Source organism: Sardina pilchardus, chromosome 10, assembly GCF_963854185.1.
Source record: "Sardina pilchardus chromosome 10, fSarPil1.1, whole genome shotgun sequence".
Taxonomy (NCBI): Eukaryota; Metazoa; Chordata; class Actinopteri; order Clupeiformes; family Clupeidae; genus Sardina; species Sardina pilchardus.
The window spans coordinates 1,877,997-2,022,175 of NC_085003.1; the positions used below are offsets into that span (position 1 = coordinate 1,877,997).

Sequence of the window (144,179 nt, forward strand, 5' to 3'; positions counted from 1 at the left end):
TAGGACCCAACTTATCTGACAAACACAAGACTCGTGTGATGCAGGAGTTGCATAACAAAATGGGTCATCAAGGAGTTGATTGCACGTTGTCACTGATCAGAGACTGTTTCTTTTGGCCCCAAATGCGCAGCGAGATGTTACAAGGACGTGTGCCTGATGCTTGAAGCAAATGAAGCTAACAGAGAGACAAGAGCTCCTCTTACTAATATCGTCACAACCCACCCATTTGAGCTTGTCTCCATTGACTTTTTACACTTGGATAAATGTAAAGCGGGATGTGAATATATTAGTTATAATTGACCATTTCACAAGGTTTGTTCCAAGTCTATGCTACTAAGTCAAAATCAGCCAAAACAGTAGCAGATTGTTTGTTCAATGACTATGCCCTTAAATTCGGATTCCCCAAGTGAATACACCACGACCAAGGCGGTGAGTTCGATAACAAGTTAATAGCTCAGCTGCAGAAAACCTGTGGTGTCATGAGCTCACGAACAAGTCCCTACCATCCACAAGGGAATGGTCAAGTTGAATGTTTTAATAGGACACTACTGCAGATGCTGAAGACACTGACTAATGAAGAAAAAAGAAACTGCAGGAATCATTGAATAAACTGACATTTGCATATAACTGCACCAAGTGTGAGGTCACAGGCTTTTCTCCCGTCTACCTTCTTTAGGTGAAACCCAAGGTTGCCTGTTGACATCCTTTTTGAACTCACTGATAACACAGGCAAAATGAGTCACCAGGAATACATGAAAAGATGGAAAGAGCAGATGAAAGAAGCATATGAGATTGCTAGGGAGGGTGTAAAGAAAGCAGCAGGACAGAGTAAGAAGAATTATGACAAGAAAGTGAAAACCACAGTTTTGAATCCTGGTGACCGTGTTCTTGTTAGGAATTTGACACCAAGAGGAGGGACAGGCAAATTACGGAACCACTGGGAAGAGGCCATCCACATTGTTGTGAGACAAGTTAATGAAGACCTCCTCATTTATGAAGTGGGACCAGAGCAGGGAAGAGGAATATCTAGGGTCCTGCATCGTAATTTGTTGCTACCATGTGACCATTTGCCTATGGACGTCCCAATGAATGATAAAACAAAATCAAATGAAATAGGGAAGACAAAAGGAAATGATGCTATGATAACAAATAATACTGATGATTCAGGTGCTGATGATGAAGTTGAAGTAGAGGCAGTTGAGCCTGAAACTGAAGATATGGCTGGGCTAGTGGAGGAAGTGTTGATAGATGAAAAATGCTCAGATGATGAATTGATGAGGAGTCTTCTGTACCGGATCGTAGTGATGAAGATATTGAGGTGGAAGAGGTGTATCAAAGGCCACAGAGAGAAAGACAAGCCCCTAAGGTCTTTACCTATGATCACATCGGGCCAGTTGTTCAAAAAATGTAATCCAGATCAAAATTATCCCGATTTGGAAATCCCATTTTTTGCTATCCAGGATCAGATAATCAGTCTTACTTTTCAGTCAGTTTTTCAAAGCAACATTGGATTAGATCACCCTTATCCACATACACAGTTTTCAGGATTACCAAATCCGGATTGCCAGCTAAAGAACAGGTAGAAGAGCCAACATTGGGTCACCTTAAGTGTTTATTTTGGCACAAAACACAAAACATAAATATCCACCTCCATTAATAATTTATTTTAAGGCCCCTCACCCGAGCCATAACAAAGAAAAAAGAAATATACATTAACAAACGCATTGCGGATATATTGAAAACATGTTAAAAAAAAATGTCCAATAGTTAACAAAATAATGTTCATGGTTCTTCATCTGAAAAGAAGAGACCCACATTTTCAAGCCCTGTTTTTAGTAGAGAGAGATGCAATAGCTCGAAATTGCATCACGGTTCTATCTGATGATTGTTTCTTTGACATTAATAGGCCTACAGTGATGAAGGAGAGTGACAGATATTAAAAATGGATTATTTTAGTTTGTTATTCAAATCTGTTTGGGGGTTTATTTCATGTGGATAAGATCTTTTTTTTTTTTAGTTTATTATACTGAAAGGCTAAATTGGTATGTCTACTTTATCACTGTAACGGTTAAACTTGACAAATTCAAGTGCAAAATTTAAATATACAGTAAATGATTCAAATGTATTATTTGATCAATTTTAAAGTTTTAGTACATTTTCTTCCTGAAATCCACCTTGAAATCCTACCCCTTGTTGGGATCAGGGTAATCCTGTTTTTTTGGATCAAAGTTATCCAAATCGTGCTGAAAAGTTTTGAACAACACAAACTGAAGGTTTGATCCATTTTCAAACTAGGATTGGATTACGTGATCTGATCCGAATTCAGAATCCTTCTTTCCCTTTTGAACAACCCATTTTCCAGATTTGATCCAATCCGATAACCAAAATCCGATCAGATTACCTTTGAACAACTGGCCCTAAAAGATGATGTCAGGACGACATCTATTTTAGAGGGGGAGTGTGATTATTAGTTTAGTGTCTACTTTGTGATCTGTTTAAAAGGGAAATTAAAGGGATATTCCGCCATTTTTGGAAATACGCTCATTTTCCACCTCCCTTCGAGCAAAACAATCGATATTTACCTTGTTCCCGTTCATCCAGCCATTCTGTGAGTCTGGCGATACAACTTTTAGCTTCAGCCTAGCATAGATCATTGAATCGGATTAGACCATTAGCTTCTCGCCTGCTAGCTTCATGTTTAAAAGTGACTAAGATTTCTGGTAATTTTCCCATTTAAAACGTGTCTCCTCTCAAGTTAGAAAGTGCAATAAGACCAACTGAAAATGAAACCTGGCGTTTTTCTAGGCTGATTTGACATGGAACTACACTCTCATCTGGCGTAATAATCAAGGCAACTTGCAAACGCACCATAGGCGCAGTGATATCGTACGCAGCATCTGAAAATAGTCCCCATAGACAACAAGCAGTAGTAGTGCCAGTAGTTTGCACATCTCTTGCAATACATTTTGGTCTCAATCTATTGGTAGGTGCCTTATGTATATTGTGGTGCTCTAGTATGCATCTTCTGACTGCATACTACTGTATGTCTAATTGTTCCAACAGCTAATGCCAGTCAAATTCCTTGTAGATATACTTGGCCAATACAAGCTCATTCTGATACTAAAACACACAAACTTGCTAGGTTTTCAAAAATATTTTTCAATAAAATATATTTCCATCTATTATAATCAAATTAAATAATCAAAGACAACAATTTCTGACTTGTGTAACAAACATTTACAAGACCATCAGAATCTAGGCCTATATGAAATGCAATATAAGCATGAGGGATGAGGATGAGAGATCTCCATGTGCTCTTTTCAGGTGTCACATTGTTGTCCTCCACCAAGTCCATCCCTTCATGGTCCTTTACATGGCCTAATTAGATGACATGGAGTTGATCAGCTGTCTGCGGTGTCCTCCCCTCAGACCAATTGTACCTTTGTTCTCGTCCTGCATGTAAAATAATGAAACTCTTGTCATTAAATGGGTAGATGTACATAAAAATACCACTATTTCTACCACTGTAGTAAGGACTGCTCATCTAAAAATCTGAAATGTGCACAGGTTGTCATTAAATGGGTATGCTTCTACACCACACTCATTATCTGTCGCGCACTCTCTCACACACACACAAAACATGGGACACAAAGGGAGCAGACCGTGAATCTCCTCTCTCGGCCTCAGACTTGGGTCCATGTTGGGTCCATGTTGACTGGGCTGATTTGGTGATGAGGGGTGTCAGGCATCAGGAGAAAGGTGCTGAATCAAAGAGCAGCAGCAGTAGCCTACAGGATCTTGAGGATGTTGAGGCGACGGGGCAGGGACCTTGAATCAGCAGACAACTGTATCCCTCTTACTTCACCAGCCACTGACTCTTCTCTACCTTCATCTAAAATCACGAAAAAGACAAAGAGGGAGCATATTATTTACTATAATATAATACAGACATAATTCATCAAACTTTTCTGATAACGTTAACATTAGAACGTTTACGTCATAAGCATTTTTAGTGATAAGACTTGTTAAGACATTTGCAGCACGGATTTTGTTTCTAACTACCCGGAGAGATGCCACTTCTAGAGGAGCAGCGAATACATCATACATAGCGTGACTGAGGGAAGAGGACCTACGGTGAGCACAAGAGGACACAACAGTTACTCTGCCGGTTACTACTTGTCACCCCACAAACACAAAATCCCTGTCTGTGGTGGGAATAACATCAGTGCACCCACACGGTTGTTTTGTAATGAGTCCCGTAGCCTTAACTCACTTGGGACAGTCGAAATATTCAGCCGACTTTCTGAGAATATTGACCGCACCTCAGGTGTCACACTATTTTCGGCCACTAGAGGGGAGTATGTGCACACAAACAAATTCGAGCCCACCCAATTTGATTCAGCCTATACTGGCAAAATTTATCCCGGTTTGGCGACGGCACGTGAGTTGTCCCTGGGTTCTCGCTACGATAGAACAGGGCTACAGAATACAGTTTGCTCGAAGGCCCCCACGTTTCCGGGGGCTGCTGCAGTCAGTGCCCAATACAAAGTCAAAACAGATACTGAGAGAGGAGATAGAATCCCTCCTCGAGCAGAATGCAGTGCGAATAGTTCCTCAAAACGAGGCGCATTCAGGGTTTACGTCCCATTTTGGACCTAAGAGCTCTGAACAGCCACATACGCACTTACAATTTCAAAATGCTCACACACAGACAGTTCCTGGCGTCAATGAGACAGGGAAACTGGTTCACGAAGCTAGATCTGAAACGGGCGTATTTTCACGTAGGGATCTACGAACCCCACAGGCAGTTCCAGCGCTTTTATTTCGAGGGCAGGGCCGTAGAATTCCAAACTATCCCATTTGGAATAGCCACCGCCCCCAGGGTGTTCTCGAGGGTGATGCAATTCGTGACCGCCCCCTCAGAGAACAGGGCCTCAGAATTTATGGGTACATAGACGACTACATTCTATGTGCTCAGTCGGCCGGACGAGTTTTTCCTCAGACATCTAGAGTCTCTGGGTTTTCTCATAAACTACCAGAAAAGCATACTTATCCCAACCCAGACAATAAACGTTCTGGGCCTCACTCTAAACTCTGTCTCGTTCAGGGCGACGGTCACCTCTCAGCGAGCGTCGTCGTTCCGCAACTGCCTCTCTGCCTTTCAGCTGGGGTGGACAGTGAAATTTCGCACCTGCCTTCGCCTCTTAGGCTTGATGGCATCAATGATAGCAGTAGTGCCACTGGGCCAACTGTTTATGAGGGATATGCAGAGATGGGTGTTCTCCCTGGGCTTGTTTGTGCGGAGCGGGGCGCACACATGAACAAAATGATATCCGTCTCGACATCGTGCATGCAAGTACTGCGAATGTGGCGGGACCCTTCGCTGCTGTCGCAGGGTGCTCCGATGGGCCTGATAGCAGTGCGCACCACGCACCAAGTGTTAACCACGGATGCGTCGTTGACCGGCTGGGGAGCCACTCTAGAGAACTGGGCTGTGGGCGGCTCATGGTCAGCTCTGCAGAGCCAGCTTTATATAAATGTTTTGGAACTGTTGGCAGTGTTTCTGTCTCTAAAACATTTTCTCCCAATTTTATCACAACAACATGTATTGATTCGCACAGACAATACAGCTGTGGTGTCATACATAAACCGTCAAGGGGGGCTACAGTCACTTCGCCTTCACCGTCTTGCCTATGCCATTCTGACGTGGTCAAACGCTCATTTGAAATCGCTCAGGGCCACTCATGTCCAGGGACGATTGAACATAAGAGCAGACAGACTGTCGAGAGCCTCCCTCTCCAACCAGGAATGGAGGGTTCATACATCAGTAATAGAACACATATGGGTTCGGTTCAGACGAGCGGAGATCGACTTGTTTGCATCGAAGGAGAACAAGCACTGCGAACTGTTCTTCTCCATCCTGGACAAGGACGCACCGTTGGGTACGGATGCGCTAGCGCATACCTCCCCAACCGCACGGACCTCCTGTCTCAGATGGGAGGAGAGCTCCTCCATCCGAACCTGAGCATTTGGAACCTGTACGCCTTCCTCGTGAGCGGGAAGCGCTGAGCTCCGCAGGGCTGCCGCAGAATGTTATTGCATTCAGAGTGCCAGAGCCTCCTCTACGAGGTCTCTATATGACTTAAAATGGTCAGCATTCGAAAAGTGGTGTGACCATAGAGGCATTGTCGCTTTCCAGTGCTCAATCGTGACAGTACTTACGTTCCTTCAAGAACTGTTTGAACAGGGCAAAGCTCACTCAACGCTTAAAGTCTACTTGTCAGCCATTTCAGCCTGTCATGTAGGCTATGACGGCGTCTCCCCTGGAGCGCACCCTCTTGCGAGCAGGTTCCTTAAGGGCGTCAGCCGCCTCCGTCCGGCAGCCAGACATATTTTTCCGACTTGGGACCTAGCCCTGGTGCTGGACGCTCTTTGTGATACGCCATTCGAGCCCTTGCAACAAGCGGACATAAAGGTTGTTTTCTATAAGACAGCGCTCTTGCTCACACTCGTTTCCACTAAAGAGTGAGCGAGATTCATGCCCTCTCCACACATCCATCATGTTTGGAGTTCGGTGCAGGTGGCAACAGTGTTACATTACGGCCTAACGTTGCGTTCATGCCAAAAGTGCCTATGTCTTATGGCTTCTCTGATCTGCGGCTCTCTTCCTTTTGCCCCCCTCCGTTTTCTTCGGAGGAGCAGGAGAGACTTCATGCGCTATGCCCTGTCCGTGCATTAAGCATGTATTTGGAAAGGACCGAATCTTTCCGACGCAGTGAGCAACTGTTTGTGTGCTTTGCAACTGGGGCCAAGGGACTCTCTACGCAGAGACTGTCTCATTGGATTGTGGAGGCTATATCTATGGCCTATCAAGCTGCGGGGAAGGATCCCCCTGGTGCGGTCAGAGCGCACTCCACTAGGGGTGTGGCTGCGTCCTGGGCTGCCTTTTGAGGTGTTCCTATTCAGACTGTGTGTGCGGCCGCTGGCTGGGCCTCCTCACATACTTTTGTTAAGCATTACCGCCTTGATGTTACGGCGCCGGTTGTTGCGCACGCTGTACTCGGGTGAGTGGTCTGGGGTCTACGGACACTGCTTAGTGCAGGACTCAGTTGGCTCCGGTTGTGGTCATGTTTTTAAAGCTCCCATAGTGTCACGGTCTGTGTTGAACGAGTCGACTGAAAGAGAACGATAGGCTATTTCATAGCTCATCCAGAAGAAGCTGGTCAATGTGATGAGGAGTGAGTGTCACTGTAATTTATTGTAGGTAGGCGGGGCTACCTGTGAGTGACAGCTCACTCCGCCAATAGGAGTGTTTAAAAGGCTTCAAGAGCGGTCGCGCGAGGGCGCTTTCCCATAAAGTCACGGTCTGTGTCTCACTCATCTCCCTCAGAGAACCGTGGCTATGAAATAGCCTAACGTTATTAAACATAGCTTCTAGCCCAGACATAACTGCCAGCTATGTAGCTACCAGCCCGGGTAAGGTCCGTGAAACGTAGGCTAGTCAACAGCCATGAGCTCTCCTTCTGTACCTTACATCAATCAGTAACCTGGCACTTAACTCATTGGCTGCCAGCCATTTTCAGTGCAGAGCGCTCCATACTGCCAGACGTTTTACAGCATTTTGACTGTTTTACGACTATGTAAACTATGTACCAAATGAAAGACTAGACTCTCTTCTTTCACCAAGAAGAAACGGTTTGTTTCTATGGTTTCCCGTCTTTAGTAATCGTCAGTAGAACATGGGTTAGTTTTGCAAAAAAAAAAAACACCTGTTTTTGACCAAAAAATGGAGAAAACGATCTTTTTTGTGAAAATCAACTTTTTAACGTTAGCGTCTCGTAAAGTCTCGTCAAGGTTGCTAGGGACTCTGATGGTCGCTATACACTAATCCAGCGAAACACGGAAGTAACACAGCGCCGCCATTACTGCGTGGCTGGCTGCTAAGAAATAAGCCCATTGGTTCCAGGCGCCTGTTGCAGAGGTTAGCTGTCATTAATACACCTCTTAATACCTGATGTTGTTAATAAATTACCTTCATCGGTAAGTTTTGGACACAGTCTGACATCATTGATCCAATGTTTCCTTTCACCTGACATTTTCTTTCATGAGCGGGATCTCTTTTTAGACATTCTCTGACAGGATGCTTTCATTGAAAAGCACAGGCAAGTGTCACTCGTCACACTTGCAGGCACGCAGTAATGGCGATATTCAAGATGGCAGCGCCCATGAAGTTCGCGCTGGATTAGTGTATAGGCTCTGAACAGGACGGTAGACTTAGCAAGCTAGCACTAGCAAAGTTGTTGTTAGTCTATATAGCAATATCCAATGTAAATGGATCATACCATTCACGTGTTTTCCATCCTTGATGTAAGAAGTAGGCTAAGCATATTTATTCCCTGCACCGCGTGCAAACTAGATCCACTGTGGTCGATCTTCAGTGTGTTAGCTTGTTGTATGTGTCTGCATGTGCACTCTGCAGGCAGATACTAATCATCCAAATGGCACTGCTGTCATCTAGCGTTTCGGATCGCTAGTACAGTCTGTTTACAAGCCTGAAACTCTGCCAGATCGTTCCCAAGCCCACCCATGAGCCCTCCCCATTGAAAAATGCAATTGACGTCTATAGACGTCAATGGCAGTATGTGTCTAAATTGACGTTTAAAGAATGACAGTGAATGAGTTAATTGGCTAAGTGAAACGGCACCGGAAACAAGCCCCTTGAAACGCCATGTTGAAGCCTGAAAAAAATTTCACTAGCCTAGCATTCCCATTGAAATGAATGGGGGCGGGACTTGTTCTCTTTCTCCAGTTCTTATAATACCTCCATGGGCTCAACGCACCGGGCGAGTTGACCAATCACAGTCAGTGTGTATGACGTAAGTTATTTCTGGTCTTTCAATTATTGCAAAAACATAGCCTATTTTTCCAAATAGTTTCTTTGTGAATGTTAATTAACTAGTGACATTGCCTACTATTGCCTGCTCCACATTTTCATAAGCTAATTCTGTATAGAGTTAATGTAATGATGCCTACTTGAAATAATTGCTGAATGTTGATCAAATGGTGGCAAAGGCCTGTGACCTCACATGTTCATGGCTGAAAAATACTGGGTTTAACACTGGGCATAGTTTAAATATTGTCTTTTTTACTAGGCTATGCCTCCCTCACATTTTCATCTGTACAGTGGCAACCAAAACTGTACAATGTACATGTATTATTTGCAGCCTACTATAGCATACAGTAGCTTACATTGTTAGCTTAATTTGTCTGATGTAAGTTTACACCATTCTATGACCCCCCTCTAGATGCAGTATCGTTACTTCTCCAAAAGCAACAGGAAAACGTATTGTGGCCACTTCACTTGAACAGATAGTTAAGACAGAGAATGCATCACAAGGGAGAGCACCATACACTACCCATCCACTACTACGGTCCAAAGGCACACTGGCCAGCCAGCCGGACAGCTACAACAACTTATGAGATGACATAATGCATGACAGGACACTGAATGGGATTCAAATTGTATACATGAAGCTCTTGAAGACCCAACTCTTCCAAAGAGCAAGTGGATGGTTTCCACTGAAGGACAAATCATATGTGAAGGGTCCTCATTCTTCCCTGGGCTGATGTTCTGTTGGATATGTTATGTTTCTAATTATGTGTTCAACCTGGAATACCAGGATGAACTTGCATCAACCCTTGTGTTTATTCAAAGGTGAATGAATATTGTTGATTGACTTGTTCATTGGTATTTTTGTAGATGCTTCATCGGGACCAACTCAGAGGCACACGCACACAAACACACACACACACACACACGCGCGCACACACACACACACACACACACACACACACACACACACACACACACACACACACACACACACACACACACACACACACACACACACACACCATGTCACTGAACACATACACTGTATTGCCAAAAGTATTGGGTCACCTGCCTTGACTCACATATTAATTTAAGTGACATCCCATTCTTAATCCTTGGTTTGTGAATTTGTATAGGAGGAGTGTGTTTATGGGAATTTTTTGACCATTCTTCCAGAAGCGCATTTGTGAGGTTACACACTAATGTTGGAAGAGGAGACTGGCTCTCAGTCTCTCCTCTAATTCATCCCAAAGACGTTCTATTGGGTTGAGGTCAGGACTCTGTGCAGGCCAGTCAAGTTCATCCACACCAAACTCTGTCATCCATGTCTTTATGGACCTTGCTTTGCGCCCTGATACACAGTCATGTTGGAACAGGAAGGGGCCATCCCTGAGCTGGGCTTGGCCCCTTAGTTCCAGTGAAAGGAACTCTGAATGTTTCAGCATTTACCAAGAGACTTTGGATTCCATGCTCCAAACTTTGTGGGAACAGTTTGGGGATGGCCCCTTCCTGATACACAAACAATGAGCATTGCATAGGTGTTCCGCAAAGAACTTTCTTCTGTATGCTTATGTGCAAACATGTAATGTTTTATAATTGTGCTAATAAATTTGCATTGTTTTGCAATTTGCATTGCAGTATATCATTAATTTCACAACATCTTGTTCTTATATCCAGAAACAGCATTTTACTGTAATTTAGGTTGCTGTAACAGTACTGTACATATACAGTATCTTGCCAAAAATGTACAGGAAAGGCAAGTAGAGCTGCAAGACAATGCTGTATTTTTACAGTTAAATACTGTAATGTTGCATACAGTGACTTCCTGTAATTACTTTTTACAGTAAGGTGACATAGAATAGAAATATTTTTTCTTGGTTTTCATTAATTATGAGAGGTTGTGCATAAACAAAGAGCTATCATGAACATGAGGCATGGTTGTGCCCTCCTTCGTATGAAAATCTTGAACTTAGAAATAGACACACAAAAAATGGGCGAGTAAGAAAAGAGCCTGCTTGTGACGTCAGACATCGCAAAGCCATTGAAGTTCAATTGGGGTTGCCAAAGAGGGCGCCATTTAGTCAAACAGACCATTTCAATAGCCAGTCTAAATACAGTATATGATTTTAATTAGTCTGGTGAAATTGCAATTGAGTTTTTTTTTTTTTTTTAAATCAAAGTTGAATATACTATTTTAACATCAGAGAACACGGTGCAATACTCAATTCATCCATTCTATGTCCTCTTAAAGTCTATGGGGAAATTTGTCATAGTTTTTAGTTAATCGTTCAAAAAGTAGGCTATACAAGTTACAAAGTTGAAAAATACATATCAAATACATATTTGAATGATGTTTCTACGTCAAACGGTTCAAGCTGAATAGCGCAAATAAAAAGTGGCAAGCGGAATAATAAGAAGAAAGAAGAAGTTGCCTGTAGAACAGTACAGTGCATTTTCATTTTTTTTCAAATTTTTTTTTTCTTCATATTTTTCAATCACAAATGACACCGGATCTGTGAAATGACCCAACGGACGCTCGTGTGTGTGTGTGTGTGTGTGTGTGTGTGTGTGTGTGTGTGTGTGTGTGTGTGTGTGTGTGTGTGTGTGTGTGTGTGCTTCACCCACCGCACTTAACCAACACAATTAAGCCTTTGTCAAATTAAGAGTTTTAGAATATAGAATAGAATAGACTTATAATGACACAGGCTGATCCACCAGCATGAAATCAAGGTTTGATGTATAATGACTTGCAGAATCCGCAGGATAAAGGAGATTTAATCTGAATTTGGGCTAGTCTATTCATCAGATAGACTACCCTCTCCGATGTGCCTTTACGCAAAGGGAGTGGTAAAGCTATTCTCAGATTTAACCTAGGCCTGCGCTACGCTTATTCTAAACATTCTGTTGGGCTGATAGACACGAGTACTTAGCAGCTGGGTGCCAGTTTTCGTGCGGAAGCGCAAAACACATCTAAATTAAAACGGTGGGCCTACAACGTCACCGAGAACAACGGAACTCGTCAGACTCAGGAATTACACTCCAAGCGGAACACAGTTTCATCTCCGGTCTCGGCTTTAAATCTCGGTCGTTATCTAAGAGAGGTGCTGTGATGTCCACCAGTTCTGCATTCAGTGATGACAAAGGTGGCTCTTCTAATGTCGGAGAGCCGGAGTATGGACATGATCCTGCAAGCGGTGGGATTTTCTCATCTGATTACAAGAGGTAAATGCAAACATATCGTGGCTAGTAGGCTATTTTATGAGGAGTAAGCCACAAGGATGCTGCACGCCATAACATAACAAAACTATTGCTTAATCGTAGCCTCTGGTTTCATGGGAAATAAAACTATAAACATAGGCTACGATTAGGCCATATGGAATGTGAATGGTTTTGCATTACGCGATTTTGTTGACGGAGTCGATTTAGCTTACACGGCGCTGAAAGCCATAGGCCTGCTGCTTTGGCTTGGAAATAGCCAATATAGCTTTCAGACAGACGTAAGATAGCCTATCAAAACAGTAAGGTTCGATTAGGCTACCAATAAGACACATAATGGTCCCTCCGAATAATATAACCTAGAATGGCGTTGCTGCTAATAGTTACTCAGACTCAGAGAAGAAATCTTTCAGTACCTCCGTGTGGACAGCGCCTTTAAGAGCAGCTGATAGCCTTGAAACTACAGAACGCAGGTTTAGCTCAGGACTGCCCAGCCCAAAGACGGTTGTTTTAAGACCGTTATTAAGTGCAGTTAAAAAAATGGCTTATCTTTCACAATCTATTTCAGTGTAGTATTTCATCATGTCGCCAGACTCACAGAAAAAAAGAAGAAGAAAAAAAAATCAAAACACCAGTGATAGAGGATAGCTACAGTGATGCAGCACCCAGTTTGCAGGTCCCTCCAACAGAGGGAGCTCAGCTATCCCTTCTGCAAAACCAAAGACGTAATTTTCAGACGACCTCTTGTTTTTTGATAGTTGGATTATCACTTGTCGTCATGTAGCTTAGCCTACATGGCTGGTTTAATATCTGGTCTTTGTGGTGCAACTATCAAGGCTATTTCCATTGAAATGGTGAGAAGATGTACACTGTGGCCTTAGAGCAGTAGCCTATAGCTGGGTCAAACAGAAAATAGATTTTTCAAAAATGTTGTAGTCACCAGTAGGCCCCTTGTGTGTGTGTGTGTGTGTGTGAAGGCTACATGACCTTGAAGATGCTTTGTGTGAGCTTCTCAGTGACAGAACACTACTAGTATGCAGCCTTCTTTTGCAACATGAGTGCCAGTTATGAGTAGTAGTTAGATAGATAGATAGATAGATAGATAGATAGATAGATACTTTATTGATCACCAAGGAGAAATTCAAGAGTTAATTCAATAATTGTCTATTGGAGAATGATAAATCAGACTTTCAAAGGCTGCCATTCATTTTAATGGCTTTGATGTTAACGTAGGTAAGGTAGGTTAACGTACGTAACGTAAACGATCTTGCATCGTTTTCCAGAGTGAAATTATTTTTTTGTCAAAATTTTCAAGAAAAAAGGGATAACTATATTGTGTGGCAGAATAATATTGGGAGCACTTAGACTCTGCGCAGTAATATCCTCACTCCAAAGTGAAACTGAAAGTGCAAGAGTGAGGATATTACTGCTCCACACAATATAGTTATCCCTTTTACCTGCTTAGAAATGCACCACGTTTTATTTTGTCTCACCATACTTGGTCGTGTGACTACTCGTGTAACTGTATTTTAATAGGGAAAACATGGAGGTATTTGGTCGCTTCTAACTTCATCTCTGTTTGGATCCTAATGAATGCATTGGGCTAGCTAAGTGCTATCAAAGTTGCGCCGCGTGCCAGAGCCAGTGAGTGCACGCATTGAAAGTGAGAGGTATGTATCAACTCGTCTTAATTAGGGGAATAACGTAGTTTAATATGAAAAAACGGTGAAGTGTTCCTTTAACTGTAGCCCATGACAACTGTCTTTATTTGAACTACATAATTTAATTTTTCTCGATATCTCTCGCGATGTCTCACGCGAGTCACGTCAGGCAAACTCAGGCAAACTGCAGCAGGTCACTGCCTATTAACTCCATTGTACCGGCATTGTACCTGCAATCTGTTGCAGTTCCGCTTGGGGCGATCGCGAATAAGTGCAAAAACAATGGGGGTCTTTGAGGCTAGATGGCTAAATTGCTCTGTTTCACCTGATTGTCATTCAAAAATAGAAGATTGGATTTTAGTTTCTGCAAGCTCAATATGGATTATAGGTCGAAAGTTGAATGAACAAGTACTTATGGCCCTTTGGTTTCTTACAGGCTGGGTCGCTGTTACCCATAACGCACTGGCATTCTGCTCATGAATGACGTCATTGACACGTTTGGCAGGCTATTTAGAACAATTAAGTAAATTGAATACACTACATGTGTGTTTTCTTTGACCCCCCTTTCGATTGCAATATTCTAATTTCTAGACAAAAAAAAATATATCCAGAGAAATGTGGATTTTAGGAGTACAACTCCATTGAAGTTGGCAGTAATGAGTGGGCAGTAATGAGTGAATAAAGAAAAAATATTTCAATATGGTCCATTTTTCCAATATTCTAGACACAGGAGGGATATTAAATTACTTGTGATATAGGTAGGGATTTCCACAACGGTGAATGACAAAATCACCATCACCAACAAAAGCAACCTTTGTGGGGAAAAACATAATCAGCAAACCAACTTTCATAAATATTTCACTAGAGTTATCAAGACAGCACTTTCCACCTCCAGACGCGGCTCACCCGGGGTGTTTGGCGTCCCAGACCCACCCCTCTCTACAATAATAATAGAGTCTACCAACAATGGCAAACAACTACTGTTTACAATCCAATCAGCAACATACCAGACAAACTGAAAGCCCTTGATATAGGCACCCACAAATACTAACAAATGCCAACAAATTCTTCTGTCATTCCTTTTCGTTGCTGTGGCTGTTCATGATCCGATCAGCAACTTAACCAAACAAAATACAAGCCATATAAGCCCTTGATATAGGCACCAACAAATACCAGCAAATACCAACACATTTTTGTCATTCCTCTTCATTGCTGTGGCCGCTTAAATGCTCAGCAATATACCCACCCAGCCAACACACAATACAGATACAGACACCACCAACTATTACTCCAGAAACACAGTAACAAAATTCCACACATATTTGTTAATTCAGGTTATAGCATGACAAGTAGTCTGCAAACACATCAGCCATAGCCACTGGTTTGCCTTTTCTGCAGCCTTGTTCTAACTCCTTTCAGTGACCATCCTCATTAATCAGGATCTAACAGAAGTTGTGGCTGATTTTGCTACAGTATAAAGTCTCTAACTTCTAGAGTCAATGGCAGTATTTCTACCATTTAATTTGAAATTATGTATGAAAAATTATATATGATTTTACAATTGAATAAGCTTGTTAAGGGTACAGTATGTTCAAACCTGGCTTCTTTTTCTGACAAGAGAAGTTGTGCAGACCTTTTTTCAGCTTTTAAAAAATGCAAAGTGTCCGCTTGTGATTGGTCAGCTGTCAAAAAGGAGTGTGATGTAGCGTAGGGCATTTTTAGGCTAGAAGTTGAACATTTCTAAACTTTGAGAACTGCTCTGAGCTGCAGAAAAAGACGCCTGCATCACATCTTGAAAGAAGCAGAGGACTTCTTTGAAAACACTGTCTGCACGATAGGATTCTAATGTAAAACGGACACTGGCAGCTGGCAGCACGTACCCTTGAGGGAAATGCTGAAATAAATCTTATTAAACAAACGTTTCTTACATACTGTTATCTGTCGATGTATAATGTACAGTGTATTTATCAAGAATCATATGATATGTTTTAAGATAAATCCAATATTTCACTTTGGAACCTCAAAATGTACCTGTAGTAGTTGCAGAAACCCCCATAATATGGTACTGTAGATGGTATATAGATGGTAGGCCTCTGTGAGATTATAAAGATACTATTTATCTGCTCTTCGTTTGCTTTTCCTTGCCCGATGAGAATATTGAGTTGCAGAAACAGTTATCCATACAAAAATGAAAAACAAGAGAACAGACATCTTTGTCCATATTGTGTGAAATAGGACTGGCTACCTACAGTATGAATGTATGTTGCGCCAGTGTGTGATTTCACCACTTTAGGCATGATGGTGAGAAGATTTGGGGGAGGGGCACTCCAGTGCTCTGCAGAAGGATTCTAAGCTCATCAAAACTGTGGGTACAGCATGACCCTTTTCACATGATCCTCTTCTTTTATTTTAATAACTAAAGAATTAATGTTGTTTTGTACAGTGATGCTGTTTGCAGTGTAGCACATTATACTAGAATCAGATGAAAGTGAGATTGAAAAAAATAAAAAAATGAAAAAAATAACCTTCCCTATTAGATACAGACACTTCTTATTTACTTATTTTATCTGCCACATATACAGCATGCAGCCGTTGTGTTTGGTTTCATTCATAGTGAATAGAATGAGTGTGAGCACCAGAAATCACAAATGGAAAGGCACTGAAAGGACTAGAGGCGATAGACATTGGAGCTGAACCCAGGAAGGTGGCCTGTAGAGAGGAAGGGAAGGGGAGGGGTAGTGCAAACGTGGCGAAGGGAGGGAGCTCAGCCATCTCATGTCATTCAAGACAGCAAGCAGACAAAGCAGCAGTCACAAACACCAGAGAAGCCTGCAGCAGACTTCCCCAAGCGTCATTCTCAGCAGGTTCCACCACCACAGAATCTCACTCAGCTCAACAGTTCTGGATTCACTGTATTACGGTTCTGGATATCACAGCGTTACTCAGTGTTGACCTGGAGTGCAAGAAATAATTTCTTTCATAGTCTAGAATGAATTCCATGCAGAGGTTGTTACAGCTGCCTGTGAGCGCAGTTAACATAGTGAAAACTGTACAAAGCCAGGCACAAGGCCATGCACCAGAAGAAGCAAAGAGCCCAGTGCTTACACCAGATGGTGGGCAGACATGGTACAACGCCGTCCAACCAGACGAACTCAGGCACCTGCGTGCCGGAGGGGACACAGAGGAGAAAGCCCCTTTGGAGGAGGGTGTTGTTGGGGTCCAAGCGCAGCCTCTGCGGTATGACTAAATCAGGCAATTATTTTAGGACTTAAACAAGCATCCAAACAAGAAATCACTTTACATGCATGTTGTATGTAATGTAGGCGTTGGTGTTTGTCTTTGGATTCATGATTGTGAATGAACAACATAAATCCTAGAAAGAAATATGTGGGAATGCTTCTGAGAAACTTGTTTTGTATGAACTTGATGCCTAAATTGTCTTAAATGTATTAGTAGTTGAATTAACTGAATAAGGTGATTAGGTAATGACATTTAAAGTGTCTAAGTGCAAATTTGAACATGTTCTTACTATTTATTCAGATCTTTATTTTAGAGTACAAAAGTGAAGTTGCTTCTGTTACATGTTTTAAAAATGTATGACAGTAACCTGACTACAAACACACAGACACTCAGCCAGTTCTGTGTGATGTGATGCTGAATTATTCATTTCTTTAATTATCTGATACACAAGATCTCAACTCACTAAAAGACCTCGGAAAAAGAGGATACCTATACATATAACCTTATACCTTGTGTTGGCGTGAATGGACTTAAACCACAAAAATAAATGAATAAATCGAAGAATGAATTAGAAATAAAAACTTCTTGAACTGCAAGACAATGACGCATAATATGACATTTTGATCTGTTTTGACTATTTGCTCAATTTCTTCCAGAGTGAAGATTTTTTGAAACTGAGCTTGGTCTTGTAACACAGTGTGTGCTATTAACGTCTTTTTATAAAAAGAAATATCAGGGTGCTGATTGTACACAGTGCAGTGCTTTTATTTGACAAAGCAGCTCATGTCTTGGTGCCATATTAAGTCTTGTTCATCCTGGGAGACCACTCAGAGGTGTAAAACATTGTTGTGTGGATACATGTTGATCTCACTATAACAGCAAAAGAAACATCTAGACTAGAGCATTGACTGAATGGCATACATTTTAACAGAAATGTTAAGAGAGTATTTGGTTCTGTGCGTCACAGTCCAAACCGAAACAGATTGTGGAGCTGGAGTGTTGTACAGCACCATGCAAAGATGGACTATTTTTTGTTCATAATTGTTGTAGTTATAAACTCTGTGTGGGAGGCAGTGGGACAGTTTGCTATGATTTATGTTTTTTTTCCTACCTTCAAGCAGCAGGACATGTATGAAAACATAACTTGTCAGGTTTGTAACTACTTTACCTCTATTTTCCTACAGACATGATGACCTAAAAGAAATGTTGGACAGCAACAAAGACTCCTTAAAGCTGGAAGCTATGAAGAGGATTGTTGCTGTGAGTAGTTTTTTCTAGGCAATTTTGACTAGAATGTTTTAATATTTGTGACTTGAGTTTTTGATTGCTGAACACCCAGAACAGTTTGACCATGGTGAGAAATTTGCTGAATGTGACAAAAAGTTTATTGCACATTGGGTTGAGTATCTCACTTAGACATCTGTAAACAGAAGAGTGAGTGTCTAACAACCTTGACCCTTAGTAGCACTGATGACATGACATTACACAACTGACTGAACAACCACTGACTATTGGGACTGAGCTCAGTGTGTGATATGACAGTGCAGTTTCCTTGGTAAGAGAGGCGTTTGTTGTAATTTACTATTAGGATTTGTATAAACCTTCGCAGCCTAGCTACCTAAATGGTGAAAAGTAATATTAGTTTGAGATGTCAAATTGTTCTTGCCATCATGAACGAAAATAGGCTGGGTATACCCTGCAAGGTCAAATGGGAAAAGGAGAATTCATCACTAATATGAGCATGGTGGTGGTGGTAGCAACAGGTCCTGGAAGACTTGGTAAAAGTAAAATAGATTCAGCAAAATATATGGAAATCCTGGAATGCAATTTGATTCAGTCTACAAAAGAACTATGACTTGGGTGAGGATTGATTTCCAGCAAGAGAATAAGCCAAAGACAGCAATGTGAATGTTCTGGAGAGGCTGAGTCAAAGCCCAGATCTCAATCCTGTAGAAAATCTGCGGCTGGACTTGAAAGCAATTGTTCACACCCGATCTCCTTCCAACCAGACAGAGCTTGAGTAGTTTTGTAAAAACAAATTGAGTAAAATTGCAGTATCAAGATGTGCAAGCCTAACCTAGACTTATCCATGCATTTCCATGCTTTAATTGCGAGCAAAGGCCACTAAATGTGGACTTTAAAGGTGTGAATAGTTATGCAATCGCTTATTTTGCACGTGCATTCAATCTTGCAGCGCTGCACAGATCTTGTTGTATCTTTCAATACAAACATGCGTTACATTTAGCCAGATCTGCACAGCATGCTGATTTGATGATACCGGACCAGGAAACCATGGCACTAGGTGCACTCGACATGTCAAGTCGGATGCAGTTGGATGCAGTCAACTGCAAAAAGAAACGTAATTTGCCTAATATTCAGTGCATGCTGGTTGCACGTGGTGTTCGACTTGAATAAACGTGAAACTCGTGGGATCAAGATCGATCAAGACGCTTGCATCCAAATTTTGCAGTTGGTCTCAAACACCTGCAACCGGCTGGATCCCGCCCGATGACATCAGTTCAAGGACGTGATAGGGCCGTTTGGAAGGAATCTCCCCATGATGAGTATGATAAGTTGTCCAAATGTGGGGTCCCTGATTTTTTAATTAGAATCTTGGTATACTGGTACTCACATCAGACAATGAGGGTGAAATGGGGGAATGTAACATATGTTCCATTCCAAGTGAGCAATGGTGTTCGGCAATGGTGTTTCTTTTTAATATATACATGAATGAGTTGTCTTTGACCTTAAATGCATGTGCTACAGTGTATAACGCTACACGTTGTAGGGTTGGTGACTCACTAATTAATCACCTCATGTATGCGATTTGGTCCTTTTTAGTGCATACACTGCTGGTCTCCAACAGCTACTGAGAATATGCACACAGTATGGTATTGATTTATAAATTACAATGCTAAAAAGAGTAAGATCATGATCATCAGAATTAGAGAAGACAAACAGGCAACCTTCCCTGACTTCTATCTGTCTGGTACTGCACTCAGTGAGTGCAACGAGATTATATACAGTACTTGGGCCATATTATCGCAAATGATCTGTCTGATGACAAAAATATCTTTAGGCAGTGACGGAAGCTGTATGCTCAAGCGAACATGTTGGGTCATAAGTTTAGAATGTGCTCTGTATCTGTGAAGATCTCACTCTTTAGAACATACTGTACACCTTTGTATACGGCTCACCTATGCTGTTGTTATAAACAAGGCAGTATGAGAAAACTCATAGTGGTATATAATGACAGCATGAGCTGTTGTTGGGAGCTCCAAGAAGCTCCAGTGCAAGCCATTTGTTTGTCAGTGTTGGTGTGCCTACATGCTCTGCAGTTCTACGAAATCTGATGTATAGATTTATGTGTAGGGTATCTGTGTCACAAAATGATATAATTACTGTGTTGGCATTGATTGAATGCATGTCACCTTAGGCAGCCATGATTGATTCATTTCTGATTAGAAAAAAAATAATTCCATAATGGGTTGGGCTCCAAGGTGGGGATATCCTTGGATAGACTGGATTTTTTTATTAGGCCTTCAGTAGTACTGATAGGGCAAATCTATGGTTGTGGTTGATATGTTCATAGAGTTCTTGAGAGCATTGCAGTTAAAGCGGAGGGTGGATCAGAAACTGAACTACTTAAGGTGCCTACTTGACAGTCCCTGTGAAGTCCTCACGAAAGTGACTAGTCCCTAGCACAATGAATCTAACATATTGTCCTGTGTTGTCATTGAAAATGAACAATCTATTGTAGTATTAGATGAGGCTAAGTGTCCAGGAAACAATTTAAAAATGTGTGTTGGGGGATCACATACAGGTCTAAGTGCCCATGCTTCATTAAGTGACCATGGTTGGACTACGATCGGCTATCATCTCATGTGTCCAAGCCTCTCTTTTCCATTTGTCTCTTGTCAATTTTACCTGCCTCCCAAAATATACTTACAAATGTCTGAAATACAGGCTACTGCCAGAGGGATACTGACCCAGCAGGACTAGTTGGAGAATGAAAATGGTTGGCTGTATAAGTCTAATGAATGTGGAATGTTGCAGAAGTGGGGAAATTTGGCAAGAAGCTGAATGGCCGTCATTATTCTGCGTTGGATATAAGGGTGAAGAATGTAACATTCAGCCATAATCTTGGTAACTGACTTCTCTCCAGTCCCCATGACTGCTGTGTAATATATGACACAATGGCGTAGCTTAAAACACTGAAGCAGGAAGGCATGGTATGTGAATGGTTGTACTGAATGGTGCCTCCTTACAATCCTTGTAATATTTTTCAGAGATAAATGTTGTAATGTGGCTTATTGTAGCAATAAATGAAATACAGTGCTATTTCAGTAGCACACAGGCATTTCATGTAGTCTAGTTAATGGTGCCTTCATGTGCTATGGTAATTATGGTAATTATGGTAAATACCAAAAGCCGAGGTCAAAAATGCACATGAACACCATCTCATGTGGTATTTTCCACTGGGCAACTCGTACAATATTTTGATGGACGAGTTGCCGCGATGAGATAACCTTTGGCATTTTCAACATGGCGGAGAGCAACGGAAGAGTTGTGAATAATAGCATTGTTGGTAACACTTTAGTTTAGGGTGTCGCTTTTACAGTGCACCTAATTAGGTACAGTGGTACAACCTGTGCAACAACATGTACTATCAGGTACTATTATTGTACTTGCATTATGTATTTGTGGGTACCTACATATAGTTGTTACATTGTAATACTGAGTGCTTTTACGAAACTTTGCCAATTTGCCTACATTTTTCACCAGAGGCAAAGGGCTGACCTGAGACCTGCTGGATGGGGTAAATCTGGTCATGGAAGATTTGATATACAAACCATTCTTACTGTAGCTTCAGTCAAGGGGTCATTGTCTTCAGTGTACATGTAACAGCTGTGCTGCTACAACCTTGTTACGGGTTTATGCCACTGTTTCAAAGAGTAATAAGACTATGACAATGAGCCCTTGACTGGAGCTAAGAATGGTTTATATTATCAAATCTTTCATGACCAGATTTAACCCATCCAGCAGGTCTCAGGTCAGCCCCTTGCCTCTGATGAAAAATATAGGCAAATTGGCAAAGTTTTGTAAAAGCACTCAGTATTACAATGCAACAACTATATGTAGGTACCCACAAATACATAATGCAAGTGCAATGATAGTACCTGATAGTAGCTACATATTGTTACACAGGTTGTACCACTGTACCTAATTACACCCTAAACTAAAGTGTTACCGACAATTGTAATATAATGCTTTAACACTCTGTACATTTTTAAAAAGCTGTTATGGTTTGGTGTTACCTACCCAGAGCGATATGCTAGCTAGTGATGAGTGACAGGCAATTTACTCATTTCCTAACAGTACGGCAACAAAGTACTTGAACACAACACACTGGTAACTACCAGTTCACAAATGGAAAATATCATCTTTTCCATAGCATGTGAATACAGCATAACACGGTATGAAATATTCTAGAAGCAGTGTCACTCCAATTGTCAGGATCTGGACTGGACTGAGTTGACTTTTGTAACCCTGGTGCCCATTTGGTAGGGGTGTGCAAAAAAATCGATACGCATTCGAATCGCGATTCAAACTCTACCGATTCAGATCTAAAATTAGTTTAGGCCCTAGTTCGCCATTCCCATAAATGGCGCCGCGTCTATTTGAAACTCCTGATGCCTGAGCAGTCTTTACTTGACATAGCCTACTACAGATTAATGAAAAGAGTTCAGCTGAAGCGCTGAGGTAGCCTAGTCGGCGCAAACGCCAATTTTATTTTTCGGAGGTCCTTCATTAACGGAGCGCGTTAACAGACCGCTGTCAATGGCAACAGGTTTTGAAAGTGAAAGCAGACGGGTAGGAGCCTTCTAAAGAACATTTGAGTCAAGTTCAGTGTTGTGCGTGGCAAACTATTGCAGCAAATCGATCTAAAAAGACATAGGCTAGGCCTACTTTATGCACTTGTGTTTTCATGTGTTGTTTGTCCTGTCGGTATTTTCCGATAGGCTAATGATAGCAATCTCATGATGCTGCTGATCAATTGAATTACATTTCTGCCGTGTAGCCTATTACCGTGCTTGAAGTTAGCTGTGGCAGACTAGACTAGAGGGCTGCATTGGGACTGGGACCCGCCGGGTCCCGCGGGACCCAACGCAAATCTTGCGGGAACGGGCGGTATGAACTTGACTGCGGGCGGGAGCGGGCGGCAGAAAAAAAACTCTGCGGGATCGAGATTTAGCATAGCAATAAAATGGAGAGCATAATTGGAGTGGAAAGCCTAGCCTAGCCTTGCCTCCCATTGAGATACAGTGAGGGTTTAATTGTTTGTCGTGCGCGCTCTGTTGCGACTGTCATGAGGCAGAGGAGCTGTGATGCGCCTGGCTCGCTGCATGCCTGAATATTTTTATTTCTTTCCCGATATCTCAGACAGGCGTCCGTCATTTAGTACACAACACACTGGGGGTGTGCAACACAGCCTAAGTGGCTGCATAAGTTGCAAAGATGTTTTAACTGAACGCAGTTTTTGTAGCCTAATGATTAAACGAAGTTCTAGCCGTGAACGGTCATTCAAACACAGTTGTTTTCTATTCAAGCAGCTGTTTTTTTCTCTTGCGGGACGGGAGAAGATACAAAATCAATGCATGTCTATTACAGTGCGGGCAAAAATTATCAGAATATCGCGGGAGCGGGCGGGACTAAACATAAACATTGCGGGCAGTGGCGGTTCTAGGATTTTTCTGTAACAGGGGCCATTAAGGGGCCAGATGTTACATTCAGGGGCCGAGTACAGGGTACATCCAAGCACAGAAAATAATTTATTCAGTTCAAGTTTTCTCATTTATTTATACTGTGCGTAAAGGACACAATGCATAGAACTCATTGAATGCAACACACCACACGCACATACTCTTACCCTTATACTCTTATTTATACTATGCATAAAGGGTACACTGCATACAACAATGCATAGACCACACACACACACGCACACACACACACACACATTACTACAGCAATACTGCCAAGCAGTGGCGTGCGGTGAGGTCTGTGGCAGGGTAGGCAGTGGCCATTCACATGTGTAAATTCCATCCATACACTCGCAAATATTACTATATTTTCATGGTAATACTCCTCCTACTTAGTCATTTTACAGATTCAGAGGCGTCACTAGGTGTGCATTTTTAAAAAACATTTTTTTTTTTTTTTTTTTACCCTACGGTGGTCTGGGGGAAATTTTGAAAATTGGGCTGTTAAAGATGCAGTTTCAACGTAGTTTGAGAAGGAAATAAGGAAGAAAATTCGTTGGGGTCCTCCTCATCATATTTTTAATAACAAATAGCCTAAGCTAATTTCCCTCACTAGACCTACTGGTATTTATGGGGGATTAAGAGGGGGGAAATCGTTTTAACTGAGACCCAAACTTTTTTTTCTGCCCGTGACATGCTGGATAGGCTAGTGAATACCTGGTGCGTTGTTGGCTTCTTTAGTAGACCTGCTGCAAACGTGAGACATCTTGTAGGCTACTGTTGATGAAATATAACTTCGTTTTCTAGCCTCTCGGTGTACTTGGTTGACCATGGTTATCCGTCTGGGTTTTTAATTAGCTAAACTACATACATCCACCATTCATTTGTAATTGTATGCCTCCTCCCTGCTGTTTCCTATCTGGAGTTGTTCGAGCTGCTGATGTCCCGAGTCCCGTTGAGGCCGGACTGCCATTGGCTTATCTGCGTTCTAAAGGCAGCGCTTGGCGGGAATAAGCATGCTTATTCTCCCCATAAACTTTCGCATGAATCATGTAATACGCATGCGCAACCTCCGAAATTCGCAGCATTGAAATGAATGGTGAGGATAGGCAGAGACCTTACAAGCCTACCCTGGCCTTTGGAATCAAAGCAAGCTTTGGGACTGCTTGCTTGGGCGTTCCCACGGTAACCAGGCATGTTTGCTTTGCTGCGTAGTTCAGTGTTGTGAATCGCTGTTTGCGTAAGCCTTCACGTTTGAGTTTTTGACCTTAAATAAGACGTAAATTTACTTTTTAGAATTGAAATTGCATTCTAATTGTATTGTTTGTGACTTCAGTGTGAGCTTTTAATAATATTTTTTAAAAATACGTGTCGTCCTTCTTTTTAAAATGAAATTTACTCAGGGTAGGCACTGCCTACCCTGCCTACCCTGACCGCACGTCACTGCTGCCAAGCCTGAAAAGCTCATGGAACATCTCTTTGAAAGACTCCAGAAAAGCAACAAACTCAAGGAGCGTGGTCACTTTTTTCTATCCTATCCAGCACTCTCTTGATCTGATACACATACTCTTACCCTTATACTCTTATCTATAGGCTACTATGCATAAAGGGTACACTGCATACAACAATAGACACCCCCCCCCCCCCACACACACACACACACACATTACAGCAAGCCTGAAAAGCTCATGGAACATCTCTTTGAAAGACTCCAGAAAAGCAACAAACTCAAGGAGTGTGGTCACTTTTTTCTATCCTATCCAGCACTCTCTTGATCTGATACACATAGGCTACTCTTACCCTTATAGGCTTATTTATTTGCTGCAACTGAGCAGAGCAGCCACTCGTTTAATATGAGCCCTAAGCTGTTTTAAGGGCATTTTCACTACCTCTAGTTAGAAGCATTTATTCTGGTCATTGTAAGTGCCATTCACACATGCTACATATTGCTTTTTTCAGCACAGTCCAGATCTGTCACAATATCATGTATAAATACTTGCATTGATTTGATTTAGATTTTTAAATAATACAAATTTGAAAAGCGTACTATACAAATTCTTACATTTTGACGTGTAGGCCTGGTATCTCACCACAGCAAGCTGACAGCTCAACATGACTTGCATGGTTGTGTAGGCCTGACTGTCCTGAAAATGGCAATATAAGAACCATGATGGAGGTATACTTTGGGGCTGAGCAATTTACAGAAATATGTGGTGTGTGCCTTCCAGAAATAAATGGCAATTTTTATTTAGTGATGAAAAAAATGACTTTCTCTCCATATTTGTGACACTAGCTGATCTCTCCATATTTGTGACACTAGCTGATCTGACATGACTTGTTTGCGATAGCACACATGACGTGCACAGATGATGATTCTCTATAATATTTGTTTTACTGCATTGCAATGAACACAGTAAAGGCAAAAAGTGTTTATTTGACAAACAAATTTGGATGCAATATGAGTCTTGAATTGGATACCATACAGGAGTTTGCTAGGATCTCAAAACCGTGTTATGAACGTGACTTGTCAAAGAGAAACACATGATAACATTGGATTATGAACATAGGCTATTATGCCACACAAAAACACGAGGTAAGTGGAGCTAAATGAAGTTATTATTTTGCTGTCACTTCGTCTGTTTTATGGCCTAGAAGGTTGTATTTGGTATCTGTGGATAGCTCTAGCTCTCCTCTTTCATCTGACATGCGTGCATATCTTTTTGATAGCGGTTTCACGAGGAAATCAAACGAGAGTAAAGGTAGCCATTTAGCTATATGACATTATTATTTGTTTGTAACTTCGTCTGATTTTATAATACGAAATTATCGATGTATTTGGTATCAATGCAAAGCTCTGCTTCTCCTCTTTCATTTGATATGCGTGTCATGTCTGTGCGATGCGTGGTCCGCGAGTAATTCAAGCGAGAGTTCTGGATGCGCCGGTGAACGCAGAGCAGACTGTAAATATGATATACTTTGATTTAACTTCATGATTTTATTTTATTTTCATACTTGATCGTACAGACAAGTGTCTAGTATCGTTGGAAAGCCCCGGTTCTGCTCTTTCCTGCAATATAAGTCTCATCTCGCTGTGACTAATAATAGCGGAGCAATGTAACAAAGAAAATGTGTGCGTTTTTAATGTGTGCGTTAAAAAGACTCCGGTTGCTCTTTCATCGGCGATTAATGGAACAGGGGCACTTCGGGGGCCAATCAGATTTCAGTAGGGGCCAGGGCCCCTGTGGCCCCGCCCCTAGAACCGCCCCTGATTGCGGGTGCGGGCGGGACTGTAACACACACTCCGCGGGTGCGGGCGGTAATGGTCAGAATTTCTGATTCTGCGGGCGGGATTGGGATGAAGAAAACAGTCCCGCGCAGGGCTCTAGACTAGACTCACTGATTTTCATAGTTTTAACCACAAAGTCTGTTCAGGGGTATAGTTTAACATCTTACCATTTCACGTTAGTCCAGCCCTTCACCTCAGTGAACCAGGCACCCCATGTCATCTAAAAAATATCTCGGGAGGGCTTCCATAGTAGCCTACGTGAGAAAACTTGTGGTGACAGTGCTTAGAGAAAAAAATAACGTTACCATGCTCGGAAAACGTCAGTCTTGTATGTAACATTGAGCTGATATTTTGTGAAAACAGCCCACCGTAGCATTGTGCAAACTAGTCTTCAAGTCGCTTATTTAAAGGTACAGTCTGCATTTTATTCCTAATTCTCCATTTAGCGCGCGCGCTTGTAAAACTATGGTAGCCTACACAATCCTGGCGCAGTATAGAAACAGTTAGGGCCTACCATTTTACTTTGGGAGAGTTGTAGGCTAGGATCCACAGTGTTACTTTGACAGGAGAGGGAAATGTGTCATTTGATTCCATTTTCAACTGAAATATCAACAACCTTCAAGCTGCATCTATCAGCATCAATATCAGAAGGTTATATCATATGATTTCTTATTTTATAAATTGGCCCAGGTGACAGGGGGCAGGCTATATAGTATCCTTTAGTAGGTTATAGTAAATAATGTAGTCAAAATTATAATGTTGCCCATCCTTGTGAGTGGACAGAATGAAAGCAATACATCTTACCCAAATAAGCTGACATTGAGTAGAATTAAACTTATTTAATTTGTTGTGCTTCTTTTCTTTTAAATTGTATGTCTACTGCAAAGTAACTATACTGCGAATTGTTTTTTTGAATCGAGAATCGTTTTTGAATCGAAAATCGATTTTGAATCGAATCGTGAGCCTGAAAATCGAAATCGAATTGAATCGTGAAATTCTCTGAATCGTGCACCCCTACCATTTGGTGTATTGCCCTGTGTTTGTTTCCTCTTGCTGTTTCCCCATGTGCTCTGTTCACCTGTCTTTCATCTGTCCGTCTCCATCCTTTAACTGAAAGGTGACATAGAATGGAAATCATTTTTTTCTTGGTTTTCATGAATTATGAGAGGTTGTGCATAAACAAAGAGCTATCATGAACATGAGGCATGGTTGTGCCCTCCTTCATATGAAAATCTTGTACAGACACAAAAAAATGGGCGATTCAGCAAAACTGCTTGCTTGTGATGTCAGACATCGCAAAGCCATTGAAGTTTAATTGGGGTTGCCAAAGAGGGCGCCATTTAGTCAAACAGACTAAATACCCAAACAGATTTCAATACCCAGCCTAAACATATGGTTTTAATTAGTCTTGTAAAATTGCAAATGAGTTTATTTTTTTAAATCAAAGTTGAATATACAATTTTAACATCAGAGAACACAGTGCAATACTCAATTCATCCATTCTTTGTCCTCTTTAAATGGTCTGCACTCTGCACTTCCTGTCTTGTTAGTTTCCCTGTTTTTCCCTGTTCCTTGTTGTCTTGTTGGATTTGTCCAGTCCTTTGTCATTCTGCTAAGTCTGTGTATTTGAACCCCCGCTCCTCTGTCCTTTGTCGGTTTGTCTCTTTGTTTGCTCTTTGTCTCTTTGTTTGCTCTATTCTTCATGTCAGTACATAAGTGTAAGTGTAAGTCAATAAATGTGTTTGTTTGCTGAGAAGAGTCTTGCGCATGGGAAGCACAATTAGAACACAATTGTAAAGATACTTTTCATAGCATATTTTTCCACTCAATATTTTTTACTGTCAATATTCACACCCACTCACTCACTTCACATTGTTTTTCTGCTAAATAGGCACTAAGGCTGCGCAGTTATGGCAAATATTGTGTTTGGTCACTGTGGTTAACACAAGAACTCATTGACTTTGGATAGACCATAGCCTACTTAACACTAAAGATTGCCTTGAACTTAAAATATGATTCAAGTGAATAATAAAACAGTACAAATTGATCAAATAAATATGTAATATACAAATAATATGTCTATTGATCTACCAATGTATTGATCAAAAAGGCAATCATGGTCCTGAAGTAACAGGAAAAGAACTGAAGGCTAAATGAAAGTTATTCAGGCCAATATGGAAATTCTGGTAGTATAGGGCTTCTCAATTTTGGTAATGTAATCTCGTAAATGCCAAGAAAATAGGAATGACATGTTTGCTTTGACTAAATTATCATTATTATTATCATCATCATTATTATCATTATTATTGAGTAGTAGTAATAGTAATAGTAGTAACTGTGTTCACTAAGTGTTTCAGGTTGTCAAATGATGTAGGATGTAGCCTCCTGTCTCTGTCTTCACCACTGTGTGGGCTGGAGCTGTTGTCTTTGTCTGTTGTAAACACTCTGGTCTGGAGCTCTTCTATAGTAGCCTAACCGCTCTGTGTTCTGGAGCTGTTGTCTGTTTGTACAGTATGTAGTCACCACTCTGTGGTTTTGAGCTATTGTCTGTCTGTATGTAGAAACCACTCTGTGTTCTCGAGCGGTTGTCTGTATGTAATAACCACTCTGTGTTCTCGAGCGGTTGTCTGCCTGTATGTTTTGAGCTGTTGTTTGTCTGTATGTAGTAACCACTCTGTGGTTTTGAGCTGTTGTCTGCCTGTATGTAGTAACCACTGTGTGGTTTTGAGCAGTTGTTTGTCTGTATAACCACTCTGTGGCTTTGAGCAGTGTGTCACCAACAGCACTCCCTAATTGATTACTAGACATAATGACTGTCAACACTGAAAGCTAACTGTAGAACAAGTTGGAGTTTGCTAAAAGCAGTGCTGTTGTTGGATAATGGCACATGCCTCTTATATATTGTCTATATCTCATAGCCTTTACACTATCTTTGTGAAATTGGGACTATAATCTCAGGTCTAGGGCAGAGGCTATGTCAACCAGCTCTGGCAATATCATGGTGTTTATGTATTTGCCATTGTGATTTGGTGAGGCCTGTGCTCTCTCTGTACTGTCAATATTGAGTTGTTGAGGGCTGGTTTGAAAATACACACAGATTATTCTCCAGACAGATCCAGATCAAGATGAGATTCATACCTGATGCCTGTGCTTAATTTGTGAATCAGGACGTCCTGGAGCACATTGATCATCATCATAGATTTCATCCATATCCAATAAATCAATTTATGTGTACATTCAGGACTGTATACCCATCGGCTTGTAGATGGTGGTATTACAGTTTTTCTTAATTGTTTCCACACAATTTCTGGTACTTGAGACACAATTCCAATAATATGTAGCTCATGCACCAACCTCCTGAACTGATTCTGCTGAACTATAAGCACAAGTTCTGCTTTACACTCAAATTGCAGTTCTAAAACACACTGTTTAAAAACACTACACACAATTATCTGCATTAGACATACTTTTCATGAAGAAAATCTCTTGTTTTCACAACGAAGACACTGCCATTCAAATTCTAAAGCTAACTGCCCTACCATGCACACTGACTCATCAGATGGGCAAACACCTGTCACACGGTTTTACAATTAGCAATCTAAGACAGCGCTAATACCGAGTTTTCGTATGCGCAGAATGCGAACGCTGTGCTTTACTATATTGCGTGGAATTTACTAAGCTGTCACTCCATTACGTTAATTGCGTCCAACACCGCCCGTTCCCGCCCCCTGTAACACGCCAATTGCGTGTGCAGAGCTAAACCACAAGCGCAGTTGAATATTGCAACATTAAAAAGAATCAAAGTTTAGCGATCATACATGATACAAAGAGATGTCAACGAGCAGTGACAGACAAAGGCCTAGTAGTTCTACTAATCCACTTAAAAAATACTTGAACTATTTACTACACGTAGACCAGGGCTATGATGACTTACAGTTTTTTCCAATCGTATACACACAAAAATTAAGGTTATCAGACAGTTAACAATACTTAGCACTTAAGAAGCAAAACACCTGCGCAGAGTAGTACAACAGTAAGCACAAATTCAGCTTCACACTTTTTGCGAAACATTACACACAGTGAATGTCAAAACGTAAAACACATTTTCACACCTTAGACACAGATAAAGATTGTTAGGTACCTCCCTCTCATTACAAAGCCCTGGCTTGCCAATGACCACACTACTGAACAAATTGAATAATCACATCCACCAGGTGTGTAAGCACACATGTGCAAAATTGAAAACGCAGCACTCAGGTGTGTTATGCTCGATCCTCGAGGGGCGTTCCCACTGATCTATAACTAACACTGGATAGACTATCCCATTGTTTTCGCCCCATCATTCTTTATGTCGATCAGTGAGGATTGAGGCCAGAGGAGCGAGGGAGGATGTATAAAAGCCCAAATGAGAGGCACCCATAGCCTGTGATGTGGTGAACTCTTATGGCCTGATCCAGCTAGACAGAGAGATGATTAGAGTATTATGTATTGTTGGTACTTGTTTGTATTGTTGCTTTAGTTTTTCTTCAGTGACTGTAAGTGTACAGTACTTTTTGTTTGTGTACAGATTTTTATTTTTCTACACTTTACAGTAGTAAGAACTATAATTTTGCCATTTTCTGTTGATTGACTTGTCACTGTAACTGAACATATGGTACAGTGAAATAAATGAATATTGTCTGCAGCATCAGTTTTATGCATTGCTTGATGTTTATGTTTATATTTTTGTAATCTAAATTATCCTAATGCTCTCAAACAATATGTCTGAATAAGATTGGAAGATGTTTTTTACAGATGTGTTTTGAATTTATTGTGTTGGTGTGTATAAGATAGCGACAGTGTGGAATCATTCAAATAATGTGTTAGTGATATGAGAACAGTATAAGGTTTTATCAATGTGTTTATTGTTTTGACAGAAATATTTAATTTTGCTAACAATCTGTTATGTTCTGCTGATTAGGTGTTGTGTTTGGTTAATTGTGTGATGTGTTCAGACAAAAAGAGCCCCGTTTTCAAAATTGTGTGTAAACGATTGGAAAAAACTGTAATACTTAGTCTAACAGATTTAGAAGGGCTATGTTGTGAAAGAGACAATACGATTACAGAGGCAAATGAAAGTTAAGGTTGCTTTTGACATAGTACAATGACGAAAACTGATGCTCTGAATACTGATTCCGCTGTCTCTTAACGTTTTTTCTAAGAGAAGCAGTCAACCGCAATTTGGATTACACCTGCTTTTAGCAGGCGGAAGTTTTTCAACGCAAAATATACGTGCGCTGTTTACATACATATTTCGGAATACTTAATCAATCGCTATTAGCACCTCTCCTCCCCTGTACTTGCGCGTTACACCCATTTTCAGCTGATCCGCCCAGGAATTAATATGCATGACACGGAAAAGCGCAAATAGCCATTCTCAGCTCCCACGGCAGGCAGTCTGCGCGTTTGTCTCATTGCGGCCTGTTAATACATATCCTCCCCATGTTTTTACGCGCACGCTACGCCTGAAATGGGCGCAAAACGTTAGTACATCTGGCCCTGTGTGTGTTTGTGTTCTGTGTTATCTGTGTGTATTCTGTGTGTGTTCTCTCTTTCTCTCTCTCTCTGTGGGTGTATCTGGGTGTGTGCCTGTGTGTGTGTGTGTGTGTGTGAGTGTGTGGCTGTGTGTGTGTGTGTGTGTCTGTGTGTGTGTGTGTGTGCGTGTGTGTGTGTGTGTGTAATCTGATATTGGAGTGACAGTGACGGCAGTGAACATAGTGAACATATACAAGCAGACACACATACACACACACACACACACACACACACACACACACACACACTCATAGACAGAGAAGCACTCATACACAAAAGCAAGCGCACACATGCACACACTCATTTACATACATAAAAGTTGCAGTAGGGGATGGAGTAGGCGATGGAAACAAACGCGTGATTGATATTTGCAGAGAGAATGTGCAGGACTGAGCGGCGGTTATATTGTGTGTATCACTTTGCAGTACATCTAATTTGATGTATTTTCATGCAGAAAAAACAGCCTGGGGTAAATTTCGCCAGAGTTACACTGTAAAATGAACTGTTAATCCCTGTACACATCAGACTGTGGTTGGGACTTCAGAGAGCATCCACTTAGCCTTCCTTCTGCAACACTGGCTGCACAGGTCCTGGATGGTTGGTTTATCAGTCCTTGTGATGTGCTGCTGTGCTGCCCTTTGCAAAGCCTTGCAGTCATGGGTAGTGCTGTTGTCAGGGCTGTCCCAAAAAATAAATCTAGTGATTATTTTTTTGATTAGTTGACTAATCTAGTTGACTAATCTAATATGTTCTGTTGTTTGCCAACAAAACAGATGATTGCCAGAGGAAAGAATGCCTCGGAATTGTTTCCAGCCGTGGTGAAGAATGTGGCCTGTAAAAACATTGAAGTAAGTTCTGACTTAAGGGTGCTAAATACTTAAATAATCAATAATCAGCCTTGATGTTGAAATGCAATGCTTTCTTCTGTCTTGACAGGTGAAGAAGCTTGTGTATGTTTACCTTGTGCGTTATGCTGAGGAACAGCAAGATCTGGCTCTGCTCTCCATCTCCACGTTCCAGCGCGGGTTAAAGGTTACCTATGGACACAAATGAAAAAACAAAAAGAATATGAAGCAGAATTTTGCTGAATTATGATGCACTCTTAGTTTTTCATTGTTAGTGTTGAAGTCTCTGACTGAATGATACTACTACATTGATCATTGGTCAAGTCATATTTGAATCACTGATTCCATTCTTTGAAACAGCCATCCACCTACAGATTTGTTTTAACATAATAGTACTTGCCTTGTTATCAAGTAATTGATCATTTTTGAGAATCATTTTGTGGAATGTACAAAATCTTAAAACACCTGATCATTCATACAGCCAGCTCTTCATCACACACTTGCAGGCTTAGCACCAAGTAGTTTAAAGCTTTGGCCTGTGGACACGGCACAGTATGTATTGAAGAAAGAGTTACGAATATTAAGCAAAAGTACTGTAATGTAAAAAATGAGTGAACATAATTTTGTTTGAAGTACCGGTATTTCCTTATGTTTTTAAGCACACACTGCACATATTCCATTTTATATTCGGGGGCACATTTATACACTATATTACCAAAAGTATTGGGTCACCTGCCTTGGCACGCATATGAACTTCAGTGCCATCCCATTCTTACTTCATAGGGTTTGATACGATGTCGGTCCATCCTTTACAGCTGTAACAGCTTCAACTCTGCTGGGAAGGCTTTCAGGATTGTGTTTGTGACCATTTTTGACCATTCTTATGGAAGCACATTTGTCAGGTCACACACTGATGTTGGACGAGGAGACTGGCTCTCAGTCTCTGCTCTAATTCATCCCAAAGGTGTGGATGGACTTGACTGGCCTACACAGAGTCCTGACCTCAACGCAACAGAACAGCTTTGGGATGAATTAGAGCTGAGAGCCAGTCTCCTCGTCCAACATCAGTCTGTGACCTCACAAATTTGCTTCTGGAAGAATGATCAAAAATTCCCACACTCCCACACCCACACCTTGTGGAAAGCCTTCCCAGCAGAGTTGAAGCTGTTACAGTTGCAAAGAGTGGACCGACATCATATGGATTAAAAATGGGATGGCACTGAAGTTCATATAAATCAAGGCCCAGTGACCCAATACTTTTGGAAATACAGTGTCTATAGACCCTTTTAACTGCATAAACAGACATGTGTGTTCCTGAAGCATTTCTGGTTTCATAGAAAACAACACTGAGCTAATGCTAACTTCGAAAAAAACGTTTTACAGTCAACATTTAAAAAAGTTGTAAAGTTTATATTTTGTAGAGCATTACCCTAAAGTCTGATCCATTTTCATTTCAAAGTGTCTGCGTTGGTTTTGAGTGTGTCAACCGGACACCCTTTAAGAACAGATTGAAAGTTTTATAGACAGTAATGTTACTAATCCATCAATTGATTTGTCATCCTCCTGTTATATTTGAGCTGCTTGCTCCAACAGGTCACAAATAAGAGAGTTTTAAAAGTGTGTCTGAAGGTTATTGTAATAATTTGAGTTTGAATCTTTGTTTTTCTCAGGACCCTAACCAGCTGATTCGAGCAAGTGCGCTACGGGTACTCTCCAGTATCAGAGTCACTATTATAGTGCCAATCATGATGCTTGCCATCAAAGAAGCTGCATCGGACATGTCTCCCTATGTCCGTAAAACTGCTGCTCATGCCATCCCAAAATTGTACAGGTACTAATAGCATTTCCTTAGGGTGTCATGGATGGAAAATGTTTTTGTTTTGTTTTATGTGATGTGTTTAATGCTTTCTGGGTATTTTATTAGTTTGGACCCTGAACAGAAGGACCAATTGATAGAGGTTATAGAGAAGCTTCTTGCTGATAAAACTACGGTAAGCCCGATTTCAAAAAGTTAGGGCATAATGAAATAGATGGTAGATGTACAGTACAGTATGGAAAGAATGTGGTGCTAAGTAACTGAGCTTGCTTTTATGGAAACATTTCAGACAACATTTAATCAACGCTGCATTATGGTTATCGAAAAACAAATAACAAATTTAGCTTTTTAAATTTAAGACTTAAAATGTGCTTTACATCTGTCTTTACAGCTTGTTGCTGGAAGTGTTGTCATGGCCTTTGAGGAGGTTTGTCCGGAGCGCATTGACTTAATCCATAAAAACTACCGTAAATTGTGTAACCTACTGATTGATGTGGAGGAATGGGGTCAGGTGGTCATCATCAACATGCTTACCCGATATGCTAGGACTCAATTCCTCAACCCCAACATTAATGTAAGTATGCTGATACTGGTGGAGACCAGCTTGTTTTTGTTATTATGACCGACCCTGACATGCTGTCTTCACCAGAAAAAGCTAAATATCCAAAATCAAATTAGATGCATTATTACTAGTGCTAAAGTGGGACCGATATGGGGCAATGATATGATTCTGTGTCCTAGTCCATTACTGAATAATCACTGTCAATGAAGTATTTATGTATAATAAATAAATGTCCCGTTTACTTCAAGAACAGCATTGGCTACCCACATAATGCCTCTTGGTTATGAGTAGGCTATAGCAGTTAATTGGATAAGGCCTACACTTCATGAACACTGCTTATGTCAACAGAATTACGCTAGAGCAGAGGTAACAAAGGAGTTTACAGATCTAAACAGGATCAGGGTTCTATCCCCGAGAGTTACATATTGAGAGTTTTTTTAATGCAACAAAAAAATATTTGACATTTGACTTCGAAACTGTTTTAGCATGTGATTATTGAGTAACTAAGACACAGGTTTTGTAAGATTAGAGCAGTAGGTTAATACAGAATAGAATTTCAATTCTAAACCACACATGTGTTTTCTGATCTGCGTGTGTTTCTGTTTCTGTTTGTGTTTTCAGTTTCAGAGCTTGCATGTGCTGTAAATTGGCAGCTCGTTTCTGAAATGTAAACGTTTTCTGAATTTGCAGCACGTTTTCTAAATGATGTTCACGTTTTCTTAAGTCGTTTATTTTGGCTATTTGCATGTGTTTTGTTGATTTGCATGTGTTGTCATAAGTTGCACGTCGTTTGCACCTGTCGGCCACCATAAAGATAGGACTGAAGAACTAGAGGACAAAAGAAAGTGTTCTGGTGAAATGTTCAGTTGAAATTGTTGCACGCTGATCCCACTGAAAGCCTACTTACTATAAACCCATGTTCTTGGCATTTATAGTGCACTGAATTTCTAAATCATTTAGCTTCATTTCTTTATTCTTTATTCTTTATATTTCTTTATATTCTCTACAGTTCCGATATTCTTTAGAAACAATGCTCCAGTTGCCCCCATGTTTGCCCCTGCAATTGATTTTATACTAACAAAAGCAAATGTGACACTGGGCCTATATGATTGCAAATAGATAATAAATAGGGAATTAAAACAACTCCTAGAAATGAACTAATACTGAAACTGAAGAATTAGAATCTTTCACCTGAAAAAAAGAAATTGTCCCGACGCAGCCAGCATGATTCCCCACGGTTAAGTAATTGACTAACTGACAGACCAAACTTTCCAAACTATGACCAAACTATGAATTGAAATTAGATTCAGATTTTATTTCAACAGCATCAACCTCAACCAATAAGACACAGTCAAAAATAGCAACAGGCTACAGATGAGAAACACAAATAGATGTTGGCAACTGTGATTGAAATTGAAGGTGCTGTCAATCATTTGAATTTATCTGACAGTATCCAAATACTATTAGGTGATGTTGGCAGTGATTAACACATGGAGTTTTCACAACTGTAGGTAAAATGTGTAATTGTCTCATTACAGTAAACTGTTAAATTGATATTTGGAGTCCAAAGAGGTTTCACTTCATTTCAAACTATGCTATATCTAATTTCATTTTCATACATGATGATCGATTATTAAAGGTGACATAGAATGGAAATATTTTTTTTCTTGGTTTTCATGAATTATGAGAGGTTGTGCATAAACAAAGAGCTATCATGAACATGAATCATGGTTGTGCCCTCCTTCATATGAAAATCTTGAACTTAGAAATAGACACAAAAAAATGGGTGAATTAAAAAAGAGCCTGCTTATGATGTCAGACATCGCAATGCCATTGAAGTTCAATTGGGGTTGCCAAAGAGGGCGCCATTTAGTCAAACAGACCATTTCAATACCCAGCCTAATTATATGGTTTTATTAGTCTTGTAAAATTGCAATTTAGCTTTTTTTTTTTTTAAATCAAAGTTGAATATATGTGACTCTCCACGGCAAAACCAGTCGCTTGTCACAACAGACGTTTCTGAGAAATATGACCATTTATGTCACTTGTGCTAAAATCGTGGATTTTTTTTTGTGTGTGTGTTTTGAAACAGTGGGAGGTCTACACTGTACGGCCATGAATACATTTCGCCGAAAAACTGACCTTTTCTAGTCTAAAAACGTGAGTTTCTTGAGGTGAGAAAGTTAGAGGAAGCAGGAAGTTAGAGGCGTCTCGTTTTTGCCACTCTATTCCAATGTTTACGGTAAATGCACTCATTGACAACCACCAAGCCATCAGCGTGCTGTGTCGTTGATACACGTACCGTAAATATTGTAATAGCGTTGTATAGCCTTACAAAGCGTTGGTGACTGTTGAGCCGACAGTTAACTTCAGAGGCAAATTTCTCCGTTTTTCTCTTGGCATGACAGGATGAACTCAACTCCTTTGAATGTTTATATTTCAGTAATATGACGTTCAATTCATTAGATATAGGTATTGTTTTGGAGGTTGAGTATGCCCCTTCCTGAAAACGTAATAACTATGATTTTGACCGCTCTCGACCGATGTTCTGTCACCTTCACCATTTTTTACCTGTTGTCATGGGAAACCACAGGTCTCGTTAATCCACTTGTGATTGGTCAGTTGTAAAAAAAGACAGCATGACGTAAGGTGTTTTTCCGCCAGAAGTTGAACATTTCTCAACTTCGAGCTGCAGAAAAAAGAAGCAGGCAACTTTTTTGAAAACACGGTCTCCTCCATAGGGTTATAATGTAAAACAGACGCCGGCAGCTGAATGTACCCTAAGAAGAGCATGGAAAAATTCCTCACACAAATAAACAAACAAACAAAGGGCAAATCAAGCATCAGTGAATGCATATACAATATATGCCCACATAGACCACAGACAAGACACAACAAACAGTATATTTAAAAAAAAAAAAAAAAATCTGTAGGCAGGAGGCTGCGCTAGAAATGAACCAGAGAGCTCTTGTATTGTGTAGGAAAAGGGGGCCGAACCTGTAGTTCATCAGTGAAGGTCATTGATATACTGAAGAAAGTTTTGCCATTTAAAGTAGTACCAATCTAACCTATCCAGCAGGGTGAGGGACACTCGTTCATATGCAGCAACTGTAGTCAGGGCATTGTACCGATCTGTTATTGATGGGGCATGGGCTGACTTCCACTGTTGGACTAGCAGTTTCCTACCAATCATGATAGCTGTTTGGACCCATTCTGCATAGACTGAGGCAATACTATCCTTTAGTGTAGATGGGTCTCCTAGTAAGTATAAACGACTGCAAAAGAGAAGAATATATACTATTTTAACATCAGAGAACACAGTGCAATACTCAATTCATCCATTCTATGTCACCTTTAAATACAGCGCCTATAAAAAGTATTGCCCTTTTTTTACAACAGTTTACAAAAAATATATATTACAAGTGAAAGCAGGTTTCAACAAAGTAATGTTAATTCATTAAAAATGTAAGTGAATGTGTGTAGTATATGATAATATAAAGACAACTGTGTGAGGAAGGTCCAGTCACTGCCGTATTCTTGGCTACAATTCCACCATGAAGACCATTTCTGTCGCGGCCACCAGGAAAGGCTTAACAAGTAGATTAATGAATGCCGAGCTGACTGCACCGTCAACTACTCAAATGCAGCGTCGACTACTCTCCTCTCGCGCTCATTGTGGTTTGCGCTGTATTTATTAATCGACTTGTTAGGCCTTTCCTTCAAGACACAATAAAAAGCACACATTTTATAACCTTTTCAAACACTTACTGTATCATGTTTACAATACTTCGATTTTTCTGTAGACAACATCACCACACTACCACAGAAGTGTCATTTTATTTTGAACATTGTCAGTGGTGAAACATAGAGTTTGTTTTTATTGTGTTAAGTGTGTCTGTATTTGTGTGTGTGTGTGTGTGTGTGTGTGTGTGTGTGTGTGTGTGTGTGTGTGTGTGTGTGTGTGTGTGTGTGTGTCACTGCTTTATAATCTTGCCATAGGAGTCTCTTCTGGAGGAAGGCGGGGAGAAGGCTTTCTACGGTTCTGATGAGGATGAGGAAGCAAAGGAGGAGAATACTGAAGCATCCACAGTGGCCAAAAGAAAACCCTATGTCATGGATCCTGACCACAGACTTCTACTGAGAAACACTAAACCTCTCCTACAAAGTCGGAATGCAGCTGTAGGTTGTTTGTAACAATTGCTACCACTGTAAAAAAAACATGTACCTAAAAGAATGAAAATACACAAAAATGTTCATAGGACAAAATAATGTGTTCCTTTTCCCCTTCTCTTTTATTTTGTTCAGGTTGTAATGGCAGTTGCCCAGCTCTACTTCCACCTTGCCCCAAAAGCAGAGGTTGGTGTCATCGCAAAAGCTCTTGTTCGGCTTATGAGAAGCCACAGGTTAGTTATACCTCATATAAAGAACTTTTGGCTTTGTAGGCAAACTGCTGAAGGTCCGGGGGCCGCATGTATCAGCACACCTGACATACTAATCAACACACTTGACATACTAGTCAACACACTTGACATTCTAAGCACTTTTCTATGCATAAAAAGGTATTCTGAAATAGATCCTTCCAAGGGAAACAGGTGTACCTCTTCACATGGCCTTGGCAGTGGCGTGCACATAACATTTGTTATTTACAGACTGGTTTATCAATCACTCTATTCTTGTGCATGTAGCTGAACTGTCAACATAGGTACACAGACGTGTATGCGGAAAATGTTAACACTAGAAGCACCGTGCCGTTCTGACCCACTTATACCTAGAAGCGCCGCGCCCCGGTCATTTGACTGCTTTGACGACCTACTAGAAGCGCCGTGCTGGTGTGAACTACTTAAAGCGCGGCTGAGGCGGTCAAAAGACCGCTGAGTCCTTAGACTGGGAGGCTGTTACTTACACATAATGATAGCTAGATGGCGCTTCCTGCACGAATCAAATCGTTTGGTCATAAATTCAGTTTGCACTAAGCCATGTGTCATCGTGTCAGACCGTGTTGTTGACATACAGCACGTTTGAGTTATCTGTTCATTTATTTGTGTTGATTTGTGTTGTTTGAGGTAAAAACTCTGGAGGAGTTCTTGAACAAACCTTAAGCAAACTTGACTTTCAACTTTTTCATAGTATTTCATTTTTTATATTTCGTTTTTACATTTTGTATGCTACTTAGAAATGTTATTTATAGGCTATTTTAAAACGGAGGCATGCGTTCTGTGATTAGGAGCCTGACCCGACGGGAGGGGAAGGATGAAAAATGTAGACCCAACACCGGTGTTGTTGGATCTCATAACACTGGCCCGCAGTTCGGGTTTGGGCAGATAATCTAAGCTCTAAAATGAATGGGTGGCTAGTTCCAATTCACTCCCCAAATTCACTTATATTAATTTAATAGGTAGCCCATATGTTCGCGCCGCCGAAAATGATCGGACTTGGAACAAAGAGCCTAACCTAGTCTGGTTTCAATTACACAGTAGCCAGGATTTCATGCCGCATTCTACAGGCTATCGCGGCTACTTTCTAAACAATTTTCATTAATTTAGGGAGAAGCATCTTGTAGGGTTTAGCTACCTCGGAGGGAGGGAGATAGAGAGAGTAGCTATGCTGAGCAGGCATAGGTGCGAGAAGTAGCCTAATTAAAAATGATGAGTGAAAGATGCGAATGTGTAGGCTATGTTTGCGATGTCTGCTGAAAAAAAGCTATAGGCTTATTATTTCTACAATTTAAGCTAACTTCTATGTGAATTCGTGATTCAACATTGACAACACATTTTAACGTTTTGGTGGGGCAGAGCTGTAGCCCACTGCCCTAAATCCCAAGGGTTGCTGGTTCGATCCCCGACCGGTTCATGGCTGACGTTCTTTTGAGCAAGGCATCAATAAAGTATATTCTATTCTATTCTTTTCTATTCACACAACTACACGCACGCTGGCGAATTCGAACATTCTGAAACGCGCATATACGATGAAACATGATTGCGCATTGTTCCACGAGTTAAACAGCCTAAACAGCCAGCCTACAGCCTATGCAGGGGGCAGAGAGAGGGGGTGGGGGTGGGGAGGCAGTTGTCCTCAATGCCGCAGTGATGTCTAGCCTGTGAACTGGTTAGACGAGTGTATGGGGGAGGTGGAATGATCGGTTTCAAATAGGCTATGTTTGCAATGGATAGTGTGTTATATAGACCCCGAAGCCATTTGCTTTGAGAATAACGGCTGGCTGATGAAGTTATTGGCTGGCTAGCTGGCTCAGCCAAAACCTAAATGCTGCTGCAGCCGCCAAAGTTTTCATGGCTGATAATGGCTTTAGTTGCCACTTCATGTCTACAGATGTCTATTATACTAGATCTCAACACACAATGTTATTGCATTGTTTTGGACAAAGTTCTGCACGTTTCACTTCAATGTAACAGTGCAGCAATCTCTGGAAACGGTGGAAGTCGCCGTAGCCTAATATCAAAGATCCTTCATTACTCCGCTTTAACCCTCTCTGCTAATATCGCGTTCAATGCTGTAAATCCGTCTGTTCCAGAACATTTGGTTCATATCATCAATCTTTGGTTTTGGTGTTTGTGCAACCGAGCCCTGAAGATTTAACAAAAGTCTGAGTAGCCCTACGTAGGAATTAGGAAAGTATGTAAAGCGAGATCAAAATTAGGCTAGGCTAACTTGTTTGCTTCTTTCCCCCATGTCGTCTCAGCGTGAGAAAAAACACATCGCGGAGAAGTCGTCAACTCACTGTGGGTCCTGTGTATCGTAGCAACGAGTACAATACTGATGTGGTGTATCCAGTTGGAAAATCTCATAGCCTAGCCTAGGCCTAGTTTCTAGGCTATCGTTTATTTTTCGCGTGTGTCTCTATGATATAATTATTTTTAGATGCAAAAAGTCTAACTGGCTTAACCAAAGTTTGTCAGATGGCGGCTCAATTTGGCTTAGAAAATTATTGGCTGGCGAAATTATGTTTCCTTAATGGTAAACAGTATTGTGATTCATCCGTTTATTTCTGATAGTTTGTAATTAAAAACCATTAACAAAAAATAGTTGTTCGTCGACATTGAAAAACGGTCTGTGAATTCAGTCAATATAAGCTACATCATTTCGCTCGTGTCGAGATGTGAACCCGGGTCTCCTGCATATTAGTCAAGGGAGTTAACTTTGCGTCACTTAACGTTTTGTACTTATGTAAGAAAATGCTTATACATTAGTCTGAGCTTTAAAAGATAGCCTACAAATAGAAGATAAGATACAACTATGAATGTACGTAGGCATACGTGCCCTACGTACATAAATAGGCTACGACGAATTTCAGTTGAAAATATTTTTTACACACGTAGGCCGTTTTCAAAACAAACTTGCATTTTACCACTTTAAATCGCCTCCATAGACTATGCCATGTAAATGAAAAATAGTTATTAAAATAAATCACATATATAATACATATTGCACATAGCCTATATAAACTATATGTTTTATGGTAAAATATTATTCTCATGCCCGACTGACAGGAAACCCTTGCAACATCTGCTGTGAGAAAAGAGAATAGCAGCCTGGACAAACATGGCCGAACGTGAGACAACATATCTCTAAACTAGCTTCTACCGGTGTGCTTTTGATCATGTAAAATTTCTGGGTGATAAAACACACGTATTTAGGAAAAGTTGTGAACGTAGGGTCCTGGAATTTAGTCGAGTGAAAAGATTTTTTTTGCAGTTCTAGGTAGGCCTATATCTAGGTCAAACCTACACGGCGCTTCTAGTAATACGCGTCAGCGGTCAAATGACCGGCGCTTGGCGCTTCTAGTGTTAAGCGCTTACCCTGATCATGAAATTACCCATTTAACAATATGGAGGCCAATGTGAAAATGAGTTATGTATGTGTAATTGTATCTGTTACTATCTATTGCTTCACAGTGAAGTCCAGTATGTTGTTTTGCAAAACGTGGCCACCATGACTATCAAAAGAAGGGTAAGAATTCACCAGTTCCACAGTTACATAAGAATGCAGGCCCATTCAAAAAATTACAGTCCACCATATCACAAAAATTTTGCCTAAATATAACCAAAAAAAGTCACATTTAAATCACCCCAAAACATGGTAACATTACCACAGTAGCATGATGATACAATTCTGAGTTTAGAATGTAGAAAAGGTTTTATTGCTAGTGATCATCTCAGCATGCTATGTAGACAAACCATGAGAGGATGAAACATTAATAATACCTTTACCACTGTATATTACTTATTCTTATGTTACTGCAATGTACTTAATCATACAAATAGATGACCTTGTGACTAGATAAAATACAGAAGCATATAAATATAAAACAAAACAATGTAGAAATTAAATATATATGTAGTTTCATCACACCACATAGTCTGATTATTTTACGGTAGCAGACATCAAGTGCCCCTTTCTGTAAGATCCACATTCAAGAATGATGTTCATGACATTCAAGAATATTGTTCATAACATTTTTATACAGATTATACTATTTTGACTGAGAGCTTGCAGAATCACAGCCTCATCAAAATGGGCAAAAAAGTGCCCTCTGTGGCTAAAGTTAATCATTCATGTACATTTTAGAAGAGCAGAATCAAATTTGTTCAGGCTTTATTGGGCAGCAGTCAGATGCTCTCAAAATGTTGTTTTGAAATTAGCCACAGTATTCATTTCAAACCTCTCTAGCCCATGCTCTCCTATGAAAGCTGTAATAAAGATGCACTTAGATAGCTGAAGGTGTGAATGTGAATTTAACATCCAGGATACGTGGTTAATGAATTGAGTCCACAACCACTCGACTTAGCAAGATTTGATGATGATGTCTTTTGCTTTTTATTGGTCTGATTGTTCCTGTAGGGGATGTTTGAACCATACCTGAAGAGCTTCTATATACGCTCCACAGACCCAACACAGATCAAAGTCCTTAAGGTACACTAATAGTAGTATACAGTCCTTTTCATCGTAGCAAAACTCTTATGCTTTTCCTTGCACCATAGTGTAGCATATCCATCCACTAAAAGATATCTCATTGTCTTCACAGCTTGAGGTTTTAACTAATTTGGCAAATGAGACCAATATTTCAACAATCCTTAGAGAATTTCAGGTAAATGCATGACCTCACACTAATTGAAGATGTTAAATTCATGCACACAAAAAATCTACTCGCTTTAAACATGTTTTTCTGTTTGGGATATAGACGTACATTAAAAGTATGGACAAAGATTTTGTTGCTGCAACAATCCAAGCCATTGGTCGCTGTGCCACAAATATTGGCGAGGTCCGGGACACATGTTTGAACGGATTAGTCCAGTTACTCTCCAACCGCGATGGTTAGTGCACCTGTTGTAGTAAATGGTTATTAAATCTATGATGCCACCACATGTTGAAATCACAAAAGAAAGCCCTCAAATCTGATGTGTGACATTACAGAGCTGGTGGTGGCTGAATCAGTGGTGGTGATAAAGAAACTCTTACAGATGCAACCGGAGCAGCATAGTGAGATTATTAAGCATATGGCTAAACTCACAGACAACATTCAGGTAAGGTTGTTCAACCTGTTTTGTCATATACCTGTTTCTTCCATCAGAGTGCTACAGCAGATATGTTCTTCTCTCTAGGTCCCAATGGCACGAGCTAGCATTCTGTGGCTAATTGGAGAGTACTGTGAACATGTGCCCAAGATTGCTCCTGACGTCCTGAGGAAGATGGCTAAGACATTCACTAATGAGGAAGACATTGTCAAGCTACAGATAATCAATCTGGCAGCCAAACTTTATCTTACGAACTCAAAACAAGTGAGATATTCACATTCCTCTCATTTCATGAAATATATTCATACAGTACAGAAGTTAAAGCCGACTTCTGCCAAAATGCAACCTGTGTGTTTTTGTGTGTACATGAGTCAAGCTTTCATTTAATCGTTTTAAACTAAAGTTTGGCTACATTCGGCTACATTCGGCAACATTCACAAAAACACTGTAGGTTGCATTTTGGTGAGAGTTATGCTTCAATGATATTGGCCGCATTTCTCAAAGTCGTTAAGAAGCTCTTAACGGTAAGATCTTCTTTGGAGCGCTCTTAAGAACGCTGTGAAAGAAGAACGTGTTTCCTAGAGTCGCTCTTAGCTTAAGAAGATCTTTCACTAAGAAGGAAACGTAAGATCGAGCTGACCCACGCTTAACAGCCTTCTTAGCGATCAAATGCTCAGAGAGCATAGCCTGCCGCTAGGGGCATGTAGCTTTCTAGGCTTTAGTGATCAAACTGCATCAGGGAAATGTATATCCTCCACTTTTTTTAAACAATAAAACAATTTTCAATGTTGCAATGCACTCGTAGCTGTGGACCACTGGCGCAAGAAACATAGGCCTAGACTTGAAAAGACATCTACAATTATATTGAATTACACGTTTAAGTTTTCAACACATCTGCGTATGAGTTTATAGTAGACTAGGCCTACTCCGGTTTACATTAATGCATACGTGCACCCCACTCGCAGACCACATGGGCTGGAGGGTTACATCTTCTCGGCTATATTAAAGTAGACTAGCCTACATCACATGCCTACTACCACACTATCTATATGAGAGATGGGATGCGTCTTGCATAAGTTAATATATGAATGGCCTGAGCTAATAAAAAATAGGCCTAGGCTATATTGATAATCACCCTGTTTGATCAGTTAGTTTGAGTTTTTTTGGCAGACTATAGGTGTAAGGAGTCGCGACTGCACAGCCCAGGCTGCAGAAGTGCCGCAAGGGCGCAGCAAATTATCTTCAGAAACAATAATTAAGCTCACGATAGTCACACCGGCCCAAAACGTTAACGGCCCACCGGGAATCCTCCCGAATCTCCCAATTAGCCACCCGGGCCTGCACACACACACACACACACACACACACTCACACGCGCACACACACGCACGCACACACGATACATTGCACCTGTAGGGGGAACACGAGGCGCTGTGTGTGACTTGTGCACTGATAAATGGGTGGGTGATCGATTTGCCTGGCATCGATTGATTCAGTTTCAGCACCACCGTGGTTCTTTGGCTTGATCTTAAGGTTCTCCTAAGAAGGCAGTTAAGAACGCGTCTGGGAAACACCCGTATCTTAGCGCTCCTTCTTAGTGATTCCTTCTTTGGAGCCTTCTTAAGTCCTTAAAGGAATAGTTCGGAATTTTGGACATAGGACCTCATTTCCAACTTTACCGAGGTGATATAGGTCGGTGGAGACTGATTTTATCGCGTTTAACCCCTTCCTTCAGTTGCAGCGTTCCCCTTTGGTAACGCTGGTACTGAGCTAACGCATTTCAACGGTAACATCCAAAACTTACCAAAACCGTCTTACTCACTCGACAGCACACCCGAGACAAGTCAATTAAAACGTCAGACTATCGATATACATGTCCGTGTTGATAGAATAATTTTAGAAATAAAACTAACCTTGCAACTCAATGATTTATTACATTTTGAGGGACTAGTTTCTCAATATCAATACGCCACTGCCATACAGGGAACAAAGTAGGCTATTGCAATGCGATGCAAGGTTAGTTTTATTTCTAACATTGTTCTATCAACACAGGCATGTGCATCGATAGTCTGACGTTATAATTGATTTGTTTCGGGTGTTCTGTGGAGTGTTTTCAGTGGCAGGCTGGATGTTACCGTTGACTTGCGTTATCTCGGCACCTAGGTTAGCACGAGATGAACGCTGCAACTCAAGGAAGGGCAGAAATTCACTGAAAATGGTCTTCATCGACCTATATCACCCCGACTAAGTTGGAAATGAGGTCCTATGTCCAAAATTCCGAACTATTGCTTTAAGAAAGATTGCATTTGGGAAACGCGGCCAATATTATTATTATTATTATTAGTAGTAGTAGTAGTAGTAGTATTAACATTATTAATAATGTGTGGTAATCTAATAAGATGATCATACAATCTTAAGATAATTTTTTTGTTCTTAAAATGTTGTGTAAATAACATCATCATTGACTGATCAAATGTTACAAATCCAAAGTTGACCCTTGTCTTTGTTTTCCGCTTCCTGTAGACTAAATTGCTTACGCAGTATGTGCTCAATCTGGCAAAGTATGACCAAAATTATGACATTCGTGACCGGGCTCGATTCATCCGCCAACTTATTGTGCCCATGGATAAGGGTGGTGCCCTTAACAAGTACGCTAAGAAGCTGTTCCTTGCCTTGAAACCTGCTCCTGTCTTGGAGTCTCCATTTAAAGGTAAAGAGGTTGACAAGACCATAGACCTTTTTCACAGCAGCCATTTTTACATTTAATAGCTTTGAAGTTCGCCTACAAAAACGCTACCCATATAAAGAGATCCGGTATCTTGATTTTTTCTATGTGAAAATAACATCTGGCATCATAAATCATAAATCATAACATCATAAACTCTGGCGGGGACAAAGAAAATGTAAATGCAGATGAATGGATATTGTGATCTTCAGTACATTAAAGCAACACTAAAGCACTTTTCCTCTCACACACGCTATTTTCCACTTTTCCTCGCACACACGCTATTTGTTTATCCAGCAAATAACAGACAAGGTAGAATATGTTGCATGATTTTATGGAAGTATGATGTATTGCGACATCGAAGCAAGTCAAATTTGTAGTTTCTGATGTATCATTTAATCAAACTACAGATACACTACCCCACCTTGTAAAGTTACATAGTGCGGTTATAGCCGATAGAGGGCCGCGAGGTGAAAGCAGAAGTGCCGTTCACCCTGTTACGAGTTGATGAACCGCTGAAATGATTTTGGAAACATTATTTAACAGTATCTCATTAAATGTACACTAATTTGCATTAAGAAAAACTAAATCAGATCAGATTAGTTTAAAATAAAATTAAATTAACACCCGGATCTCCTTGACTCCTTAGATGGCAGCTTTGTTTCCTTTTTGTAGGCAAACTTCAGAAGTCCATGATAGGGCTATCACAGGTGTTACTAAATACGTTGTTCATTGTTGGAAACCTTTTTGTCGTAGACCGGGACCACTTCCAGCTGGGCTCTCTGTCCCATCTGCTGAATGCCAAAGCAGGCGGATACCAGGAATTACCGGACTGGCCTGAGCAGGCACCAGACCCATCTGTGCGCAACGTGGAGGTGAAGGATTCTGTGCGTGAAGTGGGAAGAGTAACTGACACAAAAGGCCTCTTGGTGAAGGCCTGAGGGTGCTGCTTCTGTAGTTGGACAGACCTCAGAGGGTGCCTGCGACTAACCTGTAACCTGTTTCAGATCAGCTAAAGGCCTAATGCCCTTCGTTTGACTTTGTCACAGTTATATTGTTGAGGCAACCTTCAAAACATTCATGTATTCATGTTTTCCTCTCAAATCCTATATGCCCACAATATTGACTCAAATTAGCCCAGGGCTAACAAATGATGATGGTTTAGTTTTGAACTTGATTTTATAATGTCAAACATGTACAGTTTCATAGCCCTGTGCAGTCTATCCTCTGCAGAGCAGCACTCACAAATCCACACACCCATGATGTGCCTTGTGAACTAGATGCCCCTCTTGAACAATGTTCCCAAATAACATTTTATGAAAGCTAGTTTAAAAGAACAAAAAAGAACAGGTTTTGCCCATCACTCATGTGTCATTGCTTTGTTTGATCCTGTCAAACATCTGAATCAAATCAAATTTCACTAACAATTTGATTCGATCACTGGCTCATTTTTTCGTTAATGTTTCATGTTTGTCTGTGGTTGATGTTGTGTGTATTATTCATAGCCGTTTACTTTTGAGGTGACAGGTGTAATTTACATTACTCCACATTGTCCTCCTATGTCCAGCCTCTTTCTGACCGCCTTTCTCTCTGTGCCTGGGTCCACAGCTAGAGGAAGTAACCACCAGTGAGGGGCGAGTCGGCTTACTAGGAGACTGGAGAGAGGTGCCACTGGGAGTGCAGTGTGTTCTCTTTGCTCTGCTCTATCCAGCTACCCTTTTAGCCAAACTTTAAATTGCAGAGACTGAGCTCCATTTTTACTGGCACTCTCTTAAAATAGGACAGTACACAAATGTGTTTACTACACAGTGTTCCTAATTTAAGATATTGCAGATAATTTAAGATACTGTCAAATCATTTCAATTCCACGTATTTATTAATCGTATAGATACTATCAGAAGCAATACTCTTTAATGTGTTAATGTGGCTCTGCTTGTTGCTGCTAAGATCACTTGGAAGATCAGCTAAAAATAGCAATTAAAATGCAGTGCTATTTAGCACTAACCAAAGCACAAACTAGTATTTACAGATTTGACATTATTAACATATTATTTATATATTACATGTATGTATGATAAAGTAATTCATTAGACAGTAAATTGACAGTTACGATAGTTAACATACAATACAATCTTTAATGCAGTTATAGTTAACATCCCTATATTACCACCAAAACAAGACATCGTTGGAGATGAAGAGCTAATGCTAAGAGCTAAACAAACAGAGGGTGGAGCTGTGGCTGGAGGAAAGACATGGAGCTTTAAAGCAGCTCTATGGCTGTCAAGGGTCAGGTTACTAATTTGTGCTTGACATATCGATAGCTTTTTCTCATAAAACTGTGACAGCTTTAGGCTATACCTTGGGTGCTCTGCTATCTCCTTTAGCTAATTCTGGAGACAGGTCAAACGTTTCTTACATTTGTGCTAACTAGGACCAGAATGTCTCCAGAGTCAGCTGTCTAGGATGTGACCTTTTTGTCATTTACAATTTTCTCCCATGTGTCTGCAGGATTCCTTTACATTATGATCATATCCTAAACAATGACATTGACCCTTTGGGCTTAAAATATGTTTTATAAAATGAATGCATGTGTTTGGAATATATATAATTTAATAAGAATATTCATGGTCAAAACCAGTTGTAGGTATTTGCTCTGTAATGCTAGTTAATAGAGAGATGTATTGTAGAGTGTTCATAGGCCGACTAGAATTCTTGTCTATTTCTGTCTTTTCTACTTGATTCCACCACTCATCTCACCTTTCTTCACTGCGTTCTTTTCTGTCTTGTCTGCCAGGTTATTAAGCTGCTTGAAAGAGTCACAACCTTAACCAGTGTGAGTCAGTTAGTGACAAACAGCCCATGCCTTTAAGCCCCAGTGTTGTGTATCCACCCATAGCTTCCTTAGATCTTAGAGATGTCAGTATTATACCATGCCCATCTGATAAAACCACTCTTGGCTTAGCTTCCCACTTGATTTCTGTTTTCCCCTTAAGCAGTGCATGTCCCTAAATTCAGTCTCTTGTTTTGTTTTGAAATTTGAGCATATTGTGTTTACGGCAATATCAATCTGTAATATTATCTGTGCCACCTATATTGAAGTTGTGAGGAGGTCATTGTAATTAGTGGAATTACTTCTCAGACTCATGGGTGAAAGTTGATTAAGAATGTCAGTTTTGAGAAGTTTGTGGAGTTCAATGAATTTGTAATGCTCTTTAGAAAAACAAGCCTTTTACTTTTTGATTTAATCTCTTATAGGTTCCTGAATGGACCAAGTGTAGCAGCCGCGACAAGAGGAAAGACAAGAAAGTGGAGAAGCCCTTCTACTCGGACTCTGAGGGAGAATCTGGCCCAACAGAATCAGCAGACAGTGGTCAGCAGTGTTTGAGAGTGCAAGGGCAGACATATGCCCTGTTTTTACCAACATATAGATCTGACTTCTCAATTCCTTTTGGACTGTATGCATACTGTTAGTGAGCCATGGTTGAGGTGGTTTAGAATAAGGTCTTGTGGAAAGAGGACATGCTGTGCTCAGACAAGATGCCAGTGTAGAGCAAAGAGTCTCTGAGTTTAGTGGTCACTAGAGCATTGTGTCCCAGCCTTAGGGTCGGGACCCCATGTGGGGTTGCCTAAAATTCAAATGGGGTCAGCTGGTATATTGGGTGTCTTACAATTGAGTAGCTTATCAGATCCTTCATTACAATCTAGATGTGTAACTAAACATAGATGCATGAGATAATAGATGCATGAGATAATCATGGGTAATAATGCTTGATCAACGTTCACACAAACAAAAGAGCAAAACAACCAGACGAGTTAGTCAAACAAACTAATTAGCTAGCTAAACATTTGGGGAAAGTACCACTCTGAACTGGATGTTGCAGGAGAGATGAAATGCGCCCTCTTTCACAACATGTTGTGAATGATTGGGGCCTGTGGAGTGGGGGAGACGCGCTCACACTATCGCCTTCTAATAAATCCAAGTCTTTAACTGGGTGCTGAATCCCACGTGAAAGAAAGAAGTTAAGGACAGCACTCTTCAGATTTTCCTTTGTTTATTCGCCAACAAACGTTTCGGGCAGAGCCCTAATGATTGGAGCCGCCAATATTTTGTTACATGAAAATAGGGTCACCTACCAAAAGCGGGAGGTGAAAAATAATAATGTGGCATAGAAAACATGGTAACACTTCACATTACAGATCGGTAATAAGTGGGTAATGTGACCTGTTATTTGTTGTTATGATTAAATAAATGAGGTAATTTCACAATAACTATATGGTATCAGGGCTGTAAAATACTGTTTTGTCTTTTCTGTACAAAACTGCATTTTACAGCCCTGATACCATACAGTTAATGTGAAATTACCTTATTTATTTAATCATAATAACAGATAACAGGTCAAATTTTACCATCAAACTAACTACCACAAAAACTTTGACCATTGTGTAATTGTGCCATAACACTTAAAAGTTACTATGTAATTTAGTCCTTCATAGCACCATCAGGTTGGTATAATTACAGAAATAATATGTCACAATAAGTCATTCCTAAATATTTATTGCTTTAAAGGGATAATCCGGAGTGAAATGCACTTTAGATCAATTTTTCGGACTATTGGGAGTACATACGTTGAGTTGACACCAAAATCATGTAATTCGGATGTATTTTGAGAAAGTTCGAGTTCACCGTTTTTAGCCAAAACTCGTTAGCCTGTAAGTGACCGGGGCAGGTCCTTTCGCCACTACAAAACGCTATTTTTATACCTCTTCTACTGTTCCAAACAACACTACACTTACGTGGTAGTGAGTAAAGGGTCCCTAAAGCCAAACCGAAGTATCCCCACGTCTTTATGTGGTCGGATAGAGAGTCCAGAATGAATTTAATCGAGTCAGTACCTTTCCGGAAATGTTAGTAAAGTGTTGTTGAAGCGTTGCGCAGCTGCCGCAGCAACATTTCCGGAAGGTACTGACTCGATTAAATTGATCTAAAGTGCATTGCTAGGGTGTTAGTAGGATACGTATGGTGGTTGCTAGGCCAGAAAGCGGTTGCTATGCTGGTCGCAAGGGTTATCATGTTGGTTGCTATGGTGGTGGTTGCTAGGTTGGTGCTAGGGTAATTAAGATGGTTGCTACTGTAGGATGTTGCTAGAGTAAATATGGTGTTGCTATGCTGGTTGCTAGGGCAGTCATGTTGTTTGCTATGCTGGTTGCTAGGTTGGCATGTTTTAATGTTTGTTGGTAGACAGATAGTTTAATAAATGTTGAGAGACAAATAGTTACATGAGTTGAAAGGGTTAACATAGAGCTAGAAAGGGTTACATATCTTGTGGTCTCCTTCAAAGAACCAAGGTTTATTGATAACCATATGTTCTCTTGATGCAGACTGGCACATCACACCATGGTGCAGAAGTACAGGGTACAGGGTTCCATTCTGGCGCCATCCTGAGTGTGGTCAGCGCTCAGGCAGCAATAAATTGCCACCATACTCACCTGATTTTGGAAGAACTTGCCACCTTGAAAAAAGGCAGACAGGCTCTTCAGCAGTTGACTAAGGCTTTTGCTTTCGATGTCACACTGAGACAGGGAAGCTGACAAAGCTTCAGGGAAGAGATTCCAGCTGGATCTTCAAAGCTTGATATTCCTCTGTGGGTTTTAGGCTTCTTGAGCGTAGGTTGTGCATTTCCGTTAGTCGCTGAAGAATGAAAGAAAACTTCTTCCTCTCGTAGTGCAACTACATTATGGGAAAAAAAACGAAAACAAATCTGGAGATTGATTGAGGTCAATAACATTATCATACAATGATTTTCCATTGGTTGACATTGAATGAACTCGACTGAAAGATAGCTTGACTGAGAGAGACCTTGACATTTGCTATATGTCACTCTGGATAAGAGCATCTGCTAAGCGTAATGTGTAAATAATGTAATGTAAAAACTCATTGTCCAGACTGTTGCTCTTTATTTAGCCCCCTCCATCTTGTACTGACTGTAGGATCAGACTCAGTGGTCAGCGGTTCAGAAAGCAGCAGCAGCAGTGAGGACAGTGGCTCAGGATCTGAGACTGAGGACAGCGAGGAGGATTCTGATTCTGATGAAGAGGAGGAAGATGCGAAGAAAGGGAGAAAGAAGATTGTACAAAGAAAAATGAAGACCTCTGCTTCAGAAAGTGCTGCCAGGTATTTGTTTAGTGTTCAATATCAGTGTTTTACTTTATATGATATATTGATAAACATTGTTGATTTAAGTAAGGCATTTTTTTCTGCAGTGAGGAAAGTGGCAGTGAAGTGAAAATGCAGCAGAAGCCTAAAATGGGGAACAGATCAAAGTCTGACGAGGAGAGTGAATCAGAAAGCAGCGAATCAGAATCAGACTCGGAGCAGGAGTCGGAGTCTGAGACGGAGGTCAAGACAAAGAAGAAGGTGAGAGCTCAGAATATCAGAAGATCTAACTATCTAACCAGAGAAAAGGACAATGTTCGACAACGACAATGTTCCTTCCATCTTTAGAGCCCATGTGTCATATTATTCACTGTAGTCTGGGTATCTTGTAAATTAACTTGTATTAATATTTTCACAGTGAAAACAAATACCATTTTTTCCAATAACTTTTACATTAGCCTGCTTTGCTTCCCCAGACAAGTTACAATTGCCCAAAGTCAGTAACAGGTATATGAAGAAAAATGAGAAAGACAAGAGATCACACTAACAAGATAAAGCTGTGCTGACTTTCATACTTCACTCATGCCTTATGCCTTGTCACTTTCAAAACACTCACAAGACATAGTAGTGTATAAAATCTATGGACTGTTTCACATGAACTGCCACACAAAGACAATCATAAATAATTTCCATGTATAGCATGCATTTTTCACATATAATGTTAATAGACAGAATTGTGTGTTTGTTAGAGGGAGGCTAGGGTACAAATAATTGCACATGGTTTTGTTACCCGACCCCATTTTTTCAGTGTAAGTGTTATATTATTTGAATTGTTTTGTGACACCTCAAGTTAATATTTGGGAGAACAATTTTCTAAAGAAGGGACACAGAATACAACATGGCATAGTAGAAGTTGATACACGTTTTAACTTTGAATTTAAACTTGCTTATATCACTTGTGTTAATTTGTTGATTCCCATGTTGTGATCAGTGAAGTGGACAGAGAGAGGGGCTACTCCTGCTACAGAATGTAATCTAGTTTTAAAATCCAGTACATTCCACTTAATCAACACTCTTACCCAGGTCTCTGCGCCCAACCCTCCATCCAAACAAACCAAAAAAACAACGGTTGAAAAGAAGGAAATGTCTCTGCTTGACCTGGATGATTGTGAGTAATACAACAAAAACTGCATGGAAAACTGAGAAGTCTAAGAATTACACTTTGCACAAACTTAAATCACAAATTCTACAGTATGTTCAGTGCATATGTTCTCTGTGATCATGTCTAGTTGAATCGACCACATCTCATCAAGTCACTCCAGTCAACAATGTACTATCAAACAGCTTGGTTACCGATTTAGAGGGCTTATCCTTGACTGATGCCATGATTCCCTCAGCGGTAAGTGAGATCAAATTCAACCAATATCCACAAATATTCGGTTGGACTTGAAGTATACAATCAAGTCCATGAGTATTTGGACAGTGGCACAGTGTTTTTCAGTCAATTGTACACTTCTGGCTTTAATTTAAGGGGTTGGACAAAAATATTCCCTCCTGGAATTATAGCCATTTTTTGCACAGTCGCCCTAGACTGGGTAAACCCTGCCTGATCTGCCGGCGATTTGGAAACCTGCACATCTATCTCTCCTGCTTCCTATCCACATCTTCTGGGTCCAATCACAAACTAGCTTATTCAAAAGGCGCACCCGCATCATTGGTCTGATTGAAGGACTTTCCAGAAGCGTACAGAGTAATTTGAAGTATGCCCATTGTGCAGTAGAAATAAAGTGCAGACTCCCCAGACATTAGTTAATTTATTGAGCCCAAAATGTATGTAATTTCAAGATTTTTTCTTGTCTGTATGCGTGCTGTTAAAAGGGTAGGATATATATTTTTAACACCAGACATTTGTTTCAGTTTTTTTTACCAGTGTGGTCTCTTTTCTTAGACTATTGCTACATCCAGCTCATTGAAGATGTACGAGCTCTTGCACCGTATCAAAGGGGAGGGTCTGGCAGTGGAGTACTGCTTCAGCAGACAACCTTTCAGTTTTGACAAAAACATGTTAGCTGTCCAGATTCAGTTTTCCAACAACACCACATCAGAGGTTAAGAATCTGCATGTCGAGGAACCAAAGTTACAGTCTGGTATGAGGATAAAGGAGTTTCCTGAAATTGGTAGGTTGACCTTATTTTGCATGGAATATTTTATGAGATCAATTGGTGTGATATTACACTCAAACAAAACATGTTTATGGGGTATCTTGCATTCTTGTTTTTACTGCAGACATGCTGCCCCCATCTGGGTCTGCCACTGTAGTGATGGGCATCGATTTTTGTGATTCCACACAAGCTGCAAATTTCCAGCTATGGTAAGAGCTACCTGATCCATAGGAGCCTGGACCGCATGCATACATTCATTTGTTCTTGATGTTAGTGTATTTACTTTGAAACAGACATAGAGTAGAATTTTTTTTTTATCATGGCTTTGTTGAATGAGGGGAGTTAGTTGCATGGCCACAGAGCTACTGTGTACCCAAAAAAACAGTTGTTTCCTCTCCTTCATATGCAAATATGCACTTTGAAATGGCCGCTAAAAATGGCAAACGAGTGCTTTTCTAGTTTTGAATGCGTTCTGCAGAGAAGGGAGACTAGCGGTCATGGTTTGGAATAAAGGAGAGAAAACATAACAGAGTAACACCACGAATATCGCTATACATATATAGCGAATATCTATATCTATATCTATATATAGAGAGAGATATAGATACAGTATACTGTATATAGATATAGATATATATACACAGCGATATTCTGAATACATTGTATGCGGTCTCTGTGGACAGCCCAGGCTCCAAAAGATCAACAAAAACAACTGGTCCAGCCTGGACTATGAGAACTTAACAAACTTTTCCAGCCAATCACTGACGAGATGCGTGTTTAGAGGAGTTTCACTGGTACGGGAGGGAGGAGGAGGGAGTAACGAGCTAGCGCCTTTAATAATAAAGCATTATTTGTTTTCAAAATGTGTAGCTATTAGACTGTAATGTGCATGGACTAATGGAAGCATAGAATGACTTGAAGATGATGATGCTAGCCTATGATAGTATCATTACTTACTTAGCGCACTTTCATACAATGTACAGGTATGAGTACACTTAAGCTGTACAAAGTGTAGAAAATGATGTTGATGTATCCTCATTGTAAATCATAGACTATGTCTTTTCTTGCTTCCACAGTACACACACGAGGAAGTTTTTTGTCTCTATTCAACCTCCAGTGGGAGAGCTGATGACACCAATCTTCATGACAGAAAATGAATTTAAAAAAGAGCAAGGTGAGAACTGTCATTGTCATTGTAACAGTCCATGTCCAAAGACGTGGCAGCCTCATGTTAACATTACATTACAACTCTCAGATGTTTTGATGTGACACAGTTGCTACACATATACTGTACACAATGTTTTGAGAAACGTACATTACAGATCAGTAATAAGTAGGTAATGTTATGGTAATATATGCAATTTCATGGTAAAATGTTTTTAGACCACATATTACAAATAATTAATGTGTAATTTCTACACAATTACTGTGTAATTACCATACAACAACAATACAAATAACTTGTAAAATAAAATGGTAATAACTGCTGTAATTATGTACTTAATGAAGCAATAAATATTTAGGATTTACTTATTGTGACATAATATTTCTGTAATTATACCAACATGATGGTGCTATGAAGGACTATATTACACAGTAACTTGTAAGTGTTATGGCACAATTACACAATGGTCAAAGTTTTTGTGGTAGTTAGTTTGATGGTAAAATGTGACCTGTTATCTTTTATTATGATGAAATAAATAAGGTAATTTCACAATAGCTATATGGTATCAGGGCTGTAAAATACTGTTTTGTCTTTTCGAAAGGATTTCAACCACTCCCCACCGTACAGAAAACCTTTCGAAAAGACAAAAGAGTATTTTACAGCCCTGATACCATATAAGTATTGTGAAATTACCTCATTTATTTCATCATAACAACAGATAACAGGTCACATATTATGTCACAATAAGTAAATCCTAAATAATTGCTTCAGTAATTACAGCAGTTATTACCATTTTTATTTACCCTTAAACCCGAGTTATTTGCATTGTTGTTGTTGTATGGTAACTGCACAGTAATTGTCTAGAAATTACACATTAATTATTTGTAATATGTGGTTTAAAAATATTATTACCATTAAATTGCATACACATTACCATAACATTACCCACTTATTACCGATCTGTAATGTAAAGTGTTACCACGCTATATCCACCATTTTAATACATTTTCACAAATCTTTTTTTTTTGTTTTTGTTTTTCAAGTAATTCCAGTGAAACTGTATTGGATTATGTTTAGTTGATTTATCTTTACTAAATCAAAACAAAACATCTGCATTTTTATTGAAATTAAGTGAAATACACAATTAAATAACATGACTTTTTAATTTTTTCCAAAATGGATTTATAGCGTTTTGGAAAAGAGCTCTTCAAATGCTAAAACACAAAAGCCAATCCTTTAAACCAAATGACCAGTTGTCTAAACACATTTACTAAATCTAGCCATAATTTTTCAATACCATAAACACATTTCACATGACACAATTCACAAAACACAATCCTCCGTTCTCATAAATCTAAGCACATTTTCCCTTGCTAAAACACATGTTGCAAAACATATTCTCAAATGAAAGCTCATGTGATGCAAAATGCTTGCCACAGTCAGCAATAACTGAACACAATGGACACACCTGGCGTCATTCATTACACACAACGACTCAAAATTGAAGACACTTGTTGCTAATGCGCACAGTGACTGTGGTGTGTGTGTGTGTGTGGTGTGAATGAAGAAAATAAAAGAACTTCACACCCTGATCATGTTTTCTAGAGTAGGATACTGTTGTGTGCAATAGATTCTGTTTTTTGCATTGAGTTGTGTTACAGTAGTGTACTTGCAGAATTTTCTGTACTCTTCATATGAAACTCTAAATGAAGAGCTCTTTTCCAAAACGCTATAAATCCATTTTTGAAAACATTACTGTACTGTAACAAATCATGTAACTGTATTTAAAGTTGTGTGTTTCAGGTAATATCAATAAAAATGCAGTTGTTTTGTTTTTATTGAGGATAAATTACTGTAACTAAACATAACCCAATACAGTTTCACTGAGATTACTTGAAAAACAAAATGTAAAAAATATATTTATGAAAATTCATTAGTAAAATGGTGGATATTGCGTTTTGGAAAAGAACTCTTCAAATGCCTAATCCTCTAAGAAGATCCGTTACTCTAAAGTTTTTTAAAAATATGCATTGGCAGTTATGAAACAAAGATCCTTCTCACAAATTGAGCATTGTGTTTTCAATTGTTTTGCTGTAGTGTGTAATGATGTGTATAGTGTTTACATTTTTGAAAGCTTCGAGCTGCTCTTTTGGTGTGAAAGTTTGAGTTTTGAAGTGAGAAGGTGTGGTTGTGCTTATGTAGCTTTAGAAAAGGGTATTGTGTTTAGACATTGGGGAACATGAAGGAAACATTTGAGAAATGTGTTTTAGCATTTGAGAAAAACTGTAATATGCATATACAGGAGCCCTTTAGTGGCTGACATGAAAACATTTGCAGACAAAAGAGCTCACAGTAAAACACAGCAGATTAAACCAGAGGTGCTAATGACCATAATAGGGAGTAATAAATCTAAAACTCTAAAAGGTGGCTAAGCTAGCGACAGAGCAATTACCCCGCTGTGCCTGTTTGGCCCCCAATGATCACCACTTGGGGCTATTGTTCACTGTAAAAAATTTACTGTAAAATTTACAGTAACTTACTGGCAACAATTGGCCAGTAAGTTACTGTGAATACCTTTTACAGTAAAGGTACTGTATTTCCATTTACAGTATTTATATATTCACTGTAAAATTAAAAACAATTAAATACTGTGATTTCAGTCGTATTTACAGTAACTTACTGGCCAATTGTTGCCAGTAAGTTACTGTGAAAACCTTTTACAGTAAAGGTGCTGTATTTCCATTTACAGTAACTTACTGGCCAATTGTTGCCAGTAAGTTACTGTGAAAACCTTTTACAGTTAAGGCACTGTATTTCCATTTACAGTAACTTACTGGCCAATTGTTGCCAGTAAGTTACTGTGATAACCTTTTACAGTAAAGGTGCTGTATTTCCATTTACGGTAACTTACTGGCCAATTGTTGCCAGTAAGTTACTGTGAATACTTTTTACAGTAAAGGTACCGCATTTTCATTTACAGTATTTTATGCATTCGCTGTAAAGTGAAAAACAATTGATTTTAAATTATTATTTTTTTTAGTTGTATTTACAGTATTGGTTGTTTCCCTGTAGAAGCTAGGTCAGTTAAATACTGTGAATTCAATTGAACTTACATTAGCAATCATTAATAGAATAACTCATATTCCAAAATATTTCAGTTAACTGCAGACAATAAAACAATTTTAACTTTTGTTATTTATTTAAGACATTTCAAATGTATGACTGAAGTGGATGTTGACAACAGTAGACATGGTTTGAACACAACCACAACCTTATCTGATTTGACACAGATAAGGGGGTTAAAAGCGCAGTGTGTGTAAGTGCAGTATGGCAACTGGCAAGTCTATGTAATGTAGTATAAGGAGTTGTGTGTGTACAGGATGCGGAGCAAAGAAACTCATCCCCAGTCTGTTTTGTGGGTGTTCCCTCAGTCTGCCACGTGGGAACAGAGACGTCTGCTTGACCTCAGTGGTTTAAACAGTCCGTGGTCAGAGCGTGAAATGTCTTTTGAAATACTTTTGGGCCGTTGATGTACTCTTCTGGTATAGGTATCCTGCAGGGTAGGGAGATGTGCTCTGATGGTACCTTTCGCAGTAAATGTCAAGTGTCTGAAAAAGAGAAAGAAAGCATACATTACAATTGACCCCGTTCATGAATATACAGTAATTAATGCAAACTACTCCGGTTGTGTGACAAATAAAAGCAAACCCACACTAGTCAGGTGCAATAGATAGAAGTAATGCAGATGTGTACAATACACCACCATAGCAAAGTTTGGGAGTTCACTTTGATATGTCCAGTGTTTTTTTTTTTTAAGGGGACATTTCGAAGTGACCCTACACTTCTGAACAGAAGTATGTCTATGTGATATCATACCTAATCTCATAATTGCCTGCGGCAACTCTGCCTTCATGCGAACACCACTTTTCTGATGCCTAACATACTGTATGCCATCTCCCATCTGACTTGCAATAGCAGCCTCTGGCTCCAGGCTGGGACTTCTGGATGGCTCCTAAAAAGAATAAACAGCAATTGCCATATAATTTGTTAATAAACAGCAATTGCCATACAAAACAAATCATAGCTTTAAAAAATAAGCAAGGCAATCAGATGTAGAAATAGAAATTATAATGACCTTGCCATGAGGCACCCTTGCCACCCTTGTCACCATCTATGTTACTTCTTGATATCAGTTTATTTATGAACATAAATAAAACACAAACACTTACACCATGTTGAGGGCAGCAGCCATGGCTAACAGACATCATCAGGGTAGTGCCATCAGGTAGTGCCATCAGGGTAGACCGACTTCGCCCTGGACAGTTGTTGACAGTTGAGCCCACAAAGTCATAACAGACACATGAAAGGAGGGGATAAACTAAACAGTTACAGACACAAATACAGTACATGCACACATATTAAATGCTATATGCGTGTGTCTCTATTTGGTGAGTAAACTCACTTGCAGGCTTGGAACTTCTTCCTTATGGAAGTGACACACATTTGGAACATTCCAAAATGCACACAGCCTAAGTGTCTCTGACACAGCGTTCTCAGGGCAGCAGTCCTCACACCACCTACTAACAGAGGGAACAGAAAGAGGCTTACATTAATTAATACATTGCAAAACACACAGAACATGAAAAGACCATCACTGAAGCACTACTACACTCACATGCATCTTAAATAAACACATGCCTCAATGTAAGTCACCAAACATTGGGCAAATAAAGGCTATAAAATGAATACCATTTAGCCAAACACTACCCTTCACAAACTAAAGATCCCTTTACTTATCGGCATGATATTTCTGGTAATTGAAATTCCCCAAATGCTCCCCTTTCACATCCACTATATGACGGATCTATGAGCATGCCTATGCAAAACTACAGTTCCTAAATTAGGGGTGAGATAACTTACACATCAGCCTACTTCATTAATTTGTTTTACTGGTCCTCTTTCCAGTTATAGCAACACTAGCTGCTACATATTATGCATCAACACTACATGTATTAAGTTTAATGTTAACTACCCATGCCCCATGGAGTTCGCAAAGTAATGTTACTAACTAGCTGCTAACGTTAACAACTTTCACCTGTGTCTGTCTGCTTTCAGCCTTCAGCCTGCATGGTAACAGCCACTTTAAGCTAAGCTACTTGCGTCTGATATTTCATTCAAACTAAAACTCTACATTCATAACGACATATCAGACTGAATTATTGCTAGATATGATATTGACTATCATTCGAAAAATCCCACATGATGGTTAAGTTAGTTACTGGAAAAGTTAACATTAACAGCGAACATCGCTAACGCTAGCGACGTTAGCTCGCTAGTTCTAGCTATCGATATGTGCTATGCTGATTCTAACATGACAATAATGGCTTTGGTTAACATTTCATTGTGAAAACAATACATTTCTAATAAATTCCCGTTTTCAATTGGCATACAAAAGTACTGTAATTCTTACCTTGAATATGATGTTTGTACAGAGTTGAAGATTGCAGTCAGAGTCATGATTGAAAAGTGACGGTTGATGGTTGAAGTGAAGTCACTCTGGCTGGAGTTGAAAAGTCAGGAGTGGGGGATGGGAGTTACTGCGTGTGCGCATGCGCTTATCAAGAGGCGATAAGCAGCCGTTAAAAACAATCGTGGAAAATTATTATTAGGCTGAAATGTGTTAGGCCTATGCTTGCTCAATAGTGTGATCAAAGCCTTAATTCTTGACATCAAATTGACTTTCTCAACCGTCTCTGGTATGTCATTATGAGTTAAAAGAAATAGTCTAGTCGTAATCCCCATAGGCCCAATAGTAAACCCAGAAATGTTGAGTACCCTAAAGTTTTATTGCATAAATGTAATCTATAGGCCTAGTGGATGAAATTCAACTTGGTTGCCTAAAATTGCACTTTGGGCAATTTGCATAATTAGCATAAATATATAGCCAATTAAGGTGAATAGGGTGCAGGTGAATAGGGTAAAAAAAAAAAATAATAGATATCACTATGAAACTTTCTCAGTTGGTTACTTGTGTTAAGATGAGAAAAAAATGTATTGCATGTTTTTTATATTTTAATGTTTACATATGCAAATTAGGCCATATCTCATAAAAAAGGCTCTAATTTGCATACGCACAAAATCAGATAGTGTGATAAAGCCAGGCTCAAAATGTTTCTTTTTTCCAAAGTAAACATGTATACTTGGAGGGCTGAGTTGGTGAAAACCTTTAAAGGAACCTGGTAAGGAGGCAGTGTTAACCCATTGACCCATTTAATCCCAATTGTCATAATTGTGACCGTACAAAAACATCTTGCTCCTGTGCCTTTAAAATGTCAGTTATTTTATATGTTGTATATAGTTCTTGTATATAGTTAATGTGTATTTGTGTACGTGTGCATGCTGGATATAGTGATTTTGCATATTATGTACAGTTCTTGTAGGTTTGCGTGTGTGTGCATGCTGTTATAGTTATTTTGCATGGAGCACCTAATTTCTTAATCCGTCTGTCCATAGGTCAACACTGCCTCCTGATAGGTTCCTTAAAGGTTTTCACCAATTCAGACCCCAAGTACACATGTTACCCTTGGAAAAAAATATTTTGAGCATGACTTTATTATTAAACAATCTGATTTTGTCAGTATGCAAATAAGCGCATGTTTAATGAGACATGGCCTCATTTGCATATGTAAACATTAAAATATAAAAAACATGCAATACATTTTTTTCTCATCTTAGCACAAGTAACCAACTAAGAAAGTTTCATAGTGATATCTATTATTTAATTTTTTTACCCTATTCACCTGCACCCTATTCACCTTAATTGCCTATATATTTATGCTAATTATGCAAATTGCCCAAAGTGCAACTTTAGGCAACCAAGTTAAATTCCATCTATTAGGCCTATAGATGACATTTCTGCAATAAAACTTTAGGGTACTCAACATTTCTGGGTTCAAGAAATTACGACTAGACTAAAAGATAAGATTAAAAAAGGGAAAACACAGTAGGCTAGGCTTACTTAACTATTTACAGTATCCTAGGCTACTAGTGGCTATATTGTGATTTGTTTACAGTAATGATTTGACTACTGTAATTTCTACGGTAACACGTACTACTGTAATTGTAGTTTACAGTAGAGGTACCGCATTTCCATTTACAGTATTTACGTATTCACTGTGAAATGAAAACCAATTAAATACTGTGATTTCAGTAGTTTTACAGTAACTTACTGCCCAATTGTTGCCAGCAAGTTACTGTGAATACTTTTTACAGTAAAGGTACCGCATTTCCATTTACAGTATTTTATGCATTCACTGTAAAATGAAAACCAATTAAATACTGTGATTTCAGTAGTATTTACAGTAACTTACTGGCCAATTGTTGAAAAGAAAAAACACAGTAGTTTACTTTACTATTTACAGTACTATAGTGGCTATACTGTGTTTGTTTTACAGTAGTGCTTTGACTACTGTAATATCTACAGTAACACTTCGACTACTGTAATTGTAGGGGCGTTACTGTAAATTTTACAACATTCTACTGTAAAAAGCATATACAGTAGTGCTACTGTGAAATTTCCTGTAAATAACTGTGAATTTCACAGCCATTTTTTACAGTGTTATTATTGTTTACTTAATTCTTTATTGTAATATCATAATCATAGCCACAAATTGAACAACTGAACGGTCAAATCCTAATAAGATTGATTTTGATTTTGATTATCTATAGGTAAGCTGATGGGCATGAATGAGATCACTGAGAAGCTCGTCTTGGGAGAGATATGTCAGAATGACCACGCTATTGTCCAAAGGGTCACCTCGGCAGCCAACATCAGCAGAGTGCCATGTGGTTCAGACAAGGAGTGCAGGTGAGAGACAATGATAGAATGTGAACTGCTAACCATTGGCAGTCAAATGATTTCAGATGGCTTGGAGTAGCCTACACATTCAAAGAAAAACAGCAATACTTTGTGAAAGGGCTACAGGCAGCAACATTAAAGTTAGTGGACAGAAGATCCTGGGACACCACTATGTAGGTTTAACTATAAAATCCAATGTTGGGACTTGGAAACAGAGGTATGTGACTGCCTGAACAAACACTGGATGAATGCTGCTTCTTCACAATTGCCGAATTAAACTAGCCTGGCAAGCCAAACTATACAGAAATGTAAAGTCTGGGGTCGGACCATTCACAGAGCTGAAGCCAGCATTTGTGACCAGTCGTAGCCGGTCGGCAAAACAGCAAATACATTCTTCTTGTGTGACAGCCAAGAACTCCAAAATATAATTCTTCTGCTGGGAAAAATATTTATTAATAAAATGACGGATGTTAAAAAATTCAACATAAAAAGTTTAAAACTTACATTAGAAACTACTGCGATATAGAATGTTTAATGGCGAGAGAAAGTAATAAATCATTATATGGTGATAGATGGAAGAAAGTAAAAGAAATAGAAGGGTGGACTTAAAAAATAAATAAATATTATAGAAAAAAATATTATAGAAAAAATGTATTATATAAAAAAAATATTATAGAACTCAATTAGAAACAAATTGGGATATGCATATATTTATGAATATATAAATATATAAGCTATATATTTGTGTTAATGTATGTTGTGTGTAGACAATGTTATGTACAAAGGAAACTTGGACAAAATGTAGTTCCTTCCAAAAGGTGAGGTGATAATGGGGGACACAAGAATATTAGTGACATGTTATGAAATGAAATGAGGATTTATTTACTTTTTGTTTGTTTTGTTTTTTAGTTTGTTTTTTCTTCTTTTGATTATGTTTGACATTTGCTTACGTTTCGTCTGTTTGTAGTTTCTTTGCTTTTTTGAGTAAAGATAAAACAAAAGGGAGAAAAAAAGAGGAAAAGAAAAATAAAAGCAAAATGAAATAAAGGAATAGAAGGAAAAGAAAACACAAAACAAAGAAAAAATATAACAACAACAATAAAAAAAAATCCAGTTAATAGTCCCCCAATGTGGGGCGGTGGGAGAAAAAAAAAAAAAAAAAAAAAACATTCTTCTTTAAAACGAATGACTTGAGTGCTTCTTTCTGCTCAACCTTCAAAGAAAAGCCCAAGTCTAACTCTTCCAAAGCCGATTCAAACGAGCGCGCCTTGTTAGCCTCATCCATCTTTCGTTTTTCTCTATGGTTGTGCAACACGGTCTCACACCCAACTCGTCATACGAGGACGCAGGGTCCAGCCCCCTGGCATCAATAGGCGTATTCGAGTTCGGATACGGCTGACTTCGGCTGGCTGCATACGTCAACGTGAGCTTGAGTCTCACCGGGAGGGGCGAAATAGATATATCGGGAGATATCACAGGATTTTGTGTGCATTAAATACAGTATAAATGTCATTCTTACTCATTCAAATAAATAAATAAAATAAATTGATATGATGTAGTTTAAATAAACCACTGTTGTCATACAGTTAACAGGCCTGCATTGCAGCACATATCAAGTGTTTTCCGTGTGTATATGTAACCAACAGCATAAAATAGCAGAATATCAAACGTTTTCAGTAGGCTAGCCTACCGCTGTTCCAGAAATCACAAATAAGAAGGTATCCCTTCAATATCTGTTCATTTTAGTATATTTTAACGTAAGGAGCAAAGATTCCAGAACAGAGCAAGATGGATCACTTTTGTCAAGCTCAGGTGTCGTCCCAGACGCTGGCTACAGTGCTGATCTTAAAATGTTAGCTGATCCATCTTGCTCTACTATAGAATCTTTGGTAAGGAGATGGGGAGATTCCTTTCAAACGGCCCCTATCACATCCTTGAACTGACGTCATGGGGCGGGATCCAGCCGGTTGCAGGCGCGCAAAACCAAATGCAGAATTTGACTGCAGGCGTCTTCATATGTCTTCATCCCGCGAGTTTTGAGTGACGTGACATGGTCACATTTTTGTGACATGATCACAATAGGTGCGTTTGACTTGACGAAAATCTGCGCAGATCTGACTTGATGTGATGCATGCTGGGTTAAACAGAGTGCATACTGGGACAGACGAAATGCAAACTGGTTAGAAATCATGTCCGACTTCTTGCAGTCGCGGTGGGAGTTACCCCCGTGACATCATGTCACATGTCCCTACAAGATCTCGGGAGACTGCGTCTTAGCTCAGCCAGCGCAGTTCAGCGCAGTTCGTTTTTAAGCAACTGCGCTGGCCAAAACCCACCCCAATGACGTCAGTTCAAAGTTGTGATAGGGCCGTTTGGAAGAATCTCCCCATGACGAGTATGACAGGTGTCTCGTTCTGCCTCCTTACCCAAGACACTAGAGCGGACCAAGACGAATCAGTTCAACTGCACTAAAACCAACGTCTGGGATGACGCTGGAGCTTATCCCTGTGATCCATCTTGCTCTGTTCTAGAATCTTTGCTCCTTACGTTAGAATCTGCTAAAATGAACAGAAATCGAACGGATACCTTCTTATTTGTGATTTCTGGAACAGCGGTAGGCTAGCCTACTGAAAACATGAGGATACTCTGCTATTTTATGCTGTTGGTTAAATATACACACGGAAAACACTTGATATTTAATTAATGTGCTGCAATGCAGGCCTGTTTAACTGTATGACAACAGTGGTTTATTTAAACACATCATATCAATTTATTTCGTCAGTCACCATGCTCATTTTAATGAGCAAGAATAAAAGTTTTACTGTATTTAATACAAAATCCCGCGACATCTACCGCGAGGTCTCCAGCAGGTCTCTCGCGAGTAACTTCAGGTACTTAAGCTCAGTCAGACTGTCCGGGATGAGCTGCGTGTGCTAGTTGCCCCTCCTGCAGCTCTCGTTGACGTATGAAGCCAGCCGAAGCCAGCCTAAGTCAGCCGCAGTTCATCGCAAACGCACCTAATGTTTCTTCAAGTCGAACAACACGTCTAACCAGCATGCACTGCATATTACGCAAATTACGTTTCTGTTTGCAGTCGACTGCATCCGACTGCGTCCGACTTGACAAGTCGAGTGAGCCTATTATCAGAAGCCGAAGTTGAGCTAAGGATAGCTCGATAGATAAATAGATAGATAGATAAATCGATTTTATAAGGACGAATCGGAGAACTAATGTTACAAATTATGTTACTTTTAAAATCATAAGACCGACCCTGATTTGCTAACACACCAGAGCATTTAGCCTTCTCCAACGAGGGTAAGTAGCGTCACTACTACAGTGGCAACAAACTAGGCTAGTTGTCGAGTTTAGTGAAATGCAGATAACACTGACGTGTGTTGCAGTATCCTGAACGAAGTCATATTCAGTCGTAAGCACAAGCCTCAAACCTAGCTTCATAGGCTACAACAAACACCCCTTGTCAGCCTCCTGCATTCCGCTTTCCGCAGGTGTCTCCCCAATGCTTCGGTGCCTTACTGTATGTTCGGTGCACGTCTGAAAGTTGACTGAGAGGGAGGGTAGGCTATTGCTTACCTGTCATATTGTTGATTTGTTGAACGCGCTTCTCACAACGTGTGTTAGTTGCCTCCTTATTTGTGAAAGAAAATCCAGACAGACACTCATTCCCAAGAGCTACAGCTACATCACATAGTTAGTGGGCTTGTTGCAAGGCAAGCCCATCTATTGTTGTCCGTCGGCCGTTTTTTTAAGACGCCTCTTCTCCTAGAGCGTTTGAGCTATCGACACGGTTCGAACACTAAAAAATCAGGCCAGATCCGGTGTAGGTTGCTTGTTAATGTCGGATGGCTGCCGTTTGTCGTTTTACCGGTATTCCCGTTTTTAGACCCTTGTAGTTCCGCCATGCTCCACCAGAGGCATTTCCCCATTGAAATGAATGGGGTTTTCTGTCTCATGGAAATTAATGGGGAAATTATTATTATTATTATTTTTAATTTTTTTTGGAGCCTTATTTTTTAAGCATTGTTGACATAATAGACGTCATTAGCGAAGTTAGCTAATCAACCTGGTTAGCATTGTTAGCTTAGATAACATTGTTAGCATAACTAGCATTTTTAGCATAACTGTTAGAAATCATTAGTCAAGTTTGCTGATCAACCTGGTTAGCATAGTTAGCATTGTTAGCACAATTAACATTTTTGCAAGCCCACTCTTGCAGGTCCTCGGACATGCACATTTCTAGTTTTACTAATGTGATTTGTTCAGCGGCTAAGTATTGGGTTATAGGGTGATAATGTAGCTCTATTAATTGGCCAAGTGATTTTGTTTAGAGACATTTGGCCACGTTCTTATTATCATAATGTTTGTTCAGTCTTTCAATCCAGTCAATTAAGTCTTTTGGAAAAAATATAACTAATGACATGCAATTGTAATTTTTCTCATGGCATTTAAAGTAGAAAAAAAAATCTGCATTATGGAAAATAAAACGAGATTAAGAACTATATTGTATTTTGGGGCCTATTATTGCATCGTATCGAATCGTATCATAGCTTTATGAATCGATACAAATCAAATCATCTTAAAAGGGAGAGATTCACACCCCTACTGTTAACGGGTTCAAACAAAGTCTAAAATCTGACCTCATAGCATAGCTTTGTAGCCACCTGGCTGTGCAAGCCACTAGCAGGATTTTTTCTACTGACTACTTGGTGAGCTCTAACAACAGGGCCCTACAGTACATTTAAAAATGGCCAGAGCTCCCCTTTAACTAGCCTGGCTAGCAATAGCTTGTGCATGGGGAGCCTCCAGTAACTCATGTCCAATTCGTGCAGGAGCACATGCATGCAGGCAAGCTCAGTTGATAGACAAATAATAATAACTGATAATTTGTCACAGTCCACTCAAAATGATTGAATGGGTCTTTACAGCCCTGCAGCTTCCACAGATGGCTGAGAGCATCTAATTTTTTGGTTAATCTCTGGACTTTAAGAGGATTTCAGGTAATATAACCAAAACAATAAAACATAAAAATCCTAAATGTCCTACCCTAGGTATTCAGTTTTCAGCAGGAAGTGTAAATACAGGATGCAGCGATATTGCAATTATGTCAAATTTATATGGTGAGGATGGTAAAATAATGGAAATGGCAGATTTCCAAAATATTATTATTTTAATGTGTGCCATGAATACAGATTAAAGTCCATTTCGGAAAATACTGTGCACTTCCATACTGTAACTTAACTGTGGAAAGTATAGTATATCAATACTCATATGACGGTAAGTAATTAAGTAATGAGTTTAAGTGCTTCCTGAGATATCCTCACTGGTACTGAGCTGATATGATCTTTAGATTGTGGTCATGCTTTCACCACTCTGATAGAGATGTATGAATGTGTCAGGTGCCATTTTCCTCTTTCAGCAGGTGACCTCTTCAAGTCTGCACCAGATGGGTCTAAATATTGTATTCTCCTTCTCTTTTCTGTATTTCCAAACTTTTGTATACCTCTCAAATTCAGTCTGTGTTTTCCTTCTCCATCAACTCAATCCCACAGATTTGCAGGAAAAACAGTCACCAGTGGCAGTTTGGTACTTGTTACCGTGCTGACCAAGGAGGAAGGCGCAGCTCAGCTGACCGTCAATTGTGAAAAGATGGTAATTGGAACAATGCTGGTGAAGGATATCTTACAGGCTTTGACCCAGTAACACTTCCACTAAAAAAGACACACAATTTCAACTATCAACCTGTAATTCCTGAACTATACAGTGTGTAGTGTGCTAGATGTATTGACCTAGTTAGCACATGATTGCAGTCCATGAAAACATATTAGTTTTTTTTAGTAAATATAACCTCCCTGAACTACACACATTCTCCAGATGTTGAAAGATGTGTTTGTGTTGTGACTTTGAATTTGTATATCGACAGTATATAACCATTTGGCAAAATTTACAAAAAAGAAATGAGAAAATATTATCCGACTTTCCAAGTCTGTCATGTATTGACACCTGAAAGCAAGATGAATAAACCATGAATAAAAGTTGTGAAAACAACAGTCCACTTACTATACCTATCTCCACTGCCTCTAGTCCTTGTTTGATGCTTCACTTTGTCCCGTACATCTGCACCAAATACTCTCACAAGAATACCTCATCTACTGTTCTAATAGTGTTTGGAAAGCTATTCTTCAAGATTCAAGATTCAAGATTCAAGAGTTTTTATTGTCATTCCAAACAACCACTTCAAGAAGTGCAGTATGGAACGAAATTGCGTTGCATAGGACCACCATAAAAACAGCAATAAAACACCATCAGATAGAAGAATACAAGAATACAAGTTTTTAAAATAAATAAATAATCTATGATGTTGTAAAAATATATATATATATTATAAATAAGATAGCTAGCATATAAGGATGACAGATATTGATGGCCCACACATACTCATACATATCCATACACATATCATATGTACACATACACACATCCATACATACACATACACCCACATCCATACACAGATTATAGTGTGGTGCTGTTCAGCAGTCTAATTGCAGTTGGGAAAAAACTGTTGCAGAACCGCGCAGACCTACTCCCTACGCTACGATACCGCCTTCCTGAGGGCAGGAGAGAGAACACGCTATGGCAGGGGTGTGTGGGGTCCTTGGCGATTTTATTTGCCCTTGAAAGGCAGCGTTGCTTGGCCAGGTTTTCAACAGGAGGCAGCGTCACTCCGATAGTCCTCTCAGCTGACCTCACCACCCTCCTCAGGGCCCTTTTCTCCAAGGCACTGCAGCTCTCATGCCAGAGAGAGATGTTGCTTGTTAGCACACTCTCAATGGTTCCTCTGTAAAAGGTGGTGAGAACTGCTGGGTTAAAATGAGCCTTTTATGAGTATTCTTAAAATGATAGTTCAACTTTCTTTGTGTAAACTAGCCCTCTATCACTAACTGTATTCAAGGCCATTACAGAAGTGGTCTGGTGTCTCTATACCAACGTCTTGTTTTGTTTAGTTTCAGTAATCATTTCAGTATTTCATATGTTGACCCTGCTTGAGTGTTGTGTAAATATAGCCTAGCCTACCGTGGACAGTGGAACTAAATGAATAGTTTTGACTCAGATACACCCTCATTTCAAGTGTTCTGCACAATAATTGGCATCTTTATCTTTACCGTTGAAAACAGGTATATGTGTGTGTGTTGTAACGTGACTGAATAAGCTTACATATTTTATGAGGGAAAGGAGACCAGAGTTCATTCTCAGCTTTTGTATCAAAATCAGAGCATTAATATGGGTGTTGTCAACACTGTTTTAGATACAGTGCCCTCCAAAAGTATTAGAACGCATGCTTAAAGTTAAATATAAAATCATCTTTTGGAAATTTATCTTAGTGCCTTAAATGAAACAATGAGTAACTATTCAACCTTTAAGGACATTCATTTTCTTTGTGAATGAATAATGTATTGTAAATAAATAAATGTTTTCCTTAAAATACAGGGGGTCATAAGTATTGGAACGCCCATGTTAAATTCCCATAGGGGATTTTTATTTTTATTTTTAAAGGCCAGTTATTTCATGGATCCAGGACACTATGCACCCTGATAAAGTCCCCTTGGCCTTTGGAATTCAAATAACCCATGTCAACATTATACCCTTAACATACTAAGAGTAAAGCATGCTTTAATGTCAGTTATTAGCTGTTGGCTAATTAGCTGGTTTGAATTGCCTTGAGCTCAATGAGAATGAAATCAGCTAATTAGCTAACAGCTAATGTGTGTGTTTTCTTTTTTTTTAAAGCCTTAAAATAAATTAAGTTTTTATTGTAGAATCATACTCTCACACTGAAAATGTTAGAAAAATGTAACCTTCAACTCAAGTGAATTTTAAGGTGGGGAAAAAATCCCTGACTGAGAAATAATTATTCTTCATAAAATCACCTGTTCCACAATTATTGGCACCCCTAACAATTCCTAGGAAATAAATGTAATTAAAGTATTTCTGTCATTTCTGTCTTTTCTACAGTAGTTTACAAAGTCAATCAGAGTATAGGAACATTTAATTAGTAATTCTTAACATCCTGTTTCCCTGGGCTATAAATATGACGTGACACAGAGGCCATTTCTCTTCAACATGGAAAAGACAAAGGAACACACTGTTCAAATAAGGCAGATGTGTGTCGACTTTCACAAGTAAGGCAATGGCTACAAGAAAATAGCCACTCGCACACCTGCCCATATCTATGGTCAGAGGAATCGTTAAGAAGTTTAAAACAACTGGAACAGTGGTAAACAAGCCTGGAAGAGGACGCAAGTTTATTTTGCCACCACGCATAGTGAGGAGGATGGTAAGAGAAATAAAAAAAATCTCCAAAACTCACTGTTACAGAATTGCATCAAATGGTTGCATCTTGGGGTCACAAAGTCTCCAAAACAACCATCAGGCGCTATCTACATGCCAACAACTTGTTTGGGAGGCATGCACGGAAAAAAACCTTTCTCACTCAAAATCATAAGCACAAACGTCTGGAGCGGTACTGGGCCTTCAACTGGGACCGTGTGCTTTGGTCAGAAGTTAGAGCTTTTTGGCAACAAACACTCTAAGTGGGTCTGGCGTAACAAAAAGATGAGTATGCAGAACAGCACCTCATGCCCACAGTGAAGTATGGGGGAGGATCGGTGATGCTGTGGGCCTGTTTCTCTTCCAAAGGGCCTGGGAACCTTGTTAGGGTGCATGGCATCATGAATGCTTTGAAATACCAGGACATTTTAAATCAAAATCTGGTGGCCTCTGCCCGAAAGCTGAAGATGGGTCGTCACTGGGTCTTTCAGCAAGATAATGACCCTAAACATATGGCCAAGTCTACACAGAAATGGTTCACCAGACACAGTATCAAGCTCCTACCATGGCCATCTCAGTTCCCAGCCCTCAACCCCGTTGAAAACCTGTGGGGTGAGCTGAAGAGGAGAGTGCAGAGGAGAGGACCCAGGTCGCTGGATGATTTGGAGATTTTGTGCAAAGAGGAATGGTCGAAGATCCCTCTTTCTGTTTTCTCTAATCTTGTGGAACATTATGAGAAGATTAGGTGCTGTTTTATTGGCAAAAGGGGGTTGTACAAAGCATTAACATCAGGGGTGCCAATAATTGTGGCACACATGATTTGATGTAAAATAATTATTTCTTAATGTGGGATTTTTTTCCTTCTAAATAAATGCACGTATTAAAGGTTGGATTTTACGCTTTTTTTCATTGTGGTCCTATATTATTTGGAAAAAAAAATAATTTATTAGAAGCTAAAGAGCACATCTTAACCAGGGGTGCCAATAATTATGGAGGGCGCTGTATATGTTAAGATCTTGCTTCTATAGAGTTAGGAATGTGAATTGTGGGCACGGTTTCATGAACCTCAACCCCTTCTGACCACTTCAGGTACATTTTTACCATTTTTGAGCATTCCAGTCTGGAGAAAATCGACTTTATATCAGGTGTGCCCCTCTTGTTTATTCTGCTGATGTTGGCCGGTTGCACCAGAGACGGTTTATAAAGCAAGACGACTCATATGAGAGTCAATTCTGGTTTCCCTGTGACGTAGTGCCACTCCCATTTAGGAGGCAAACGGGAGAAATAAACCTTATCTCAGATTATGACCTTTCCCTTAGCCCTACATTCAGCAATGCAAGTAACGAACCCATATTCTACAAGGCACACGTCTTTCTAACATTCCCACATTGAAATCGTATTTTCCAGCGAGATAAATACATAGAAAAATAACTTTGTTCACGACCTGTCCCTCCTGACCTGACCTGTCTCCGCTAATTGCGCAGGCCACCTGTTATCAATGGCACACTGCTTCAGCTGCTTCTACACCTTTCTAAACCGACTATAGGCCCCATCACATTACAGGCGGCATGCGCTGCGCTCACCGCTAGGTTGCTCTTGGTTGAGATAACGTTCTACGATTTTTGTTGCTGTTACCGCTCCTATTTCTATGGTTACCGCTGGGCTCCGCGCAAAAGACCATTCACTTACAGCGCCGCAGTCAAAGTTCAACATATTTCAACTTTGACCGCGGTACGCGCAACAGCGGCAAAGCGGCAAAATGCCGCCGGCGCTGCGCTTTGCTGAGCACAGCGGCAGACCCGTTTTTGCGCTCTCAACCCATTGAAATGAATGGGTTTCATAGCGCATGCCGCCTGTAATGTGATCGGCCCTTATCTCGTCACTGATCACGCCCATTTAGGAGGCGGAAGTGGGCGCAATTTCATTCCATTGAAAACCCCCTTTATGATTCATCTTAGTAACTATACGATCTTTGGTGGCACTCTACCTTGACAACACATTAGCCAGCCAGCTGAACCAAATCCTGATTTGTGCTAACGACGATCAGATGGTGCTGGGGTAACTTAGTGAGAGCAGTGACATAGGCCAAAGATCGTATAGTTAGGAAGATGAATCATAAAGGGGGTTTTCAATGGAATGAAATGGTGCCCACTTCCGCCTCCTATCTGGGCGTGATCAGTGACGAGTAATCGGTTTAGACCAGTGTAGAAGCAGCAGAAGCAGTGTGCCGTTGATAACAGGTGGCCTGCGCAATTAGCGAAGACAGGTCAGGTCAGGAGGGACAGGTTGTGAACAAAGTTATTTTTCTATGTATTTATCACGCTGGAAAATACGATTTCAATGTGGGAATGTTAGAAAGACGTGTGCCTTGTAGAATATGGGTTCGTTACTTGCATTGCTGAATGTAGGGCTAAGGGAATGGTCATAATCCGAGATAAGGTTTATTTCTCCCGTTTGCCTCCCGTTTGCCTCCTAAATGGGAGTGGCACTACGTCACAGGGTAACCGGAATTGACCCTCATATGACTTGTCTCGCTTTATAAACCGTCTCTGCATAGGCTGCGTTCAGACTGCCAGCCAAAATCCGATTTTTAGCCCATTCAGATTTGTATCGGATGTCACTTTTGAAGTCTGAACAGTGACAGGTCACATGAAATAGTCCAGGTGATATGTGAAAAAATCATTCACTTTTTCATAAAAGCATGAAACTTGGTACACTTGTACAGTTTGGGGCCCTGAACATTTTCAGAGATGGAGCCATCGCGAAAACGCCTCGTAGCGGCCGTGGCGGCCATTTTATTTTCCGTCATTACCGAATTATGTATTTTGCATCATATCTCCTGAACCAAACATGATAACATAGAAAAGGTGATGTCTACCCCTATGTTTTGATGGTCAAGGATTACAATGATACCATTTACAACATCATAAACTGTTCAGGTGAATACTTAAAGGTGAATTCAGTGATGTGAGAAGGAAATCACAGCATCTGGGAACCTCGGCTAGACTAGATAATATCATGTCTGTTGCATGCAAGTTGTGTAGAGTTCTAAAACATAATCCTTTTGTTCATTAACTCTGACAATACTATAAAGAGTAGGACAATATTCAATATGACATCAACAACTCCGCTTGAAAAGAATATCTCAAACACAAGGATTTAATATGACCAGTCCCACCTCTGACTCTTCAATCACAACCATGTCCGACGAAGGGAACTACACCAAAGCCAAAGAGATGCAGCAGGGGCCAGAAAGGGAAGAAATGGAAGCAACAGCACCCCTACACCACAGAGGGTACGATATATTCAACCTCCCCAGCACCGGACTAGAAACAGTCGATGCAGAAGAACTCACCGATTTCATCAACACTGGTGGTCACCGACTGCCCCCTCTACTCAGTCCCCTTGACCAAGGCCACCTTGAAAGGCAGTCCAGCCAAGGGCATCACTCCACAAGAGACCCCCACTTCAAGGATATCTGCCTAAAAACTAGCTGGCAACCTGACTGAACAGTTTCAGAACCCGTCTGGTACAGTTACCCCAGTAGTGATAGGAGAATACTTGAGGAACATGGACAATGGTTTCCCCAGCTCTCAGAAGATGAAGGAGATGACTGAGGAAGTGAAGGCAAGGAAGGAAAGACTGAACAATACATTGCACAAAGAACTAAATTATATATAAAAGAATCAGGAATTGAATGGGACAATGACAATGATTTTCCACGAGTAAGGGTCAGGAGATGATACATAAGGGACTTGGGTTCCACAACCAACCAACACATGGAGGGCACGCCCAACAATTTCCCTAAAGTCAACGGTATACCTGCACCTCCAGAAACCATAGAAAGGGGAAGAAGCGGCCAGACCAAGAAGCGGAAATGGAGATCAGCCAGCACCTATGGAAGACAATACCTGGATGAAGTGGGCCAAATTTACCGCTAAATCAATATATCCAGAAATAAACTGTTATGTGTGCTCAACAATAAGACCCAGGCTGATGATAGTACCAGCGTCGGCAACGTGCGAGGAAGACATGGCCAACCAGGAGTCAGGGAAGGAGTACGAGGAGGACATGTTCTCCCCATTTTGCTGCCTCAGGCTGATGGGTAGCGAGGAGGGGAAATACTGTACAGGCACAATCTCGTAGCATTACCCGGACGAGGGAAAACCTACATGGCGTGCAGCAAAGAGCAATGAAAAAAGATGCAAGACGGACTACCCAGACATGGGGTTTAGAACGAAGAAGAAGACCCACCTACGAGATACCTGAGGGAGTGCATTTTGAATGCTTTGAGAGCCTAAGGGAAGACAACGGAAGTTTCCAGGGCATGGGGAAAAATATGACATACTAATAGGAAAAGATATGGGAATGTTTAAAGAACACTGCCACGAACCATTCGTGCCACAGGAGGCCTTAGCATACAGTTATGATCCATAACCTTACCGGTCAGATTACAAGGTGACCAGGATCTCTTGTTATTTTCTGTGTCATCTTTGCCAGGCGGTCATCATATAAATTATCCACTCTCTCCCACCATTTTTCCAGCCCTTTCAGTAACTCTGCCAATCCTGGCCTTCTTTGTTGCCCCAGCATTCCCACCCCAACCGACCACACATTACAGTTTTTTCCAATCGTTTACACACAATTTTGAAAACAGGGTTCTTTTTGTCAAAACATATCACACAATTATCCAAACACCACACCCAATAAGCAGAACATAACAGATTGTTGGCAAAATCGAATATTTCTGTCAAAACAATAAACACATTGATAAAACCTTACAGTATACTGTTCTCATATCAAATTTGTATGTGTTCACCCATTCTGCTACTGAACCTTTGATTTCCACTGCCTCAGTTGAACCTTTGATTTCCACTGCCTCAGTTGGCATCTTATTTCTCCTATAATCAATTACTAATTCTTCAGTTTTCTTAATGAAGAGTTTTAGGAAATGAGTGTCGAATTGGGTGTGAATTTTGAGAAACCCACTCTAGTTTTCAAAATTGTGTTTTAGCAACTGGAAAAAACTGCAAGCATTGAGGTGTTTGGCTAGGTGGCACATGTATTGGTTAGCTCATGCTGTTTTGAAACTGCAACCATGTTACTTTATGTCAGATTTCTGACAGAACTGTGCTCAGTGCGTGCAAAATGTGTGTAAAGCAGAAAATGTATTTAGACTTTTGGAGACTTGAGAAGATGTTTTGCTCTCTGTGTGTCAGTTTAAATAATTGTGCTATGAGTGTCATTTTGGTGTATTAGCAACTGGAAAAAACTGGAAAAGCGTATTTACTATGATGTGTGGTTGTATCGTGTTGAACGCTGAGCTAAAATCATAGTATAGAATTCTCACACACTGTCTCCCTGCATCCAGATGACGGCATATCACTCATTATAATCCAATTCTTATAATAGTGCATAGATAAAATAGATCTGAAGATCAGTGGTGATTAGAACCAGAGAGGGTTAAAGCGGAGCATTGTTAGAACAATGCAATTGTTACAAAATTCCAATTTGGCAAGATGGCCGTTTCATCTAAATTGAGTCGTTTATCAGCTCATGTAGGTGTTAAGAGTGGCTGACATACTTTAGGGTTCAAAATCCATCTCGGGCCCTTATGTTCATAACAATAATAGGTATATCCTGTCACTTGGTCAGGTTTCAGTTATAAGCACATTCTACAAACTCGCTCATTGCATAGTTAACCGTCATATGTTTCTTTTGGTAAAATGCTCATGTGCGCCTAGTTCCTATGCTGCCTGGGGCATTGCAAATGCAAAAAAAACCTCCTTAAAGTGCGCAACTCTGTGTCAGTGTGGAGGAGACTGTGAAGGAGACAGTGAAGAATAGGTTCAACAACAACAACAACAAAACAATCAAACAAATGTGTTTCTTAAATATTTTTTTTTTAATAAATCTTGTGTTCGAGACATTCTATTCAAGCTAAGTTGTTAATGGTCATATTGAATATTATTCTATTCTTTACAGTCACTATATTGTCAGGGTTAATTAACAAAAGGATTATGTTTTAGAACTCTATAACATGCAACATACAGTACATGATCTTATAAAGTCTAGCCGAGGTTCTCAGATAGGCCTACTGTAATTTCTTGTGACATCACTGAATTCACCATTAACTATTCACCTGAACAGTTTATGATGTTGTATATGGTATCATTGTAATCCTTGACCATCAAAACATAGGGGTAGACATCACCTTTTCTGTGTTATCATGTTTGGTTCAGGAGATATGAGGCAAAATACATAATTTGGTTATGGCGGAAAGTAAAATGGCCGCCACGGCCGCCACGAGGCGTTTTCGCGATGGCTCCATCTCTGAAAATGTTCAGGGCCCCAAACTGTACAAGTGTATCAAGTTTCATGCTTTTATGAAAAAGTGAACGATTCACCTCAAATTTGGCACATCACCTGGACTAAAATCCGTTTTTTGCGAAACGGTTGCAAACCACATCCAGGAGGTAGCTTCGTATCGTATCGGATATGGACAGATGCCTCTCAGTCTGAACAGCTCCAAACATTCAGATCGGATTTGACTGTCTGTGACGTGACTTTACATGCGTGACCGCCCACCTATTTCTATATCTGCAGCCGCTTCTGAGCCGCCGGTGGACCGCCAGAGAACCGATGAGCAAAACTCCAGCGGGCCACTGGTGGGTACCGCCGTTGGACCGCCAACTCTGCCGCTGGTGGGCCGCCAGTGGGCCACTGACCTATTGCTATCTGGGACGTTACGACTATGTCTTTTGACCATGTTATATTAAACGTGACTTAACAATACTCAATGCTAAATATAGCATTATGTAGTCTCTACTCTGTTTCATGGAATTTGCAAGAATCCACATTGTTATATTAAATGCCGTTAAATAATTAAATAGCCTCAACAGTTTGAAGCGGAGCTTGCCACTGATTAGTTTCGGTTTCTGTCGCGCAAATGTGCACACGTATGCATTCAATGAACACTCACCTAGTTGTATTGTTATCAGCCCTAAAAATTGGATATGAGAAGGACTCAGATTTGAATCAGATTCGTCTGCAGTCTGAACGCGGCCATAGTGACATTGATGTTTTTATTAAATTCCTTGAAAGTGTATGCTCTGTGTGTGTTATTTTCCATATTAGAATTAATAAATGTAGAAGAATTGAAAGATTATTTTGGAACATCATCAAGCAACTGATAGCAATTGCATTGGTAATCGGGTGCTTGATTTTATACACCTGTGGAAAGGGACCTGATGAAACCCATGAATACGTCAATGACACGCAATGACACACCTCTTTATGCAGAGGAAGTGATCCCCATTTTGCGCCCATAGACATGAACTACGACGACGTATCTTGCTCCGCCTTAAGGATCTTTGGTATAAGTGGGTCAGAACGGCACGGCGCTAGTGTGAATAAGCGGTTTGTTGTGTTGTTAATGTTCCGCGTGCCTCTAGGTGGCGCTCATACATACTGTGTACATGAGTGTACTGTTTATGTTACAAGTTGTGTGTAGAAAAAGTAGAGAAGAAGAAAAGATAAATGGAGAATGGATTATACACTTGTTACTGCGTGCTTATTACTTAGTTAAAATCACAGTTTATTTAGCTTTGCATTGCATACATATTGAACATAACAATTGGCGACGAGTTTTCAACCCACTACGAGGATGGCTGCGTTTGCACCTTTTTCAACACCGTTTTTGCAATCTCCTGGAGAACCTGCGATGCCTTTCAAAACGTGGAGGAGGATGTTCGATAACTACATGCTAGTGGTCGCAACCGGTAATGGATGGTCAAATGCTCGTAAGCGTGCACTTCTGCTTCACTGTCTAGGGACTGAAGGACAGAGACTATTCTATACCTTTCCAGACACAGGTACTACTTTTGATGCTGCTGTTGAAGCGCTAGAAACATACTTTACACCGCGTAGGAATGTAGTGGCCGAACGCCATGCCTTCAGAAAGCGTGTTCAGGCGCCAAGTGAATCAGTGCTACAGTATGTTGCTGCTCTGCGAGACCTAGCGACAACGTGCGAGTTTGGAGTGAACTTGAATGAAATGTTGCGTGACCAATTGGTGGAACACATCAGTAGCCCTCGTATACGTGAAAAACTACTTCTAGAATCAGACTTGACATTACAGAAAGCCATTAACCTCGCTACACAGATAGAAACTGTTAGTGAACAAGCAAAGCGTATGGCCAGTGATAACTCCTCCTGTGCACCTGTGCAAGCCGTGTCTGCTGCAACAGCTTCCTATCGTCGTGAACCTCGCTCCTCTGCAAAACTACCGTCTGCTGCTGCTCCTCGTTCTGCCTCCGGCCGAGTCTGCTACCGCTGCGGTTCAGACCGACATTTAGCCAACGATGCATCCTGTCCTGCTTCCACGGTTAAGTGTAGGAACTGTAATAAAATAGGACATTTTGCCAGAGTCTGCCGTTCTGCTCCAACACGTTCTGTGCACGAAATTGACATGCCTGAAGTCCAGATCCTGTACTTGCATGACCACACTGCTTCTGATAAAATTCAATGCACTGTCAATATTGCTACAGCAACTACTACTCCAGTCCCTGTTGAGCTGACAGTGGATTCTGGCTCCTCTGTGTCAATCATACCGACACACCTGTATAACAAGCACTTCAGACATGAACGTTTGCTGTCCCCTACAGTTAAATTAGTGACCTACTCCCGAGCTCCAATTCCAGTGATTGGCTGCCTACCTGTTACTGTGTCCCGGAATGATGCTCAGTGTCAGACTTCTCTTTTCATAGTCGACTCTGGTACTGCCCTCCTTGGAATGGATTTGATTAATGGCCTGAACTTGTGCTTTAAGGGTTCTGCTGTACTACCTACTGCTGCATCGATCTCTGCTCCTGTCATGACTACTGCTCCTCTGCCCACGACCACTCTTGGCTGCGCTAAGAACTTTATACACAAGGTGAAAGTGTCTCAGACTGTCATGCCTGTACGTCAGAAATTACGCCGTTTGCCCCTGTCTGTGCGGAACGCTGTGAGTGCTGAGATCCAGAGTCTCCACCAGGCTGGTGTGATAGAGAAGATAGATGCTTCACCCTGGGTCTCCCCTATTGTCGTTGTGCAGAAGAAGTCAGGAAAAATTAGAATGTGTGTGGATCTGCGTGAGCCCAACAAGGCTGTAGTTGTTGACTCCTTCCCTCTTCCACACATCGATGAGATGCTGGACCTACTGCACGGGGCCACAGTGTTCTCCACCGTTGACCTAGAGAGTGCTTACTATCAGTTACCCTTACATGAGGAAAGCCGTGACCTGACTGCCTTCATTACACACGAAGGACTGTTTAGATTCTGCCGTGTTCCGTACGGTCTAGCCTCTGCACCATCAGCCTTCCAGAAAATGCTAGCCACCATTCTAAAAGGCCTGCCTAATGTTGCCAACTACTTAGATGATGTGATTTTATGGGGTCACACACAAGCCAGTCATGACGATACACTGAAAGCTGTGCTGCATCGCTTGAGAGATGCAGGGCTACAACTGAATACATCAAAGTGCAATTTCAACAGATCCAGTCTGCGTTTCCTGGGCCATACAGTGACTGCAGATGGCATTCAGCCAGATGAGGACCACATCACTGCTGTACTACATGCTCCATCTCCTACTGATGCAGGCCAGCTCCGGTCATTTCTTGGACTGTTATCGTGGTACAATAAGTTCATCCCCAGCTTCGCTACTGTTGTCGAGCCTCTACGTAGCTGCATCCGCCAAGACATTGAGTTCAGCTGGTCAGAAGAGGCACAGCGCAGTTTTGATACTGTGAAACAGCTCCTAGTACAGAGTCCAGCCCTAGCTTTGTTCAACCCTGAGCTCCCTACAGTTGTGTCCACTGACGCCTCTGCCTATGGCCTTGGCGCGGTTCTCGCCCAGATCCAGCCCGATCACACTGAGCGCACAGTTGCTTTTGCCTCCAGAACTTTGACTCCTGCTGAACGCAAATACTCAACAGTAGAGAAAGAGGCCCTGGGATGTGTGTGGGCTGTGGAGAAATGGCGAACGTACTTGTGGGGCCGGAGATTCACTTTACGTACCGACCACCAGGCTTTGACTACCCTCCTGACCACCAAAGGAGCTGACCGTGCTGGTATGCGTATTGCACGCTGGGCAGCGCGCTTGCTGTGCTTTTCATATGATGTTGCATACTTACCTGGAAAACATAACACTACTGCTGACTGTCTCTCCCGCCTACCTCTGCCTGCTGCTGCTGGCGAACCAGAAGTTGAGCCTGAGTTTGTGGCCATGCTGTCCGTTAATCTCCTGTCTGCTGTCTCCCCCGATGAGTTTGCTGCTGCATCTGCTTCCTGTCCAGAGCTCTGTGCATTGCGTGCACAGATTGCTGAGAATTGGCCTCCCTCTCCAGCTGCTGTGAGTCCAGTCACACGTCCCTACTACAAGCTTCGCGATGAACTGTCAGCCCAAAGTGACCTCGTGTTCCGAGGCCTACGGCTCATCCCTCCTGTCACCCTGCGTCACACCCTCGTTGACCTGGCTCACGAAGGACATCAGGGCATCCTGAGGACTAAACAGCGCCTCCGTGACATCTACTGGTGGCCAGGTATGGATGACCTTGTGAACACACAGATTAAGAACTGCTACATATGCCAGTCCATGGATAAATCTGCTGCTCCCACTGCTGCACCTCTGCAACCAGTACAGTTTCCTGCAGAGCCTTGGGAGAAGCTAGGAGTAGATGTTGTGGGTCCATTCGAGAATGCCTCTCCTGACTGCCGTTTTGCACTCACACTGATTGACTACCACTCTAAGTGGCCCGAAGTTGCTTTCACATGTTCTGCTACCACAGCCAATATCATTACTTTTCTCACTTCAGTATTCAGCAGGTTGGGTAACCCCAGGACCATTGTATCAGACAATGGGCCCCAATTCTTGGCAACAGAGTTTGCAGCATTCTTGAAAGACCGTGACATTACACACATACGCACTGCTGTCTACCATCCTGCGGCAAATGGAGCGATTGAACGCTTCCACCGTGTCCTGCGATCGTCCATACAGTCTGCTATCCTGCAAAAGAAGCCTTGGAAGGCTACAGTGACAGATTCCTTGCAAGTGTACCGTGCCACTGCACATGCTACCACTGGACTGTCACCCTTTGAGTTGCTGCATGGTAGAAAAATGCGTACACGCCTTCACGTTCTTCCCCCACCATCGACAAGCATTGATACTGATGTGCTTCGCCAGAGAGTGTCCTCCCAGCAAGCCCAGATGAAGGCTTACACTGACTTCCGCCGCGGAGCACGCGCTACTGTTTTCAAAGAAGGGGACAGAGTGCGTGTCCGACAGCCTTTCCATGTTCCAAAGGCACATCCACGCTACACCAAACCAATGGCCATAAGAAAGCAAGTTGGTCCAAGCACTTACCTCCTGGCAGATGGAAAGAAATGGCATGCATCACGTCTTGCTAGATATTATGCCCCAGCGTCACTTATACCAGATACTCTGAGCACGGCCTCTGAGCCTGACCTCCCGGATGCTGTACACTCTCATACCAACCCTGCCCGCATCAGACAGCCTCCTAGTTGGCTTGAGGATTTTGTTACTTAAGCATACATGCATACACACACCAATCCTAACCTGTTAAAAGTTTCCAAGGGTATTGATGTTACATTTACATACTGATAGTTTGATTAATAATCATCTTTTGCTGTTGTTCTAATACTATTCGTAGTGTTGTGAGATTGAATGGTCTCTTCCTGTTTAAATTCTACCAGTCTCTTTAAGAAATGATTTAATTCCATGACAGATTTCCAATTACTGTTATCAATGTTATAATTACTGTGTTTCTTAAAATGTTACTTGAGTATATGCATACAGAAGGTTAAAGGTATGCATAATGTTTGATAACTGCTATTGGTAACATGCTTTTAGGTTCCCCTATTGTAATGCAAGTCCTATTCTTAAGTAAGGGGGGAATGTTGTGTTGTTAATGTTCCGCGTGCCTCTAGGTGGCGCTCATACATACTGTGTACATGAGTGTACTGTTTATGTTACAAGTTGTGTGTAGAAAAAGTAGAGAAGAAGAAAAGATAAATGGAGAATGGATTATACACTTGTTACTGCGTGCTTATTACTTAGTTAAAATCACAGTTTATTTAGCTTTGCATTGCATACATATTGAACATAACACGGTTGTTCATTCAAAAACCTTTCTTATAACACATATAAATAGCAACAAGCCTCAACGGTAACACTTTACATTACGGCTCGATAATAAGGTGGTAATTGTATGGTAATTTCTATGTAATTTCATGGTAACAATCCCTTGTTACCACTTATTCATTTTTTTCAATTTTTCAATTTAATTTCGTTTATAGAGCGCCAAAACATTACACATGTCTCATGGCGCTTTACAGAGTATTAAACATTCAAAGAGTATGTAGTATGTACTATTACCAGTCATTTCTATGCAGTTTCTAGTGCAATTACTCTGCTGTTTATAGATAATAGCAATGCAAACAGCATTAATTAAGGTGGTAATTTCTATGGTATTTTGATATAATTTTATGAATAATCCTTTGTAGCCACTTATTAGAAGTTATTTCCATGCAGTTTCCAGTGCAATAACTCTGCAGTTTTTAGGTAATAGCGATGCAAACAGCTTTCATTTTAAGAATAATAAAATGGTAATTATTTGAAACTTTGAATCCTGGACTATCATTTCAAGAATTCATTTTAAATCATTACCATTTTATTAAACTTAAAATGAAAGCTGTTTGCATCACTATTACTTAGAAACTGCAGAGTAAGTAAAAAGGGGCTACAAAATATTATTACCATGAAATTACATAAAAATACCATAGAAATTACCACCTTAATTAATGCTGTTTGCATTGCTATTACCTAGAAACTGCAGAGTAATTGCACTAGAAACTGCATGGAAATTACTTGTAATAAGTGGTAACAAGGGATTGTTACCATGAAATTACATAGAAATCACCATACAATTACCACCTTATTAGCAAGCAGTAATGTAAAGTGTTACCGCTTCGACACTCCTCTGTTAAGCTCATGCGCATTCTATACCTCCATCACTATCACTCTATACCTCTATCACTCTTTCCATTCATCATTTTATACATCTATCACTCTATTCCTTCATCATTCTATACCTCTAGCACTCTATCCCTCCATCATTCTATACCTCTAGCACTCTATCTGTTCATTTTATACATCTATCACTCTATTCCTTCATCATTCTATACTTCCATCATTCTATCACTATCCTTCCATCACTCTATCCCTCCATCCTCTATCACTCTACCATTCTATACATCCATCACTATCCCTCCATCATTCTATACCTCTAGCACTCTCTGTTCATCATTTTATACATCTATCACTCTATTCCTTCATCATTCTATACTTCCATCATTCTATCACTATCCTTCCATCACTCTATCCCTTCTTCATTCTATCCCTCCATCCTCTATCACTCTACCATTCTATACATCCATCATTATCACTCCATCATTTTATACCTCCATCACTCTATCCCTTCATTCTATACTTCCATCTCTCTGTTACTCTATCCCTTCATCATTCTATACCTCCACCACTCATCATTCTAAACCTCAATCACTCTATCCCTCCATCATTCTATAGCTCCATCACTCCATTCCTTTGTCATTTTATATCTCAATCACTTTATCCCTTCATTATTCCATGCCTCCACCACTCTATCACTCCATTGTTCTATCCCTCTATCTCTCCATCATTCTATTAAATTTAGGGAGTGACCCGTATCACCGTCTGGATCCAGGAGGCTGTTATGTTTTCGCTTGGCGGAGGTTTGCGCTCTCTGAGGACTTTTCTAGATTTTGATTTTGTGTAGCTGAAAAGGTGCTTAAGCCCGTGGCAGCATGTGCAAGAGTTATAAGAAACACCCAGATTTTGGGGTTGCTCCTTCCAAAACGCGTAACTCCTCACCTCGCTCCTAAATGAGATATAAGCGAAGGGAAGAATTCATGCAGAAATGCACGCGTAATCGCTTTTTTTGGACTTGCGCACCCTTACGCACATGGGGGAATACCCCCCCCATAGTGAATACGTTTTCCCCTTTCTATCCAAAATATCTGGGTTGAGGCATATGAAATCTGTTGGCAGGCTGGATTCTTGACACCCCTGCACTAGATGCAGTCAGTGGGTAGACAATGTATTGTATTTTTAATGCCATCAGGTGGTTTCGAATGACTTAAGCCCGGCGCCCACCAGAAGCGGCATTCAGCGGTGTTCGGCAGTCTGGGCTTGACGCACAGGATTTTAGAATAGTTTTCTATCTCTGTGCGGCTGCTGCGCGGCAGACGTTTCCAGTGGGCGTTGCTCCATTGAAAACAATGGAGTTCTATTTTTTTTATTGTCGCGGCGCGTACGTGTCCGGTGGGCGATGGCCTTTCGGCAATAGAGAGCACCAATTTTATGTATTTTCCAAAACATATTTCATCACATCAAAAATGTATTGATATGTTTTATCTACATGGCCATGACTTTTGTTGTCACTGTTGTGGGTCACTTTTACAATGAATATTGGAGGAATTTGTAGGATTCTGATCTTTCATGATCTGGACCACCAACCTGGATCATGCCCATGCCCAATCCAGGGTGGGTGGGGGGTTAAGAGGAGGAGTCAAATAACCTAGACCAATCTTTTCAATCTTCACGAGTTGATGGTGATATGAAAGGGCTAAAGCATTATTTTGATAGACATTATTAGGACTGCCAAATGTATCTCTATTTCAATCAGCTAATGAGTTGCAGTTTACTTTAACAGTATGAGATACATGACCGTTCACTCATAGACAATCAAACAAATATAATTTTCCTTTCATGGGCAAAAAAAAAAGGATATCGCTTGTGACACAAGAAATTGTAATTAAACTGAACATTTAATTGTTAAAAAACAAACAAAGATTGAATTCTGGCATAGAAGGTCAGGTTTATGAGAAGGTCAAGTTAATTTGAGAAATGAAAACAGTTTCCTTTGATCATTTCCAATCCACTAGGAAGACCAAGCTGTGTAAATATTGCAACTGATCTGCCAACACACCAGTAGGGTGAAAAAACATTGGGAAGCCATTTCCAAAAGAAACAAACAGCAGGGAAAACACGAAGCATCAGACTGGACAGTCATAAATATGAATGGCACGGTCGTCCCCTGCAGAGATGATCTTGGACCCTGTGGTGTTGTATTTAACACTCCACACCTAAAAAGGCAAGCAAAGAAGGGTTGAATGATTACAAAACTTCAGCCTCATCTAATGCATAATAAAACTACACAGTTATGCCTTGTCTTGAGTCACATATCAAATTAGGAGGGGGCAAGTCTCTTGAGAAAGTATTCAACCCCACTGAACAGAGAGAGATGCAACGGACCACAGTTGATCCGTGATCTGTGTGAATCTGCCCCCATGGATCAACATGCATGTAAACCCAGTGATGGGCAGTAGCGTCGCTACTTTTGTAGCGACGCTACTATAACCACATTTTTCAGTAGCTTGACGGTAACGTCGCTATTTACAAAACCAAGTAACTTTTCTGTAGCTAAGCTATTTTATTGATCAAGTAGCGCAGTAGCGTCCTCGAAAGCTATTTTCTCCTGGACATTTCTGATGTTCATACATAACAGCGTCTCCTGCAGCTATCAACACCACAAATTAGGAAGACAGCCAGAATGTTTATGTTTCCACGACAACACGCTGGGTACAAGAGCATGCGGTAGGGTTGCCACACTTTTTCCTGGGATTGTTCTCTTTTTTAAATGTCCCGTTTTTTTTGTTGCATAAGCTCTTCTATCTTTTTTAAGTAGGCCTATTACCTGATGTTCACTTCTAATACAATCTACGTTCTGCTCATGCAATCCTAGGCTACTATTTTTCCTTACAGTATCTTGATCCAGCTGCGCGTATTTGATTGGTTAATGCAGCCATGCGAAACGAAAGTTTACCTTAACCATCACGACCGGCCATGTATGAATTGTAATGATATGCGACCGCCTATTATCACGTAGGCCTACACTATTCTCTTCCTTGAAAATACATTTATTTTATTTACAATTTCAAAAGGCATTCTTGCATAACTAGAGCTAAAATATGCTCTGATTTGCATCTGTTTTTTGTGTATTGAGCTATCAATAAATCAATCTTCATATTTTAGCCCTTATCTGACTGAAAGTTGTGTTGATCACTAAAATTTCGTCGACTTGCAGTTTTAATTGAAAGTAGCTGCTATGTATCAAGCTACTTTTGACAAGATTTTGTAACTTAGCTTGCTACATTTTTATGGGTGGTAGCTTCTGTGTAGTGAAGCTGAATTTATTGTAGAGTAGCTTGTAGCTTAGCTCACTACACAAATCAAGTAGCTTGCCCATCACTGTGTAAACCGTAAATCAATTTCAAAGTTTAATGACAATACGTAATGGATAATGGACAACACAGCTTTCGGCTATCAGAAAAATGCACCTTCAATCACCTTGAACATGCATTTTTTTCTGATAAATGAACACTGTGGAGTCCATTATCCTGCGTATAACACCTGTTGCCATTTGCAATGTGTTAATTGGCTGCTTCTTTCAACCACTTGCAGGACAAAGTGCCATTACTAGTTGTAAATGGATGGTTACTATAGCCAAAGACCAGTTGTTAGTTTAACCTCTTGTTGTCAAGCTGAGCTAAATACCACCATAGTCATAAGTTACAATGACTGCTTCCAGGCTCAACCGTCGTCTTACGGTGGTTGTTATAGTTACAATCCATAAGAATTTATATGGAACAGTGATACCATAAATCCTGAAATAATATGGAACAGTGATACCATAAATCCTGAAATTATGGCCGGCATTTTAGTTATAGCCGGGCCTCAGATAATATTGATTCGGACAAATGATAGATAGATAGATAGATAGATAGATAGATAGATACTTTATTGATCCCCAAGGGGAAATTCAAATAAAGGCCGGCTCCCAAATAAAAGCTGTGGTATTCATTTCCTACCAGTAGCGCTACAGGGTCCACAAGCACTAAGACATTAGCCCTTTTTCCATTAAAAAGTTAATTCGCTTAAAAAACTATGCCCATCAAAAGTTAGTGCGACACGTGATGGAAAATGACTTCTATCGCTCTAACGTCGGTTTTGTCCTGATAAGTTAATTTGCTCGCCAGAGGTGGATTAAGGAGAGTTAAATCGATATAAATGTGATGGAAAAGGTTTGTAGTGATGTAAGTTACTGTGACGCCTGCTCAAAATGTTCACTAAGTCTGCGCTAAAATCTGAATTCTATCTCGCGCATTCAAAGACGTTGACCTCACAATGGTGTAGCATTTGCTACCTTTGATAAATTCGCCAGAAGTGTTCCATTCGCTACAACTGTCGATGGAAAACCATCTAGCGCAGTAGAAATATGCGCATTAACAGACATCATTTTGATTTGCTAGAATTGTTCTTTTGAATGGAAAACCGTTTTAGCACTTCTTGTATCGCTCAAAATTACATCGACTTATGAGTTAATTTGCTTGAAAATCTTATGGAAAAAGGGCTATTGTTTCAATTTAACTCAATGAAATAAAAGAACTCTTCTTAATATTTTATCTTGTTGGTTGGTTTAATATTGTTGCCAATGACAAATCGTTGTCTTACACCGTGGGTTAAAAAATTAAAATAAATAAATAAATAAATAATACATAAATATTTAGACTACTTGGCTACGCAATAAGGTTTCCATTACAGCACTGCGCACGTTCAATGAATGAAAGCGGCTGCCTTGTCTCACAAGCCTAAACAGCAGGTGGAAATCCCAACACTCTTTCCACCATCAAAAAAAACCCAGATCTCAGTGCACATCAGTCTTAACATTTAGCAATATAATCAAGCAGTCCAAAGGTAAATCAAACCCCAAACCAAACCGAAAATCTTTTGGTACCCTACTGGTATACCACTCCAAAAGAAACGCATATCTCACAATAAAATGCACGTAAGAAATAAAGGCCTGTCTTGACTACAAGCCTGCCCCAAATACTGTGTCTCATGCTCAATACTTAAGAATTGGCGGTAACACTTTACATTACGGCTCGCTAATAAGGTGGTAATTGTATGTTAATTTCTATGTAATTTCATGGTAACAATCCCTTGTTACCACTTATTACAAGTAATTTCCATGCAGTTTCTAGTGCAATTACTCTGCAGTTTCTAGGTAATAGCAAATGCAAACAGCATTAATTAAGGTGGCAATTTCTATGGTATTTTTATGTAATTTCATGGTAATAATATTTTGTAGCCCCTTATTACTAGTAATTTCAATGCAATTTCCAGTGCAATTACTCTGCAGTTCCTAAGTAATAGTGATGCAAACTAGCCTAGAAATCTAGACGCCCCTAGCGGCAGCAAATGTAATTTGGCTGGCGGGGCAGTCTAGGCACGATCCATTGAGGCAGGGAGCTGAGAACCCCCAGCACCAGCGGGCCAATCACAGGGCTTAACATAATGATGACTGACATGCAACCAGAAGTTGCGACGGTAACGCATCCTGTTATTTGAAAACAAGAAGATGATTCGTTTAGCGTTATCCTATTGCGTGGAGAGGGAAGGTTACGCATCCTGCTGCTACTTGAAAACAAGAAGATAATTCGTTTAGCGTTATCCTATTGCGGGGAGGGAATTTGAAAGACAACTGTTTATCCCACCCCTCCGATTGAGCCCAGTCTACGGTGAGTGTCCAGACCCTACATCTTGATGTGGGTCTGGCTCGTCAGGCTAGATGCAAACAGCTTTCATTTTAAGTTTAATAAAATGGTACTGATTTAAAATTAATCTAGTTCTTGAAATGATAGTCCAGGATTTACTTATTGTTTATGTTTAATTACCTGACAAACGAGGAGGTAATTTCCAGGAAAATACAAAGCATCAGGGCCGTAAAATGCATTATCACTTATTTCCACTCAATTACTTAGTTAGTAGTACCAAGAAAGACATAAACCAAGTCATTGTAGCAGCAAGCTGGTAAAGAAGACAGTATGAGCCTGTAACTAAACTGGAACAAATGAAGTAATTTCATCGAAACTATATGGTATCAGAGCTGTAAAATACACCATTGCCTTCCTAGTGAATCACCTAGCTGTGTTGGTAAACCCATCAATTATCCTTATGACATTTCTAGTGTTGTTTTTGCTTAATTACCTGAAAAACAAGGAGGTAATTTCCAGGAAAATACACAGCATCAGGGCCGTAAAATACACTATCACTTATTTCCACTCTACCATCTCTGATCTAAAATAGGTTACATGTAGCCTACTGGCATTCAACACACAACCACATGTTGAGCACAACCTTTTGTTCTGCAAAAAACATTGTTTTCACACATTTAAAAGGAACCGTATGTAGGAAATGTATTTCAATTAATCATAAAATTGCCCTGATATGTCACTAGACATTTAGAAATCATGCTAATTTCAAATACTTATATCACTGACAACAGTAGTCCGGCCAAGATATTTTTATTTAAAAGAGAAGTTGCAGCCCTCAACTGATGTTGATGTTGTTATGTTGTGTTTTGGTTTGATGCGCCGCCCTACACTTATCTACGAATCACGAAGTCAGTAGTATTTCGCCATCCGGGTTGCCAGCTATGCTAGTTACCACCATAGACAGCTGCAGCTACAAACGTGTTGGATAAAAAATGTCTAACGTTATGGAACCTAAAAGACCTTGTTATGAATCCGAAATACGTCTAAATAAAACAAGGATTTAGGAGATTGAGACAGCTGAAAACGGAGAAGAATTTGAAGACAGACGTCAGTGTTGTTAATTTGCTCCTGGACAGGTAAAGATTCATCAGTTTGGCTAACTTACTTGTAGGCTACTGTAAATGGACATTTTAAATAGCCTATTCATGACAGTTGAACAAATTATGCAAGTTCGTGCAAAGTATGTTGGCCATATGGAGGAGGTGGGTCATTGAATTGAAAAGGTAGGCTAAGGAATTGTTTGGGAAATAAAAGCAGCTAGTAGTCATTGCTAACGTTAGCAATGCATTATCAGAGTTCGTTTCTCTGTTTTTATGCTGAGGAAAACAGCACTTGCCATTGAAAGCTAGCAGCCTACGTTCCTGCTGCAGCTGACTCAGAGGGGAGGGGGAGGCGATTCACCGCTCTACAGTATTTTGAAAGTAATTGCAGTACTCGTTTTGGCCAAAACCCTACATACGGTTCCTTTAACATGTTCTGCGATAATAAAACAACATAATCAAATTCTGAAACAGTAGGCTATTTTTTTTATTTGCAGTGCACCCTAAACCTACCAAAACATTCATACAGGTACAGAGGTGACGTGTCTGTTACAGATGAAAATATTTCGTTGACTGCTCTTTTCGGAATAACGAAGTCGTCCTTCTCAAAATTATGACTGCAGACACGGTAATCCATGACTTTAGCGTTTCGATTGAAGTGTCAATGTCCACATTCAAAACAATAAGCCACTGGTTCACCAGAGACCGATCGTATCGCAATGACAGCTGGATTGTAAACTTTTAATTTTTGTTTCGCAGCCGGGAAAGGAACAAACATGAACCGCTCTGTCTTTCTTGTCCTTTTTCGTCTGTAGCATGTTTCACGAGAGAAAAGACAGGCTCTGATCTCACTGTAATTTGAGCACTGGACTACCCGTAGTGTCTTCTGGCAATAGCTTCTGTGCTTCCGTGTGAGAACTCTCGTGACATTTCTGTGCTTCAGATAGAGTTGCGGTCTTGAACTACAGTATGTCTCGAACGATTTCTAAGTGTGTACAGACTATTCCAAAGATTACAGACTGACTGGTGCTTTGTTTTAGACAATTTGTAGACACCTCGAGTTAGCTGCTGACGAGGTTTTGCGCTGTTTTGAGCAATGTTAGTGGTTTATCTTTGGGCTGTAGCTCTTGCCCGTGCTAGCTTTGTAGGCTACTGTGTGATCAACGAAAAATACTTCTTCCACGGCTTAGTTCAATTTTCAGCAGACTTATACTTTAAATGTTTTATGTTAAATGTTCGCAATTTTGTGTTGAATGTGATAGCCTATAGCCTATTTCAGATCAGAGATGGTAACAACTAAGTAATTGAGTGGAAATAAGTGATAATGTATTTTACGGCCCTGATGCTGTGTATTTTCCTGGTAATTACCTCCTTGTTTTTCAGGTAATTAAGCAAAAACAACACTAAAAATGTTATAAGGATAATTGATGGGTTTATCAACACAGCTAGGTAATTAAATAGGAAGAGGCAAAAGTGCATTTTACAGCTCTGATACCATATAGTTTCCATAAAATTACTTCACTTGTTCCAGTTTAGTTACAAGCACATAATGTCTTCTTTACCAGCTTACTACTACAATAACTTGGTTTGTCTCTTTCTTAGTAATAATAACTAATAACTAATAACTAAGTAATTGGGTGGAAATAAGTGATAATGTATTTTACGGCCCTGATGCTGTGTATTTTCCTGGAAATTACCTCCTAGTTTGTCATGTAATTAAACAAAAACAATAAGCAAAGTTTCAAATAATTACCATTTTATTATACTTAAAATGAAAGCTGTTTGCATCGCTATTACCTAAAAACTGCAGAGTTATTGCACTGGAAACTGCATGGAAATAACTTGTAATAAGTGGCTACAAAGGATTATTCATAAAATGATATCAAAATACCATAGAAATTACCACCTTAATTAATGCTGTTTGCATTGCTATTATACCTATAAACAGCAGAGTAATTGCACTAGAGACGGCATAGAAATTACTGGTAATAAGTGGTAACAAGTGGTAACAAGGGATTGTTACCATGAAATTACATAGAAATTACCATACAATTACCACCTTATTAGCGAGCCGTAATGTAAAGTGTTACCGAATTGGCAACTCTGGTTTTGATAGGCAGGTGCTCTCCTCTTTCCAGCACTGTGTACCGCCACAGAATCTTTTACTTTTACGCAATACCGATCATACCGGCCTACTATTACCCTTGGCTGTATGGTTTGTAAATGTTCTGTTTGATGTTTGAATAATTGTGGAGGTAGTGCATTTAAGGTTTTGATCGATCTTAAAAGCAAAGAGAAGAATACCTCGTTCACCTTCTGGAAATAGACTACAGCAAAATGTCTGTCTGTACAGGACACAGTTTTCACATGTCTATGAAACAATTCCAACAGGCTCTTACTTGGTCCTGGTGATCAAAGAATGTGTTCACACACATTCTGGAACTGGCATCCCAGACTTTTACACTTTTGTCAGAAGAACTGGGGGAGGAAATCAAAACATGAAATTAATCCAGTGAATCCACTCAAACAGTTCTACATAGGATAGAGGTTGGGGCTGGGGCAGTTTCTCAAACAATGACTCACCAATGCATTTTAATAGTGAAAAGATTGTACCTAATTAAAAGGCTTAAATATTCAGCACATAAGTAATATTCATTAGATGATCACAATGTATTTGCCATAACTCCTGACACTTCAACACAACATCAGATAGTAACAAAGAAACTGATTGTAATGACCATTAATTCATTGAATAAAACTTCATGAGGACTGGGTTTAAAGCTTTATTTTAAGACAATCACTTAAAAAAAAATAATAATTTTCCTTTCCTCTCAAGAAAACCATTATTTTTTGCCAAATATTCGCACACTGAGATGGGTGAGTGCGAAAAAGTTGGGGCACTTCGTAAAAAGTAAAAAAACAAAAAACTACTATTTTATTGCCATTGCTTGTGTTTGATGCCAATGAAAAACTCTTTCGGACACGGAATAAATAATTTAGAAATAAATAGCTAGCTAACGTTAACGTAGTAAACGAAAAATGAATGGGAACTGCCAGTGATGTCCGCTTCCTAGGTGGCAACTAAGGACTTTGGTTAAACTTGTATATTGTTGCAAACTAACCTGAAATAGCATATGTTTAGCAATGTTGTGGTAATCTACTAGGTCTAGCAAAAATATGTTAGGATAGTTTATCAAAATGGGTTCATAACTTAAAGCTGCAGTTGGCAAGATGTTTTGATCATATTCACTGAAACCGACAGTATGCTCCAACAGAACAACATAAATCAGCCGCTTTTAGAAAAAAAAAACCTGTGCTTCTACCTCCACTTAGAGCCTGTAATTTGATTTGCAAAAATCCACTGCTCCTGGTTCTTCTGGTCCAATAAGCCCTTGCTTAAGGGTATTAGAGCTGTATGATCATTGGCAGATCTGACTGTCAATCACAGTTCATAACTAACAAGCATAAACTCTGGCCCCAGCCAGTCGCGCCGGCTGGGCACATGCACTGCACGCCGGTGACCCAGGTTCGACTCCCGCCCCGCGGTCCCTTCCAGATCCAACCCCCACTCTCTCTCCCACTCACTTCCTGTCATTCTCTCTACTGTCCTGTTCAATTAAAGGCATAAAAAGCCCCCCAAAATAATCTTACATTAAAAATGTAAATATACATTCAAAATGTTGGCTAAATCCCCTCAATCTGCCAGACTTGCCAACTGCAGCTTCAAATAGCGGAATGTAGGGCTAATATTCATCTTAATGTGAGTTAATGTTTTAGTCAAGGGCTAGCACTTCACCAGTTTGGTCATTGAGGCAGTCCACTGGCCGATTCAACTAGTCAAATCAGCCAAAATGAACGCCGAAAGCTCGTCCTACTGACGACAACACGGGACACACCAAACAGACTTGAGTCCCCAACCTCGCCCGACTGTCTGACGACATCTGACAGCCGATAATCAGGTCGGTGTGTCCCAGGCTTAAGGAGCAGAATATAACAGAGGATGCAGTTACAACACAGCTAGCGCTCCACCTGAAACAAATTAGGTACCTGGACAGCCTTCCGTGCATATAACCTATTGACCTTTGGTTGTGATTACAGTGGACCATCTTTTGTGGACACTCTTTGTCCAGGAGGGACGCTCTTTCATTCTTGATTGTATGATAAGATGGCAATAAGACATTTTCAAATCTTGATCGAGTTAAACAGGCTTAAATATGGATAACATTTGCCCTTCTACATGCTTATGTGCACCACTCTTGATTCAAATGTACAAATATGATAGCATCAACTATTGTCATAACAAACAGTCTAATGTATTCAACAGAGATTTACATTTACCTGGATACAAAGTGTGTGTCATCAGGGGAAAATGCAACATTCAGGACCCAAGAAGCATGGCCACTGAGTGTTCCTGCCAGATTGGCGTGTTGCCTGTAGAGCAGACATCTTTATCACCAGATTTGTATATCAACCCACAAAAAATACACAGACATCATGAAAATATAAACATGGACCTAAAGTAACAAAGTCCTACATATTTAATTAGGAAAAGAAAAGAGACTTTGAGTAGAGAATTGGCTCCATAACCATTGCCAGTCTTTCAACTCTGGTATGAAAGGACTACTTAGAGAGCAATGTTCCCTCTAAGCTGCGCGTGTGCGCGGATGCGCAGGCCAGTCGAAGTGGCCGCGCAATAGATTTTTCAGACCGCGCATATTTTTCAGACCACACAAACTATTTTTTTTTTTCAGGGGTTAAAAATGTGACTATCAAACGCGATGTAGCCTAGTTAGCAAACATTTAAAATACTGACATGTCTGACAACCATTGTTAGGGAGTAAAGGTTATTTGTTGTTGGAGGCAGGGCTTTGAACCAGATTTCCCCCCCAATTGGTTTGTTCCCGAATAGAAACAGTATTTTAACGTTTCTGGTTTGTGAACCAGAAACCCTAAACCCTAAAATTGACGTTCCTGAACCGGTTAGAACGAAACAGTTCCCAAATCGGTTAATAACGTTTCTTGTCAACTGCGGGACACACAAAGAAGTAGACTGATCTTTAGGAATTAGGAATAAGGAATGGGAATAGGAATTATTAGGAATTATATTGTTAGACTACATCATTTTCCTCAAGTCTCTATCCTGTCGTCAAACATTAAAAAAACACTATAAGCTATGTAAGCGGCATAACTGTAATTCTGACATATTTTTATATCTTAAATATATATATATATTTTATAGCTGTTTTCAGTATTAAACATGAATTGAAGGAAAATGTCTGCCATGCCGTTTATTGGCAAACAACTGAATACATATCCATTATACTTTTCACATAGCTCAATTGTTGCAAATGACATAGGGCAGGCTACATAACGGTCATTGATAACTTGGTCAATTGGTCAGGGCCCAATCAGTGTATTTGTTTCTCTCGTCATCAAACAATACAAAACCACAAAGTGTTACAGAGGCATCTCTGTAGTTCTTACATCCACCACAAAAAACTATGCAACTCACAGCTAAATCTGTTCAAATAATTGAAATATAGTAGGCTACATAGCTGCCATTGTGAACATCAATTGCCAAAACCTGGTCAGCGCCCAATCAGTGCATTTGTGTGTCCCTTGTGTCATCAGACAATACAAAATCACAATGGTATGTACAGTACATACTGTTGCTGCCATTGTGAATATTAAACTATTAAACAAATGCCCAAAACCTTCTCAGGAACCAGAGGAAAATTAAAAAAGATTCTGCCTGTACATCTGGCGGCAAGCTTCTCTATTAGATTTCTCCCGATGAGTGAACGACCAGAAGTGAACCTCAAGTCATATTGCATAGAAATCTTGTCAAAGAACAAAGAAATAATGGTATTAACTAGTTACCATTATTTCACATAAATGATTCTGCCCCGGAACATAAAAAAATAAAGTTTCTGGTTTCATTTCTGTTCCTGGGGTGCGTTTCCCGAAAGCATCGTAAGCCTAAGATGATTGTAAAGTCCCTCTTACGAACGTCTTAAGGTTTTCCGACTGTTTCCCGAAACCATCGTAACTTAAGAGCATCGTGAAAACACTTGTAGTTCTACGAGTGCTCCAGAGTTCTCGTTACTGACTAAGAGTGTCTTAACGCTATGCCTCAGTGGAGTCACCAGCAGGATATACAGGGGGATTACAACCAATGTTCCCTCTAAGCTGCGCGCGTGCGCGGATGCGCAGGCCAGTCGAAGTGGCCGCGCAACAGATTTTTCAGACCGCACATATTTTCCAGACCGCACAAACTATTTTTTTTTTTTCAGGGGTTAAAAATGTGACTATCAAACGCGATGTAGCCTAGTTAACAAACATTTAAAATACTGACATGTCTGACAACCAAGTCGGATGTACAGTAGACAACGTTACAAACAAAGTATTCTTAAGGCTCTTGGCGGGTACCATGACGAAAAGAAAGCCTGAGCAGGTGCTCCAGAAAAATTGTCTGCCTAACATTTAAAAATGAGTGGCTATGAAATAGTCCAAACTGACACAAAAGATGGTCCAGGTAGGATAAAACTTTCAGAGATATTTACATATTTGCTCAGAGGCAAAAGCGAAAGGGGAGTTCGCTAGTGGTAAAACTTTGTCCGAGTGGAAGCTTGATTACCTAAAGCAGGGGTGCTACAGCCCGTCACGCACTTTAATGCAGCCCGCCGAGCATGCACTAGTTTATCATAGATTTTGCCCGATAGTTTATCATTGGCTGTTCGCTATTTTTCCCAGCAACAGCGTTGGTAAACGTTGGTAAACTGCTTTACACTATGCTTAGAGAACGTTTGCAATGTCAATGTCAAAACAGCATGTTACATAGAGATTATACTCTTTATAATCGCCATTGCAATAGCTCTAAATAATTTACGTTATGTTACTCATTTGATTGGGAACGCGTTTGAGCGTGCACAAAAGGGATCCAGCTGGCTTGTCATTGTTGATAACTCATATCTCCATTTTATAAGAAACGTTTAAAAGAAAAACGCAAAGAGTAATGCACTCCTGAGCATTATAATAGACTGTGAGAAGGCCATAGGCACAGCAGAGTGCGCCGGCAAGAGTCTTAAAGTGACAGTGCACCATTATAAATGAATTAAACAGCATCATATTAACCGTCTTTAACAAAATTACTTTGTCATTATTGTCATGTAAATTATATATATATATATATATATATGGGGGGGGGGGGGGTGGTCATTTTTGGCAGGTCGCGTGGTTGCGAATTGCTCACAGCGGTAAAACCTGCGCTCAGAAAAAAAAAATTTTGCTCAGTGCTGAAAAAAATTAGAGGGAACATTGATTACAACTAATAATATAATGATCCAACTTACGTTACCATTCTTTATTGTATTTACTTGTGATGATTCAGATTTTATTTTAGCGTACCAAATAGCATTCATTCAATAATGATGTTATTAAAACCGGACAAAAAAAGCCTACAAACAAGTTATGAAATGAGACGTTGCCAGAAAAGTTTGCCATTATCTTTTTGTGTAGCCCTTTATTTTTTATTTCTTATTAGGCTTATGAGGTAAAAACAGAGAAAGGAATATGTGGCTATAGTCTGTGCTGCGTCAAAATCTAAGCCTATAGGCTATGTTATTTTAGCATACACATTTCCTCATTTTCCTATCAACCGCTTTATTCAAACGTCTGCTTAAGTGACACCTCGAGACATTATTGCACAGGCAGCACACCTTGCTCTCAAAAGTAGGTTAGCAAAGAACTGGCATGAACGATGTAGGAGTAAGCTAGCCGAAGCCTAATATGTTAACTTACATTTCCTATCTTCCAACAAACATAAAAATGGGGCAACAATCTAATGTTAAATAATAAAAAGTGTATGCGTGTGGTATATGGCCTAGGCTACTTGGAATGCTTACATGCAGATGTCAAAGGTTTTCTATTTTCGTATTGATGTTAATTAATGTAGACTATAGATCCGAAGTTCAGACGGTGGCTTAGCTGTGACGTGCAGTCACCTGACATCACCATCAAATTAGGGGATATTTCAGAACTTTTATCGTGGACAGCTCCCCTTAAGAGCATCTTAAGAGCAGGGCACGCGCGTTCAAGCTACGAGCATGTTCGGGAAACAGTCGGCAAAACCAAACGATCGATCTTAAGATGAATCGTAGAAAACGTAAGAGTGTCTATCCATCGTTGAAATTTTGCAAAATCAATGTATAAGCTGCGGCTAATAGTCGGGAAATTACGGGTAATGATTTAAAAAAGGATAACAGCTTTTAATATATTTCTCTACTTTATGACGAAGTGCAAGTAGTCTTTGTGACAAAGTTTGCTTCCCACCTGTCTAGAGAGTTAATCATAGAGTTGAAATCTGCTGTATAAACATCACCCATAGCAATAGATTACCTAGATAGCAATAGATTTGATAGCAATAGATTTTTTGGTAAATTACAAAGATTCTGTTTGCTTCAGACAAAGATACAGATAAGGTAACTCACAAAATTACCCCTTTCAGTTAAACTTACACGTCATAAATCTTAATGTATCCATCATCGGAGGCAGTTACTAGGAGTTGGGAGTCTGGTGAGAATGTTAGGGATCTTATTGGCATGGCGTGACCTGAAGGAGTGAAGCACAGATTGACAGATTGAGGAGTTGAAAACTTGTTAGACATGTGATTTTTACCCCCAGCTTTGTATGCATACTAGTGATGCACGGGCGGGCACGGGTATGATGTATTGGTCATATTGTAGGTTTCCAGGTCTAAATCGCGAGATGAAAATATCCATGTGTACACACACTGCGCGTGTAGGCTAAAGTGACATTTCCACCTTCTCTTCCTCTATGTGTCTCAAATAAACACGCACACCAGAGTTGATTGGATACAAAAATACACCATCGCAGAGGACAAAGCTTGTCCTCACAATAGTTGGTTTTAGACAAAGCTACACTGACTGCACTGGATTATGAATTTAAAAAGTGTTTTTATTTGTATTTGTAAAATAAGGAAATATAACTACTCCACAATATGGATGCAACCATGTTACTTATCATTAAAATTTGTCATTGCCATTTGTCGGTTCGATGTTTAACGCATATTTTGTCGGGTCAGAATTGGATCTCCAAGACAAGTCAGGTGGTTGCAGGTCACAACAAACTGACTCACGAATCACTATTAGGTGCATCATCACACCCCAAAGAGACAGTTGTAACAAAACTACAAACAATTTTATGGCCTTTTAAAATATAATTACCTTCAAGAGTGTGGAGTAATTTCCCAGTTGCAATATCAAAGATGTTAATGATTCCATCTATGGCTCCACTTGCTAAGTACTTTCCATCTGGGCTCTGAAAAGACAGAAAATCACATCCCAAACCAAGAAATAAACAATGAGGAATCATTTAAAATAGATTGACCAACTGTAATATTTCATCTAGTCAATTATATTCCCAGGGCCATTGTCCACAGAGCAATTTGGGGTTAAGTGCCTTGCTCAAGGGCACAACGGTGGAATTGGGGGTATTGAACCCATAGCTCCTTAACCACTACACTATCACCGCCACAAATTCATGTAAAGAATGTTGTTAGTAGTGGTCATTTGCTTTGACTGTAAAACCACAAAGAAAATCATGGCTAAATAACATAACACTGATGCAATCGACAATAGCCGTAGACTGACTATCGAGCCAGGCAGAGCCAAGGCTATATGAGCCTACAGGTGTTTGACCAGTGGGGTATACTACGAATCTCGATTAGTGGGTTAACGAGGTATGTTGCGCTCAAAGCCAGGGTATGCCGTCATACGAAAGTGGATTTGTTTTAGCGTCGCTGTATCACCATGGTATCTTATGCTCGCAACCAAACCTGGTCGGGAGCAGGTTATATGCTTAGTTATAGCTCAAATCGTGAAAAACTACCGCCCTCTGACCAATTCTAACCAATCCATTATCTTGAAAAACAAAGTTCTCACGTGTGCTAATCTGTCATACTTCGAACAGGTTCAGCCCCGCCTCTGCAAACATTTTGAATCTCGAATGCGCTTTTAACTATGTTGCGCGTGCAAATATGTCACTACTATGGACGTGCATACCATGCAATATTTGATGACCATCGATTTTTTGATGTTATGGGTTAGACACTAAAAAAGACCACCCTAGATTTCTCTGCCGCTCATAAATGCAGAAGTAATCGTTGGTTAACCTAGGCTGTCTTGTGCGTCTCCACGTTTCCCGATTGGTCAAAGTCACCCCAACCACGAGAACGCGCACAGATCTGAGCTGAAAGCCTAGTTTGATAAATTCATCCGTGAGTGAGTTTCGTAATACCACTCAACTCTGATTGCGACTTTCGTTTTTAGCGATCCAGGTTATCCTAAGAAAGCTTGGTTATGTTCAGCGAGATTCGTAGTATACCCCACAGGCTCCAAGCATTCAAGACTCAAAGCACATTTCATTCTCCATTATAAGGCTGATAGCCTCTCTGTCTTGTCACACCCACAAAAACTGCCTTGCATGTTAAGGTCATCCCTACATTAAGCAAGGGCAATCGCTTATGAAGTTGCATTTATTTTGCTAAGTGGAATATTAACAGTCATGTTGACACATACATAAAACATCTTTCACCAGAATCTGCATGCGTCAAAGGGCACTGTGCAAAGTTGTTTACACTATCAGGGTACATTAAGCAACTTATTTGTGCCTTCACTTTCTTCTGGTGTGCTTTCTCTTCTGTGAGCATAACTGTTGTGCTGCTGACTACAGTCACAGTGATACAGGGAAACAGTGATAGATTTACAGACTTACTGAAATATTTTGTTTTGTGTAAGCTCAATTATGGTTATCAGAAAGACACTGACTTCACTTCAATCACAACATTCCTTGTCCAATGCTACAACACAAGAGCATAATCTATGCACTAATCTAAACCTTACATTAAACAAACAAAACAGAACAAACAAAAGACCTTTCCTGAAAATGTCATCAAAATCCAACCATAACTTTGAGATATCTTGCGAACAGACAAACACACAAACGAACAGACAGACAGACAGACAGACAGACAAACAAACCCCAATGAAAACATAACCTCATTGGCGGAGGTAATGAGAACTAACCAGCTGAAATACTTACATATGCTATGCTTAAAATAAACTTCCCTCGTGTGTCTAAAGAATGTTCTTTCTTCCCGCTTTCAACACCAAAAATGTTGACCTTCCCCAGATGGCTTCCTGTAGCGATGTACTTTGAGTCAGGAGAGAAGGCAACAGTCCATGCATCCACTGTGAACACAGATGATAGGTGGTAAAATCAGAAATCAACATAAATTAGAGAATGCATTTCCTTAAAGAGCTACCAGTGCAATCAAAGAGGTTGAGGCGGTAGAATTACCTGGGCCCGCATCCATAGATTTGATCTGCTTCCCTGTCTCCAAATCCCAAAGTCGTATGTGGGCATCTAAGGAGCTGGACGCTGCAATGGCACCATTGTGACTGATGTCTACTGAGACCACTCCCAGCTGATGACCCTCCATAGTCCACTGTAGCTCAAGCTTCTCATCTGACCTGCCAGTGTTAAAACAAATAAAAATTAAATACATATATTATGGAATACATAATCTCTTTGAATACAGTGGAAGAAGGGGTGATTTTGAAATTTCCTTGTCAAGGGAGCCACTTGTAGTTCTTGCTCATTTTTATACACTTGTAACCTCGTTCATGTTTATTTTCCTGACAAATCGAGGGGCATCTATGTTTAGTGTACGATACGCATGACGTACTTAGTATATTTAATAACTCATTATTATCGAACTGCCAAAGACTTTGAGAGAAGCAAATATTTAACTTGTTCTGAAAAAAGGGAAATACATGAATCATGTTCCTCGTATAGGGGTGGAATTCTTGTAATAATGTCAGGCGTCTACTCAATATTGTTCAGGCATTCCAGCAAGGAAAGCCTCTTCCTGAATTAATATACAGTATACACTATATATGATATACTTATAAAAAACATATATATAAAATCTTTTACCATTTCCAGACTTTCACCATGTCATCCAGAGACCCAGTCACTATGGTCTCTGATCCATCCGTTTGACTTTTACCCCAAGCAGCTGTCCATATAGCATCATCATGAGCTTTACACACACCCCAGGGAAAGAAAGTGCAATGATAAAGGTAGTCAGCAGCACATCAAACATGAAACTGACATGATTACACTACTACAGATGACTGGATCAGAAGAAGAAGAAGAAGAAGAAGAAGAAATGATATAAGAGCCTTGCCTAAGAGGCACAACAGTGGAAATTGGGAATTAAGCCCAGCACTTTTCAGGCTAATGCATGCTAGCTCAGCTCCTTATTCACGTAGACACATACAGTACTCACCATGCTCCTGTTTGAAAAGTATGCTGTACTGTAATAAAAAAATAACATTGAGGGATTAAAACAGCTAAAGTGCATGACCGGTGGGTGAAAATAGGTGTAGCACTGTTTTCAGCTTTATACTGTAACTATTATTTTCCATTAATTACCTGAGTACTCATTACCCCTTTCACTAGACTCTTCAAGGCTGTTACTGCAGTCCGGATAGTCACTTCTAAATACAAAAAGCAAATACAAAACAGGAAAACAAAACAAAATTAAAAACACCAACACATCAGATCACTCGATATTTCCTTTTTCAGCTGTAAAATTAACCCTCTGTAACCTGGGTATACCCATGCTGCCTTGAGCGCAATTTTTCATTCACGCTGAAGGCAGCCTGGATTTCATGGACCTAATCTTCACCTCAGCTAGGGAGGCAACAGCAGAATGGTGGGAACAGCAAGACGCTGGCGATGTCCAAAGCAACACACCGAAGCTTATATTTTGGTTAAGGACCAAACCAGCTTGTTCAAATCTACACACTACTGAAAAATGTAAGTGCTAATATCTCTACTTGACTCATTAATTAAGCAGATATTGCAGAATTGAATGTAAATAATATGGACCACACAGACACCTCTGCTGCTCACTGATCGCAAATGTTTAATGAATACAACTTCCTCTGCCCTACCCATAATACCCTTGAACATTCTGATAGGGTGTGTTACACATGGACAACAACTTTTCAGTTACAGAAAATAAAGGATTATAATTCACATTCTTAAATCATATACTTTCTGGGCGGCCAGATCTGTAACATAACATCTACACAAATGAACATGTGTTTAGGTTATCAAAATCACTTCATTACTTGGTGAACATAGTATTGCTCCAATATCACAAACTGTACCATTTTCTTCTATTGCTAGAAATCTAACACATTCAGTATCTTACAAACAGGTTATGCATCAAGAACAATGTGAAACTCACTCTTTTATCAATGATTTGAGATTAAAATCAGACAACCCCTTGGATATTTGTTTGTCACTTTGCGGCCTGGATGACGTGTTTGTATCTGTGCGTCTCTCCCTACAAGCTTTAAACATCGTCTTGACAACCATCCTGATATCTTACCTATTTGAGTCTTCAAACAAAAAAAATAGGGTGACACTGACAGCTTGAACCAAAACATGTCTGCAAAAGTCTTAAAGGGATAATCCGGAGTGAAATGCACTTTAGATAAATTTTTCGGACTATTGGGAGTACATACGTTGAGTTGACACCAAAATCATGTCATTCGGATGTATTTTGAGAAAGTTCGAGTTCACCGTTTTTAGCCAAAACTCGTTAGCCTGGAAGTGACCGGGGCAGGTCCTTTCGCCACTACAAAACGCTATTTTTATACCTCTTCTACTGTTCCAAACAACACTACACTTACGTGATAGTGAGTAGAGGGTCCCTAAAGCCAAACCGAAGTATCCCCACGTCTTTATGTGGTCGGATAGAGAGTCCAGAATGAATTTAATCGAGTCAGTACCTTTCCGGAAATGTTAGTAAAGTGTTGTTGAAGCGTTGCGCAGTTGCCGCAGCGGCATTTCCGGAAGGTACTGACTCGATTAAATTCATTCTGGGCTCTCTATCCGACCACATAAAGACGTGGGGATACTTCGGTTTGGCTTTAGGGACCCTCTACTCACTACCACGTAAGTGTAGTGTTGTTTGGAACAGTGGAAGAGGTATAAAAATAGCGTTTTGTAGTGGCGAAAGGACCTGCCCCGGTCACTTCCAGGCTAACGAGTTTTGGCTAAAAACGGTGAACTCGAACTTTCTCAAAATACATCCGAATGACATGATTTTGGTGTCAACTCAACGTATGTACTCCCAATAGTCCGAAAAATTGATCTAAAGTGCATTTCACTCCGGATTATCCCTTTAACGGAAGGCCTTACACAGAATTGCCCCCCTGACACAACAGTGGCCCTTGTGGTGTGATACTCTTGTGGTATGTATTGATCATTATTTTTTAATGATCATGCTTGCACACAAGTTGGACTATATTGCACATTTGATTCCATGGGGAACCAAATCGAGTGTTTCTTCCTTGGTCACCGCTAGTCTGAGCTTTACGGCTCCCACTCCATTCATCCCCAAAACTCTACTTTCAATTTGCAAGTAAAGCCTGCATCAATCACCTGCAATGGTTCAATTTCTACATGTGGTTTCTACACAGATCATTTTAAAAACGTAATTTACTAAGTGCTCCTTAAGCATCTTTTCAATTACTCGTTGTTTGAACTCACAACTTAACATTATGCTAGCTAGCCTTATCCCCGCTTTTTTTCCGTGCTAACGCAAACAAACATGCTGTCTCGTTGTTTGAATATTTTCAGATATGTACCGGATAACTATTTTCATTAGCTTCATATTGAGACCTACTTACCTGCTTGCTACAAGGTTCGATCATTGACATCTAAGACAGATGGTTTTGGTACAGACCACACTGACGCGTGTTCCTTGGCGATAACAACAACTTCTTCTTCTTCTACGACTACGACTACTGCTTCTTCTTCTTCTTCTTCTTCAGGGTTTGCAGTTTGCGAACCAACTTATGGATGCTCTACCGCCACTCAGTGGAGAGGCCCCTAACTGAAACGGAGCGCAGATCATAGACAGTAAAGGCGCAGATTAACAAATGTTCTTCTTCTTCTTCTTCTTCTTCTTCTTCTTTAGTTTTTATTGGCGGTTGGCATCCAACTTGGTGCATTACCGCCACCAACTGTTGATTAGGTGTGGAGCTTCAATGTAGCTTTAGACGTTTATGTTGTGTATTAAAAGGAAAGGAGAGAAAGGGGAGAGCAAAAACAAAAACAAAAACAAAAACAAAACAAAACAAAAAAGAAAAGTGAAATGAAAACTGTCTGCTAAATCCTCTCATACACTTTGGTTGACTTTAAAAATGTTATGAGTAAATTCCAGGCTGATGGTTTAACAGTTGAGAATGAAAGTAAATTTACCAGTGTAAGATTTGCATATCCAAGTGGTTTGATATTTTCTAACATGATGTTTCTTTCAGTGTGATATGATGGACATTCTAACAAAACATGCTCTACAGTTTCTCTTTGATTTTGATTGCATGATGTGCATTGACCAGTGTTATGTTTTCCTATTATGTTAAGATTATGGTTAAGACTTGTGTGACCAAGTCTCAGTCACTACTGACTCTCCTTTCCTATTCAAACACCCCTGCCTTTTAGAGGGGACCTGCCTCTGAATGTTATGTAGAAACCTCCCCTTTGTGTTTGTGTTCCAATGTTCTTGCCACATTATATTAACTTTGGTTTTAATTATGGCTTTGATTTCACCTCGACTTAGAGGAACACTCAGGTTGTCTATATTTAGTTTGAGGGCTTTTTTGGCCAGACAGTCCACAACCTCATTACCACCTATTTCTGAATGTGAGGGAACCCACATAAAACATACAGATATATCCCTCTGATGAAGCCTGTATAAACTTTGAAATATATCATACAATATATCAGGTCTACAGGTAGATTTTAGATTTGAAATGCTAACTAATACTGCCATGGAGTCTGAACATATGACAAATTGTCTAGATCTAGCATCTTCAATCCACATAAGAGCTAACAAAATAGCTAACATTTCAACAGAGTAAACTGAAAGATGATCAGATGTTCTTTCCTTGATAGACTTATCAAACTGTGGAATATATACACCTGCTCCTGTCCTTCCAGTATCTGGATCTTTTGATCCATCTGTACATATTTGAACCACACCATTGTATGTAGTATTTATATACTGTTGTACCATAAAACCAATCCCACCAAATTCATTATTCTTAGGTATATTAGAGATTTCAAAGTCCACTTTGGGCATGGGGAATAACCAAGGGGGAGTAATTGACAGCGCCACTGTGCAACTATGAGAAATTCTAGACAGACCCAATCTCTCAGCCTCATTATTACCAACCCATCCAAAGCTATTAAAATGTTTACGCCCATGCTCCCAACATTTATCTAAAATTGATTTGGCTGGATGGTCCAGTTTGTGTCCCTGTAAAGTTGACCAATATGTCATACTTAGCTGAGTACGCCGCAATGATAACGGCATTTCTCCAACCTCCACCTGTAACGCTGGAACTGGAGATGTCTTAAATGCCCCACAGCACAAACGTAATGCCTGTGCCTGAATCACATCAAGTTTGTGCAAATGTGTTTTAGCAGCAGATCCATATGCAATACATGCATAGTCTAAAGCTGACCTAATTAAGGCAGTGTAGATGTGTCTAAGAGATCTCATACTTGCACCCCAGTTACTTCCTGAGAGGCATCTCATAACATTAATAGCCTTTTTGCATTTAATTATGACCTTCTGAATATGTTCTCCATAAGTCAACTTATGGTCCATCCATACTCCTAAAAATCTAAGACAAGGAACTTGCTTAACTGGTTGCCCATAAAGAGTAATCTGTATTTTAGGGTTAACCCTGTTTTTAGAAAAACATATTGCTTGAGTTTTGTCAATAGAAAAATGGAAGCCCCATTTATTACCCCATTGTTCCACAGTGTTTACAGCTGCTTGTAGTCTCTTTCCCACAAATGTAGCATTACGACCTCTTATCCACAGTGCCCCATCATCTGCATATAATGATCTGCCAATGCTAGCATCAACCCCTGAGAAAACATCATTAATCATAATATTAAAAAGGAGAGGGCTGCACACACTACCTTGGGGGGTTCCATTTTCTATATTATAGATACTAGAGTGAGATGTCCCAACTCTTACCTCAATACTCCTGTCCCTCATAAAATCCATCACCCAATTATACATTCTCCCTCCTACACCCATAGATTCTAATTTGATGAGAAGGCCATCTTTCCATAGCATGTCATATGCCTTTTCCACATCAAAAAATACTGCATTTACCAATTCCTTGTTGGCCTGAGCCTTCCTAATCTCATTCTCCAGGCATACAACAGGGTCCATAGTGGTCCTTCCTTTCCTGAAACCACTCTGATAACAGGTAATTAAATTCCCTTTTTCCATTACATATGTTAGTCTGTCTGTAACCATACGTTCCATAATTTTACACATATTGGAAGTTAAAGCAATAGGTCTATAACTAGTTACCTCACACTTATCCTTCCCAGGTTTTCCAATGGGAATAATGACTGAGTGCTTCCAAGCCAATGGTAATGTCCCTGATTCCCATATCTTATTAAATAATTTTAAAACTACAACCTGAGCTTCAGGGGTTAAACTTTCCACCATCTTATAACAAACTTCATCCTTTCCAGGAGATGTTGTTCTAACCCCAGCCAGAGCTCTTTTCAGTTCAAAAGGTGAAAAGGGAACATCTAATGTTCCATTAACATCAGTCCTTTCCTTATGAATGTTAGGATAAGCTGCCAGAGTTTCCTTCCTAGCTGCCCTTGCATCTGCAGTCAAATTATCATTACTATGAATTTTTACAAAGGTTCTTGCTAAAGCTTCTGCCTTATCTTTATTACTGATCATAATATCATTATTATACCTTATGGCTGGAATTGTGAACTCTCTTCTAATACCATTCATTTTCCTAATCATGCCCCACACAGCACTAATTTGAATTTCCCTTCCAATCTTATTACAAAAACGTTGCCACTGTTGTCGCTTAGCTTGTCTAATGACTCTTCTAACAACTGCTTGAGCTTTTTTATACTCCACCAAATCATTCAAACAGAATGTGGCTTTAACCTTCTTAAATGCTTTATTCCTAGCTTGTATTGCCTTTTTGCATTCATCAGACCACCAGGGAACCATTTTACATCGTCCTAATCCACTCCCTTTACCAATTACCCCTATTGCAGTAGAATGCATGACTTCTGTAATTTTTGCATTAAAATCATCCACACTATTGAAGCTGTTTGTATTTAATTCTTGCAACCTCTCACTACATGTCACATTATATGCTGCCCAATTAGCATTTTTTAATTTCCACCTAGGATAGCTTGCTTCCTCCAGTTGAACTGGCCCTACTCCAATTTCACAGATTATCGGGTAGTGATCACTACCTACTGTGGTATCCTCAAAAACATCCCATTTAGAGATGCTGGCTATTTGTTCAGACACTAAAGTGAGGTCTATAGATGATTCCAACCCTCTTGCTACATCTATTCTAGTCCCCCTTCCATCATTTAAGCATACCAACCCCTCATCTTCTAAAAATTCTTCCACTACACTACCATTGATATCTGTGTTTGTACTTCTTCTTCTTCTTCTTGTTTTATATGGCGGTTGGCAACCAGCTTTTTGGTGCATTACCGCCACCATCTGGACTGGAGTGTGGATCAAGGGGTTAATCTACCCTGTCTTAAATTCTGTTAAATAACCCAGTTTCCCCCAAAAAAGAAAACAAAAAATGAAAACAAATATCCCCAGAGTCTTTTTGAAATATATCATTTAAATGTAATGACATCTGCTTTTCATCAAGTTGTGAAATCAATCTTTGCCTAGCTTGATGGTATTTAGGACAAAACAAAATGACTCTATGGTCTCTTGACTATTGCAAAATTCACACAGTCCATCAACATGTTTTTCATTATGAACAAAGTTCTATTTAAACCTGTATGTCCAAGCTTTAATCTAGACACCACACCTTCTTCTGTCTTACACATGCTTGTATTCCTACATGTACCCCTTCCCACCTTTCTTTGAATACCATACAGGTGTCTCCCAGACTGTTCTTTGTCCCATAAGAACTGCCATTTTCCATTTGTTTTAGTTTAGACTATACTTTTCACTTCAGCTTTGCTGAATTTGACCGTCATATCTACATCAGATTTATCCGCCAGTTCATTACCTCACACCTATATGAGCTGGAACCCATATAAATGTAGTACCAATACCAGAATTAATCAGATTGTTGGCTAGTTGCATAATTGCATATGTCCTGTCTAGATTCAGAATGAAGATGTTTCAGACTTATCAATGCAGAACTAGTCTGAAGCTATCACAGCTTGTTTAGGCCTGCAGCTCTCCACCCATAACAAGGCCATCCATATTGCAGTCATCACATATTCTTTTAGATGATTCAAAGTTCAAGGATAAGCAATACCCACTCTCTTGTTAGTTTGCTTGGATGCATCCGTATACAAAATTACTGCTTCTTTATATTTATTTGTAATGTATCTTTTTACTCTGTATTGATCCACTTCACTTTCCTTCTTTTCCTCCAATAAACCCAAGTCAACTGGCACCTCTGACAACAGCCAAGGAGGAACAGTTGACAATGCTACTGTTGGACTAATTTCCAGAGCACTTATTCCCATTGTTATAGCTTTCTGCCTTATTGTCCAACCAAAGCTCTTAATCTGGTTATTTTCTCTTTCTTGACAGTGCCATAACGCAGGCTGACCCATGTGGTTTTCAGAGTGACCCCCTTAGATTGGCCCAGTATACAAGAGACAGTTGGTCTCTTCTAAGATGGAGAGGCATCTCCCCCATCTCAGCCTGAATTGCTGCCACTGGCGTGGTCTTAAAGGTATACTATGCAACGTTTTTCAGTTAATCAATTCGTTCCATACTGTATATATGATTAAATGAGTCATTACCGGTCAAACTATGTTTTTTTTGGCCGCTCTAATGGTCTGTGGCGGTAGAACCACGCTTGCAACTTCGGAGACCTCGGGCACGCACCCATGCTCTACTCCAGGAAGTGTCATGTAAAGTCTCATGAAAAGGCACGGCAGACTGGCCGATTGAGGAGTTTTGTAAAATATACACGCTAAAGCTGTAGGGGAAGCTCTGCAGAGAAATATGCAAGCATAAAACGAGCGAAAATGAAAAGTGAAAGCGAAACCGGCGATGAAATCGCCAATCCTGCATAGTATTAACCTGACTTTCGCCAGATCCTGTAGTTCGCTGTCTGCTTCACACAAGGATCTGGGACTTCTCGATAGGAGATGTATTTCTGAAGGCGGGTCCTTGTAAAACATCCTCGCATGTGATTTGATAAACCACTTGCCTGTTATCTTGAATGACGTGCTAGGCTTCTTCAAGTTCTTGCCAAACCCGGTCGGAAGAAGAGTAAAAACATCCTTGCCACCAATAAATGTCTTCAAAACTATTATCTGAAAGAATGAATACTCGATAGATTCGACAAAACGGTTGAAATAGCAGAATCAATGTCAGCACAAGACTCCTCGCTGCGTGCCGCCATTGTTATTTGAATCAAACACTTGCTTCGGCGCTCCTGATTGGCTGCTCATTTTTTGATCACTGGCACAGGGGTTTGGATTGCCCTCGCGTCCAGACCCTTGTGTGGAGCTCAGCGAAACGCCTCTGGTGGAGCATGGCGGAACTACAAGGGTCTGGCGAGAGTCAGGCTAGCATAGTATACCTGTAAGTTAATTTTCAATCCACATGCTCGACTTTCCTGCGGCATGCCAACTTTTTTTCAAAAATTCATAATTTTGACGGAAATACCCAACTGTCCACTGTAGTGGACACTGCGCATCAACGGGTAAAATACAATTCAATGGTAATTGCTATATTTGATGTAAAAACAGGTGTTATAATGCTAAAACAGGCTATATGAACAATTTGTCATGTATAAATCATTCAAAGTTAAGACAATAAAGTAACTAGATATACTGTGTAATGGTACAAAATATGGCTGCTATTCAGTTTTGCACTTCTCGCAAGTACATTATCTCCATTTCCCACTCCAATTCCCCCTTATTGCACCTCATGCCATGTGTGTTTTTGTGTGTGTGTGTGTGTGTGTTGATATGTGTGTTTGTGTGCAAGTTTTTTAATATGTACGTTTGAATGGGGAAGGGGGTCATGTCATCTGAAGATGTTTGGGAGGAAGTATGGATGGTGTGTGTGTATACATTTGTGTGTTGGGATATTGTGTGTGTGTGATGGGGGGTTGGTGGTGGTGCAAAGGTGTGTTTGATTGTGGGGGGTTATGGTGTGTGTGTGTGTGTGTGTGTGTGTGTGTGTGTGTGTCTGGGGGGGAGCACATGTGTGTGTTGGGGGGTGGGGTGGGGGTAGTGTGTGAGGGGTGGAGGGTGTATGTGTGTGTGTGTGTGTGTGTGTGTGTGTGTGTGTGTGTGTGAGAGAGAGAGAGAGAGAGAGAGTGTGTGTAAGTGTGTGTGTGTGTGTGTGTGTGTGTGTGTGTTTGTGTGACAGTGTGTGTGACAGTCCTGTCTATTATTCCTATTGGAACCCCCGCCTGATTACTCATTGGTTGAATAGACAATTTGTTACCTGCAGTAGGCTATACTGAAAGGGCCATGGTGGGAATTATTTGGTGCTCCTTCTGTCAGTGTTTGAGTCCGGGACACCCTGCTGGTCTGTTTGTGTACTGTTGGCCATGCCATGTCTTTGTTTGGGGACCATGTGTTTTTGTGTTTGTGGTTGTGACGCCACGCCCCCTCTTTTCCCGCCACTTTTTGTCCACACCTGTCCTGCCAATTAATTTGCTTGTTACCTTGTTTTCTCCTGCCCAATGATTGGTCTCTGTCTCCCTATTTAAGTTCAGCTGTCTCAGTTCTCCTTGTCGGATTGTGCTTGCAAGTTTGTGTGCTACTCTGCCTGTGCATATACTCTGCCCGTTTTTGGATATACTCTGCCTGTTTGGATTATCTGTTTTCTGTTCACCACTGGAAGAGGTTTGCCCTTTGTTCTACCTTTTTGGTTGCTCTGTGTAGTCGAGACATTCCTTAGTTCCATGGACACTTGATGGACTTTTGCGTTATTTCATGATCTAAGTTGGATTTTGTATCTTCTGCGCTTTGACTGAACTGGAACTGAAAATAACTGAACTGAACTGAAAATAAAACCAACTAATTGAACATTTGCTTCTCACCTGGTCTGCTTTTGGGTCAAAGCCAGCTAGCCTAACGGTACAATCCGACTACAATGGACCCAGCAGACCCAACCCAAGTTAAGACTGCTATAGAACGGCAGGGGATCGTCATTGGGAGACAGCAGGCCCAACTGGACACCGTGTCAGCGAGCATCAGAGATTTGACTGCCCAGATTCAGCCTCTCCAACTAGCTCACTCTGCCTCATCCCCTCTCCAGCCAGCCCATGAGCCCCGTCTTCCCCCTCCCGAGAAGTATGCTGGTGAGCCCGGCACATGCCGTTCCTTTTTATCTCAGTGTTCACTGATTTTCCAACTGCAACCCACCACCTTCCCCACCGATCGGGCCAAAGTGGCTTATGTTATTACCCAACTCTCTGGGCGAGCAACGGAGTGGGGAACGGCCCTCTGGGAGGCAGAGCCGCCATATTGCGATGGCTACAATGATTTCTCGTCTGAGATGAAAAGGGTCTTCGACCGCTCGAAGCATGGACATGAGGCTGCTCGTGAACTGCTGCGCATGCGCCAGGGCCGCAGGTCTGTGTCCGATTATGCCATTGATTTCCAAACACTTGCAACCTCAACCGCTTGGAACGCAGATGCCCTGTTTGATACTTTCCTGAATGGCCTGTCTGAAGACATTAAAGACGAGCTGGTGTCCCACGATCTGCCAACCACCTGTGAGGCCTTGATTAACCTTGCCATCCGTATAGACCGGAGACTTCAGGAGCGCCGCCGAGGAAGATTCCCTGGGTTTTTGCTGCAGCCCTCTGCTGGTTCTCCTGTCACCCAACCAGCCCCTCTGCCTGCTTCTGGTGTCCCCGACCCTGAGCCTATGCAGATTGATCGCACCCGGCTGACCCCAGAGGAACGTCAGAGGCGAATCGAGTCCCGGTCCTGCCTGTATTGTGGCCAACCTGGCCATTTCATCACCAGATGTCCGGTAAAAAACAACGCTCGCCAGTAGCTAGGGGGGTACTGGTGAGCGTAACGCCTGTTAAACCCTCCTCCATGCAACGGACTCTCCTACCAGCTACCTTGAAATGGGACAAGCTGCAACAGCAGGTGATGGCTCTCATCGACTCTGGTGCAGAAGAGAACTTCATCGACGCTCATTTTTTGTCTCAATGCGGAGTGCCTACAACAGCCCTTAACCTGTTGACGAGTACGATCACAAATATGTGATGAGCCGCGGCTGGTCCCCTGGGTGTACGATCACAAATATGTGATTAGAACGTTTCTGAACGGAGAGTTCCGCATTGTGACGCGACAATTAAACCTTGAAATCATTTTTCCCAAATAATTCAACAAGACATGTTCATTTAACATCGTTTTTATTGAATAAAAGTTACATGTGATGCAGTTATGTATGGACTCACATCTTCAACCGTCTGTGATTATGCAATCCAATATTAGCATTGAGGTAGGCTACCGTCACTGTCCAGCCAAAACGCCGAAACCTAACAGTTTGTAAGATCGAAATAAAACATTCACAGCTAAAATACAGTGTCGCGTTGTAAGTGATTATATACAAAACATCACTGATATACAAGAACATAAGCAAGCTTCAGTTTACGGTTTGCGTTCACTGAAAGGCGAACACCGACCGAAAGGCTCATAGGGCGCCGCCATGTTTGTTTACATGTCGTTCAAAGAAAGATGGCTGCGCCCATGTCAAAATATTGTCTTATTTCAGTAACAACCCGAGACCTTTTTGCTTATATCCTGCGCTTACATGCACATCTTGTGCCTACGTTTGGAGGTATAAAAACCGGAATACGTGTACATTTATTGACCGCAAATGTTGTGACTAATAAAATAACCAATAAAGCATTATTCCCACAATACTCTTGTATGTCATATTGTAATCGTTAGCAAATCCAAGTTAGCAACATGTTCATTCATTTACCTCAGAGCCTTTAGAACAAAATCATTCACTTCGCGGGCAAGATATTGTTTTACAAGACACATCGGTACTAGCACTCTGAAAGATTAGATTAAAAATGGCAAATAGGGGACTCACCCAAGCCGAGGTCATGAACATGATCTTTTCCGACGATGTCCCTGACCTGGATATGAGCTCAGAGAGCGAGTCGGACTCTGATGAGGAATTAATTCCTCAATTTGTAGAGGAGATAGAGGTGCCCATTCCAATGGATGAGGTACCACCAACCGATGAGCTGAGGTGGGAGGGAGCCGGCGCCTATGCCCCAGACGAGTTCACTTTTGATGGCTCTGGGAGTGGCGTGCAGTCACACCTGCCTCGGACTGTATCCGAGGCAGATTGCTTCAAACTGTTAATGACAGAAGAGTTGGTGGGCCGCATCGCTGATCAGACAAACACCTTTGCTGAGCAGCTGAAGGAGACGGCTGATGTGCAGGGTAAGCTCCAGAAATGGGTGAGCACAACTGTGCCAGAGCTCTACACATTTTTTGTGGCCATCCTGCTCATGGCAACCGTGAAAAAGAGGGCCCTGAAGGACTACTGGAGTACGAACATCATGTACTCCACACCCTTTTTCTTCATCCTCTTTTCTCAAGATCGGTTCCTAATTCTTCTGCGTTCCCTTCACTTCGCGGACAACACCACCTTGAACACTGCTGACCCCCTTAGCAAAATCATTCCGGTGTTCTCCTATCTAACCACACAGTTCAAAAAGTATTCACACCATTCCAAAACCTCTGCATAGATGAGTCACTGATGCTGTGGAAGGGTAGGCTCAGATTTCGGCAGTATATCCCATCAAAACGACACCGATTTGGCATCAAATTCTTTATCCTCTGTGATGTGAAGACTAGCTATGTGCAAGACCTGATCATATATACTGGCACTACAACCGACATTGTGAACATTGATGGCCTGGGTGTGTCTGGCTCTGTGGTGATTTCAATGCTGGGAGACTATCTAGGGAAGGGACATGTCTTATATGTGGACAACTGGTACAGCAGTCCAACGCTGTTTCTGTACTTGATGAAACGCAGAACAGGGGCCTGTGGGACTGTGAGGGCAAATAGGAAGGGAATGCCGACTTTCCCCAGCAAAATGAGAAAGAGTGATGTGGAGTTCAAAAGGGCTGGGCAGCTTTTAGCTGTTAAGTGGCATGACAAAAGAGATGTCCATGTCCTCTCCACGGTCAGTAAAGCTGTGATTGCTGATTCAGACAAGATGGACTACATGACAGGCCAGAGGAAGTCAAAGCCCTCCTGTGTCCTTGACTATAATAAGCACATGGGGGCAGTGGACCGCTTTGACATGCGCAACAGTTTTGTGGAATGTACAAGAAAGTCTCTGAAGTGGTACAAAAAAGTGTTTTTTCATTTGATTGACTGTTGCGTCCACAATGCGCAAATTGTATACCAGCAGGCCACTGGTAAGGTCATCCAGCCTCAAGCGTTCAGAGACAATCTGATGCGTCAGCTGCTGGAGCAGTACCACACTCCACGGCATGCCTCCACCGCTGGGCGCCCATCAATGGACCATCCACTCCGTCTCACAGCACAACATTTCCCTTCTGATGTGCTGCAGACAGATGCCCAAGGAAAGAGCACAAGAAGGCACTGCAAGGTCTGCCTTCACGGCACACGAAGGCCCCGGCAGAGGAAGCTCACCCGTGTCTTCTGTGCTCCGTGTAACACAGCATTGTGCGCAACTCCATGCTTCGCCGAGTTTCACAGCCTGAAACATTATTGAAAAATACAGTTATTATTCATGAGGCATTATCATTAACATCAGTTGCTGTGTTTTAGTTTATTATTTTAATGCAACAATATGAAATCAATTCTATATATATAATCCTGTATATCCTAAATATAGCCTACACTGAAAAAAAGGGAGAAGAGGGGTTGTTGAAATTTTATATATTTTTTTAGCATATAAAACATAAATAATTCATGTTCCTTCTCTAAACATGTATTTATCATGTAGAAGTATTCTACTCTTTGGGAATGTGCAGTCTTTGAGATTAAGTCATGTTGAGAATAAATGAAATAGTTATGTTTGGTTTGAATCTCCTATTCTCCGCCCACTGGGAAACCCAAAGATTCTAGAACAGAATCTTTGAGGAAACCGTTAAAGCCAGCCATCTTTTCTACATTCCTCCTTTTGCCTTCTTCACTCACCTCGTGCTGATGACCGAGACTTTGAGACGAAGATTTTCACACAAGGTAAAATGGTTAATTCTTCCTGACATTATACAGAGTTAGAGGGAATCACTTTAGATTCATTGCTTCTGTAGCTGATATCGAATAATTGGCTAATAAGATCGTGTTAATAAACTGGCCAGCTTAAGTTCACCAATGTTAGCTTGGCTAACTAGCAGTAAAGCTGGCGCCCCTCATTGCCAAAAAGATACAAAGAGATAAACGCACATCACTTCACTTACTGTTATTAGTCTAAATGATATGCACTTGTACTTGTCGTGTCAATTTACCGAACACGCGTTTGGGGAGTCGAACTCTAAAGTCTAATGTTAATTAATTAGCAGCTAGCCTTTTTTGCAAAAAGGTAGTTAGCCCGCTGGCTTGTTTGATGCTTGATGTAGCTGCTAGCTAGACTAGCTAAAGTCAAGTTGACCTTCACTGTTGCTAGCTACGCTAGGTTATTGCAGGTGAATTAGCTGCTACCAGTTAACTTTATGTCCGGCAGAGAGGACACATATTGAGATTATTATTACCACTGCTCATTTGAATATCATGCCATCATGATAACTGAACCATACAAATTGTACTTGGTGGTTATCTATCGGCCTCCTGGACAGCTTGGCAACTTTGTGAATGAGTTGGACATTCTACTGTCTGCTATTCCAATGGATACGTGCCCTCTGTTGATCCTTGGAGATTTTAATATTCACTTGGACAATTCCTCTTCAGTTGACTTCCTGTCCTTACTCTCCTCATTTAGTATCACACGTGTTCACAGTCCTCCTACTCACAAGGCTGGTAAGGATCTTGATATGATTCTGCTACGTAACTGTACTGCAGACAACGTTTGGGTTAATCCTCTACAGATGGTACGGGTTGAGAATGCTCCTTTCATTCCCGCACATCGGGACTCCCGAAGCATCGGGAAAACTGCAACCGCAAGGGGGCAACATAGACCGCCCGAGTTTTCGAATGTTTACAGCCGTCCTCACAGCTCTCTCACTCGACGTAGCCTATAACTCAGTCAGTCCAGCAGAGATGCCAGAGCAACGTTTTGGTCAACGGAGAGGGAGAGAAATGCTCCGCATATCCGTCTCATTTAATCATTAAAATGAAAGTGATTGGCGAAATTAATCAAACGACGTTTCAATAAACCATTGTTGAAATGAATGAAAATGGTTTTAGAAACCTATAGGCCTATCAGAAGGACTATTTCCTTCAATTCAACCTGAAATAGGCTACTCGAAAGGCAACCTTAGATTAATTCATGAATTCATTACGGTTACAAGACCGCATTTCCGTGAATAGGCTATTATTGTCAACGTCAAGGCGAAGACGAAAGAGATGGACAAGATGGACATTTTGGCAACATTTACATGCTAGGAATACTTAGAAATGTGTAAGCTATTTTAAAACGGAGGCTTGTTCATTTTAGCCGGCGACGTTTCAAGTACATTTCCCGAATAAAGCCTATTGAAGTTCACATCCAGCTGTGGCGCAAGTGGTTGATGCATAGGTATCGTATGCCAGCGTCCGGGGTTCGAAACCTAGTCGAAGAACCTCTCCGGAACCCATCAAAAGAAAATGTATCGATTTATTAAAAGAAACGAAAGACTTCCTGTTTTGAGATTCTTTTTATGTTTGCGATGTCTGCTGAAAAGAAAAGTTAATATGTTAATTCGTGGTTCAGCGCGCACTCACACACATTTTTACATTGACATAGTGTCGGGCTCAAGTGTCGTGTCGTCCTCAGTGCCGCATATAGGCTAGGCTATAATGTAGTGACCTGGTTAGACGAGTGTGGGGGAGGGGGAATGATCGCACAAGACAATAATGCTCTTCATGAAATGGATCTCACAGGCGGCTGTCTGTTTTTAAATGTAGCCTACTACACCACTTGCGAAATCGGACGTGGCACATAGCCTAATTATTAGGCTACTGGATAGCAAACCCATAGACTTTGTTCATCCTATATCCTTAAAATGAAAGTGATGACTGGCGAAATTAATCAAACGACGTTTCAATAAACCATTGTTGAAATGAATGAAAATGGTTTTAGAAACCTATAGGCCTATCAGAAGGAAATAGCCTTCAATTCAACCTGAAATAGGTTACTCGAAAGGCAACCTTAGATTAATTCATGAATTCATTAGGCTACGGTTACAAGACCGCATTTCCGTGAATAGGCTATTATTGTCAACGTCAAGGCGAAGACGAAAGAGATGGACAAGATGGACATTTTGGCAACATTTACATGCTAGGAATACTTAGAAATGTGTAGGCCTAAGCTATTTTAAAACGGAGGCTTGTTCATTTTAACCGGCGACGTTCAAGTAGGCTACGGCGACGTTCAAGTACATATGCCGAATAAAGCCTCTCGAAATTCACATCCAGTTGTGGCGCATGTGGTTGAAGCATAGGTATCGTACGCCAGCGACCGGGGTTCGAAACCCAGTCGAAGAACCTCTCCGGAACCCGTCAAAACAAAATGAATCGATTTATTAAAAGAAATGAAAGATTTCCTGTTTTGAGATTCTTTTTATGTTTGCGATGTCTGCTGAAAAGAAAAGTTAATATGTTAATTCGTGGTTCAGCGCGCACTCACACACATTTTTACATTGACATAGTGTCGGGCTCAAGTGTCGTCCTCAGTGCCGCATAGGCTATAGGCTATAATGTAGTGAACTGGTTAGACGAGTGTGGGGGAGGGGGAATGATCGCACAAGACAATAATGCTCTTCATGAAATGGATCTCACAGGCGGCTGTCTGTTTTTAAATGTAGCCTACTACACCACTTGCGAAATCGGACGTGGCACATAGCCTAATTATTAGGCTACTGGATAGCAAATCCATAGACTTTGTTCATCCTATATCCTTGGCGGAGATAATAATTAGGCATATCAAATTAAAAGCACACTACGACAGGTATACTTGTGTGATCACGCAACACAAGAGAGCATTTAGCGATGGGACAGTTGTGAATGAGTGCTTAACACCCTGGAGTCTAAATACCCCCGGGGGATTTGAAAAACTGTTCCAAACACACATCTCAATCTCTGCTTTTATCATATTATAGAGACACCATTAGAAGCCTTTAATCAACTCGTTTTCAAATATATAGCCTATGTTTTAAGAGAATATGGCAATGATAATGGCACTTTCTAAAAACAATAAATTCGTAGGATTTGTCCTCTCACCTGCAGCAGGCCCATTCAAAAGCCCATCCACCTAATTTGCATTTGAAAGAGCCAATCACTAAAGTGACACATTTAGTCTAGCCTACTTTATTATTTTTTTTTGACCCCTCTAATAAATTTCCTATAGTCCTACTACGATAATGGAGGAAGGGCTGCCTAACTGTTCCCCCTAAGAGTTTTTTCATAAGATAAAATGTTTACTCTATTTAAGTTTAGGATTTGGTAGACAAGACAACCTCGGAAAAGTTCTTCAGATAAACAATGTTTTATTGAATTAAAGGAAAGAAAATGTATCGCCAGGGTTTCGGGGCTTGCGAAGGCATTCGTTGATCTTATCGATGCAGTCCTTGCGGCCACTTCTCCCCATCGTAGGAAACTTTCTGCTTAGTGTTGACAAAGGTCTTGACGTTGTGTGGCAGTGCTTGCTTGCCCTTCGATCCATCCCAGTTGGTGGTTTTGCACCAGGCTCTAGTGCTCCTTTGTGGTGATGGCTCTGAAGAGCAGGCATCCGTATCTACCAGTGATGCGCGGGCTGATCCAAATCGAGCGGGCGACCGCGGTTATGGGTCAAGAAAAAATATTTTTAATGATATGCGGGTCATGTTTGGTCGGGTCGGTAAAAAAAATAAATTGTCATTTATATCGTACATAATTGTCTTTAGAAGAAAAAGACATAAGTTGCAGCATTCCCACTGAAACGCGATTCTATCCCCCACATTTTGTCACGAACATGTAGAAATGCACTTGTTGTTTCTGCGTAGACAGACCCTCGGCTACACTTGACATGCAGTTGTGTTCTGTTCTCAGAGCATATGCTTTCTCTGTCTATGATCTGCAGCTTTTATCTCGAACTGCTGGCCTCTACAGAAAGTGGCAGAATCGTCTACTGAGCAGCGAAGTTGCCGATGCAATGCGTGTTTCTCAAGTCTGATAATTTCCAGCAAGATCGAATGGTATTATGGAAAGAAAAATAAACTAAAAGTTTCCCAAATCAGGAAATATTTCTTAATTTAATGTCATCAAGGCATATAGCCTACAATTGGTATGAGCATGCAATATGTGCGTCCTTGCGCAACTTATAGGCCTAGTGGCTCGTTGGAAAGCCCCACGTCTGCTCTTCCCCACGTCGTGCAATAAAGGTTTCATATCGCTGCAATTTATAATCGCGGAGCAATGGACTTTTGGTCCATTGATGAAGACGTTAATAAAGAGTTTCTTAATAATATTCTATGCCTGCATTTCATGCTTGGGAGAGCTTCAAGGCATTCATGTGAGGAACGGCTGAAACAGAATTTGTATAGGAAAATCCTAGGCTAATTATGTTCAATGTTGAGTCAAACAGCCACATTTTTGGATGAATGCTGACACGGAACAAAAAAAAGGTAGACTAAATGCATGTTTCCCAAATTCTGAGCAATTATAGGCTATATATATTAGGCAATATAGGCTATATTATTGTTTTACATGCATATGAGATACCAATTTTGCATAGCTCAATGACGCTACGACTAAGTTAGATAGGCTACTTTTTACAATAAGCGGGTCGGGAAGCGGGTCGGGTCCTGTATTTCAATATTTTTTTTTTGCGGTCCGAGTTGAGGTCGGGTTAGTTGTAAACGGCGGGGCGGGGCGGGGCGTTCAGACACGTACCCGCGCATCACTGGTATCTACCAACGTTGCCGCGACTCTGTTGGTGAATTCGAGCATGTTGTTCTAATCTGGGCCAACAGCAAGCAAAGTCACGTCATCGTGCTGAGAAGGAACTTGAATGCTGTTGTCGAATGTGGCAGAGAATACAGAAGAAGACTTTAACTATTACTTATATATTCTTATGACGAAACGCGAAGAAAAAATACGAGGACTGACCATCTCGCCTCTCCCAATAGGCCTACCATGGCGACAAAGAAATAAATATGATTTGACATTTTAATGTTTGTAGCGCGCCAGTTTACCCAGTGTGTGTGCATTGAGTAGTTCCTTAAAATACGGAACAAAGAGCGTCCCGTAGGCTATCTGTTCAATACAGAAGAAGACTTTAACTATTACTTATATATTTCTTATAACGAAACGCGAAGAAAAAATACGAGGACTGACCATCTCGCCTCTCCGCGTTTCCCCCAATATCATGGCGACAGAGAAATACATATGATTTGACATTTTAATGTTTGTAGCGCGCCAGTTTACCCAGTGTGTGTGCATTGAGTAGTTCCTTAAAATACGGAACAAAGAGCGTCCCGTAGGCTATCTGTTTAATACAGAAGAAGACTTTAACTATTACTTATATATTTCTTATAACGAAACGCGAAGAAAAAATACGAGGACTGACCATCTCGCCTCTCCGCGTTTCCCCCAATATCATGGCGACAAAGAGAAATAAATATGATTTGACATTTTAATGTTTGTAGCGCGCCAGTTTACCCAGTGTGTGTGAATTGAGCAGTTCCTTAAAATACGGAACAAAGAGCGTCCCGTAGGCTATCTGTTTAATACAGAAGAAGACTTTAACTATTACTTATATATTTCTTATAACGAAACGCGAAGAACAAATACGAGGACTGACCATCTCGCCTCTCCGCGTTTCCCCCAATATCATGGCGACAAAGAGAAATAAATATGATTTGACGTTTTAATGTTTGTAGCGCGCCAGTTTACCCAGTGTGTGTGCATTGAGTAGTTCCTTAAAATAGCCTACGGAACAAAGAGCGTCCCGTAGGCTATCTGTTTAATACGGAAGAAGACTTTAACTATTACTTATATATTTCTTATAACGCTGGCTGTAGGCGATTTCTATAACCATTTTCATTCATTTCAACAATGGTTCATTGAAGTGTCGTTTGAATAATTTCGCCAGTCATCACCTTCATTTTAATGATTCAGTGAGATTAAGGAGTCGACTATTGACGGATATGCGGTCTTCATCATTAAATGCAGTTGAAACTTTCTGCCACCTGGTGGTTGTTTGGGTACATTGCCTTAGCCTCGAAAAAAATCGGCTTGACGCACTGCGGGATCTCTTCGGGAGTCCCGCGGGAGAAGGTGCATTCTCAACCCGTACCCACTGTACATGTATCAGATCATTACTTCATTAGATTCTCTGTGCGTCTCCTTGATAAACCTACAGTTCCTGCTCCGACGATGTCATGCCGACGGAACCTCAGAAGCCTCTCAAGTGAACATTTTGCAACATTAGTAACTTCTGCTCTACCTATTCCGAGTTCATTCTCATCACTTGAGGTTAATGACGCTACAGAGACTCTTTGCTCTACACTGGCATCCTGTCTGAATGTAGCATGTCCTCTTTCCACAAGACCCACTCGTTCTAAACCTCGCCATCCATGGCTGACAAACAGTATACGCTCAGTTCGCAAGGAACTTAGAGCTGCTGAAAGGAAATGGCATAAATCTGGAGATAGAAATGATCTTAGTAAATACCAGTCTATGCTTTCATCTTTTTCATCCACTGTCACACTTGCAAAAAGAACATACTATCAGAGTAAGATTGAGAACGCCACTGACAGCAGAAAACTTTTTTCTACATTCAAGTCTCTTCTCAATCCTCCACCACCGCCAGCAGCTACTTCACTGTCAGCAGATGACTTTGCAACATTTTTCACTGAGAAAGTTGCTAAGATAAGTGCTCAGTTTGATGACCCTGTAAGAAGGACTCTGCCTGGTGTTAGCATGATGCCATCATTGGACTTTTTCTCTCCTCTTGATGAGGAAGCGGTCTCTCAACTGCTTCAGCGAAGCCGTCCAACCACATGCCCTTTGGATCCTGTCCCGTCTACTCTCCTGCAGTCTATAGCACCCGCTATTATACCGGCAGTCACACATGTATTTAATACTTCACTCAGTTCTGGAATAGTTCCTTCTTCTTTTAAACAGGCAAGAATTACACCTTTGCTGAAGAAAAGTACACTTAATTCAACTGATGTGAAGAACTACAGACCTGTCTCCCTTCTTCCTTTCTTGTCAAAGGTTTTGGAGAAAGTGGTCTTCAAGCAAATGTGTGACTTCCTCTATCAGAATAACCTACTAGACCCTATGCAGTCTGGTTTCAAGAGTGGTCATTCTACTGAAACTGCTCTTCTATCTGTGACTGAAGCATTGAGAGTAGCTAAGTCCTCTGCTCAGTCATCAGTGTTAATTCTGTTAGATTTATCTGCAGCCTTTGATACGGTTAACCATGACATTCTCCTTTCTACACTATATGAACTGGGAATTTCTGGGAAAGCTCTTGACTGGTTCAAATCTTACCTTAAAGGGCGTTCTTTTAGCGTGTCTTGGCAGGGACAGATATCAAAGTCTCATGACCTCACTACAGGAGTCCCTCAAGGATCAGTATTAGGGCCCCTCCTCTTCTCTATTTACACCACTTCTTTAGGTGGGATTATTCGCTCTCATGGATTTGAATATCATTGCTATGCGGACGACACTCAACTTTTCCTATCCTTCCCACCTGAGGACTCTAGTGTTTCCCATCGGATCTCTGCATGCCTGAAGGATATTTCAATCTGGATGAAGGATCAGCACCTTCAGCTTAATCTTTCAAAAACTGAGCTCTTGGTGTTTCCAGCAAAAACAGCCATTCCCCAACAGATGAACATCCAGCTTGATTCATCCTCATTGACTCCAACTAGATCGGCACGTAACTTGGGTGTCATAATTGATGACCAACTTACTTTCTCTGAGCATGTTGCCTCAATTGCAAAGTCATGTCGGTATACCCTGTACAACATTAGGAAGATCAGACCTTATCTGACACAAGATTCCACTCAGCTTCTTGTACAGGCAATGGTTATCTCCAAGCTGGACTACTGTAATTCCCTGTTAGCTGGCCTACCTGCTTGCGTATTAAGACCACTACAGTTGATTCAGAATGCTGCAGCACGACTGGTCTTCAATCAGCCAAAGAGGACACATGTAACCCCTCTCCTAGTTACTCTCCACTGGCTCCCTATAGTAGCCAGAATTAAATTTAAATCTCTCACTCTGGCCTATAGGACACTGACTGGATCTGCTCCTAGCTACTTCAGTTCTTTGATGAAGATGTACATTCCCAACCGCCCATTGCGATCTTCTGAGGAGCGTCTGTTATGTCGACAAACCATACATGCTAGGTCAAACTGTAGATCCTATTCTTCAGTGGTTCCGTGTTGGTGGAATGAGTTGCCCAGTGCTCTCCGTTCAAGCAACAGTTTTGGATCTTTTAAGAGGGGTCTTAAGGCATATTTGTTTAATATGCACTTAGTCTTTTGAGTGTTTGTTATGTGTTATGGTTTGTATAATAGTTTTGTTTTGTTATAATTTGTCCATTGTTAAAATTTTACATTTATTCTGCTATTGTCCTTAAATTTAGCCATACCTTGCTATAGTTATTGTTATTATATAATTAACTGAGTGACTTATTTGATTGCTTTTGTCATTTCATTGTTTTATTTCTCATTAGATTAGTGCTTAAATGATTGTTGTATTGATAATATTGCTATTCTCCCTTTTTTGTAATTGTTCACTGTTATTTAATTTGTATTGCTATTTATTTGTATGTCGCTTTGGACAAAGGCGTCTGCTAAATAACCATAACCATAACCATAACCATAACCTCCGCCAAGGAGGTTATATGTTTTAATCGGGTTTTGTCTGTCTGTCTGTTCGCAAGATAGCTCTAAAATTTATGAATGTATTTCGATGAAATTTTCAGGGAACGTCTGAAATTACCGAAGAAACGATTACATTGTGTGTTCCGTATCTCACTCCGTCCATGATGCGGTTATCGTTCGTTCGAAAATTCTAAAATAACGATGTTTTTTAATACCTTAAAATAACACTTTCTAAATGAACCTCACATTTTTCAGTAGCCATAGGTGTGTAGATTTGAACAAAATCTGGCTTGGTTCTTAACGGGGCTTTTATCTCCTGAAATATCCAATTTTGTTTACCACGCTCGGAGTGTAGCGTTTGCCTGGTGTTTCACGTCGGCCTTTCCACATCAGAGACTCTAGAACAGAGCAAGATAGATCACAGGCCGGATAATACGATATGTTGAAGTGCGTTCTATGTGTGGCAAAGTGGATGGTTTGCTAAATTGACACATGACGACTACGCCATCTGAGGCCCTTCCCCTCAGAATATAAACTCTTTGAGACTGGTTAATAAATTGAGCTACCAGGCAACACAGGTTCGGGATCATAGAAAACCAGAGAAGCGTGTGTCCAAAAATAAACTCTTTTTTATTATCATTAAAACATAGGGAGTGTTCTCTCCAGTGTGGGTTCGCTCAAGTCAGTATTACTCTCCAGTGTGGATTCGCTAACAGCAGTAGTACTCTCCAGAGTGAGTTTGCTAAAGTCAGTAGGCCTAGAGGTGGCTATTCAGGGAATGAGACACTCGTGAATAAATAGCACGTCAATGCACAGCACTCAGTTGTCACAGCAAACAGTGTTCACAATCACTCACGCAGGCTTATGGTGACAAATTATGACACGCAGTGCAACAAGCAAAGGATAGCCTCCACAACCGAACTGAATTCGTAGTCACTCGTGAGCAAACAGCAGCACACCTGTCGTCACTTCAGTTAATCAATGAGGGCTGACTTCGTGGTGGCTAAACACAGCCGACTCACAAACGGAATGAAACAAACACAAACACAAAACAGAACTAAACAAAACAGCAGCGTTCGTCGGAACAGAGCTCCACAGTCCCGCCCCTCCTCCGAGAGAGGTGCTTGTCCGGAAGTAAAATTCTCATTCATTTCTCCCATTGACTTCTGGAAAAATTCGGATATAAAGAGTTTTAGACCATGCCTTAGGCTAACCAGCTACGATGTGACTCATAAGCATATAACTTATAATTTCGAGTGAAAAAATGAACAGAAAATGTAAAAAAAGCGAAAGGTACAAGACTGTGTACATATCTTAAATTCCGAGATAGAGAACTCAAATCCCAGGATGCTTTGCAAACGTACACACATTTCCAACATTTGCAGCCTAAAGATAGTTTAACATGGTTCCATATTAATCTGAGAAAAGAAGATGATTACTTCCTACCGTTTCCATTGAGTAAATTCAACCTTCAAGATGAGAAAACCGTTATTTTTCGGAAGACCACACATCGGTCCTGATCAGCCCTGCAGCCATTTTAAGTTTTGAAGTTCCAGCGAGACGAAGCTGGACGATAGGCGCGGGAAAAGCTGAGTACAGTTTGTTTGGCATTGCCATGGCAACGGCGATCTCTACCAATCAAAGGCTCTGCTTTCACCAGTTTTACACGTTAGGGTGTCGGGTAGTGTAGTACTCTCTCGTTAAATCGTGAATAAAGCATTGTTTTCTCAAAACAAGGTTGATGCCCCCATTAACTTTTGACATCTATATGAGCAGGTATAATCGCTTAGTCACATCGTAGCTGGTTTTAAGTCTACCATGGACGGTTACGATGTTATGGCTTATTCTCCAATTGTCAATGGAGAAATTGTATTGGATTTTTACTTCCGGACAAGGCTGTGGGCGGGACTGGGGAGCTCTACTGGGACCAAGACGCCTTGATGTTGCCGTTCCCTGTTACGCCAGACATCTGCTACACAAAGAACATACAATTAAACCCACGCAAGTTTACATATTAGTTTAAAAACAGTTAACGTGACCTACCGCTCAGATGTGGTCAGTCATAAGGCCCGTGCTCAGCGACTAGCTGCACTCCTAAAACCCCAATGTTTGAGTTAGCCCACCGAACGATACAAACGTAGCCAACTACGAACACAATACCAATCACCTACCGAGAAGTCGGCGGACACACGGCACCGGCCAGAGGAGAAGCCCATACGGGGAACGGTGAAGGCTGGAGTCTGGCTAACAATGTAGCTAGGACGTCAGCTTTCAAAACAAAAGCTAAAACTTTAAAAAGCCGCTCCCACGTACTGATTGGCTCACCTCCAATTGCCCAGAGCCACTCAGAAGGGCACTGGCAAGTTAATTAAAAGGGGCATGGACCTAGTCCTGCTACATATGGCTCCGTTCGAATCGGGTAAAACTGCTGCCTTCTAAGATATCTAACTAGAGAGCAAGGCAGCGAAGGCCGTTCGAAACCGAAAAAACGATTTTCGCTGCCTTCTAAGATATCTTAGAATTCCCGAATAACGGTCATTTTTGAAGGCAGCATCGATGTACACTACAAGCTCCCTTCTACCCACAATCCTTTGCGTCCACGTTTGAATCTCGGTGAAAACAAAACAAACATGGCTGCCGATATCGGTAAATGACTGCCGAGTTTGTTGAAATGTCATTTGTGTGACGTTATTTAGCTTGGATTTGTGGAAAGTAGATTGAAAATAAACGATTTACTACCTGGTTATACCATTGTTGTACCCACTAATAACGCCTGGTCTGAGATATTAGCTGTCAGTGAAACTACTTTATACCGTTAGCCTGCTAGCTTACGTAGGCTAATTTAGTTTAACGTCAGGCTTTTGCTAACGTCATACCGTAGTGTTAACCAAAGATTCTAGAGTGCTACGCTCCATTTTTAAACGACGCATTTAAACTAAAGTCATGTCTAGTTAGAGAGCTCTCTATTTAGGGAGGGAGGCAGTAGGCAGCTGCCTTCCGATTCGAACGGACCCTATGACTCCATGGGCGCCATTTTATTAAACTCAGGTGTCGTCAGAGACGCTGGCTACCGTGGGAATCCTAATCGTGAACTGATCCATCTTGCTCCGCTCTAGAATCTTTGCTGTACATCAACGGTTAGCTCGTTGCTAATCAAAATTCCACTGGAGCTCCAAGTGTGCAGCCTTACAGCAGTGTTTTACAGCTCTTCGAGTCACGGTAAAATGTCATTTTTGGTACATGGATCATTTAGATACACTTATGGTGTGGGCGCTTGCGTTTCTTTACGAATCCCCCGTCTTAGTTCGTATAGAAATTAAGTTGTTATAAGTTGCACGTACACGGAAGAGGCCGACAACACGCAACGTCCGACAATACGTAGCGTTCAGATATGTTTTCGCTTGGCCAGTCTTTAGCTTGACACTTTCATTAGCGTAGGCTACTATATTGTGACTAAAATGACGTGTAACTATCCTTTAAGGGAAAACAATGCCTCGTTTGTTTGTGAATATTAAAACAACTGTATGTTTATACTTTGTATAGGTGCTTGTTTTGGGGAGGAAGCTTTGCTCTGCATTTTCGCCAAAAGGCTCTGTATAAGTGGTGAGTATCTATTGGGTTTCATTTCACTGACTTAAATTTCACTTTTATTTTTTTTTTCAAAATAAATAGGTGTGGTGATGTCTATGAATTAATTTCTATACACAAATATGAGGCAGGCCAAATGCTGTTTATCCAATTAAATCCTTCACCAAGTGACAAACTTCCACATATGTTGAAATACTGTGTTTTGTTTTAATAAAATGTTTTTTCATGATTGAAATTGACATTGATAACAAGATCTCAACACAATTCAGTAACACCACTTATCTCTAAAGCAAGTTGTGTATTTAAATCTCTCTCTCTCTCTCTCTCTCTCTCTCCCTCTCCCAGTGAATGTGGCAGTGTAAGGGGTGTTCAGTAGCTGTTGCAAGTAGGCATGACTTGCTGAACCACTATAAGCTCAAACATCCACATTTTGGTCGCACTGCAAGGTATCCGTGCACATATGTTGAATGTCCATGCACATTTAAGACCTGGAATGCTTTAATTGTACATCAGAGTAGAGTGCATTCAACACAAATTAGTCACACCCATAAAGACTTGTCTACTTTCAGCTGTCATATTTGTACATGTAAAGATTTATCTACTGTTAGGGAGTTCTTTCTTCATATCAACACTCCTCTAAAGAGAAATGAAAGTGTCCCTTGTATGTTTGATGGATGTAGTTTTCGAACCTGTATTTATGGAACCTTCAAGTCTCATAAGACTCGCAAACACACACCTCACACCCTGACTGATTTTATACCAGGTATCGTTTCAACAACTACATTAGCATTACTTGATAAATCTGCTGATTACCAGGAGGAGTGTGTGGAAGACGAGGTTCTTGTTGAAGCCGTAGATGAGAAGGGCAAATACGAAGCACTCTCAGATGCAGTAGAGCAGCAGCTTGCAGCATCCTTGTTAAAGTTGCAGTATTTAGTGCATGTTCCAGGTTCTCACATTGATGTTTTTTTACAAGACCTTTACCACTTATTAAGCACTGCTTCAGTTACAGCATCTAAAAGTCTTGTATCTGAGATTTTAGAGCGTCACAACATTAAAGTGGATGACACTGTCATAACTGACATTGTCGCAGCAGTTTGTTCATCTACCCCAGTTCCTAGAGCAATTGAAAAAGGGGGCCCTCTTAGCACTTCATATCAGCGTAAACAATATTACAAGCAAGAGTTCGGTGTTGTTGAGCCAATTACTTACATACTTCATCGTAAAAAAAAAACACACCTTTCAATATGTTCCACTTTTAAAATCTTTGCAGCAAATATTAAATTGCAAAATCATTCTTGATAAGGTAATTGAAAATCATAGAGGACGGCAGAATATTGAACCTTCATTTGAATTGAGATCACCTCAAGATGCTTTGTATTTCAGAGAAAACGACTTTTTGAATGCTGAGGAACCACGAATATCATTGCGTCTGTACGTAGATGATTTCGAAGTCTGCAATCCGCTTGGCACCTCAAGCAAGACGCACAAGCTTTGTGGTGTGTATTGGGTTGTTGGGTAATCTGCCACCTGGCTCTCACTCAGCTTTGTCATCCATTTTTCTGGCAATACTTTGCAAAAGTGTTGATGTGAAAAGATACGGCTATGAAAAAGTGTTAGAACCACTTCTCCAAGATTTAAAAACTTTGGAGAACGAGGGTGTCTATATCGCTTTGTTAGGCAAAACTCTTAGAGGTACAGTGCAGTGTGTTATAGCAGATAACCTGGGGGCGCACAGCATTACAGGCCTTAATGAAAGTTTTTCAAGCGAGTACTTCTGTCGGTTTTGCTTGGGAAAGGGTTGTGACATCAGGTCTAATTGTGTTGCATCTGGTGCTTTTAACCTTAGAACGGAAGAGACTTTTGTGGCACATGCAAAAGCAGCTATTGAGAGTGGGACTCATTGCTTTGGTGTGGAAGGTGAGTGTGTACTAACTAAAACTTTGTCTCATTTTCACATTGTGTCTGGGTTTCCTACTGATGTTGCTCACGATGTACTTGAGGGTATTGTTCCAGTTGAGCTTGCTCATTGCTTGTCATTAATGATATCAAAGAAGTTGTTTACGTTGGATGAGCTTAATAAAGCTATATTGGCTTTCCCCTATAAGTGGTCAGACAAAGCAAATAAACCTCATGTTGTGCAAAAGAGTCAATTAGGTAAAACTATAGGAGGCAATGCACATGAAAATTGGGCCTTGATTAGATTTCTCCCATTTCTGATTGGTGCTCAAGTCCCAGAGGATGAGCCAGCATGGCTTCTTTTGATGGATCTGAAAGACATCGTTGAGTTAGTCGTTGCTCCTGTGCATACAGACGAATCTATATCATATCTTGAAATTAAAATAGTTGATCACAGACAGCGGTATGACGAGCTTTTTCCAGGTGTTAGGCTTAAACCAAAACAGCATTTTCTCGAGCACTACCCTCACCTCATAAGGTGTTTTGGGCCTGTAGTCCAGCTTTGGACTATGCGTTTTGAATCAAAGCATAGTTTCTTCAAGCAGATTGTTAAGCATACAAGTTGTTTCAAGAATATACCTCTGACCTTGGCATCAAAGCATCAGTTTATGATTGCTTTTCACATCAAGTCACCATCCTATGGCAAACCTGGCCTTGATGTCTCTAATGTGTCTACTGTACCAGTTGATATACTGAGAGAGGAAGTAGCTGTATCTGTAAGGTCAAAATACCCAGATATATCTGAAGTGTGTCTTGCCCGTAATGCATCAAGAGATGGAATAACCTACAGTAAAGGTATGATAGTTGCCTATGGATCAATAAGTGGATTACCGGAGTTCGCTGAAATCATTCAGATGTGTGTGGTGAATGGGGAGTTGTTCCTTATGGTGAAATTATTGTGTGGATGGTATAGGGACCACTACAGAGCTTTTGAGCTTACCTCCTCACCGTCAAGAGAATTGAAGCTTGTGGCACTGGAAGAACTCACTGACTACTATCCTTTGGCTGACTATATGATCGGATCAAGTCGTTTGGTAACCTTAAAAAGGCACATCATCATAAAAGGTTAGTTAATAGGCCTACCCAAAACAAACTTGTAAATTCTGTGTGAAATCACACTTTTGCACTTCATCCTGATTTTTTTTTTTTTATCAGAAAAGCATGTACTATACTATATTGCCAAAAGTATTGGATCACCTGCCTTGACCCCCATATGAACTTCAGTCCCATCCTATTCTTAATTCTTTTGACCATTCTTTCAGAATGATGATTTTATATTTCCCTTTTTAGTCAACTTTAGCATGGTATCAAATACATGTGCCCCACACTGTGTGTATGTATGTGTGTGTGTGTGTGTGTGTGTGTGTGTGTGTGTGTGTGTGTGTGTGTGTGTGTGTGTGTGTGTGTGTGTGTGTGTGTGTGTGTGTGTGTGTGTGTGTGTGTGTGTGTGTGTGTGTGTGTGTGTGTGTGTGTGTGTGTGTGTGTATATATATATAGATAGATAGATAGATAGATAGATATACATTTATTTATACATTTATTTATTTCTTATCTTCACAGAACAAGACGAATAGAAGGATGAGCTCCCCAGCCTTTCTAAAAGTAATTCTGAGTGACAACAGTAGTCAGAGGTTGAGTTTTCCAACTGGACTGCCTGGATCTGTTTGTGAGCTAGTTTGTGAGGTACAAAGACAATGTGGCCTCAACTCCTCTTTCAGACTTCAGTTTATGGATTCTCTCTTTGGGAATGACTTCATGAATCTCACCTCAATGGATGAAGTGCAGGATAGAGGCACAATCAGATTGATTCCTTTGACACTTGGGACTTCACCTCCCCAGTGTTCTACCTCAGCAATGGCTAATCCTGAAGAACCCTCAGCCTCATCTGTACCAACCTCATCACATATCAGTGTCAATACTGATACACTCTCATCACCTGACTCATCCGGTTCAAGGTCAGTGTGGCCCAGCATCTTCTGTGTTCCTCAGTTCTCCTATGACGCAGAATTGAAACTGGAGCGAGGCAATGCAGCATACAGGGAGGACGGCACCCATCTTGTCAGTGATCCAAAACTGCGATCAAATATTCTAGAAGGTCTGATACAGGAGGTACTAAGATACAAGATGTATGTCAGTGACCGATACTGGAACGAAGTTGGAGAGGCCCTCATCATGAAGCATCCCTGCCTTACTGAACAAGGCTCAATTTCCGGATATGCCGGATGGAAGCAAAGCTTGAAAAACAAACTAGGCATTTACCGTACACATTTGAGAAAGCTGGGATGCCGTGAGGTGATGATGAATTCTATCAAAAACAAACCAGGGGGCAGAGCAAGTGCTGCCTTAGGAGTAAAAAAACCAAAGCGGTCTGAGGTGAATTACTGTCCTCCTTATCCTACCGGAGAATCTGAAACGAGTCTAGAGAAACTTAGGGTGGAGCTAGTCTCAGATGTTATGGTGAGACATAACCGAGAAGTGGTGCGGATGAAAATGGAGAAGACCTTTGCAATCAGGAGGTATGAGGTGGTACGTGACACACCCATGATCCAGGACTTCCAGCCCAGATGGCCAGCGCTCTTTGAAGTAGACGAGGTATGTCCTTTATGAAATATGGTTAGAGCATGGCTTTGTAAGTTATATTGGTTGTATGTTAAAGGGATGGTTCAGTATTTTACACTTAAAGCTCATTTTCTGGATTGCCTAGGATGCAAAAGAGTGGTTGACACCGAAATTTTGTTGATTGTTCCTGTCACAGCTTCCATCGTGTGTTATTTAGCATTTTGTAAATTACATTGTTCGGTTTTGGATTTACAAAACTGCAAATGACACACAGCAGAAACTGTGTTTTGCTGCCATACTTGATTAGGAACATCAGTGAACACTACTAAGCACCCTGTAAGTTGCACACTTTTCGGACGTGAACATTTAGGGTTCAGGATAACGCATGCCCATAGGAAGCCATTCTGAAGCTGGTAAAAGAGATTCTAAATGAGCCAAATAGTCAAGACAGGCACAATCATCAAATTTCGGTGTCACTGTACTGTTCTTCCTAGGCTTCTTCTCATTAGAGTGCATCTACTGTTATCCGGTTTCTTCTTATTATAGGCGATTATTCTTCTTCTAACGCTTTTTGTGCGTCTAATTCAGCTTCAACCGTTTAATGTAGAAACTTCATTCAAACTGCGCTGCGTAGGTCTTACTTAGGTCACTTCAGCTTTGTATTTTTCAACTGTGTAACATTTATACTTTTTGAACTATTAAATAAAAACTAGAAAATTTAATTCCATGGAAGGAATTACCATTGCATGTAAATGCAAACAGGTTGCTGTGTAAGCATTAGTTAAAAAGACAATAGATAACACTAAAGGACTGAAATTAAGTTGCCAAGTTCAAACAAGAGTTGCAAGCGCTGACACTTTGTTTAGTAGCCTACTGAAGTTCACCTATGTGCAGTTTCAATGTTCAAGTTAAATATGCACCAAAGTGCCTGTGGGTCGCTATACATTCATGCAAGATTCTGTCCAGTGTTCCACCAAACACACTATTGGCGGTTCGGAATGTGGCACTTTCGGAAGTCGAACCAAAAAATAGTAGGTTTCTCCTGTGAAAAGTTAATTTAACGTTTGATATTCATTTGCAATTAAAACAGCTGTAGGCTACAGTATAGGGAACCTAAGTCTCCGCCCCTTCCGGTCGCTCCATTGGACCTAAGATCAGAAAAAAATGAATGGTAGTCTATGGAGAAAGATTAATTATTTTCTGGTCCCGATCGTCTTGTGCCATGAATTACACATATGATGTTTGTCAATTTTAAAGACACATTTTCATGTAAAGACATTTGCAGTTCATGTAACGGGAGCAGGAATTTTACTACTGACCCTTGAGGTACAACAACAGACACACTAGATATATAAAACTCAGTTTTATTACAATGTAAAAACAGGCATATAAAAACACACACACATTTGTATATATGGGGCTCTACATTCATCTCGTAAATTTCAACATTGTGCAATATCGTAATTCCAGCGACTACAAACACATCAGTCACGTTAGTGACGTTAGCCCACTTCACAGGCGTCTCATCTGGCGTAATAATCAAGGGAAGTTCCAAACGTACCATGGGCGAAGTGATATCTGAAAATAGTCCCCATAGGCAACAAGCAGTAAGCAGTGTGTGATATCACTGCTCCCATGGTACGTTTGCAACTTCCTGTCCTTGGTTAGGCTACCTGTCTGACCAAGGCCCTTCGTCTCGGATTACTCAGTTTGGCTGAGCAGCCAGATCTAGTTAGACTGTTGGTTGTTCCAATCTTTTCCATTTGAGAATGATGGAGGCTACTATGCCCTAATTGGGCACTTTCAATGCTGCAGAGAGGTTCTTGTAGCCTATCCCTCCCCAGATCTGTGTCTTACATAACACTGTCTTGCAGGTCAACCTTGTGGCTTGGTTTTCACTCTGATATAGCCTACACCATCTTATGGAGGCTACTATGCCCTAATTGGGCACTTTCAATGCTGCAGAGAGGTTCTTATAGCCTTCCCTAGATCTGTGTCTTACATAACACTGTCTTGCAGGTCTACCTTGTGGCTTGGTTTTCACTCTGATATACACCATCAACTCTGGGAAGAGAAATGAAAGCGTAAGCGTCAAGTTCTGTCAGGAAGACTCAATTCTCATTCATTACTTTCGACCAATCATCAGTCTGCATCAGTCTTTAAAATGACACGTCTTTGCACCTGCTTTCCGCTTTCAGGTGCTGATTTTTCGATGGTCTGTTTGCAGGCATGATCAGTTTTTTACTTAACCAAACGTTACAGGTTGTGCCGTCTAAGTAGGCTATCTGCCTCACGTTGCTCATTCAGATCGTGTAATATATCAGCGCACGCATCCCAGTTTCTTCCAATGTTAATGCTCTCGTAACGTCTGAGGGTAAGGTAGGCTACATTGTTGCCATTGCGGCTCATAGGCTAACGTCACGCTGGTGTTATCAGACGAGGCAGATCCCACAGTGTTTTAAAGGCTCTCGCACGCTAGTCATGCGTAATGCACTTAAAAGCTGTTTCCTTCTGCCAACAGCCAGAAGGAGAAGAAGAAGAAGAAGCCGAAGCTAGTCATGCGTCTGAAGAGGAAGAAGAAGCCGAAGCTAGTCATGTGTCTGAAGAAGAAGAAGGAGAGGAAGGAGAAGGAGTAGGAGAAGGAGAAGAAGAAGAAGAAGGAGAAGGAGAAGAAAGAGAAGCTAGTCATGTGTCTGGTAGTCATTCACGTAGCCTAACTCTGTCTAATTAGCTCTCGTCGGAGAGCTAGGCTACTTTGTTGCCATTGTCGGCTCGTATGCTAACGTTACGGCGTTGTTATCGGATGAAGCAGATCCCACAACTTTTTGAAGGTTCTCTCACGCTATGTGTAAGCTATGCACCTAAGCTGTTTGCTAACCGCCAGAAGAAGGAGGAGAAGAAGACTAAGAAGAAGAAACTAGTCATGTGGTAATCATTCAACTCTGTCAAAATAGCTCTCGTTCGTCGGAGAGTTAGGTTGGCCACATTGTTGCCATTGTCGGCTCGTAGGCCAACGTTACGGCTGTTGTTATCGGACGAAGCAGATCCCACAACTTTGAAGGTTCTCACGCTATGTGTAATGCACCTAAGCTGTTTGCTAACCACCAGAAGAAGGAGGAGGAGGAGGAGGAGAAGGAGAAGAAGATGCAGCTAGTCATGTGTCTGTAATCATTCAAACCCTTCGTTTCGCTGCTAGGTTACTCTTCCTTGCTGGAAGGTGCAGTGCACTGGGGTCTATGGGGAAAACGCTTCCTCAATCGTTCACGTGACGTGCTGTTAGCGTACAGCTGAGTGTAGGTCTCGTCTGCGAGGCTATTCCATATGCACCTGAAGGCGTAGTTTAAAATGGTCTTAGAATTTTTTCATTTTTATTAATTGTTAAATTCATGACGTGCAGTCAGTGCTCTTGTTTTTAAATTTTCATCACGATTGTTTGCAATTTATCATTTAGTCATTCGGTTAAATGTAACATCATGCGGGCCTGTGGCCTACGTTTGCTGACTAACCAAGGGGAACGCACATGCTGCTCTTACCTCCTCCCAGAAGGTTATGTTCATCAGGGTTGTTGTATAGTTTGTTTGTTTCTATGCCAGATTAGCTGGGGCTTACGTCCTAGCTATTCTTTCTGGGGTCCGACGTTACCTTGCAAAGGTCTGGTGGTGGTTTTTCAGCTCAGCTAAACCTTAGTTTAATCTTAATGGAACGCTATCTTACTTCAGTCACTTCGCACAGCCGGCACTTATGCACTGAGTTAAGTTGCAAACATTATAGTCACATACGCACCGCCGCCCCTGGTCAGCTTCTGCAAGCTCAAACCACGGCACATCTAGCCACAACAATTGGGCTTTGTTCGCAGTCAGTCGAAATCCAATTTTTTGCTTATCTGGATTGTATCTAGCTTGAATTTTGTGTAGTCTGAACGGCTCAAAACCGCATGAAAGGCGAATTTTTATTTATTTATTTTTATTTTGCCAATGCTAATTCGCACCAAATACGAAGGTGGTTTCAATTTCACCTATCGGATATGACTCAATCTGAACAGTTGAACCACTTGAGTAGGATTTCAATGTGCCCTTTTTGTCATTTGCACTGTATCAAACAATTGCAACGTAATTCTGAGTGGCGGAAGCGATTGAGATTTTGTTTCAGCACGTGCGCCAGGCCCGTTGCGGTGTCATGCGCGTGTCATCTCTGCAAAGAAAAAATCTCGGATATCGTAGTTTCCTCCGTTTCTGACACTTTCTCACAAACTAAGGTATTTACACCGCGGCTACGCATAGTAAGTTGGAAAATTAAAAAAATTGAATCGGCTTTAATCCATGACTACTTGGTTGCGTACAACTCTACCTAATGAATCCAGGCGTGTGTAATTTATATCAGTTCTGAGCATTGCACGCCAAGATCGGATGAGATCACATGCAATATGCAATGAGAAGATCAGATTCTGATCGGATGTGCAGGATATCGGATTTCGACTGCGTGCGAACAAAGCCAAAATACCTCTGCAATATCACTTCTTAGTATGCACAACACTTGCCAATCGACATCGACATATAGGCCCCCATCATAGACAACTCCGGCAGTTGTCTCGCATCGATCGAATCGCTCGATCGAATTGCATCGTTCAATCAGCACTAAGCCACGGGTGCTTGCACCACATCCATGTATCGTAACCGAGTTACGAAAGCTCAGAGCATGTATCGAGTCATGGACAACTCCGGCAGTTGTCTCGAATCGAATCGCTCGAATCGAATCGCTCAAATCGAACCACATCGTTCAATCAGCACTAAGCCACGGGAGCTTGCACCACATCTGCACCACATCCATGTATCGTAACCGAGTTACGAAAGCTCAGAGCTTATGCAAGCTCCCGATCTTGTTTCAATCTCTGCATATGCCAACGCTGGTTATTATGCTCATCTATTCACTCGAGAGAACGTGTCTCCCTGAGCTGCTGTTACGTGCCTTTAATTCAAAGGCATACATTTCTGTGTACGGGGTTTACAGGAGGTCTTCCCCTATCTACATTCATGAGATTTATGAACTTGTTGCTAACTTTACTTATGCTGCCCTCATCTTATTTTGGGGGTGTCTTCCAAGAGCAAGGTGAAAAGGCGTGGCTCACACTTTTCCGTCTTGCCCTTGGCTCTGTTTAGCTTGACTCTGTTGCAGGATATGGCTCGCCCATCCCATTTCGTTAGGGGTTGATATTAAATTGATCATAATCTGCCATGAAAACTGTGCCCTTCGTGACAAATTCTGGAAAGTTTGTCTTCATCGTGTCTACATATTTGATCTATTTATCATCTTGTCTTGCAACTTCGGTAGTCATTGAACCAGAAAAACGTATCGACTTCCCAAACTCCAATCTTTTGCTCTTAAAGCTCTAGCCACAAGACTCATGTCTATCCTCAGTAGCCTACTGTTGACTGTTTGAATGATGAAGACTGCTCTGCAGCAATGAGTTTTCGTAATATATGTACCTTTTCTAGCAAATGTCTGGTGGTGGTCATTTCAATTAATCATACTCTACCTGGTTCATCTGTGCTTGTACAGGGTCCGGGCTTCGGCTCGACCGCACTTGCGTGGCTGGCGTTTATGGCGACTCCGCTTCGGCATGTTGAGATCAGATCAGGCCTTCTGGGCCTCTAAGCCGATCAAACATCAACTCTTGAGACATGTCATTGAATTACTAGCATCAGCATACGCAACGGCAAGCTGTTCCTAATGCGCCGACCATGAGCATCTGCAACCACAAGCTCTGTACCCGATGCACTGACCCCAAGTATTGCAACTTCAAGTGCTGTCCTGCTGCACCGACTCCGAGCATCTGCAACTGCAAGCTCATTGCCCAGCATGTCATGCTTCACCCTGAACCTTAGAAATGCGTAACTGCTCTGTTTTCTTCGTTTATCACCAGCCTACGTCACAGGCTAGGCAAAAATTCAGTCTAGCTTAGGAGATTTGCTATAGTCTTGATTATCGCAATTGGCTCTATTGTCAAGATCTTTTTACATAGTCTCGCTTTCGTGATTCATTTCCCAGATTCAACAGGATAATGTCATGCACCGTTTAATATTATGCTCTATTTCAGAAGGATGACCAATCTAAGCATTCGTGGTGGGTATCTATTTTCTTATTCTTTTGGGGAAGGCTCCGCCCCCCTGCCGTCATTCCGGCAGGATCTGCAAGGGTCTGCACACACAGTGACCTGGACTGAGGACGGGGCCTATGCCAAAGACTCTCATTGCTGCTTGTGTCATTCGTAAATCCTTTGATGGATTAAAACATATGTTAACTTTCATCATGCCTGTCCCCGAGTCTTTCTGATAGAACTTGAGTGCATCCTAATCATGTCCAATGAATTCATTTAGGCATGATTGGACTCCAGTCAAGTTGTAGACATTGTGATCTCCTCAGAAAAGAGTTTTTTAGACAAAGTGTAATAAAAAAAAAAGTATTTATCTATTATGAAGATTAAACTGGCACAAGTTTATGAGGATATCTATAAAGGGGGAAAAAGTCCCATTCACCTGTAGTGTGATAATTGTGCCACTTATTGTGGCAATTTTCAGGACTTACATCCTGGTTAGAGATTTTGGCACACATCCCACATTGTTCAATGGGGTTATAACATTTGAGATGTTCTCAACTAAATTAACAGCATACACTAGGACCTAGACTAATTATCAAATAACACCAATGGATTAATTATTCAAACGTATATTCAACACCCACTACTGGAGAGAGAAAGCAACGTGCAGTTTTAGAATGATGAGGCATTAAGGGGCATCAAGTACATACTTAAATGCAATGATTATTCCACATTTTTTATATTGCATTTCAAGTTGGCCCAAACAGTCCTGACCAATTGAATCATTACATAAAAGTGCCTTCAAGATCCACAACAATAAAACATGTCATTACCACTGTCATACTCACTAAATATGACATCTTAAATCTTGAAATTTAATAATGCACTCAAATATTTCCTTACTCGAAAATAATGCTCCTGCTCCTCCTTTGAAAAACATTATTACACTCTGAAAAAACAACACGGGTAACTTGATCAGCCACAATAGGGGAACGTAGTCTTCCACAATGCAAAACATTGGGTAAACATTTGGATAAACATCCTGCTCTTTTATGACTATTTTCTAACATCAAGTGTTTTAGATCATTAAATCTAGTTTATCTGTTTATTTCTTGTTGAATAACAGGTCTGCTGCTCAGTCTATTCTGTCCTTTTTCCACGTCAAGTAAGTGGGTAACAACCATAAATAATTCACATCTTCTCATT

The 144,179-nt window shown here is 40.6% G+C and overlaps 4 protein-coding genes and 1 long non-coding RNA gene across 10 annotated transcripts in view; 3 read left to right on the forward strand and 2 right to left on the reverse strand.

Annotated features, from left to right (window-relative positions):
• The first annotated feature begins 11,954 nt into the window (after nt 1-11,954).
• On the forward strand, nt 11,955-71,530 carry LOC134094585 (AP-3 complex subunit beta-2). 3 transcript variants are annotated; one of them, XM_062548171.1, is made up of 28 exons: nt 11,955-12,115; nt 18,195-18,270; nt 33,408-33,482; nt 33,571-33,666; nt 35,150-35,310; nt 35,404-35,470; nt 35,687-35,869; nt 39,857-40,036; nt 40,163-40,260; nt 43,768-43,822; nt 44,714-44,785; nt 44,898-44,960; nt 45,054-45,186; nt 45,287-45,396; nt 45,475-45,651; nt 47,911-48,097; nt 48,869-48,987; nt 50,907-50,945; nt 51,368-51,482; nt 54,101-54,284; nt 54,374-54,527; nt 55,350-55,434; nt 55,556-55,665; nt 56,215-56,443; nt 56,553-56,637; nt 57,505-57,602; nt 65,322-65,460; nt 71,019-71,530. In XM_062548171.1, the coding sequence occupies exons 1-28, from the start codon at nt 12,003-12,005 to the stop codon at nt 71,167-71,169; spliced, it is 3,354 nt and encodes a 1,117-aa protein (XP_062404155.1). In that variant the 5' UTR covers nt 11,955-12,002; the 3' UTR covers nt 71,170-71,530. The 3 variants fall into 3 exon arrangements, with proteins under 3 accessions (XP_062404155.1, XP_062404156.1, XP_062404158.1); XM_062548172.1 differs by lacking the exon at nt 50,907-50,945 and having other exon boundaries at nt 48,869-48,999; XM_062548174.1 differs by lacking the exon at nt 50,907-50,945.
• LOC134094586 (uncharacterized) lies at nt 61,151-62,458 on the reverse strand. 2 transcript variants are annotated; one of them, XR_009940461.1, is made up of 4 exons: nt 62,056-62,458; nt 61,823-61,908; nt 61,470-61,605; nt 61,151-61,201 (listed from the first exon to the last, which is right to left on the reverse strand). It is a non-coding gene; the product is annotated as an uncharacterized LOC134094586 (long non-coding RNA). The 2 variants fall into 2 exon arrangements; XR_009940462.1 differs by having other exon boundaries at nt 61,823-61,971.
• Nucleotides 71,531-88,703: 17,173 nt separating the features above from the next.
• On the reverse strand, nt 88,704-108,590 carry skic8 (SKI8 subunit of superkiller complex). Its single transcript, XM_062547690.1, has 11 exons — nt 108,404-108,590; nt 106,131-106,195; nt 105,985-106,012; nt 105,630-105,735; nt 104,991-105,163; nt 104,733-104,881; nt 102,857-102,950; nt 102,128-102,221; nt 97,950-98,042; nt 96,011-96,089; nt 88,704-89,040 (listed from the first exon to the last, which is right to left on the reverse strand). Exons 2-11 carry the CDS (start codon nt 106,140-106,142, stop codon nt 88,951-88,953), a joined length of 918 nt encoding a protein of 305 aa, XP_062403674.1. The 5' UTR covers nt 106,143-106,195; nt 108,404-108,590; the 3' UTR covers nt 88,704-88,950.
• A 9,248-nt stretch (nt 108,591-117,838) lies between these two features.
• LOC134094329 (piggyBac transposable element-derived protein 4-like) lies at nt 117,839-119,526 on the forward strand. The gene is made up of 2 exons (XM_062547821.1): nt 117,839-118,494; nt 118,635-119,526. Exons 1-2 carry the CDS (start codon nt 117,839-117,841, stop codon nt 119,524-119,526), a joined length of 1,548 nt encoding a protein of 515 aa, XP_062403805.1.
• A 14,710-nt stretch (nt 119,527-134,236) lies between these two features.
• The window catches only part of LOC134094043 (uncharacterized protein CFAP97D2-like), a 21,784-nt gene continuing 11,841 nt past the window's right edge, over nt 134,237-144,179 (forward strand). Inside the window, exons 1-3 of one of the 3 annotated variants that reach the window (XM_062547413.1) lie at nt 134,237-134,281; nt 135,234-135,385; nt 135,881-136,912. In XM_062547413.1, coding sequence (XP_062403397.1) covers nt 135,899-136,912 — 1,014 coding nt within the window. In that variant the 5' untranslated portion in view covers nt 134,237-134,281; nt 135,234-135,385; nt 135,881-135,898. Of the gene's footprint in view, nt 134,282-135,233; nt 135,386-135,877; nt 136,913-143,797 lie in introns of those variants that run through there. The other 2 variants (XM_062547414.1, XM_062547415.1) reach the window with 2 other exon arrangements.

What these genes read in the sequence shown, in the direction of transcription:
- LOC134094585 (XM_062548171.1), top strand. Translation starts at nt 12,003, where the DNA reads ATGTCCACCAGTTCTGCATTCAGTGATGACAAAGGTGGCTCTTCTAAT. An exon ending in CAATCCTTAGAGAATTTCAG is followed by an intron (nt 44,961 to 45,053) that starts GTAAATGCATGA and finishes TTTGGGATATAG; the next exon opens with ACGTACATTAAAAGTATGGA. An exon ending in CTTGGAGTCTCCATTTAAAG is followed by an intron (nt 48,098 to 48,868) that starts GTAAAGAGGTTG and finishes TTTTTGTCGTAG; the next exon opens with ACCGGGACCACTTCCAGCTG.
- skic8 (XM_062547690.1), bottom strand. An exon ending in ATGGTGAAAGTCTGGAAATG is followed by an intron (nt 105,164 to 105,629) that starts GTAAAAGATTTT and finishes TAACACTGGCAG; the next exon opens with GTCAGATGAGAAGCTTGAGC. An exon ending in TACATTAAGATTTATGACGT is followed by an intron (nt 98,043 to 102,127) that starts GTAAGTTTAACT and finishes TCTGCTCTACAG; the next exon opens with GCAACACGCCAATCTGGCAG.
- LOC134094329 (XM_062547821.1), top strand. Translation starts at nt 117,839, where the DNA reads ATGGCAAATAGGGGACTCACCCAAGCCGAGGTCATGAACATGATCTTT. An exon ending in CTAACCACACAGTTCAAAAA is followed by an intron (nt 118,495 to 118,634) that starts GTATTCACACCA and finishes TGTGAAGACTAG; the next exon opens with CTATGTGCAAGACCTGATCA.